Genomic DNA, 144,179 nt, shown 5'->3' on the forward strand with positions numbered 1-144,179 from the left:
CAGTGCGGATTGGGTGATAATGAGGAGGGGAGGAAGAGAACATAGACAGTAATATGCTTGGTGAGAAAAGGGAAGTCTTGGCTGTTGGCAGTCAGGCACACAAGGCCGACTTTATGTTCCCCTGTCTTTACCGTCACCATTGCATTGTACGCATTTTCGTTATTACTAGTGTTGAGCGAACATGCTCGACACTGCTCGGTACTCGCCCGAGCATCACGCTACTCGGGATGTTCGGCGAGCACCGAGCATTTCCGGGTTACTCGGGCGGGAGCTCGGGTCTCCGCCCTGCATGTTTGGCGCTCTTTACAGAGCCAATGAACATGCAGGGATTGCCAGCCAGTCACTGTAATGCTGCAGCCATGTTGGTTGTGGGCATTACAGTGATTGGCTGGCCGCACAGCGTCACCTCGAGTATTTAAAACCGGGCGCCGCCATCTTGGACACAGTCGCTCCGGATTAGACAGTGTAGGGAGAGTGCTGCTGATTTAGGGAGAGATATAAACTGCGAAATAGTTAATGTAGGGTCTGTAAAGGCTGCCAGAACAAACAAACAGTCCTTTTCAGGACTAATATCCATCCCAGATACCAGGCAGGCAGGCTGTATAGGAGACACAGTGGTTATACCAGCAAACGCTGCATTACAGTCCTGTGTGCTCCTGTTGCTCAAATTGCTGGACTTAGCACCAGGTGTCGGGGGCCAGGAAAAATCCTTTTTTTTCCATCTAAATCCTCCTTTTTTTTTCCTCCTTCACACTGTACAAATACCCGTCTTATTAACCTTTTGTTGTGTCCCTCCTCCCCCCCCCCAAAAAAAAGCGTGTCTATGATTTTTCAGACACAAATATAACTGTTGAAAATAGTCTGGTGTAGGCTAGAGAAACAGAAGTGTTGCTTTGCACTTCCACGGTTCAAACCTCTGTATTATCCATTTTAGGCCATTTGTATCTAAAAAAAAACAGTTTGAGTGTGTCGCTCACTGTTCAGCCGCAAATATCTCTATTTAAAAAAGTGTGGTATACCCCAGTAAACAATAACTGTGGTTTTGCCATCCCACGGTAAAAAATCTCTATTATTCAGCTTTTGGTATTTTTTTCAGTAAAGAAAAACAGTAGCGTCTCCTGACTGTTGTGACACAAAAATATATCTGTTGAAAATAGTCTTGTGTAGGCCCGACATCCCAGTGTGGTTTCGTAGTTCCATGGGTCAAATCGCTGTACTATCCAGTTTTGGGTCTTTGGTATCTAAAAAAAAAGCAGTTTGAGTGTGTCGCTCACTGTTCAGCCGCAAATATCTCTATTTAAAAAAGTGTGGTATACCCCAGTAAACAATAACTGTGGTTTTCCTCTTCCATGGTTCTAATCTATTCTTTATTACCCTTTTTCCATTGATAGTGCAAGTGTAAGCTATTTTACTTCATTTACAATGGGCAAGGCGTGTGGCAAGGGACGTGGAAGTGGACGTTCTGGTGATGGTTCGTGCAGAGGACGGGGCCGTGGCCAAGGTGAAAATGTGCCACAACCAACAGCCACATCTTCTCGCTCCCACTTCTTGACCGAATTACTAGGGAAGCACAGAACAACACCAGTATTGAGAACTGATCAGTGTGAACAGGTTATTAATTGGATAGCAGATAATACTTCCAGTTACCTGGGCACCACCACCTCCGGTCTGTCTTCCACACGGTCAACTCTTAGTAGCCGTGAGTCTCGACCGCATACTCCTCCTCACCCTGATGCTCCTTCCTCCCACCATGCCGAGTGTCGTCAGACAGCAAGTTATCCCACACTTCGACACTCTGAAGAGCTGTTCACTGGTCCATTTCCATATTTGGGCCCCTCGCCTGAAACGCTTGAAGTGGTGGAAGAGGAGATCCCATGTTGCGATGCCCAAATATTCGAACAGCCACGGCCACAGGAAATCGACGTTGGCAATCTGTCACAAGAGGTGGACGATGACGAGACACAATTGCCAGGAAGTGAGGAGGAGGATCGTGGTGCGCAAGTGGAAGAGGAGGAGGTGGTGGATGATCTAGTAACTGACCCAACGTGGAAGGAGGACATGCAGAGTGAGGCCAGTAGCACACAGGGGGAGGGAGGCAGAGTACCCCAACAGGCAGGAAGAAGCAGCGTGGTGGCCGCAGACAGAAGGCAGGCAACCGTTCCCCGTAACACCAACACGAGGGACGTTGCCAGTACAAGCGGTAGGTCTTCCAGAGTCTGGAATTTTTTTAAAGACTCTGCTGATAACCCCAAAAAGGCCATATGTTCCACCTGCCATGCTAGCATCAGCAGGGGTGACAAAACTACCAGCCTGACCACCACCGGTATGATCAGGCACATGGCAGCAAAGCACCCGACTTTGTGGGGAGAGAAACCCAGGGTCCACGACCAGTGTCAGCGGGTGTCACCACTGCTTCTTCCACTGTTGTGTGTGCAATAGAACCCCCTGTTGTGTGTGCAAGGCAATCCCCTGTCCATACTGCATGTAAAGATGCCCCCTCCTCTCAGTCTTCACTTGTTATGGCAGTTTCTCAAGAAACAGCATCAACGTCCAAGTCCACGTCCCACCGCAGCGTTCAATTGTCCATATCCCAGACCTTTGAACGAAAGCGGAAATTCGCAGCTAACGCCCACCAGGCCACTGTCCTAAATTCACACATTTCACGACTGCTTGCGTTGGAAATGCTGCCTTTTAGGCTGGTGGAGATGGAATCCTTCCGCAATCTTATGGCGGTGGCCGTCCCTCGGTACTCGGTCCCCAGCCGACACTATTTTGCCCGGTCTGGCATCCCCGCACTACACAAGCACGTGTCCCAAAGTATCTGCCGTGCCCTCAACAACGCAGTTAGTGGGAGAGTCCACCTGACAACGGACACTTGGACAAGTGCTTGTGGCCAGGGACGGTACATCTCTCTGACGGCACACTGGGTAAACATAGTGGAAGCCGGGACCCAGTCGGACCTTGGGACGGAACACATCCTCCCCACACCGAGGATTGCGGGCCCTATGTCAGTCAGAGTTGCCCCCACAGTGTACAGCTCCTGCGCATCCTCCTCCTCCTCCTCATGTTCAGCCTCCATCTCAGATATCACCACATCAGTTATAAGCTGGAAGCACTGCATTACTGCCTCCGACAAGCGGTAACAGGCTGTGCTGAAACTCATAAGCTTAGGTGATATACCTCACACTGCTTGTTAGTTGTGGACAGCTGTGAAAGAGCAGACAGATCTGTGGCTGAGACCGCTGAACCTACATCCCGGCATGGTCGTGTGTGACAATGGCCGTAACCTGGTGGCGGCTCTGAGGCGAGGTGAGATCACACACGTACCATGCCTGGCTCATGTGCTTAACCTCGTAGTTTAGCGGTTTCTTAAATCGTACCCCGAGTTGCCAGATCTGCTCGTGAAAGTACGCCGCCTGTCAGCTCATTTTCGCTAGTCGGCTACAGCTTCCGCCGCCCTTGCTGTGTTGCAGCAGCGTTTGCAGATTCCGGCACACCGACTGGTGTGTGATGTCCCCACACGTTGGAACTCTACCCTCCACATGTTGCAAAGGATTTGTGAGCAGAAGAGAGCAGTTGTGGAGTACCAGCTGCAACAAGGCCATTGATATTCAGGTCATACTCCACACATAAGACCTCAGGAGTGAACCTGGATGTCTGACATATGTACCATCCTGACAAACTTTGAGGAGGCCACCAAGATGGTGAGTGGCGATGACGCCATCATTAGTGTCAGCATCCCACTTGTCTGTCTTTTGCAACGCTCTCTGCAGAGAATTAAAGAGGAGGCATTGCAGCCAGAGTATAATGAGATGGATCAAGAAGCCGTAGCGGGCGATTACACACAGCCTAGCCTCATCTCATCCCAATGTGCCTTGGGGGACAATGAGAGAGAGGAGGAGGAGGAGGAGGAGGAGGAAGAACAGGAGCTGCTATCATGCGTTGCAGACGGTAGTACCTGTACAAGTGTCATACCGTCGGTTCAGCGTGGGTGGCCTGAGGACAGGGGGGAGGAGGAAGAGGAGGAGGAGAGCATGGTCAGTCGTCATCTTGGTGAGGACACGGAAATCTTGCCCATTACCAGTCTGGCACGCATGGCTGACTTTATGTTACGCTGCCTTAACCGTGACCCTCGCGTTGTCAAAATGTTGGGTGACAGTCATTACAGGTTGGTGACACTTGTAGACCCCCGCCACAAGGAGAACTTTCACTCTCTTATTCCTGAGGTGGAGAGGTCTACAAAAATGGGGCAGTACCAGAAGGCCTTTGCTGCAGAACTCTTAAAAAAATTCCCATCTGAACACGCTAAAGGCAGAGGTCACAGTTCGTTGCCCAACCAAGGCGTACAGGCGAGAGAGATGCAACTCCATTCCAGCAGAGGCACGGGAACACTGTCAACATTCTGGGACAGTTTTCTGACACCCGCCCAGCTTACAGGCCCTGAGGCACGGGGTACTCTCACAAGGAGTGGAAAGTTTCAAAAGATGGTGAGGGAGTACCTTGCCAACCGTACCAGCGTCCTCCGTGATTCCTCTGTGCCTTTTAATTATTGGGTATCCAAGCTGGACCCTTGGAATGAACTCGCTCTATATGCCTTGGAGGTCCTGGCCTGCCCTGCCGCTAGCGTGTTATCGGAGCGTGTTTTTAGTGCCGCTGGGGGAATTATAACTGATAAGCGCACTCGCCTGTCAACTGACAATGCTGACAAGCTGACCCTTATCAAAATGAACAAGGGCTGGATTGGGCCAGACTTCTCATCACCACCAAATGACAGCAGAGTAACATAAAGTCATATCCACTGTGTTATTTCGGGAGGTGTATTCACATGCACCGCTTCACACCCACACATGGGTATACGCTTCCTCGTTTCAGCTGTTTTATCTTCTTCTCCTTATCCTCAGCCTCCACCACCACTATACCACCAGGGTGCCAGCATTGCAAGTTCCTCCGTCCTTATTTTTGGCAGCTTTTGCTTGCAAGGCATAAGCAAATACTATGGGACACCCACTCCCCAATAATGGGACTTATGTTTGTAATATGCTGTACTGCATGGCTCTTGTAAGGGGCATTGCAAGTTGCTCCGTCCTAATTTTTGACAGCTTTTGCTTGGAAAGCATAAGCAAATACCATGGGACACCCACTCCCCAATAATGGGACTTATGTTTGTAATATGCTGTACTGCATGGCTCTTGTAAGGGGCATTGCAAGTTGCTCCGTCCTAATTTTTGGCAGCTTTTGCTTGGAAAGCATAAGCAAATACTATGGGAGACCCACTCCCCAATAATGGGACTTATGTTTGTTATATGCTGTACTGCATGGCTCTTGTAAGGGGCATTGCAAGTTGCTCCGTCCTAATTATTTGGCAGCTTTTGCTTGGAAAGGATAAGCAAATACCATGTGACACCCACTCCCCAATAATGGGACTTATGTTTGTAATATGCTTTACAGCATGGCTCTTGTAAGGGGCATTGCAAGTTGCTCCGTCCTAATTTTTGGCAGCTTTTGCTTGGAAAGCATAAGCAAATATTATGGGAGACCCACTCCCCAATAATGGGACTTATGTTTGTAATATGCTGTACTGCATGGCTCTTGTAAGGGGCATTGCAAGTTGCTCTGTCCTAATTTTTGGCAGCTTTTGCTTGGAAAGCATAAGCAAATATTATGGGACACCCACTCCCCAATAATGGGAATTATGTTTGTAATATGCTGTACTGCATGGCTCTTGTAAGGGGCATTGCAAGTTGCTCCGTCCTAATTATTTGGCAGCTTTTGCTTGGAAAGGATAAGCAAATACCATGTGACACCCACTCCCCAATAATGGGACTTATGTTTATAATATGCTTTACAGCATGGCTCTTGTAAGGGGCATTGCAAGTTGCTCCGTCCTAATTTTTGGCAGCTTTTGCATGCAAGGCATAAGCAAATACTATGGGACACCCACACCCCAATAATGGGACTTATGTTTGTAATATGCTGTACTGCATGGCTCTTGTAAGGGGCATTGCAAGTTGCTCCGTCCTAATTTTTGGCAGCTTTTGCTTGGAAAGCATAAGCAAATACCATGGGACACCCACTCCCCAATAATGGGACTTATGTTTGTAATATGCTGTACTGCATGGCTCTTGTAAGGGGCATTGCAAGTTGCTCTGTCCTAATTTTTGGCAGCTTTTGCTTGGAAAGCATAAGCAAATATTATGGGACACCCACTCCCCAATAATGGGACTTATGTTTGTAATATGCTGTACTGCATGGCTCTTGTAAGGGGCATTGCAAGTTGCTCCGTCCTAATTTTTGGCAGCTTTTGCTTGGAAACATAATCAAATACTATGGTACACCCACTCCCCAATAATGGGACTTATGTTTGTAATATGCTGTACTGCATGGCCCTTGTAAGGGGCATTGCAAGTTGCTCCGTCCTAATTTTTGGCAGCTTTTGCTTGGAAAGCATAAGCAAATACTATGGGAGACCCACTCCCCAATAATGGGACTTATGTTTGTAATATCCTGTACTGCATGGCTCTTGTAAGGGGCATTGCAAGTTGCTCCGTCCTAATTTTTGGCAGCTTTTGCTTGGAGAGCATAAGCAAATACTATAGGAGACCCACTCCCCAATAATTGAACTTATGTTTGTAATATGCTGTACTGCATGGCTCTTGTAAGGGGCATTGTAAGTTGCTCCATCCTAATTTTTGGCAGTTTTTGCTTGCAAGGCATAAGCAAATACTATGGGACACCCACTCCCCAATAATGGGACTTATGTTTGTAATATGCTGTACTGCATGGCTCTTGTAAGGGGCATTGCAATTTGCTCCGTCCTAATTTTTGGCAGCTTTTGCTTACAAGGCATAAGCAAATACTATGGGACACCCACTCCCCAATAATGGGACTTATGTTTGTAATATGCTGTACTGCATGGCTCTTGTAAGGGGCATTGCAAGTTGCTCCATCCTAATTTTTGGCAGCTTTTGCTTGGAAAGCATAAGCAAATACCATGGGACACCCACTCCCCAATAATGGGACTTATGTTTTTAATATGCTGTACTGCATGGCTCTTGTAAGGGGCATTGCAAGTTGCTCCGTCCTAATTTTTGGCAGCTTTTGCTTGGAAAGCTTAAGCAAATACCATGGGAGACCCACTCCCCAATAATGGGACTTATGTTTGTAATATGCTGTACTGCATGGCTCTTGTAAGGGGCATTGCAAGTTGCTCCGTCCTAATTTTTGGCAGCTTTTGCTTGGAAAGCATAAGCAAATACTATGGGACACCCACTCCCCAATAATGGGACTTATGTTTGTAATATGCTGTACTGCATGGCTCTTGTAAGGGGCATTGCAAGTTGCTCCGTCCTAATTTTTGGCAGCTTTTGCTTGGAAAGCATAAGCAGATACTATGGGACACCCACTCCCCAATAATGGGACTTATGTTTGTAATATGCTGTACTGCATGGCTCTTGTAAGGGGCATTGCAAGTTGCTCCGTCCTTATTTTTGGCAGCTTTTGCTTGGAAAGCATAAGCAAATACTATGGGAGACCCACTCCCCAATAATGGGACTTATGTTTGTAATATGCTGTACTGCATGGCTCTTGTAAGGGGCATTGTTAGTTGCTACGTCGTAATATTTGGCAGCTTTTGCTTGCAAGGCATAAGCAAATACTATGGGACACCCACTCCCCAATAATGGGACTTATGTTTGTAATATGCTGTACTGCATGGCTCTTGTAAGGGTCATTGCAAGTTGCTCCGTCCTAATTTTTGGCAGCTTTTGCTTGCAAGGCATAAGCAAATACTATGGGACACCCACTCCCCAATAATGGGACTTATGTTTGTAATATGCTGTACTGCATGTGACGCGCCCCCTGGGCCGTGTGTACACGTATGTGGGATACCCGGTGCCGGGTCTCTGGGGTCTGTAGTCTCCGTGGCGGTGACCCGGTCCCGTGGCTCAGGCTGGTCAAACCAGTGGCAGTCTTTCTTAGGTTTTGAGGTTAATTGTCCGTCTGCGCCACCCGTGGATTGCGGTCAGGGAGTACCACCGCTGCGATGCAGACCGCTGAGGCTGGTGTTTTGTGCGCAGCAGAGAATGGGATAACTCCCCACGGGAGGAGTATAGCCTCAGGGCAGTGAGTGTGGATGATGGGGGTGATGGTGCACGGGCGCAGCAGTAACGACTCAGAGTCTTTACAGTGCAGTTCAGGGTCTTTACTGATGATTATAAGGTAGACCCTCCCGGGATTACTGGCTAGCATAAGAGGCCTGGTCAGTCTGTGAGCAAGCAGGAGTTCCCCTGGCCAGGTGGAGTTGTAGGCCTCCCCGTCTGTCTGCACTATTCCTGGCTACCTTGCTGTAAGCGGGTAGAAGTAGCCCACCTTCACATGCCTAAAAGGCCCAATTTCAAGTTCAAGCAAGCAGTATGGTATTGCAGCCTGGGGGTGGGTGTGTGGCAGGCTGCATACTTGTGCTTGCATTGCAAGGAATAGGAGAGGTACAATTGAACACTGCCCTGGGACAAGGACTTGAATGGGGATAGTTGCAAGTCTGCAACGACAGGTGCAAGGTGGGAGGCATCCTCGCATGTACCATGAACAGGGGTTTGGCATGCACACACTACAGCGGAATAGGCTCTCCTTCCCACTAAATGCACTGGGGAGGGCACAGGTAATGTTTTGGTATATGCGCTTAATCTTATGTATAAGGCACACCAGGACAAATAGGGGCGGCTGGGGACTAAGTATGGATACCTCGCTGCCGAAGCAGCCATGAGGTAGTGGCCAGCTTTGGCCTCCTCCAAACTAAAAGGCCCCATTTCAAGTGCAAGCTAGCAGTATGGAATTGCAGTCTGGGGTTGGGTGGGTGGCAGGCTGCACACTTACACTTGCATTAAAAGAAAACATAGCAGATGCTAACTTCAGTCATCATCATCATGCTCCTCACCTTGGCACTCTCAACTCCACCGATGGAGAAGTCAGGGCCCACCGGAGGAGTCTGGTTCTCTGGTGGGCTCGTCCAATGCTGCCTAAAGCAGGCCTGGCTAAGAAAAGTGTGTTGGGGGGATGTTCCAAGGAGATATAGGGGCGGCTGGGGACCGTTTATGGACACCCGGCTGCCCCCATGCGGCTGGGGACCGTGTGTGGACACCCGGCCGTGGGGCGGCTGGGGACCGAGTATGGACACCTGGCCGCCGGGCAGCTGGGGACTGAGAATGGATTCCAGGCCGCCAACACAGCCATGACGTGGTGGCCAGATTCCGCCTCCACATGCCTAAAAGGCCCAATTTCAAGTTCAAGCAAGCAGTATGGTATTGCAGCCTGGGGGTGGGTGGGTGGCAGGCTGCATACTTGCGCTTGCATTGCAAGGAATGGGGAGGTACAATTGAACACTGCCCTGGGACTAGAACTTGCTTGGGGATAGCTGCAAGTCTGCATCTTCTGATGCGGCAAGGATCACTTATGATGGGCACACTTTTAGACAGTGACCTGGGAGTCAGAGATGCTTCCAGGGGTCTTCCCCATGCTGTTCCCATGTCTTTTCAGCATTTTATGCATGTGTCACACAGCACATGGCCAGATAAGGTTGTAAAATGTTAAAATGACATTTCCCGGTGAATGCATTTGTCATAGTTGAAAGCAATACAAAAGTGCAAAAACGCATAAAAAATGCTACTTGTGAACATAGCCGAAGGTGTGGAGGAGTATTTTTGCTTTTGGTCATTTATTTTAACTTATTCACAAGTCTTTTCCCTGGAAAGGATGTTCCTTAACATATTTCACAGGAAAAAAATTTCACTTTCTTTTTTGAACGTTTTATTGTGAGCCCGTAAAAGTGGCTTAATACCTCTGACCACGTTGTTGACAGCAGTGACCTGGGGGTCAGACATGCTTCCTGGGGCGATCCCCATGCTGTCTCCATGTCATTTGAGCACTGTCACTATCGTTTTGGGCACTTGTTAGGCTTTTAAAAGACTGCCTCGGGTGCCACCGCAAAAATGCTCGAGTCTCCCACAGACTAACATTGGGCTCGTTGCTCGGGTCGAGCACCCGAGTATCACGGCGAGCTCGGCCCGAGCTTCGAGCACCCGAGCATTTTAGTGCTCGCTCAACACTAGTCATTACAGAAACCTGGCACGGCATGAGAGAATTCTTGGAGATGGAGGTGTGAGGTTCTGATTAAGGAGGATGTCTGTCTTAGATCAGTTGCAGAATGGAGGGCACAGGAGGGGTGATACACAGAAATGAGAGAAGAGATATAGGTCAGTGAAGAACTGTGGACAGCTTGGTGGGTGAGAGAGATGAGTTTGTATTGTATTCTGTAGTGATTATTTAACCTAACCCGTGCAATGACTGGCACAGGGTAGAGGCGTTGGTGAAGCGGCTTGATAGAAATACAACCCTAGCTGCTGCATTCAAATGGGATTGGAGAGGAGACAGTTTGTTTAGAGAGAGACCAATTAGAAGAGAGTTGTACTAGTGAATAAGAGTGACAGTAAGAGTTTTTGCAGTATCAAAGGTGAGAAAAGGTCGACTTCTGCAGACATTTTTAAGGTGCAGGTGATATGAGCGAGTGAGTGATTTTCCAAGTTTAATAAAGGAAAGTTGTGTATCAAATATGACTCCAAGATAGCAGGCGTGCCGAGTGGGAGTTATGGTGGCAGCACCTAAAGGAAATTGCAAAATCAGGTATAGGTAAGTTAGTAGAAGGAGGAAACCGAATGAGTTCATTTTGGGAGATATTTAGTTCAGGCTCTTGTTAAAGAATTAACAAAAAAAAAATTCCCATCTGACAATGCTGGCGGCAGAGGTCACAGTCAGAGAGTTCATTGGACAACCAAGGAGTACAAGCTATGAAGACACAAACCAGATGCAGCAGAGGCAGGAGAACGCTGTCAAAGGTCTGGGACAGTTTTGTCAGACTCTCACAGCACCCAGGCACTGATACATGGCGTACTCTGACAAGGAGAGAAAAGTTTTGGAAGATGCAAGCTGGGCATGTGGCATGAACTGTCTTTCTACGCTTTGGAGGTCCTGACCGCTAGCGTTTTGTCAGAGCTAGTTTTTATTGCCGCCGGGGGCATTATAACTGATAAAACTGATAGGCGCACCCGCCTGTCAACTGAAAATGCTGACAGGCTGACTCTTATAAAAATGAGCAAGGGCTGAATTGGGTCAGACTTCTCAACACCACCAGATGATAGCATCAAACATAAGCTCAAATACAGTGGTTATTTTTTCGAGGGTCTATTCCCATGCACCCCTTCACACGCAGACATGGGTATATCCTTCAGGAAATGTTCTATTTTATGTCGCCCTCCTCCTTCTCCTCATCCTCCACCACCATATCACCAGGGAGACCGTGATGCAACACCCACATAATTTTTTTAAGGGTGTTTCTGATTAGAGACGAGCAAATATTTCAACATTCGTTTCGGATTACAATCGCCATTTTTGCAATATTCGCCAATGTAATTGTTGAATATTCGCCGAACATTGCCAAACGCCTTTGGATTTAATGGGTGCCAAAACCAAACGTATACACAACACCTTCAAACGGGACCAAAAGCTGCCAAAACACAATAATTTAGAGGCAGTCACCAGGAAAATGACATCAATTGACCCAGAGTACAAATAGTATAATAATTATTATTTATTATTATAACGCCATTTATTCCATTGCACTTTACATGTGAAAAGAAGTCACTGACTGATACAAGAGCAGAGAGGACCCTGCCCGTGAGGGCGCACAAACAGTCTATAAGGGATGGGTGAGGATATAGTAGGTGAGGGTACAGCTGGTCGTGCAGCGGTATGGTGGAGCGAGGGTTACCGCAGGTTGTAGGCTTGTCGGAAGAGGTAGGTCTTCAGCTTCCTTTTAAAGGTTTCAACAGTAGGCGAGAGTCTGATATGTTGGGGTACACAGTTCAAGAGTAGAAGGGATGCACAGGAAAAATCTTGTATGTGATTATGAGAAAAGGAGAGAAGACAGGAGTAGAGAAGGAGATCTTGTGAGGAGGTTGCGTGCTGGTATGTATCGGGAAGCTAGGTCACAGATATATGGAGCAGACAGGTTGTAGATGGCTTTGCATGTCATGGTTACTGTTTTGAACTGAAAGCTCTGGCCATTCAGGAGCCGGTGAAGGGATCATAGATTGCAATCTTATAGATTGCTGGAGCCAGTCCACAGTAAGAAAAGCAGCCATAGACTGTCTAGAAATCTTCCAACACACTTTTCTTAGCCTGGGCTGCTTCACGGCAGAGTTTCATGGGCCAACCCGAGAATCCTCGGGTGGGCCCTGGCTTCTCCATCAGAAAAGTTCATGATAGTGCAAACTTGGCAGTTGAGCGGGGGAGAAAGGAGGGCCCACAGAATCAAATCCTCTGAATCAAAGCCATATTCTTTAGCTCAGTGAAAGGACTGGCATAGTGGGAAACCATATCTACTCTGGTTGTCATTTCTCCACCAACAGGTTTCGCCCATTGTCACACACGACCATGCCTGGCTGTATGTTCAGCAGTGAGAGCCACAGATCAGGCTGCTGTGTTACAAATTTCAACAACTCTGCAGCTGTGGGCAGTTTTTTACCTAAGCATTAAGCATATTATCTTCAGCACATCCTGTTGCCGCTTGGCCAAGGCAGTGCTGCAGTGCTTCCAGCTTGTGACTGATGTGGTCATTTTGGAGATGGATGCCAAACCGGAGAAGGAGGTGCAGGAGCTGAACAATGTGATTTCATTGAGGTTACATTGGCGAGTCTGGTTTTTATACTAAAGAAAGATCCTACTGTGTTTTTAGGGTTTTTTTTACGTCTCTTCAAATGTGTATTGGAGCAAGTTCTAATTTTTGGCAGCCCTTGAAATTGTTGCATATGCAATAATAGTATAGGAGACACACTCCTTAATAATGGGAAGGACAATTCAAATAAATTCTATGTTCTAGAATATTAACTGTCTTATCTGAAATTCTTTTACGGATGAGGTATCGCAGTATGGATTGCGTATTACACCGATCCAGCCAGATATTATTGCCTTATACTGCGTGATGCTGGTGCTGCCAAAAATAAAGTTAAATCTATTCTATTCCCTATCGATAATGCTGTCAGAGGCATTTGCAATAGGAACAAGTGCTGCTGCTAGGTGGTATCATCACCAGCTAAACGTGAGTGTTCATTCTGGTCACATAAATGTCTTCCACAATCCATAACTTTATTAAGTGTTATTTCTTTGGCCTTATATACAATTCATTACCCTGGAAAGAATGTTTCTTAATATTTTTTCTATTTTAGCTTGTTTTTGTATGTTTTTTTTGGGGGGCAGTCAGCAAAAGTGGCGTAATACTCTGACATTGTGTGCAGATATGCTATTTGTCAACGGCCAACTTAGAATAGGTTTGAACCCTCAACTGAAATACTTGAAATGGAGTGTAATATTTGAGAAGCTCACAATAATTGCTGGATTATTAGGGCAGTCATATGGGATAAAGTCTGATGGCTCTCTAAAGCCTGGCAAATCAAACAAACAGTCCTTCTCAGGACTAATATCCATCCCAGATGTCAGGCAGGCAGGCTGTAAAGGAGACGCAGTGGTTATACCAACAAACACTGCATTACAGTCCTGTGTGCTCCTGCTGGTCAAATTGTTAGACTTAGCCCCAGGTCTCAGGGGCCAGGAAAAATCTTTTTTTTTTTTATCTAAATCCTGTTGTTGTTTTTTTCCTCAGTCAGACTGTACAAATACCTGTCTTATTAACCTTTTGGTATTTTAACCCCCCCCAAAAAAAAAATTGAGTGTGTCTGTGAGTGTTCAGACACAAATATATCTGTTTAAAAGAGTCTGGTGTAGGCCAGAGAACCAGAACTGTGTTTTTCCTCTTCCACGGTTCAAATACGGGTGTTATCAACCTGCTTGTCTTTTTTCCATAAAAAAAAACTGTTTGAGTGTGTCGATGACTGTTCAGACACAAATATATCTATTTTAACAAGTCTGGTATACACCAGGAAATTATAATTGTGGTTTTGTAGTTCCACAGTTTAAATCTCTGTATTATCCACTTTTTTGTCTTTTTTCCATAATAAAAACATTTTCAGTGTCTCGCTGACTGTTCAGACACCAATATATCTGTTTAAAAGATTCTAGTGTAGGCCAGAGAAATAGAACTGTGGTTTTCCTCTTCCACGGTTCTAATCTCGTTTTTATTACCCTTTTGCCATTGATAGTGTTAGTGTAAGCTATTTTACTTCATTTACAATGGGCAAGGCGCATGGCAAGGGATGTGGAACTGGACGTTCTGGTGATGGTGCGTGCAGAGGATGGGGCCGTGGCCAAGGTGAAAATGTGCCACAACCAACAGCCACATCGTCTCGCTTCCAGTTCTTGACCGAATTACTAGGGAAGCACACAACAACACCACTGTTGCCAACTGATCAGTGTGAATAGGTTATTAATTGGATAGCAGATAATACTTCCAGTAACCTGGGCACCACCACCTCCGGTCTGTCTTCCACACGGTCAAATCTTAGTAGCCGTGAGTCTCGACCGCATTCTCCTCCTCACCCTGATGCTCCTTTCTCCCACCATGCCGAATGTCGTCAGATAGCAACTGATCCCACAGTTGGACACTCTGAAGAGCTGTTCACAGGTCTATTTCCATATGTGGGCCCCTCACCTGCTCCGCTTGAAGTGGTGGAAAAGGAGATCCCATGTAGCGATGGCCAAATATTTGAACAGCCAAGGCCACAGGAAGGCGACGCTGGCAATTTGTCACAAGAGGTGGACGATGACGAGACACAATTGCCCTAAAGTGAGGAGGAGAACCGTGGTTGGCAAGTGGAAGAGGAGGAGGTGGTGGATGATCTAGTAACTGACCCAACGTGGCAGGAGGACACGCAGAGCGAGGCCAGCAGCACACATGGGGAGGGAGGCAGAGTACCCCAACAGGCAGGAATAAGCAGTGTGGTGGCCGCAGACAGAAGGAGGTCAACCGTTCACCATTACACCAACATGAGGGACGTTGCCAGTACAAGCGGTGGGTATTCCAGAGTCTGGAATTTTTTTAAAGACTCTGCTGATAACCCCAAAAAGGCCATTTTTACCACGTGCCATGCCAGCATCAGCAGGGGTGACAAAACTACCAGCCTGACCACCACCAGCATGATCAGGCACATGTCAGCAAAGCACCCGACTTTGTGAGGCGAACCCCAGGGTCCACGACCAGTGTCAGCCGGTATCACCACTGCTTCTTCCGCTGTTGTGCGTGCAATAGAACCCCCTGTTGTGAGTGCAAGGCAATCCCCTGTCCATACTGCATGTAAAGATGCCCCCTCCTCTCAGTCTTCACTTGATCTGGCAGTTTCTCAAGAAACAGCATCAACGTCCACGTCCACGTCCCACCGCAGAGTTCAATTGTCCATATCCCAGAGCTTTGAACGAAAATGCAAATTCGCAGCCAACGCCCCACAGGCCACCGTCCTAAATTCGCACATTTCACGACTGCTTGCGATGGAAATGCTACCTTTTAGGCTGGTGGAGATGGAATCCTTCCACAACCTTATGGTGGTGGCCATCCCTCGGTACTCAGTCCCCAGCCGACACTATTTTGCCCGGTGTGCCATCCCTGCACTACACAAGCACGAGTCCCAAAACATCTGCTGTGCCCTCAACAAAGCAGTTACTGAGAGAGTCCACCTGACAACGGACAAGTGGAAAAGTGCTTGTGGCCAGGGACGGTACATCTCCTTGACGGCACACGGGGTAAACATAGTGGAAGCCGGGACCCAGTCAGACCTTGGGATGGAACACATCCTCCTTACAACGAGGATTGCGGGCCCTATGTCAGTCAGAGTTGCCCCCACAGTGTAGAGCTCCTGCGCATCATCCTCTTCCTCATGTTGAGCCTCCATCTCAGATATCACCACATCAGTAACAAGCTGGAAGCACTGCAGTATTGCCTCAGCCAAGCGGCAACAGGCTGTGCTGAAACTCATAAGCTTAGGTGATAAACCTCACACAGCTTGTGAGTTGTGGACAGCTGTGAAAGAGCAGGCAGATCTGTGGCTGAGACCGCTGAACCTACATCCTGGCACCGACTGGTGTGTGATATCCCCACACATTGGAACTCTACCCTCCACATGTTGCAAAGGATTTATGAGCAGAAGAGAGCAGTTGTGGAGTACCAGCTGCAACAAGGTTATCGATATTCAGGTCAGACTCCACACATAAGACCTCAGGAGTGGACCTGGAAATCTGACATATGTACCATCCTGACAAACTTTGAGGAGTCCACCAAGATGGTGAGTGGCGATGATGCCGTCATTAGCATCAGCATCCCACTTGTCTGTCTTTTGCAATGCTCTCTGCAGAGAATTAAAGAGGAGGTATTGCAGCCAGAGTAGGATGAGATGGATCAAGAAGCTGTAGCGGGCGATTACACACAGCCCAGCCTCATCTCATCCCAACATGCATTGGGGGACAATGAGTGAGAAGAGGAGGAGGAGGAGGAAGAACAGGAGCTGTTATCATGCGCTGTAGACGGTAGTACCTGTACAAGTGTCATACCGTCGGTTCAGCATGGGTGGCCTGAGGACAGGGGGGAGGAGGAGGAGGAGGAGGAGGAGGAGAGCATGGTCAGTCTTCATCTTGGTGAGGACACGGAAGTCTTGCCCATTACCAGTCTGGCACGCATGGCTGACTTTATGTTACGCTGCCTTAACCGTGACCCTCGAGTTGTCAAAATGTTGGGTGACAGTCATTACTGGTTGGTGACACTTTTAGACACTCGCTACAAGGAGAACTTTTACTATCTTATTCCTGAGGTGGAGAGGTCTACAAAAAAGGGGCAGTACCAGAAGGCCCTTGTTGCAGAACTGTTAAAAAAATTTCCATCTTAACACGTTAGCGGCAGAGGTCATACGGGCAAGAGAGACGCAACTCCAATCCAGCAGAGACAGGGGAACACTGTCAACGTTCTGGGACAGTTTTCTGAGACCCACCCAGCTTACAGGCCCTGAGGTGCGGGGTACTCTCACAGGGAGTGGAAAGTTTCAAAAGATCGTGAAGAAGTACCTAGCCGACTGTACCAGCGTCTTCCGTGATTCCTCTGTGCCTTTTAATTATTCGGTATCCAAGTTGGACACTTGGAATGAACTCGCTCTGTACGCCTTGGAGGTCCTGGCCTGCCCTGCCGCTAGCGTGTTATCGGAGCGTGTTTTTAGTGTCACTGGGGGAATTATAACTGATAAGCGCACTCGCCTGTCAACTGACAATGCTGACAAGCTGACCCTTATCAAAATGAACAAGGGTTGGATTGGGCCAGACTTCTCATCACCACCAAATGACAGCAGAGTAATATAAAGTCAAATCCACTGTGTTATTTCGGGAGGTGTATTCCCATGCACCGCTTTACGCCCACACATGGGTATACGTGTCCTCATTTTGGCTGTTTTTTTGCTCTTCTCCTTATCCTCAGCCTCCACCACCACTATACCACCAGGGTGATTGTGGTCCGTGTTGCCAGCATTGCAAGTTCCTCCGTGCTAATTTTTGGCAGCTTTTGCTTGGAAGGCATAGGCAAAGACTATGGGAGACCCAATCTCCCATAATGGGAATAATGTTTTTAATATGTTGTACTGCATGGCTCTTGTACGGGGCATTGCAAGTTCCTCCGTCCTTATTTTTGGCAGCTTCTGCTTGAAAGGCATAGGCAAAGACTATGGGAGACCCACTCCCCCAAAATGGGAATAATGTTTTTAATATGCTGTACTGCAAGACTCTTGTAAGGGGCATTAAAATCATCTTGTTAAGCTACTGTGACCTCCACGTCTCTTCCACGGGGCATTGATATAGTCTTTTTATTCCACTGCGACCTCCAACACTCTTCCAAGGGGCATTAAAACCGTCTTGTTAAGCGACTGTGACCTCCACGTCTCTTCCACAGGGCATTGATATTGTCATTTTATTCCACTGCGACCTCCACTACTCTTCCAAGGGGCATTGATATTGTCTTTTTATTCCACTGAGACCTCCACCACTCTTCCAAAGGGCATTGATATTGTCTTTTTATTCCACTGTGACCTCCACCACTCTTCCAAGGGGCATTAAAACCATCTTGTTAAGCAACTGTGACCTCCACGTCTCTTCCACGGGGCATTGATATTGTCTTTTTATTCCGCTGCGACCTCCACTACTCTTCCAAAGGGCATTGATATTGTCTTTTTATTCCACTGCGACCTCCACCACTCTTCCAAGGGGCATTAAAACCATCTTGTTAAGCGACTGTGACCTCCACGTCTCTTCCACAGGGCATTGATTTTGTCTTTTTATTCCACTGCGACCTCCACCACTCTTCCAAGGGGCATTGATATTGTCTTTTCATTCCACTGAGACATCCACTACTCTTCCAAAGGGCATTGATATTGTCTTTTTATTCCATTGCGACTTTCACCACTCTTCCATGGGGCATTAAAACCGTCTTGTTAAGCTACTGTGACCTCCACGTCTCTTCCACGGGGCATTGATATTGTCTTTTTATTCCACTGCAACCTCCATCACTCTTCCAAGGGTCTTTGATATTGTCTTTTTATTCCACTACGACCTCCACCACTCTTCCAAGGGGCATTGATATTGTCTTTTTATTCCACTGAGACCTCCACCACTCTTCCAAGGGGCATTAAAACCGTCTTCTTAAGCTACTGTGACCTCCATGTCTCTTCCACGGGGCATTGAAATTGTCTTTTTATTCCACTGCGACCTCCACCACTCTTCCAAGTGGCAATAAAACGGTCTTGTTAAGCTACTGTGACCTCCTCGTCTCTTCCAAGGGGCATTAAAACCGTCTTGTTAAACCACTCTGATCTCCACAGCTCTTCCAAGGGGCATTTAAATGTTGTTTTTAACTACCTCTAACCTCCACGACTCTTCCAACGGGCATTGCATTTCCTCCTAATTTAATTCAGCTTTTTCTTTTTAATGTATAGGCGAAAACTAAGGGATACCCACTCCCCAATAATGGGTAGAAGATTTTTAGTACGCTGTAATTCACATCTGTTTCAAGGGGCATTGCAGCTCCTCACAATTTTTGGAAAGCCTTCCATTCACTGCTTAGGCTAACAGTGTACAGGAGACCCAGTTGCTATAAATGGAAAAAAATGTTTAGTTAAGTCCCTCTGACCTCCATGTCTCTTTCAAGGGGCAATGGAGTGCTTCAAATTTTTTGGTAGGCATTGAACTCACTGTATGCCCTATAACTGTGTAGCCGAACCGCTCCTTTTGGTACAGAAACATATCCTACAAGACATGTGTAGTTGACTGGCCTGATATTGATGTGAATGGTCCCTGTTCCTCCTGGTATTTCTACTTTGCCACCACCTCATTCATCATTCATCACCTGAAGCTTTGTTTTAACGGGAGTCATAGAACTGGGAAAGTAGCAGGAAAACATCCAGTAATCCTCGGAGGAGGTAGGATATGCGCCAAAACGCTGACCACCCCAGGCCTAGCCGTTACTACATACATGCGCTTGCATTCCAACGAACAGAAAGCTAAGGAGATGGATGGCCTCATGATCATTAATAATTTACTCATTGTGTAGGAGGCCAACCACTGCTGCTGTCTACCTACTGAACTTTGTGTTGAAGCATGATTGACCCAGGACCCGCAATCCTCTATGTCTGGAGGACATGTTGCATCCCAGTGTCCAACAGTGTCCCGGCTTCCACAATATTAACCCAGTGTGAAGGCGTCAGTGAGATGGACCATCCCTGGCCACATTCACTTGTCCAAGTGTTTGTAGTTAGGCTGTCCTTCCCACTAAAAGCACTGGGGAGGGCACAGGTAATGTTTTGGTATGCTCGCTTGTGTATAAGGCGCACTGGGACAAATAGGGGCGGCTGGGGACTGTGTGTGGGCACCTGGCCGTGGGGTGGCTGGGGACCGGGTATGGACACCCGGCCACCCCCTGGCGGCTGGTACCGAGTGTACCCACCCAGCCGCCGACTGGGGACTGGGTATAGATACCCGGCCGCCGACGCAGCCATGACATGGTGGCCAGCGTCTGCCTCCACAAACTTAAAAGGCCTCATTTCAAGTGCAAGCAAGCTAACAGTATGGTATTGCAGCCTGGGGGTGGGTGGGTGGCAGGCTGCACACTTACACTTGCATTCCAAGAAAACAAAGCAGATGCTAACTTCTGTCATCATCATCATGCTCCTCACCTTGGCACACTCAACTCCCCTGATGGAGAAGCCAGGGTCCACCGGAGGAGTCTGGTTGTCTGGTGGGCCCGGCCAATGCTGCCCTAAAGCAGGCCATGCTAAGAAAAGTGTGGGGAAGGTTACCGGGACAAAAAGGGGTGGCTGGGGCCTGAGTATGGACACCCGGCCACCCCCTGGCAGCTGGGAACCCAGTGTAAACACCCAGCCACCGAGGGGCTTGGGACTGGGTATGGATACCAGGCCGCCGACGCAGCCATGACATGGTGACCGGCATCTGCCTCCACAAGCCTAAAAGGCCTCATTTCAAGCGCAAGCAAGCTAGCAGTATGATATTGCAGCCTGGGGGTGGGTGGGTGGCAGGCTGCACACTTACGCTTGCATTGCAAGGAATGGGGGAAGTAGAATTGAACACTACCCTGGGACAAGGACTTGCACGGGGATAGTTGCAAGTCTGCATCTTCTGATGCGGCAAGGATCACCTCTGATGGGCACACTTTTAGGCAGTGACCTGGGTGTCAGAGATGCTTCCAGGGTTCTTCCCCATGCTGTTCCCATGTCTTTTCTGCATTATATGCATTTGTCACACAGCACATGGCCAGATAAGGTTGTAAAATGTTAAAATGACATTTCCCGGTGAATGCATTTGTCACGGTTGAAAGCAATGCAAAAGTGCAAAAACGCATAAAAAATGCTACTTGTGAACATAGCCCAATGTGTGGAGGAGTATTTTTGTTTTTGGCTATTTATTTTACCTTATACACAAGTCTTTACCCTGGAAAGGATGTTCCTTAACATATCGTTCACAGGAAAGCAGTTTCAGTTTCCTTTTTGAATGTTTTATTGTGAGCCCGTAAAAGTGGCTTAATACCTCTGACCACGTTGTTTAGTGCTCGCTCAACACTAGTAATAACCTGTCTTCGTATTGCAGACCCCCCAGTCCTCTAATAACCTTGGTCGCTCTTCTCTGCACCCGCTCTAGTTCAGCTATGTCTTTCTTATACACCGAAGACCAGAACTGTACACAGTATTCTAAGTGTGGTCGCACTAGTGACTTGTATAGAGGTAAAAGTATGTTCTCCTCATGAGCATCTATGACTCTTTTAATGCAACCCATTATTTTATTTGTAAATGGAGCTGTAAAATGGTGTACACTGTCACACTGCTGCAATCTATAAATGGAGAACAATATTTTTCACGTTCGCTACAAATGGCTGAATTTGAACCACAGTTATATGTGATACGTCTGACAGAGAACCACGGTTTTAAATAGCAGGCCTGTAATTTACTAATATTATTCTACACAGAGACCTAGTTTGAATTGCTTGACTGACACATTGCAACAAAATGAAAATGGACAAAATGACTAATTTTGGAACACTCTTATAGGTGTTATGTCTGACAGAGAACCACGGTTTTAAATAGCAGGCCTGTAATTTACTAATACTATTCTTCACAGACACCTAGTGTGAATAGCTTGACTGACACATTGCAACGAAATGAAAATGGAAGAAATGGCTGATTTTGGAACACTCTTATACAGTTAGGTCCATATATATTAGGACAGAGACAACATTTTTCTAATTTTGGTTCTAGACATTACCACAATGAATTTTAAACAAAACAATTCAGATGCAGTTGAAGTTCAGACTTTCAGCTTTCATTTGAGGGTATCCACATTAAAATTGGATGAAGGGTTTAGGAGTTTCAGCTCCTTAACATGTGCCACCCTGTTTTTAAAGGGACCAAAAGTAATTGGACAATTGACTCCAAGGCTATTTCATGGACAGGTGTGGGCAATCGCTTTGTTATGTCATTCTCAATTAAGCAGATAAAAGGCCTGGAGTTGATTTGAGGTGTGGTGCTTGCATTTGGAAGGTTTTGCTGTGAAGTAAACATGCAGTCAAAGGAGCTCTCCATGCAGGTGAAACAAGCCATCCTTAAGCTGCAAAAACAGAAAAAACCCATCCAAGAAATTGCTACAATATTAGGAGTGGCAAAATCTACAGTTTGGTACATCCTGAGAAAGAAAGAAAGCACTGGTGAACTCATCAATGCAAAAAAACCTGGGCGCCCACGGAAGACAACAGTGGTGGATGATCGCAGAATAATCTCCATGGTGAAGAGAAACCCCTTCACAACAGCCAACCAAGTGAGCAACACTCTCCAGGAGGTTGGTGTATCAATATCCAAATCTACCATAAAGAGAAGACTGCATGAAAGTAAGTACAGAGGGTTCACTGCACGGTGCAAGCCACTCATAAGCATCAAGAATAAAAATGCTAGACTGGACTTTGCTAAAAAAACATCTAAAAAAGCCAGCACAGTTCTGGAAGAACATTTTTTGGACAGATGAAACCAAGATCAACCTCTACCAGATTGATGGAAAGAGAAAAGTATGGCAAAGGCGTGGTACAGCTCATGATCCAAAGCATACCACATCATCTGTAAAACACGGCCAAGGCAGTGTGATGGCTTGAGCATGCATGGCTGCCAGGGGCACTGGGTCACTAGTGTTTATTGATGATTTGACACGGGACAGAAGCAGCCGAATGAATTCTGATGTATTCAGAGCCGTACTGTGTACTCAGATCCAGCCAAATGCAGCTAAACTGATTGGTCGTCGTTTCATACTACAGATGGACAATGACCCAAAATATAAAGCCAAAGCAACCCAGGAGTTTATTAAAGCAAAGAAGTGGAATATTCTTGAATGGCCAAGTCAGTCACCTGATCTCAACCCAATTGAGCATGCATTTCACTTGTTAAAGACTAAACTTCAGACAGAAAGGCCCACAAACAAACAGCAACTGAAAACCACCGCAGTGAAGGCCTGGCAGAGCATCAAAAAGGAGGAAACACAGCGTCTGGTGATGTCCATGAGTTCAAGACTTCAGGCAGTCATTGATAACAAAGGGTTTTCAACCAAGTACTAGAAATGAACATTTTATTTACAATTATTTAATCTGTCCAATTACTTTTGGTCCCTTTAAAAACAGGGTGGCACATGTTAAGGAGCTGAAACTCCTAAACCCTTCATCCAATTTTAATGTGGATGCCCTCAAATGAAAGCTGAAAGTCTGAACTTCAACTGCATCTTAATTGTTTTGTTTAAAATTCATTGTGGTAATGTCTAGAACCAAAATTAGAAAAATGTTGTCTCTGTCCAAATATATATGCACCTAACTGTAGGTGATATGTCTGACAGAGAACCACGGTTTTAAATAGCAGGCCTGTAATTTACTAATACTATTCTTCACAGACACCTAGTGTGAATAGCTTGACCTACAGGACACACTGCAACAGAATGGAAAAGGAGGCCAATATTTTCCACGTTCAGTTTAAATTTCTGGATTTTTATAGTTGAAATATGGAACAGATCTGGCTTTATTCTGCAGTAGGAACAATCAAATGGAGCAGAGAAATGGTGTACTCTGGATTGCTTTTTAAGCTAATAACCAAGATTAAGATAAAAAAAAAATTTGCCCTGGACCCTGATATCTGGGGCTATGTCTACAAATATCTGTAATTATTACAGCAGCAGACGGGACGTTCAATGGACAATCTTGTGCTGTATCATACACTGCAGTCTGCCACATACACTGCCTGACTGCCTAGCACTGATTGTATGCAGCTCGATTAGTCCTCTGAAGGACTGTTAGTTCAGATGGATATATATATGTTGTGGAGTACCTATACTAACTATAAAGAAGCAAATCACTCCCTGATGCAGCAGCACCTCTCCCTACTCTGCCTAATTCTGGTGTAGACTGTGACGAGCATAGCGGTGCCAGGTCTTATATAGACCTGATGATACTGTGCGGTCAGCCAATCACTGTAATGCCACAACCAACATGGCTATCACATTACAGTGAGTGGCAGAGAATCCCTGCATGTTCATTGGCTCTCTAAAGAATGCCAAACATGCAGGGAGGGGACCCGAGTTCCCGCCGGAGCAACGAGGAAATACTCGCCGAGCGTCGAGCTTGTCGAGCACAGTGATGCTCGGGCGAGTACCGAGCAGAGGCGAGCATGTTTGCTCATCACTAGTGGCAATGCATCAAACCCCAATTCTTTCTTGATAAAATATTACTTTTTATACTAAATTACTATTCTGATAAAGTCACCGGTCTTGCATTTTGTCGGTCAAAGGATTGTGTAGCATTGTTCTTCTCCGCAGGGGGCATTACTAAAACACAATCTTGCAGAATTGCTTTCTTTCACATTTTCTTCAGGTACATTTCCAAAGTTGTGGTTGGTGGTTCACGCTCCTACCCTTCCAGGGGCTCATCCCCAGAGGGAGGTAAAAATAGAGAAGACACATGTGATTATTGTATTTTATATTAAAAGGTCTAGGATCTGCTTTTGTGGCCAAATCCTGGTATCAGTCTATGAAGGGATATCTGTGGATTATGCTTGGAAGCCTGCTTTGCCTTCCCATGCTCGATTTTGGGAGTTGTTCTCAGAACAAGACAGGATTTGTTAGCCTTGTTGTTGGTAATGTTTATAACCCTGAGAGTTTGAGTCAATGATCTATTGAATATTATGTAAATGACACAAGAACGTGGACATAAAATGAGGATCGAGAAATCATCAATCTAAACTAATGAAGATAACCTGTAGTCAAAAATAACATTTCTGTTCTAATGTACTCAACTTAAAATGCAGTAGGGAAAAAGATAAAACACTTACATAATATTTTTTTAAATTCATGGCTGTGCAGGTGTTTTAAAATGGATGTATATTAAGTAGTAATGAGCGAATCTACTGAAAATCAAATTTGTCAGTTTGCTCAAATTTGTCCAGTAGCTTCAATTTATACTTAACAAATGTTCTTTATAATGCTCTGGGATATCTCTGGACCCCAAAGCATAATAAACATGGGGTGAAAAAAAATACTAGTGCAGTTACAAGAGCTTTGTCCACTTTTGTTTTTCCATCATCTTTATCTAGTCAGCACCTCGGGCAATGTGAAATGTGACATCATGACATCACTATAAGTGTCACAATGTAAGTAGGAGGAGGACAAGAGAGAAGACAAGTACAGTTGATGCCCACACTCTGCCCATCAGAGCCAGCAATGATGATGGAGGAGGGAGCGTCAGCTGACGCTTCAACTCCCATCATTCTACCTCGGCGTTTGATGTGCTACAGCAGCGGGCATTATGACATCACTAAAGCACGCCCGCTATTCTGAGATATGCAGCGCTTCACACCACATGCTCAACAGATCGGAGCATCGAGTGGAATGGGGAGAGGTGAGTATTGAATTTTTTTTAAAATCAATGACCGGTGGCCATGATAGAGTATGGAGGACCATGGGGGCACATTATAATCTAGGGAGGACCATGGGGAATGCATTATATTCTATGGAGGACTATGAGGAGAGCATTACGTTGTATGGAGGACCATGGGGAGAGCATTATATGTTATGGAGGACCACGTGGAGTGCATTATATTCTATGGAAGATCATGGGGAGTGCATTATATTCTATGGAGGACCATGGAGAGAGTATTATATTCTATGGAGGACCATAGGGAGTGCATTATATTCTATGGAGGACCATGGGGAGAGCATTATCTTGTATGGTGAACTATGGGGTGCGCATTGTATTATATGAAGGACCATGGCGGGTGCATTATTTTAATAATAATAATCTTTTTATTTATATAGCGCCAACATATTCCGCAGCACTTTACAATTCAGACAATTTACAGACATTATCGGCACTGTCCCCATTGGGGCTCACAATCTAGATTCCCTATGTCTTTGGATTTTCTATAGAGGACCAAGGAGGGGCACATTATATTCAATGGAAGACCATGGGGAGATTATATTATATGGAGGATCATGGGGTGTGCATTATGTTTTATGAAAGACCATGAAGAGAGCATTTTATTATATGGAGGACCATGGGGAGAACATTTTATTATATGGAGGACCATGGGAAGTGCATTATATTCTATGGAGGACCATGGGAAGTGCATTACATTCTAGGGTGGACCATGGGGAGTGCATTATATTATGTGGAGGATCATGGGGTGTGCATTATGTTTTATGAAAGACCATGAAGAGAGCATTTTATTATATGGAGGACCATGGGGAGAACATTTTATTATATGGAGGACCATGGGAAGTGCATTATATTGTATGGAGGACCATGGGGAGTGCATTATATTGTAGGAAAGACCATGGAGAGTGCATTATATTGCATGGAGGACTATGGGGAGCTCATTATATTCTATGGAGGACTATGAGGGTGCATTATACTATATGAAAGACTATGGGGAGTGCATTATACTATATGGAGGATTATGGGGGGCGCATTATACTATATGGAGGATTAAGGAGGGAGCATTATATAATATGGAGGACTATACGAGGCACATTATACTAAATGGAAAGCTATGTCAGACCATTATAATATTTGGAGGGCTATGTGGAGTTTTGTGTGGGGTCCATCATACTGTATGGAGGGCTGTGTGGGGGCCATTATACTGTTTCTAGGGCTAGTGGGGGCTATTATACCGTGTGGAGAGGTGTGGGGCAAGTATACTGTATGTAGGTCCATTATACTGCATGGATGGCCGTGTGGGGGTCACAGTTGGGGGATCATACTGTGTTGGGGTCACCATAATTTGCCTTGGGAATTTACGTGGGGTACAGTAGGGTCATTATACTGTGCATGTGGAGGCTAATGTGAAGGAATTCAGCATGGGTACATTATACAGTGTTTGCGGGGCACTTTTATTGGCATCATACTTCATGGGGGCAATGAAAGAGGAATCTAGGACTTCAGCAAGATGAAAATTACTATGTAAAATCTGCAAAGCTGTGAGATATGCTCTTCTGTGACCCCAACAATTATTATTATTTTTTTTTTTTGGGGGGGGGTAACAGAATCCAAATTTTTTGGGGGAACTTCTAGGCAATCTTAAGCTGCTTAGAAAAGATAATATTAATAATACTTATAGGAAATACAATAAAATAGCAAACTAACTATTTACATCCCAAATTTGGTATTCCAGCACTGATGATACATTTGTCCCCTTCAGTTCTATGTTTGTTCTTTCAGTGATGAAATCATGTACATCCACATGACCACTTCAGCCAATTACAGTTCCCAGCATCCAGAAAAATAAACAAAGATTGGCAGGGAACAAGCCAAACATAAATGTAGAATTTGACTTAAGTAATAAGTAGTAACTGGTTAGTAATTTTATAGCATTTACTGCTGATACTCAACGTTATTATATTCTTTTCCTTTAAGTACGATCTGTGAATGGCAATTGAATCTCTCCTCAGTCTTCAAGCAAACATTCAGAGGTCAGCCTCGATCATGTAAAGTGTAATCATGAAAATCATGAAGCGTAAGGCATGCATTGAAGAACAATACCCACAGACAAGCAAAGCCTTAGCTGTGAAATTGTAAAGGACATATTAATATTCATGCTATCCAAGTGTAAAGGGCATATTGATACTCATGCTATAGCAACTCCATTTTTTCTGCTTGCTTTAAAATCATGTTATTATACTCCTTGCATAACATACATTCTTTCCTTCTTTTCTCATGCAACTTTCCCACACTAACCTTTTCTCACAAGAACATTCTCTGAGACACTCTACTCCTGTTATCTAACTGGTCTGAGCCGGGATGTGTATAACCTTGTAAATTTCCACCATGCACCGAACTAACGATAATATGACCATATGTGTATTTCCGTAATAATTGTACTAACATTGGTTCAAGCCTGTAGTATGTCTATAGGTGATTGGCTATTGATATACTCAAAACAATATAAAATGCTAAGTAGAAATAAACGAGATTAGAGATTCTATGAATCCTCCCATACAGAGCACTGCCTCCGTTTGGTTTTCTCTTGGATTGCGCAATCAAAATAATAATTTGACACTCACTTGGTCAACCGTGAAGGGACGTTGGTGCCCTCCCTCAACAAAACGTGCACAGATTTACAAATCTGATTAACCTTTAAGTGCAATTCATTTATGCTTCTTAAAATATTAAAAGGACAACTTTCTCAATATTATGTGTAAATCCTCCTCAACATTGAAATTACAACACCAAGAGGGAAGGGTCATGGACTTCACAGGAAATTGCAGAATGGATAGACATGTTACTAATCTGCAAATAATGGAAAAATGAAAGCAAAATTTTCAAAACATCTCAATTTATTTAGTATGGAGTATGAATAGCACGAAATCCCTACACTTACAGCTTTGGCTGCTCTCAGTGAGGTTATTAATGATTGTCTGAGGATTGTTATGCCGCACTTAATGCACTTGGGAAAATGATCAAGATCCACTGCTGACAGCTCCCCTTGCAATTGCCAACCAATGTTGTCCAAGATGTGCTCGATAGGAGACAAGTTTAGGCAATGCAGGCTGCTCACAATAGAACAAACAGAATATGGCCTGGCATTGTTACCTTTTATGTGTGGACTCATTTAATTCACCCATCGTTTGCTTCTGACAGCTATGAGGGGAACAGAGCTGTGCCCAGGGTCAATCTCTGACAGTGGCATTTACAGTGCATAGCCCGCAGGTGCACCTCTCTAAGTTACCACGCCCCCCCAGCAATGCGATCGCAGGGTGCTGATAGGTTAGCATGACACTTGGAAGTCTGCTGAAGACACCTGTGCCTGTCATGATAGTACTCCTATGAAAGTCAGCCCATGGCAGGCATTTACTGGAGACCGTGATTTTTGCTATAGACAGCACTACTTTGTTATTGCTTTACATAGAAGAAGTAATCAGCTGATCGTAGGTTCAAGTTCCTCAAGGAGATTACAAAATACAGTGAAAAGTAAAATTAAATTAAATAAAACTTTTTGAAAAATAGGAAAAAAATTAAAATATATATACTTTAGAATCACAGTAATGAGAAAAAAATCAAAATGCCAGAATTTAATTTTTTCGATCGCCACAACATGGCAAAAAATGCAATTGGAAGCAATCAAAACATCATATGATTAAAAACATCAGCCCAGAGCTCAAAACGAGGTCTCACACTTCCCCGTCAACTGAAAAATGAAGAACGTTACAGGTCTCGAAAATAGCAATAAAAGCAATTTTTTTTACGATTTGCAAATATTTTTCATCACATAAATAAAAAAATAAACAAATCAACGCATGTTTGGTATCACCATGATCATACTGAACTGGAGAATCATACTACCAGGTAGCTTTTATCATCAAGTGAAAACCATAGAAGCAAAACATAAATGACGCGCCCCTGGGCCTGTGTCGCGCTGCGTTGCGCACGCGGGAGCCTACCCGGAGCCGGATCAGTGGAGGGTTGTAGTCTCGTGGCGGTGACCCGGTCCGTGCCCAGGGAGTCAAACTAGACGGCTGTCTATTAGTAGTAATTAGTTGATGACTACGCCACCCGTTGAGTGCAGCCAGGGAGCTGCTGCTGCAGGGCAGACCGCTGAGGCCGGTGGTAGGATTGTGCAGCGTGATAGTATAACCCCCAACGGGAGGGGTATGGCCTCAGGGCAGCCGACGTGGATGATGGGGGTAGCAGGAACCACTCAGAGACGGTACGGTGTAGTTCAGGGTCTTTACTGGTAACAACGATAGACCCTCCCGGAGTACTTGCTAGCAAACGGGGCCTGGTCAGTCTTTGAGCAGATGGGATCTCCCCTGGCCAGGCGTAGTTGTAGGCCTCCCAAACTGACTGTACTCTTCTGGCTACCTTGCTAGAAGCTGATGTAAGTAGCCCACGTCCCTGAGTGTACCGTGTGGTGCTCACCCGTATGGCCGGTGACTCGGGGCCTTCTAATGGCTTCCGCTCCACGATGGCGGTGCTGGTCCCACGCGTGTGACCGTGCCTTCGGGCTTCTGGGCCAGAGGACCTGAAATCCCCTGCCTGACGGATTCTGCTGCTGGGTAGGAGTTAGTCCCCACAGCCTCGGACTCCAGGTCCGGTAAAGAATCTTCTTAGTCAGGGCGAACTCTACAGCTGCCAGCCCCTGACTCCTTGTAACACTGCTGTTTTCTATGCTGCTTCTTGTCTCCACTCTCCTTGTCTGACTCACCCTGCCTCAGCCCCGGGTTTATACAGGGGAAGTTCTTCCCCTCCCAAGACTGGGCAGGAGGTGTGGCATGCACAGGATCCCTGACCAAAGGACCTCCCACCTGCTCTCAGACATAACATTACATTACTGTGGAAAACCAGACCCCTGGGGTGCCACATAAACAATTTCAGAATTGCACTTTTTTTGAAATTTCATCACACTTGGAATCTTTTTTTCTATTTTCCATTAGATCACATAATAAAATAGATGTTGTCATTCAAATGTAAAATGTGTCTCGCAAAGTAATAAGTCCTCATATCTATTTAAACAGAAGAATAAAAAAGTTATGGCTGTTGGAAGAATTGGAGACAAAAATGAAAATGCAAAAAAAAATAGAAAATTACTGTTCGGAAGGTGTTAAAGAGATTGTCGTGCAAAAAAGAAATGTTCCCAAGGGTTTTGAGATTTAAAATATAGCACACAAAATTATACTCACCTATTGGCACTAACCTAGATCCAACATAAGCCATTCCATGGCCTGCACTGACACAGGAAGAGGAGATGTCACTGTTCCATCAACAGAAGAACTGCTGCAGCCTGTGATTGGCTGATCAACGGATTCATGGAACTGCTGCCACGAGAGTTTCACGGTATGTGGGGCTAGAAAACCACTATTTAAAATAAATAAATTAAAAAAAATAACTTTTTTCACCAAACTAAAATGTTATTTAATTAATTCTAAAATCCTTGGCTGAGAAGTTACTACTAGTGTTGAGCCACCCCCGTAGTGTTCGGGTTCGGTTCGGTTTGTCGAACACCGGGATGTTCGAGGAACTGTTCGTCGAACACCTTAGAACACCGTCGAACACCGTTAAAACCAATGGCAGGCAAACAAAAACACATAGAAACACATAGAAAACACCTGCAAAGGTGTCCAAAAGCTGACAAACTGCTCAGAAGACACTCTCTTTAAAAAAGCCGGCCGGCAAATTCAGCAGCGGCATACACCGGTACCCGACAATTTAGACAAGAAGGAATAGAGCATCACACATAGATTAGATAGATAGAAACATGTCAGTCACACATATAAGAAGCACAGTGACAGTGTTGGTTACTGCACTTGTCATTTAGTGTAAAGGATTTATTAAAAAAAATATTAGTGTTTTCATGCACCGTCTCTTTAAAAAAGCCGGCCGGCAATTCAGCATCTGTACCCGACAATTTAGAACAGAAAGAATAGAGCTTCACACATAGATTAGATAGATAGAAACATGTCAGTCACATATATAATAAGTACAGTGATAGTGTTGCTTACTGTACTTGTCATTTAGTGTAAAGGATTTATTTAAAAAAATAATAGTGTTTTCATGCACTGTCTCTTTAAAAAAGCCGGCCGGCAATTCAGCAGCGGTACCCGACAATTTAGAACAGAAAAATAGAGCATCACACATAGATTAGATAGACAGAAACATGTCAGTCACATATATATGAAGTACAGTGATAGTGTTGGTTACTGTACTTGTCATTTAGTATTAAAATAAAGGATTTATTATTAAAAAAATTGGCGTGGGGTTCCCCTTAATTTTAGGCTCTAGCGGAGGTTAAGCAGACGGCTGGGGCAGATGTTTGAAGCCTGGGAAGGGGGTAATACCCACGGAGCTTCCCAGGCTACTAATATCAGCCCCCAGCTGAATACATAGCCTTTACTAGCTATTAAAATGGGGGACCCCCCCAAAAAAATGACGTGGGGTCCCCCCTAATTTAATAGCTAGCAAAGGCTAGGCAGACAGCTGGGGGCTGATATTAATAGCCCAGGAAGGGAGCCATGAATATTGGCCCCCTCCCAGGCTAGAAACACCAGCCGTCAGCCGCCCCAGAAATGGCGCATTCATAGGATGCGCCAATTCTGGCACTTAGCCTCGCTCTTCCACGCTGCCCTGGTGCGGTGGCAGGGGGTAATAGGGTTGGGGTTGATGTCAGCTTATAATGCCAGCTGACATCAAGCCCAGGTTAGTAATGGAGAGGCGTCTATAAGACACCCCCATTACTAACCCCATAGTCAAAGTTAAAAAAAACACAAACACCCAGAATAAAGTCCTTTAATTGAAATAAAGACACAATCCTTTATTGTTCTAAATTAAACCATACTTACCATCACGCCCATTCCAGCTGAAGCCAACGATCTCCTGCAATAAAAGAAAAATAATAAAGCAACCTCATCCTTACCTTTCCATGGTTCCCAAGACAGCTTCAGCTCTGCTACATCGAGATGACAGGCTGGACCGCAGCAGAACGCTGCCATCCAGCCTCTCATCCCGCAGACACTGAGAAGCGCAGGCTTGCTTGCGCTACTCAGCGTCTCTCTGTGACGACATCCAGATGAGCCGAGTTCATGTCCAATGAACTCGGCTCACCTCATGCACGTCACTGACAGCGTGGGAAAATTCTCACGCTGAAGCGGTGAGTGCAGGAGAATTCTCCCACGCTGTCAGTGACGTGCATAAGGTGAGCTCATGTCCAATGAACTCAGCTCACCTCCTGCACGTCACTGACAGCGTGGGAGAATTCTCCTGCACTCAGCGCTTCAGCGTGAGAATTCTCACGCTGAAGCGCTGAGTGCTGGAGAATTTTCCCACGCTGTCAGTGACGTGCAGGAGGTGAGCTGAGTTCATTGGACATGAGCTCACCTCATGCACATCACTGACAGCGTGGGAGAATTCTCCTGCACTCAGCACTTCAGCGTGAGAATTTTCCCACGCTGTCAGTGACGTGCATGAGGTGAGCCGAGTTCATTGGACATGACCTCGGCTCATCTGGATGCCGTCACAGCGAGACAGTGAGGAGCGCAAGCATGCCTGCGCTTCTCAGTGTCTGCGGGATGACAGGCTGGATGGCAGCGCTCTGCTGCGGTCCAGCCAGTCATCTCGATGTAGCAGAGCTGAAGCTGTCGTGGGAACCATGGAAAGGTAAGGATGAGGTTGGTTTATTATTTTTCTTTTATTGCAGGAGATCGTTGGCTTCAGCTGGAATGGGTGTGGTGGTAAGTATGGTTTAATTTAGAACAATAAAGAATTGTGTCTTTATTTCAATTAAAGAACTTTATTCTGGGTGTTGTGTTTTTTTTAAATACTTTACTAGAAATTCATGGCGGTCATGTCTAATACTGGCGTGACCCCATGAATTTTGGGCTTGGGGCCAGCTGATAATACCAAGCTGGCCCTAACCCCTTTATTACCCAGTGAGCCACCGCACCAGGGCCCTGGATGAGTTGGGTACAGCGCCAGAAGATGGCGCTTCTATGAACGCGCCATTTTCCGGGGTGGCTGCGGACTGCAATTTGTAGCGGGGGGGGGCCCAGAAAGCTTGGGCCTCCCTGCGCTGCAGATTCCAGCCCCCAGCTGCCTAGTTGTACCTGGCTGGACACAAAAATAGGGCGAAGCCCCACGTACTTTTTTTTTAATTATTTCATGAAATTCATGAAATAATTAAGAAAAAAAGGCCTTCCCTATATTGTTGTGTCCGGCCAGGTACAAATAGGCAGCTGGTGGTTGGGGGCAGCCCGTTCCTGCCTGCTGTACCTGGCTGGACACAAATATAGTGCGAAGCCCCACTTCAATTTTTTTTAATTATTTCATGAAATTCATGAAATAATTAAGAAAAAAAGGGCTTCCCTATATTGTTGTGTCCGGCCAGGTACAAATAGGCAGCTGGTGGATGGGGGCAGCCCGTTCCTGCCTGCTGTACTTGGCTGGACACTAATATAGTGCGAAGCCCCACTTCAATTTTTTTAAATTATTTCAGGAAATTCATGAAATAATTTAAAAAAAATTGACGTGGGGCTTCGCACTATATTTGTGTCCAGCCAGGTACAGCAGGCAGGAACGGGTTGCCCCCAACCACCAGCTGCCTATTTGTACCTGGCCGGACACAACAATATAGGGAAGCCCTTTTTTTCTTAATTATTTCATGAAATAATTTAAATAAAATTGACGTGGGGCTTCGCCCTGTTTTTGTGTCCAGCCAGGTACAACTAGGCAGCTGGGGGCTGGAATCCGCAGCGCAGGGAGGCCCAAGCTTTCTGGGCCACCCCCGCTGCAAATTGCAGTCCGCAGCCACCCCGGAAAATGGCGCGTTCATAGAAGCGCCATCTTCTGGCGCTGTACCCAACTCATCCAGGGCCCTGATGCGGTGGCTCACTGGGTAATAAAGGGGTTAGGGCCAGCTTGGCATTATCAGCTGGCCCTAAGCCCGAAATTCATGGGGTCACGCCAATATTAGACATGACCACCATGAATTTCTAGTAAAGTATTTAAAAAAAACACAACACCCAGAAAAAAGTCCTTTAATTGAAATAAACACACAATTCTTTATTGTTCTAAATTAAACCATACTTACCATCACGCCCATTCCAGCTGAAGCCAACGATCTCCTGAAATAAAAGAAAAATAATAAAGCAACATCATCCTTACCTTTCCATGGTTCCCATGACAGCTTCAGCTCTGCTACATCGAGATGACAGGCTGGACCGCAGCAGAACGCTGCCATCCAGCCTGTCATCCCGCAGACACTGAGAAGCGCAGGCTTGCTTGCGCTCCACAGTGTCTCTCTGTGAGGGCATCCAGATGAGCCGAGTTATTGTCCAATGAACTCAGCTCACCTCATGCACGTCACTGACAGCGTGGGAAAATTCTCCTGCACTCAGCGCTTCAGCGTGGGAGAATTCTCACACTGAAGCGCTGAGTGCAGGAGAATTCTCCCACGCTGCCAGTGACGTGCAGGAGGTGAGCTGAGTTCATTGGACATGAGCTCACCTTATAATGTCAGCTTATAATGTCAGCTTATAATGCCAGCTGATGTCAGCTGGCATTATAAGCTGACATCAACCCCAACCCTATTACCCCCTGCCACCGCACCAGGGCAGCGTGGAAGAGCGAGGCTAAGTGCCAGAATTGGCGCATCCTATGAATGCGCCATTTCTGGGGCGGCTGACGGCTGGTGTTTCTAGCCTGGGAGGGGGCCAATATTCATGGCTCCCTTCCTGGGCTATTAATATCAGCCCCCAGCTGTCTGCCTAGCCTTTGCTAGCTATTAAATTAGGGGGGACCCCACGTCATTTTTTTGGGGGGGTCCCCCATTTTAATAGCTAGTAAAGGCTATGTATTCAGCTGGGGGCTGATATTAGTAGCCTGGGAAGCTCCGTGGGTATTACCCCCTTCCCAGGCTTCAAACATCTGCCCCAGCCGTCTGCTTAACCTCCGCTAGAGCCTAAAATTAAGGGGAACCCCACGCCAATTTTTTTAATAATAAATCCTTTATTTTAATACTAAATGACAAGTACAGTAACCAACACTATCACTGTACTTCATATATATGTGACTGACATGTTTCTATCTATCTAATCTATGTGTGAAGCTCTATTCTGTCTGTTATAAATTGTCGGGTACCGCTGCTGAATTGCCGGCCGGCTTTTTTAAAGAGACGGTGCATGAAAACACTGTTATTTTTTTTGATAAATCCTTTACGCTAAATGACAAGTACAGTAAGCAGCACTGTCACTGTACTTCATATATATGTGACTGACATGTTTCTATCTATCTAATCTATGTGTGATTCTCTATTCTTTCTATTCTAAATTGTCGGGTACCGCTGCTGAATTGCCGGCCGGCTTTTTTAAAGAGACGGTGCATGAAAATTCTATTATTTTTTTTGATAAATCCTTTACGCTAAATGACAAGTACAGTAAGCAGCACTTTCACTGTACTTCGTATATATGTGGCTGACATGTTTATATCTATCTAATCTATGTGTGAAGCTCTATTCTTTCGGTTCTAAATTGTCGGGTACAGGTGTATGCCGCTGCTGAATTGCCGGCTTTTCATGTTTCACTGTTGGCACTGTTCCCATCGATTTGGGCAATCACTGTAATGCCACAACCACCATGGCTGTGGCATTACAGTGAGTGGCAGACAATCCCTGCATGATTGGTGCTCTAAATAGCGCCAGACATGCAGGACACGCTTTTGGTGCACGAACAGTTATCGAACATAACCTCGAACAGCCGAATTTTTTGCAAATCGTTCGGGTTCGTCGAACAACTCGAACACCGCCCAAAACAGCTCGAATTTGAGATTGGCGAGCAGTTCTAGTCGAACACCGCTCATCTCTAGTTACTACTTGCACATTCAATGGACTGGAAATGAATATGTGGCAACAGCGGGAATGGTGATCGGATGTAAGGTATCTAAAGGGGACAATTAAAACAGCTATTCAAAAAATAAAAAGATACCTTTTATATTAAAGGTAAAAAAAAAATAGGATGAGGCCCGAAAGTGGCAGCTGCATTCAGAAGGCGGGTATATTGGGCAAAAATTAGACTATTATTGCTATGAATCGGACTCAAAAAAATATTTTAACCAATTAGCCAACTTTGGTAGGTAAACACTTTTGTTTCAAGATTATGGAGATTTCACTTTAAAAAAAATAAAAAAAAAACTTGGCTTGCACCTCTCAAAATATATCATAGGTATTATGGTATCAGTGACATACAAGCTTGCTTTGAATTCAGAATTTGGTTTAAATTGCAAAATTAGCAAGGAGGGGATAATTACTAACCCTCCTTGCTTGGACTGTGTGAAGAAAAAAAAATGTACCAGTAAGGTGATGTTACTGCAGTATATCACAAATCAAATAATTAACAGTCATACTGAGTGGCTATGCAGCTACAGCACTTTCATATATAAGCACTTTCATATATATAACTTTAATATTTGGATTTTATTTATTATTATTTATTTTTTGCAGACTGAGACTATCACTATCCATTTTCAATCTGGCATATCAGCACTAATACACCAAAATCGATTAAGACCTTTTTGTATCCCTATCCTATGTGCACGCTGATTTCCAATCCCTACACAGTAGAGGAATGAAATGGCATTCCTTGGCCTGCCACTATCTTTATGATGTTTTTGACAGCCCTTCATTGGCTATTCCACACCATGCAATCAGTTTGCTGCAGGGCATTATGGGGATGCCTGTCCTGACACTATGAGCCCAGTGACTAAGTATGCAGCATGTGTGAAATGGTGCCAGGCATTATTTATGTATTTTGCTAATCCTCACAAATCGAATCTCATATTGCTTGAATTCATGTCAAATTGCAAATTTCAGGAACCTCTGTAGATCGAACTGCTCATCTATAATTGCAATGTCAAGCATAGAAAACACGTGTATTACACACTGATGCCATTTTCATCCATAGCGCCAATAACATACGGACAAAAATTTTTTGTGTACACACAGTCCACAAAAAAAAAACACAGACAGATTTTCCGTTTGTTAATCACAGTTTTAACACTGCTGACTGGCATTATCAATTCCTTGGATATTTTTTTGAATCCCTTTCCTGTATTATACAGTTCAACTATCTTTTCCTGTAGATTCCTTGTCAATTCTTTTGCTTTCCCCATGACTCACAATCCAGAAACGTCAGTGGCTAGATGAAGGATGCAAGAGTCTGTCTGGATCCCAGAAACTCACTCAGCTTTTATGCACACACACTGATTACAAGCAAACAGGTCACAGGTGAGGATATTACCTTTAGTAGCTATTCAAACCCATTTGTGTCAAACTCTGTGCATGTTATCAGGTCAAAATCTCCAGGGTATGTGAACTTTTGATCAGGGTCATTTGGATGTATTTGGTTGTCATTAAGGTTTAAAAAGAGAAAACACAGTAGTTTGACAATAAATGGCTTCACCCAACCAATAACCATGAGTGGAGAAAAGTTTTTTTTGTTATCATTCCTATTCTCTGAAACAAGGCCAAGAAAGGAAAAATTCTGCCGGGGTATGTAAACTTTTGAGCACAACTGTAAACCCATAGAATTTAATTGATCCATACACACATCTGTTTTACAAATGGATCCATGTCTCCGGTCCATGAGACTCAGGGCATGTCCTATTCTCATCCATTTTGCAGATGAGACTCAGCCTTTAAAGTCTATTGTAATCTGTATAAAGTGGATTAAACATATAAGACATAGTTTATACATAATGTTTCATCTCTTTTCATCTGTATTCATTTTTTGCTAATATATTATTCTGAGCCAATGGAAAAATAAAAGTTAAAATGGATTCAATACACATGTAAAATGGATGACACATAGATGAAAAACAATCTCTTTTGTGCAGATGTAAAAATTGAATTAAGAATGGAGGGGGAAACCAACAGTGTTTTCAGATAAAGGAAATGACTATAAATATGAAAATGGATTATGTAGCTGGAGTAATATTGAATATTTTATAGTATTTCCACTTATATTTGCATGATATAGACCTATCGGATCACCACCCAGTTTATTTAAAGCGATTAAAACCTTTTTAAATGGAAAATAGTTGAAGTCAATTGAATACACAAGTTCATTGCTGTCAAACCCTCCAATGTCTCCTAAAGAATTAAAAACGATTTTAGAGTATTTACTTTGTCTTTTTTTCTTCCAACAATTACAAAGAAACATAAAAATGACTCATTAAGGTTACGTAGAGAATGTGCTAATTAATTGCTTACAAGTTTGTTCCATCTTCATTAAAATGTTCATTATCTGCGCTGCTTTGATATTGTAAAATATTATTTCATTTTCCAAGTATTTTGGGACACATCTTTGATTTGAAATGTCACAATAATTTATAAGACTTATGAAGTATGCAAATGAAAGCAATTTTGGCAACTATGTGAAATGTACATTTTTTTTTTTGCATTTTTAACGTTGTAAAAAGCAGGGGAAACTTTTTGGTCACATATCAGATCTGTCACATGAATATGCTGTTTAACCCCTTAGCGCTTAGTTCAATTATGTGAAATTATGTCCAATTTGCCTTTTTCTCTGTTTTCTTTGTTTTGCTCCAATACACACAAAGGAAATAATCATGTGTATAAGAAAATATATGTACTTGCAATCATTTTCTGGGAGAAACACTTCATTTTCTAGAATAATTTCAAGGGTGCCAACACTTTCAGCCATGACTCTATATAACTGTCATTAGTGAGTGCTTCTTAATTAGAGCTCCACAATGGAAATATTTGTTTATTAGGTCAGGAGCTCCACTGATAACAATAGCAAGTGTATCAGCGGAAACTGTGCAGATCTGTGTGAACACCTATAGTTCCAGTGTAAGCACTTAGATTCCACGGTCAACAGTGATGATAGCGTCTATACGGTTGGACGGAGAGAGGGCTCCCTTTGTCAGCTCAATCAATTAAAAAACACAGCCCTCAAAAAGTGCAAAATAACATTTTTTTTTTACCATGTCACAGAGGATAAGTTGTTCTCCTATTTTTCAGCATATTATATTGTGAAGTGAGATGTGTCAATCAAAATTTCAGCTCAACAAACAAAAAAAAAGCCCTGACACGGCTACGTCAATATAAAAAAAAAAATTATGGTTTTGGAAGAAAGGGAGGACATATATAGCATAGAAAAATTGCTAGATAAATGTTAATACAAAACATTTAAAAAATGTTTGTTAAAAAAAAACATAAAATTGTGACATTCTTATTACTTACCTGATCCCGCGATGACTCCATTTTTCACAATGCGCCACTGCATTGAGTTTGTATTACTGTATAATTCCCATATTCCTGGTGATTTTTTTCCTGCTGTTTTCATCCTAAGCCTATGTAGGTTGTGATCCTAAGACCTCGCTCACACAGGCATAAAACATGGTCGAGTGCTGGCGATATTTTATCGGAGAGCACTCGGCCCAATTCTATGGGGCAGTGCTGATCTGCGATTATTTTCTCATGCTGATTCGGCATGAGAAAACAATTGCAGCATGCTGCGATTGGCAGCGAGACTCGGCTCACTTCACCCATACAAGTCTATGGGTGTGTGTGAAACATTGGACTGCACTCAGATGTCATCACAGTGCAGGCTGGAATCACGCTAGTGTATAGTATGGAGAGCATCGTATGCAATATGCTAATGACACTCGGCTCCTTCTCTGCTTCGAGCAGGAGCCCAATGTCAGTGCCCCGATCCTCTCGCATGAGAGAATCACAGCACAGATGCTGAAGAAATGGAGAAAATAATTTCTCCATCTCCTCCATTGCCTGTCTTGGTGTATATCGGACTGCACTGGGATAACATTCGAGTGCAGTCCGATGTTTCACAAGCACCCATAGACTTGATGAATAGCAAATAATTTGAGTTCTGGTGAAACAGATATTTTTTTCCTGAAATTTGAAACAAATTTTAATAAATTTGCTCATTCTCACCATTTCACATTAATCATAAGAAAGCCAACTACAGCATCGGAGATCATCAAAGGTTGATTCACAGTCAAAAAAAGATGCAAAGAAAGTCCATTTAATTTTTAAAAATATGATATATTTTTTTAATTTTGCCGTTTATTCTTTTTCATCTCTAACCCACCCACCTTGGCTTAGAGTCCAGAATTATTTTTCGTGCAAGAACATTATCTAGCAAACTGTAAACTTTATGACCAGGTGCCTGGCATATATTACATCGGTTTAATTACGCCATAAAAACATGTACATTTTCACAACTGTGATATTTGCTTAATAAAATTACATTTTCCTCATTGGTAGAGCTTTATAATGAGACTATATTTTAGGGGCAGGGAAACCTATAGTTAAAATCGGTAACTCATTATAATATAAGGACCTACCGCCCTCGTTTCTCAGAAGAAAAAAGAAGGGAGAAAGGAAACTTTAAACTGTACAAAGTAATGAAGATATGAAAATACAATAAAGGCTAAAAGCTTTTGCTTCTCACAGATAATCACTTACGATGATGAGGGCGATATGTCTTGAGCGCCAAACGTTTCTGTTCCATGACTCTCACATAAAGAAGATGAAAACTACTATGAATCTTGTTCTTTATTTGCCTCAATGTGGAGTAATATCCAGTACAGGTAAAATGCTGAGGTAGCTTTTAATTATTCATGTCAAACTGCTTGAGTAGACACATTAAGGCTGGGTGTCAATAAAATTGTCTACATTTTCTTGCTTCCCATTCGAAACAATGGGGAAGGTAAAAATGAATATTATATATTATAGGGTCATTAATGTCCACAGAAGACGGATACTTTAGGAAACATGGTAGAAGCCGGTGCGGTGAGGTCCGCCAGTTAGTGCCAAACATATATAGTAATTTGCAAGGAAAAACGACAAACTAAAATAGAAAAGTGACTGCTATTATGGAAGGCCAGAGTCAAGGCATAAAAGTAGAAGATCTGTAAATTATATTTTTAATAAAAAAAGACAGGATAATACTCATGCAAGGAAGAAAAGTAAATTACCAACGGAAGCTGTCCAAACCTGAGACGCTGCAGTATACTGCCCAAAAATTGCATGATGCTATTTAAAGAAAGCCTTTGTCTTCATGCTCTACTAGGGCATATTGATGTCATAGAGACTTATCTCCTCCACCCCTCTATGAGCAAGAGCTCAGAACTGCTGAGCGGTTACTGATCTGGCAGACCATTCCATTCATGTATTACATGATTCACCATTCATGCTGTTTTTACTGTAAGGTTGTTAACATTGGAAAAGCCAATGAAGAGGTTATTCTTGACTTTTTTCTAATGGGGCTAAGAACAGACAAGCACTGACAAGAACTGACAGCTTCATCTGAGCTCACGTCAACAGAGCAGCTTTTCCACTCTGCTTTGTCGACGCGACGTAACTGCCAACGTCGTGCTGATTGACAGCCAACCCTCCGCAATAATTAATAAACAATATGGTAGTAGTATTTCTACTGTACATGCTCATAATATGTGGCTATGATCTGGCGGTATTATTTGTCTTTTATATTGCAGTTTTAATGGTAATATTGATCTTGGTGTAGCAATGTTTGGTAATGGTCAGTATTGTGCCATTCTATCTCTATGTGATGATATTATGTAGTCATGTTGCGGTGGTATTATTTAAGCTTATATAATGATCTTATGGGTATTATTGTTATTGCAATAAGTCTTGATTTCCTCCAACATTAGGCAGGGTCATATTTGTAATAGAGCCCCCATCTGAAGAAGTGGGGGATGCATGACCTTGTGTGCTTTCAAATTGTAGGGTTTAATTTCAATCCCAGTCTGGTCCTGAACATCACTCATCTCAGTCATAGCTGGATGATGTTATCTTTGATAGGGACACCTGTAGTGAAGCCAGGTGGGCTAGGGTTAAATCCTAGCATCGCTGGACTTGATTGGATGCACTTGATTTGCTTTGATTAAGAACCATGGCCTGTGTTCACTAGGTGTGTGCCAGTCTGCTGAAAGAAGCAGTGTCAAGTATGCTGAAGCTGGTGAGTTTCCTTCCAAAATGTGAGCTGTAGCTAGGAGAAAGATAAGCCAGAGTCTCTTTCTGAAAGGAGACTGCATGGGCAGGTCAGCTATTAAAGCTGAGCAGTCTGTGTGTTAGAAAGATCTACAAGAAGCAAAATGAAAATAAACCCTGCTGTAAATAAATAAAAAGCAAGTGCATTTAAATAAAATAGGGTTCTTAGTAACACTGTTTTTGATCAAAAATGAAAGCTATCTCATCAGCGACAAGGTGAACCCATTCGGGATAGAACCTACTCTGTCTAATATTAAAAACCTTACCATGTGTTAAAGTTGACCTCTGTGTGAATAAGGGTAGACTGAGGCTCCGACCCCAAACTAGGACCACCAGCCAAGGGAAGCTTTTAAATGTGTTGTTTAGCTCTAGGAAGGGAGGCCACACCCAGGTTTGCACAGAATGCGAAATATACAAAGAAAAAAACACAAAATTTGAGCTTGGTTTAAAATGGTATACATGCAGCACATAAATGCATGTTTCACAATGGCCATGAATCAGAAAAACCTACAAGAAGCAAAATGAAAATAAACCCTGCTGTAAATAAATAAAAAGCAAGTGCATTTAAATAAAATAGAGTTCTTAGTAACACTGTTTTTGATCAAAAATAGTATGAAAGCTATCCCACCAGCGACAAGGTGAACCCGTTCGGGATAGAACCTACTCTGTCTAATATTAACCGCTAAATGACCGCCCACTGTATATAAACGTCGGCGCTGTCTGGGCTCTGTGCAGTGCCGACGTTTATAAACGGTCGGTGGTCCGGCAGCGCTCAGGACCCCCAGGGTCGAGCAAGTGATGCGGGTGAGGTGCAGAGCAACAGCTCTGACAGGGGACATCATCGGGACCTGATTGGATCAGGTCCCAATGATGTTAACCCTTTGCTATCTTCTAGATGCCGCAATCTATAGCGATCGGGGCAATTAGAAGATAGTGAGAGGAGAGGGGGTCGTCCACTTGCCTCTCCGACGGCAGTCCTGATGTCTGAGAGGACCTGGCGTTGTCATGGCAGCCGGAGGTCACATGACCGCCTCCGGGTCTGCCATGTACGGTGTCCTGCTAGGCTCAGCCTGCAGCTGAGCCTAGCAGGAGATAATGACAGTTTTACACTGTCAGCATAGCTCTCATGCAATGCAATACATGTCTATTGCATTGCATGAGAACAGTGATTAGAAAAATAAAAATTAATGTCCCATACAGGACTAAATAAAAATGTAAAAAAAAACTCTTAAAAAATGTTTTCAAACTGTTAAAAAAAATCACAAAATAAATAAAAATAAATAAAATATTAAACCAATAAATCAGTATATTTAGGTAAAAACAAAAAAAGTACACATATTTTGGCATCGCCGCGTCTGAAACAACCCAATCTATAAAACTGTCACACTAATTAACTCCTTCTGTGCACACCGTAAAAAAAAAAAAAACGGAGCAAAAAACTATGCTTTTTCATCATATCGCCAAACAAAAAGTGGAATAAAATGCGATCAAAAAGCCAAATAGAAATAAAAATGGTACCGCTGAAAACGTAATCTTGTTCCACAAAAAAAAAGCTGCCATACAGCTCCATCAGCCGGAAAATAAAAAGGTTATAGCTCTCAGAATAAAGCGATGCAAAAAAATTATTTTTTCTACAAAATAGTTTTATTGTGTAAAAGTGCCAAAACATAAAAAAAGATATAAGTGTAGTATCGCTGTAACTGTACTGACCCGAAAAATAACGCTGCTTTATCACTAGTGTTGAGCATTCCAATACTGCAATATCGGGTATCGGCCGATATTCGCCGTATCGGAATTCCGATACTTAGTTCCGATACTTTTAGAATATCAGATACAGGAATCGGAAGTTCCCATAATGCAATGAGCCAGTTTCATTTTATTCAGCCAATGAGGATCCTAAGAAGTGTGGGCACATCCTGTTAGGCATGTAGGCATGTTAACTAATGGCATGGCTGTGATTGGCTGCTGAAATGATGTCATGATGCACTATAAAAGCCGCCGCCGCAATTTTGAGCTCACTCTGCTGTGAATTCAGTTAGGGATAGGACGCTGCTGTTCTGAGGGACAGTTTTAGCTACCTATTTGCTCTATTCTGCTTTACCCAAGCTACTTTATAAACCGCTCTGCCTTGCAGCGCTAGTGCACAGTGCTCTGTACTGTTCATGGCTGTCTGTGAGGTCTCTGTGTGTGAGTGCAGCTCATGCTGTAGTGTGTGCTTCAGCCACGTCTGGTTGTAGTGCGCTCAGCATGCGTCACTGCCTCATACATTGTCCTTTTTTGCTAATTGATCATCTTTCCTGATTTCTCCTATTAGTGTGGTGGTTCCATCCGTATCCAACTAGATTGGTTCCAAACAGACTATATAGGAGTAGATAGAGGAGCCTTACTGCAGCCTTGTGCCCTGCAGCCCCAGCCAGATTAGTATTAGCCTATTTTTTGTAGCCTCATCTATTGCATTGTAGGTTACCTTCCTGCATTGTAATAGCTACAAAAAGTTTGTGATACTATCGGTATTACATCTTTGGGCACATCCAGTGTCTTTTTGTGACAAAAAAAACGTAAATAAAGTTCACCAAACACTCCACTTTACAGTTGTGAAGGCCACATTAGCTCATATTAAAGTCTAGTCCACACTTTATAAAATTAGTGTTTCTTATACCTGTCAGCAGCTGTTCAGAAATAAGCACACTAAGCCCTTAGTACTTTTCTGCCTATCTTTATCAGTCAACCAAGATGAAGAAGGCAGGGAGTAACGCATGTGGTCGTGGTCGTGGGCGTGGAGTTTCTGCAGGGAGAGGACGTGAGGATTCTGTGCCTGCAGGGAGAGGACGTGGGGATTCTGTGCCTGCTGCAGGCACCAGTGACTCAGGATCCCCCAGTTTCACCAGGGAACAGTCCTTTATGCGCAGCTTTGTAGGAGCTAGCCGTACCCCACTGCTGCGGAAGGACCAAATTGAAGCCGTTGTCGGATGGATGGCAGCTAACGCATCGACTTCAATTAGTTCCAGATCCTCTCAGGTCCTGAGCACTGAAGAGCACCCATCTGTCTCTTCACCACCTGCCAAATTGCCCAGGCAGTCAGAGAGCCCTGGACAGGAGCCATCTCTACTTCTGTTCTCTGAATCTCTTGGCTTGGAAAGAGGGGGCCAGCCAAGCAGAATTCTAGAATTTGAAGAAGAATCTGAAGAGGCGGGTGGGCCAGTGCCTATGGTCAGCAGCACACCTCAGTATGCATCTGATTATGAGACTCAGGTGCCACTTTCTGGTGCGTACTGTGCTGTCGAGACTACCCAGGAGACGCAGTTGTTTGAAGAGGGTGGTGTAGATGATGAGGTCCTTGACCCATCATGGTGTGAGGGACAGGAAGGTGGTGGGAGCAGCTCTGAGGAAGAGATTCCCCGAGCAGTCCAAAAAGGAGGGAGAGGGAGGGGGCAGACTTGGTTGCCTGTAGCCTCCACTTCGGCACCCATTAGGAGCATGCCTCTTCTAAAACCCAAAGCAGGCGCTCCCAAGACTTGCAGTGTCTGGTCCTTTTTTGACACAGTTGCAGGTGACATTTGCTTTGTCAAATGCAAGCTGTGTAATCAGAAGGTGAAAAGAGGGAAAAGTGTCAGCAACCTCAATACCACAAATATGTGGAAACATGTGCGGACCAAGCACGTGGTGGAGTTACAAAGACACACTGAAGACCTAGGCCAACCTACAGCGCCACCTACCACCTCTTCAGCTCGTGTTGTAGCCTCTTCCTCCAGCTCACACACAGCTGGTTCGGCTTCCTCAGAGGATCGCCATGGAAGAACCTCTGGCACTGTTGTACAGAGACACAGTGTCATTCCACCCACAGCACCACGTTCCCTGTCATCCTCACACTCCCAGACCAGTCTACAGCCATCGTTAGCACAGGCATGGGAGAAAAGACGCCCATACTCGGCAAACCACCCCCGAGCACAGGCTCTGAATGCTGGCATTGCAAAACTACTGGCCCTTGAAATGCTATCATTCAGGCTGGTGGAGACTGACACCTTCCGTAACTTGATGGCATTGGCAGTCCCACAATACAACGTGCCCAGCCGCTTTAATTTCAGCAGGCAAGCCATCCCTGCCCTGCAACAGCATGTGGAGGGAAAATTTAAACATGCGCTACAAAATGCGCTACAAAACGCCATCAGTAGCAAGGTCCACCTGACCACCGATGCGTGGACCAGTAAGCATGGACAGGGACGATACCTTTCCCTCACTGCCCATTAGGAAAATATTGTGGTGCCGGGTACAGATCTTGAGAGTGGCGCTGTACGTGTTCTGCCAACTCCAAGGATTGCAGGAATCCAGCCTGTACACATTGACTCCTCATACTCCAGTTCCTCTCAATCCACCCTGCAGGAGCCGTCACGGTCTACCTCCACATCGACCCGTGAACGGTTACCTGTTACGACTAGTGTTGAGCCACCCCCGTAGTGTTCGAGTTCGGTTCGGTTCGTCGAACACCCGTGTGTTCGCCGAACTGTTCGTCGAACTGTTCGTCGAACACCTTCGAACACCGTTAAAACCAATGGCAGGCAAACAAAAACACATAGAAACACATAGAAAACACCTTCAAAGGTGTCCAAAAGCTGACAAACTGCTCAGAAGACACAACTAACACATGGAAAAGTGACAAGTACATATAATCATGCGAAAAGAAAAGAGGTGGAGGAGTAAAAGGAGGGGGAGACACAGATATAGGCATGTCATGCCCTTCTAAAATCCAAAAAGTGAGAAGCCGAGACGGCCAGTCCGCTCCTGCCCGTGCCACCTCCGTGTCGCCGGGTTTGTGCCAGAGCCGCGGTGAACCCTGACGGCCAGCCCCCCTCTCCCAATACTGGTGCCTGTCCGCTGGTGGGTCGAGAGAGCCCCCCTGTGGTGGAGGCAGCTCTAAGCTTTTTAATTTAAATTGTCCCTCTAATTTGAATGAATACACTTTAAATCCATTTACAAGGATCTATTGGAGGGCAAGTCTCATGCCAGCAGCCGCGTAATTCCAGCTCCAGTAGCGTCCACTAAAGCTGCTGCAGTTAAAAAGCTTTTATAAGGATCGAGCTCGGCTGTCCACCGCAAGGCATCCTAGTGCCAGTCCCAGCCCCTATGCCTTGGGGTGCCTCCTGATGCTCTTCACTAAGTACCCCGTGGTCCCGAAGCATTTCCTTTGAAAAAATTAAGTGTTCAAACTACAGGTGGTGTAGCTTGCTTAACAGCCGGGATAATCCGCTGACTAGCAGACACTGCTACTAGGCACAAAGTATTTCCTGGGCTAGATGCAGTTAAAAATTTGTAAGTAGATACTCTCGTTGGATGCTGAGAAAGCATTCCATAGAGTCTCCTGGCACGCCATATATAATTCTCTTAAAAAGCTTGGGGTAGGGGTCTAGGGGACCCTTTTATAGCCAAAATCACGGCCCTGTATCACAATACGTCACCTAGGCTGAAGATAAATGGAACTGTAGCACCGAGGGCTCGGTTGCTACAGACGTATTGCACCTCACCCAGAGGTGTGATATCTCACTCTCAGATAAGGATGGAGTGTGGATCAGGACCCGACACCTGCATGCATTACACCACATTGCCGTGGGGCAGGGCGACCAATATGCCCCTGAGATGGGCACGACAGTCCCTGTCCCTGGCTGGAGTGGGGGGAGGGAACACTGAGGAAGGGGAACCCTGCAGTGCAGGAGCAGGGAGGAAGCAGTTCCTGGGTGCATTGAGAAGGGAGTATAAAAGGTGGGCACCATCTTAGTTCAGTGCAGAGAAGTCTGAGCAGAAGTGGCAGGGAGCAGGGGCTCTGCATGAGCTCTGCTCCGGAGGCGGGCCTAGTAACAGAGGCTCAGGCCTGCAAGAGGGAGAAGGAAGGAAGAGGAGCGGAGAAGGCTCCAGGAACGAGGAATGAAGGGATCCCAGGGGTGCGGACGGGCGAGTCGCCACCGCACGCCCGAATCCACCTGCGTGGAGGGGTCAGGCCAAAGGGGGAGACCGGTCCCCGAACTAGTGGAGGCAGGAAACGACCCTCAGCTTGAAACCGGAGGCTCTGACATTTTATGTGGCGCAGCCCCTTGCTCCACCCGCTAGGAAGGCACCACATAGGGTCAGGGAAACTGGCGCCAAGTTTACCAAGAGGAGGCCCGAGGCAGCCGGACAGAAGTGTTGGTAAGAAAGGCCAGACAAAGGACACACAAAGGGGGTCCATCCTCCGCATACACTGCCCTGAGGCTATACTCCTCCCGTGGTGAGTTATGCTACGCTCTGCTGCACCCACAACACCAGCCTTAGCGGTCTGCCCTGTAGCGGCGGTTCACTCTGACCGCAATCCACGGGTGGCGTAGTCGGACATTTAAACATCAAAACCACATAAATAGTTCCGCCACTGGTTTGACCGCCCTGAGCCACGGAACCGGATCGCAGCCACGAAGACTACAACCACCAGCATCCACCAAAAAGGGTCCGGCTCCGGGTGTCCCAAGGCCCAGGGGGTGCGTCAGAACATTTTCATCACCTTTCACAATCACCAATGGGACAAGGCAGGGATGTCCTCTGTCCCCTCTCTTATACATCCTAGTGACGGAGCACCTGCTCTCATCAATTCGCCATAACCCCAATATTAGGTGGATTGAGGTGGGAGGCACCGAGTACAAGTGCTCTCTATTTGCTGATGATGTCCTAGTATATATCACTCAATCACATATATCCATCCCTGCTGTTATGGCTGAAATAGATCACTTTGTTACATGGTAAAATTTTAAAATCAATGCAGCGAAGTCTGAGGCCCTCGATGTCTCCCTCCCTAAATCCATATAGGATTCCATCCAGTCCAACTTTCCCTTTGCCTGGCCCTCACAGGGTATCAAATACTTAGGAATTCCTATTCATAGAGACCTCTCCCATCTATGTTATCTTAATTTTGGGCCCTTTATTGAACAATTCCATACAGACCACGGTTGGCAAGTTAGAACTGTAAGATTCACTACGTGAACCACTGGTGTTTTGTGGAAAAGCACATGTACACCGCGTTCCAAATTATTATGCAAAAAGTGTTTAGGAGTGATAAGGGAAGAATTTGTTTGTTTGTCAGTTAAACTCATTGATGGTGATGTGTGTCAGGGCTCTTTATATCACTGTAAGCAATTGCAGACACCTGTGCTAATTAGTTTGGCAGGTGTGTCCAATGAAAGGCTAGACTACTTAAGAAGGCTCTCTCACATTATTAAGCAGCCTACATTTTCTGCCAAAATGGGAAAGAAAAAGGATGTGTCGGCTGCTGAGAAGCAACAAATTGTGGAGTGTTTAGGTCAAGGCATGACTACAATCAACATTGTGCGATGATCAGGATGAAGTGTCTTGGCAATCAAGAAGTATGTAGCTGATTCACAGTACACACGTGTGCGTGCTGATAAGGGCAAATTGAGGACTCTTTCCTACAGGCAATTACGTTAGGTTGAAACAGCAGCGGCAAAAAAGCCTTGTCATAGCAGCAGACAAGTTTTTGAAGCTGCTTGTGCCTCCAACGTCCCCCGAACAACAAGATGCAGGGTCCTTCAGAGGTTTGCAGCTGTGCATATGCCATCCTGTCGACCTCCTCTATCCACTTCACACAAGCAGAAACGGCTCCAGTGGGCCAAACATTACATGAAGACTGATTTCAAAACTGTTTTGTTCACGGATGAGTGCCGTGCAGCGCTCGATGGTCCAGATGAATGGAGTGGAGGATGGCTGGTTGATGGACACCCCACGCAAACACGGCTACAGCGCCAACAAGGAGGAGGTGGTGTAATGTTTTGGGCTGGAATCATGGGGAGAGAGATTGTCGGCCCCTTTAGGATCCCTGAAGGCGCTAAAGATGAACTCCATAATGTATGTGGATTTTCTCAAACAGCACTTCCTGCCATGGTTCAAGAAGAAGAACCGTGTATTTCACAGCAAGATCATTTTTCTGCATGATAATGCACCATCTCATGCTGCACATAAAACATCTGCATCTCTGGCTGATATGGGCATAAAAGGGGACAAACTTATGGTGTGACCCCCATGCTCCCCTGACCTCTACCCCATTCAGAACCTTTGGAGCATCATTAAAAGGAGTGTCTATGATGGCGGGAGGCAGTTCACATCTAAGCAACAGCTCTGGGAGGGTATTCTGTCCTCATGCAAAACAATTGAAGCAGAAACCATCCAAAACCTTACAAATTCAATGGACGAGAGAGTTCAGAAGCTCCTTTCGAACAAGGGGTCCTATGTGAAAATGTAACATCACCTAGAATAAAGTTTTGAGTTGAAAACTGTTTGATTTCAGTTCTAACAACCTGCTAATGCTTATAATTTCAAAAATGACCATTTTTTTGGTCTTTATTAAAATGAAAAGGTTGATCGAAAAGTTTGGGGGATCTAAGAGTGTGGCAACCCAGTAGTCATGATTACTTCGAATTCTGACAATATGAGGGTCATGCTGCAGGTAGTGCAGCAAGAAGGCACTTATGTGTCTTGCGCATCTCGGAGCCCCAAAATTATTTTCCGGGCTAGATGCAGCTAAAAATTATTTTTAATTTTAAATCTGGTGAAGCTTATTATAGATGGCCTAATAGGATCAGTGCTGCACACTGCTACAAAGCCCAAATTATTTTCCAGTCAAGATACAGAAAAACATGATTAGTAATTTGAAAGCTTAAAACGGTTGGTAGGGTGATTTTAACCAATCATCAAGCTTTTACTCTCCCCAGGATGACACAGGGTTAGAAAAGTCGTTTCGGATCCATGATTTGTTCATCTTTATGAACGTGAGTCTGTCTACATTATCAGTGGAGAGCCGCGTGCGCTTATCTGTCAGCACACCACCAGCAGCGCTGAACACACGTTCAGACAGAACGCTGGCTGCGGGGCATGACAAGATCTCCAAGGCGTAAGTGGCTAGCTCCGGCCATTTATCCAGATTGGAAGCCCAAAAAGAGCAAGGGTCCAGTGACACAGTCGTGGCTTCAATGTTTACTTGGAGATACTCCTGTACCATCGTCTCTAGGCGTTGACTATGTGTCAGACTTCTTGTCTCCTGTGGCCTTGCAAAGGATGGGCTAAAAAAGTGGTGAAATGATTCCGCAAAATTGATGTTACCAGCAGATACTGTGGTTCTGTTACGGTTTGAGTGCTGAACACTTGACGGTCCCACGGTTGGCAAGTTGGAACTGTGAGATTCACTACGTGCACCACTGGTATTTTGTGGAAAAGCACATGTAAGATTCTGCAACAGTCTCTGCTGATACTCCTGCATGCGTGCATCCCTTTCTATGGCAGGAATAATTTCTGCAAATTTACTTTTGTACCGGGGATCTAACAGTGTGGCAACCCAGTAGTCAGGATTATTTCTAATTCTCACAATTCGAGGGTCATGTTGCAGGTAGTGCAGCAAGAAGGCACTCATGTGTGTTGCGCATCCAGGAGCACCAAGTCCCTGTTGTGTTGGTGGCGAGGTAGCAATCATGCTTCCTTCCTCTGTCCTCTCCCCCCAACCTCGCACAACAGAAATGTGATCAAGGTCTCCCTCATCTGATGAGTCTTCCATCAGTTCGTCCTCCACTTCTTCCTGGGCTCCTGCACCTTCCTCACTAGTTTGGCTGCTACCATGCGCCCTGGTAAAATCATCTCCCCCACCCTCACATGCCTGCCGCCTTGGTGCTGCCGACCGTCTGGACCTTGCAGATGTTAGCCCTTCCGCATACAACTCCTCCTCCTCTACTTCCTCCACCTCCTCTTGTGCCACCACCTGACTCCGAATTCTGTTTAACATGTGCTCCAGCATGTAAATCACCGGAATAGTCATGCTGATAATGGCATCGTCAGCACTAAACATCTTCGTCGCCATTTCAAAACTGTGCAGAAGGGTGCATAGGTCCCTGATCTGAGACCACTCCTCCAGCGTGATTTGCCCCACCTCTGAATCTCGTTGGCCCAGGCTATACGTCAGAACGTATTGCACCAGGGCTTGTCGGTGCTGCCACAGTCGCTGCAACATGTGCAGAGTTGAATTCCACCGGGTAGGCACATCGCATTTTAGCCGGTGAAGTGGCAGGCCCAACGACTTCTGTAGAGATGTAAGTCGCTGAGCTGCGGGATGCGAACGGCGGAAGTGAGCACACAGCGACCGTGCCCTCTGCAGAAGGCCATCTAGTCTGGGATAGTGGGCTAAAAATTGCTGGACAACCAGGTTCAACACGTGAGCCATACAAGGCACGTGTGTGACATTGCCCCGGCGAAGGGCCGCACCCAAGTTTGCAGCATTGTCGCACACGGCCTTCCCTGGTTTCAGGTCCAGTGGAGACAACCATTCATGAAATTGGTTCTCCAGAGCTGACCACAACTCCTCAGCTGTGTGACTCACATTTCCCAGACATTTCAATGTAAAAACCGCCTGATGACGTTGAGCCCTACTGCCAGCATAGTAAGGAGGTGTGCAGGATCCCTTCTGCGCAGTTAGAAAGCTTGTGGCATGACCAGACAGGCTTTGGGTGCAGGTGGAAGACCGAGAGGAGGTTGAGGAGGCAGAAGCAGTGGAGGAAAAATGACATAAAGAGGATTGACGCACAACTCGTGGGGACGGCAAGACTTGGACAGCAGCCCCTTGTCCTGCTGTCACCATAGTTACCCAGTGCCCAGTCAGCGACATGTAACGCCCCTGTCCATGCCTACTCGTCCAAGTGTCTGTGGTGAAATGCACCCTGTCACACACAGAGTTTCTCAAAGAAGCGGTGATGTTGTGTGCGACATGCTGGTGGAGCGCAGGCACACCTTTCTTTGAGAAGTAGTGCCGACTGGGCATCTGGTACTGGGGCACTGCGACGGACATAAGGTCTCGAAAATCCTCTGTGTCCACCAGGCGGAAAGGCAGCATTTCTGTAGCCAAGAGCTTGCAGATGGTGAAATTCAACCTCTTAGCTTTCTCATGGCTAGGAGGAAATGGTCTTTTACTTGTCCACATCTGAGGGACCGAGGGCTGGCTGTTGTGCTTAGACGGGGTTGATAAGGGTGTCCCCGGCAAACTGCCGGTCTGTGAGGAAGATGCAGGCGGACATGTTAGGTTGCCTTGATCCAAAGGTGGTGCTATCGATGTCGGACAGCGCTCAAGACCAGCTTGTGCTACCACCTCCAAAGAAAATGATGACCTGCCAATCACGCTGGCTGTTGCGGGTAAAGAGGTGGCAGGTCTGCGCCCCAAAACAGGTGTGACTGCTGTCCCCCCAGTCACAGAGGATGAAGAGGCCGCGGATGCACAAGATATGGCAGACGGTGGTTGGCCCGGCCGGCTAGACCGCATTGTAGCACACTGAGCTTCCCACTGCAACTTATGCTTCATGTCCATGTGCCGGTTCATGCATGAAGTACTCAAACTATGTATTTTTTGGCCTCTACTTAGCTTTTGCTGACAAATGTTACAGATAACACGAGTTGGGTCATCTTTATCGATCTGAAAAAATGCCCAGGCTATGCAAGGCTTAGCACCCATGCGACCTGAAGAGCCACCACGACTTGTGGTGAGAGGCAGAGTTGTGTTTGAGGATGCAGTTGTTGACGTGCTTCCAGTACTACGTCTCTGTCCAGGAAGGCGCAACCTGACCTCGTCGTCACTAGCATCTTCCTCCACCTCCTCTGCTGACCTCATCTCTTGGCTGACTGTGGGTTGACAGTAAGTGGGATCTCCGACCTCATCATCATCACCCTGTGCGTTATCACACCCGTCGTCCTCAGAGCCAACCTGTTCCTGCCCTGACAAAAAACTAAAGTTGTCGCTCCAATCAGGTATTTGAGTCTTATCATCGTCTTCCTCATTGTCTCCACCAACAGGAGTTACAGTTTGGGAATGAGGGTCTACATTATGGTCAGAACCTTCTGCGTCTGGTCCTGGATCCGACTCATAAAGATTCTGGGCATCAGTGCAGATCATTTCCTCGTCTGGATTCACAGAAGCGCTGGAGTCGACCTCTGATTCCCAGGCTATAGTATGAGTAAACAGCTCTGCAGACTCAACCATCTGTTCTACCTCATACTCAGACGGGCAGCTGGAGATTTGGGAGCTGTGAGGAAGCAAGTGCGATTTGGGTGACACCTTTGAGGACTGGAGTATTTGTGATGTTGAAGTTGATGTGGAGGAGAGCCCACTTAAAGGAGCACTTGAAATCCGTTGAAGCACCTGCTGTTTTTGTGCCTCAAATGGAATTTGTAGCGATTGGCGTGGCCGTAAGAAAGGGATCTTATCACATTGTCCGCTAAAAGAAGTAGACATTTTAGTTTGGCTGGAAGATGGTCTTTCTTCTGCACCTACCCCACGGACACAACCTTTTTTCCCCTTCCCAACACGCCTATTCCCCTTTCCACCAGCAGCAGGCCTTTTTCCACTCATTTTGGTGGTTAACTAATTCACAACTCTGGAGTTGTTTGCACAAAAAAACAATGGATGGTAACCGAGCAGAGCTGAGTGGCCAAACTGTGGTATTAGGCCAAAACTATTGGCTGGGTTAGATGCAGAAAAAAATTATTTTTAATTTGCAACCTGATGGAGGTCAGTATAGATGGACTAATAGACCAAGTCCCACACACCGCTAGAAGCCCAAATATTTTTTCAGAGCTAGATGCAGAAAATTTTTTTATTCAATTTGCAACCTGATGGAGGTCAGTATAGATGGACTAATAGACCAAGTCCCACACACTGCTAGAAGCCCAAATATTTTTTCAGAGCTAGATGCAGAAAAAAATTATTTTTAATTTGCAACCTGATGGAGGTCAGTATAGATGGACTAATAGACCAAGTCCCACACACCGCTAGAAGCCCAAATATTTTTTCAGAGCTAGATGCAGAAAAAAATTATTTTTAATTTGCAACCTGATGGAGGTCAGTATAGATGGACTAATAGACCAAGTCCCACACACCGCTAGAAGCCCAAATATTTTTTCAGAGCTAGATGCAGAAAAAAATTATATTCAATTTGCAACCTGCTGGAGGTCAGTATAGAAGGACTAATAGAACAAGTCCCACACACTGCTAGAAGCCCAAATATTTTTTCAGAGCTAAATGAAGAAAAAAATTATTTTTAATTTGCAACCTGATGGAGGTCAGTATAGATGGACTAATAGACCAAGTCCCACACACTGCTAGAAGCCCAAATATTTTTTCAGAGCTAGATGCAGAAAAAAATTATTTTTAATTTGCAACCTGATGGAGGTCAGTATAGATGGACTAATAGACCAAGTCCCACACACTGCTAGAAGCCCAAATATTTTTTCAGAGCTAGATGCAGAAAAAAATTATTTTTAATTTGCAACCTGATGGAGGTCAGTATAGATGGACTAATAGACCAAGTCCCACACACTGCTAGAAGCCCAAATATTTTTTCAGAGCTAGATGCAGAAAAAAATTATATTCAATTTGCAACCTGCTGGACGTCAGTATAGAAGGACTAATAGAACAAGTCCCACACACTGCTAGAAGCCCAAATATTTTTTCAGAGCTAAATGAAGAAAAAAATTATTTTTAATTTGCAACCTGATGGAGGTCAGTATAGATGGACTAATAGACCAAGTCCCACACACTGCTAGAAGCCCAAATATTTTTTCAGAGCTAGATGCAGAAAAAAATTATTTTTAATTTGCAACCTGATGGAGGTCAGTATAGATGGACTAATAGACCAAGTACCACACACCGCTAGAAGCCCAAATATTTTTTCAGAGCTAGATGCAGAAAATTTTTTTATTCAATTTGCAACCTGATGGAGGTCAGTATAGATGGACTAATAGACCAAGTCCCACACACTGCTAGAAGCCCAAATATTTTTTCAGAGCTAGATGCAGAAAAAAATTATTTTTAATTTGCAACCTGATGGAGGTCAGTATAGATGGACTAATAGACCAAGTCCCACACACTGCTAGAAGCCCAAATATTTTTTCAGAGCTAGATGCAGAAAAAAATTATTTTTAATTTGCAACCTGATGGAGGTCAGTATAGATGGACTAATAGACCAAGTCCCACACACTGCTAGAAGCCCAAATATTTTTTCAGAGCTAGATGCAGAAAAAAAATATTTTTAATTTGCAACCTGATGGAGGTCAGTATAGATGGACTAATAGACCAAGTCCCACACACTGCTAGAAGCCCAAATATTTTTTCAGAGCTAGATGCAGAAAATTTTTTTATTCAATTTGCAACCTGATGGAGGTCAGTATAGATGGACTAATAGACCAAGTCCCACACACTGCTAGAAGCCCAAATATTTTTTCAGAGCTAGATGCAGAAAAAAATTATTTTTAATTTGCAACCTGATGGAGGTCAGTATAGATGGACTAATAGACCAAGTCCCACACACTGCTAGAAGCCCAAATATTTTTTCAGAGCTAGATGCAGAAAAAAATTATTTTTAATTTGCAACCTGATGGAGGTCAGTATAGATGGACTAATAGAACAAGTCACACACGCTGCTAGAAGCCCAAATATTTTTTCAGAGATAAATGAAGAAAAAAATTATTTTTAATTTGCAACCTGATGGAGGTCAGTATAGATGGACTAATAGACCAAGTCCCACACACCGCTAGAAGCCCAAATATTTTTTCAGAGCTAGATGCAGAAAAAAATTATTTTTAATTTGCAACCTGATGGAGGTCAGCATAGATGGACTAATAGACCAAGTCCCACACACCGCTAGAAGCCCAAATATTTTTTCAGAGCTAGATGCAGAAAAAAATTATATTCAATTTGCAACCTGCTGGAGGTCAGTATAGAAGGACTAATAGAACAAGTCCCACACACTGCTAGAAGCCCAAATATTTTTTCAGAGCTAAATGAAGAAAAAAATTATTTTTAATTTGCAACCTGATGGAGGTCAGTATAGATGGACTAATAGACCAAGTCCCACACACTGCTAGAAGCCCAAATATTTTTTCAGAGCTAGATGCAGAAAAAAATTATATTCAGTTTGCAACCTGATGGAGGTCAGTATAGATGGACTAATAGAATGATGCTATGCCCAAAAGATTTTACTTCACTAGGTGCAGTAAAAAAATTGGTATTCTATACACAGGTGGTATATCTTGCAACACAGATAGGCTACTCCACTGACTAACACACTCTGCAATAGGCCAAAAATGATTAGCTTTGCTAGATTCAGCCAAATGCTGTGAAAAAAACTTGCACAGCACTGGCACAGACCTGCCTGGCAAAAACTGATAGGAACTGATGTAACCTAGTCCTGAAAAGGACTCCAATTACAATTAGTCTTTACTCCCACAATCTATCTATTTAAGAGCACAGACCTGGCTGATAAAAGTCGTAGGAAATGCTGTAACCTAGTCCTTAAAAGGACTGCAATCACAACTATTCCCTACTCCCAAGCTATCTGTATATTTGTGCGAAAATTGGCTTGAAATTAACAAGGTATAGCGCACACAGCAACAGCGGTGCCGTCTAACACGCAGCTGCAGCAGTGAGAAAATGGTGGCGACGGGGAAAATGGCTGGGTCTTATAGGGCAAGGACATGTGACATACACTGCCAATCACACATGCCCTTGCTTGTGTGAAAAAAAGCACTTCGCTCCGTGTGTGCGCTGCTGATAGGCTGACAGATTGCACCTCCCCACTGCAAATGCGGGAAAGAGAAAAAAAAATGGAGATCTTCATTGTTCCTGCAGAGATCCATCCCCTGCCCCTCCCCCCGCCCCGCTGTACACTCAAACTGCGTATTAACATTAATTTTCATCATTACTGAGAAAAAATCCAGTTATGATTTTGGTGCACGAACAGTTATCGAACATAACCTCGAACAGCCGAATTTTTCTCAAATTGTTCGTGTTCGCCGACCGGCTCGAACACCGCCCAAAACAGCTCGAATTTGAGATTGGCGAACAGTTCGAGTAGAACAACGCTCATCTCTAGTTACGACCAATATGAGCACAGCTGTGGCCAAACGTCAACAGGCCGTATTAAAATTAATTTCTTTGGGGAATCGAAGCCACACAGCGCAGGAACTCTGGAATGCCATCAAGCAGCAGAGCGACGTGTGGTTTGTGCCAGCGAAACTCCATCCAGGCATGGTAGTGTGTGACAATGGCCAAAATCTGGTGGCAGCTCTGGGCCTAGGCAACCTCACTCACATCCCATGTCTGGCACATGTGCTCAACTTGGTCATGCAGAGTTTTTTGAGGGACTATCCGGATCTTGATGCACTGCTGCACAAGGTCCGCATAGAGTGCGCTCACTTGCGGCGTTCCAGCAACACAAGATCGCGCATTTCAGCTCTGCAGCGCCGATTACGTCTTCCGGAACATCGCATCATATGTGGCCTACCCACCAGGTGGAATTCAACGTTACATATGTTGGAGAGGTTGTGTGAGCAGCAGGCAGCAGTAATGGAGTACCAGCTGCAGCAGGCGCAAACAAGTCGCAGTGCACGCCGTTCACACTTCACCACCACTGAGTGGGCCTCTATGAAGGACATTTGCCATGTTTTGCGTGATTATTCCACGCGGATGGCGAGTGCAGTTGATGCACTAGTCAGCATGACTATCCCCCTTATCTGCCTGCTTGAAAAAACACTGCAATCACAAAGGGAGGAGGTTTTGGAAGAGGTGGAGGATGAAGAGTCACAAATGCCATCTGCTTCTGTACAGTCTGCACAACGTGGTTCCTCACAAAGGCCTAGGCAGGGGACACTTTGTGATCAGGATGAGGAGGTGTCAATGGAGGAGGAAGACATCTGTCCAGAGGAGGGAGGTACACAATGCTCTAGTAGTCAGTATCTAGAGCGAGGGTGGGGTGATGCAGGGCAGGCAGAGATCACGCCTCAAACAGGAGACAGCGTTTCTTGGCCAGTTGGCAGTCTGCAGCACATGGTTGATTTCATGCTGCAGTGCCAGAGAAATGACCTCCGCATCGGCCACATTCTCAACACGGCTGATTATTGAGTGTCCACCCTCCTAGATCCTCGCTACCGGGACAACTTACAAAGCCTTATAACACTGTTGAACCGGGAGTGTAAAATGCGGGAGTACCAAGACGCACTGGTCCATTCCATCATGTTCTCCATTCCACCCGAGAGCAGTGCTGCTAGTGCTTTACAAAGCATCTCAGTGCGTCGAGGCAGTGGAGGAAGCTCTGCACAAAGAGGGAGCAGAACCATGGCCTCAGCACAAGGCAAGACCAGTATGGCCCAAATGTGGCAAAGTTTTGAGCCCCCGCAACAAATGTCTACACCATCACAGACGGCTCCAGTCAGCAGGAGGCAACGTTTCCGTCAGATGGTAACAGACTACATGTCTTGCCCTTTCAGTGTACTTCCAGACGGCTCTTCCCCTTTCAAGTTTTGGGTCTCTAAGCTGGATACATGGCCAGAGCTTAGCCAGTAAGCATTGGAGGTGCTGGCTTGCCCTGCAGCTATTGTATTATTGGAACGCGTCTTTAGTGCCGCAGGTGGTGTACTAACAGAATGTCGCATGCGACTATCCTCCAATATCGTTGACCGGCATACTTTTCTGAAAATAAACAAGGCCTGGATCTCGCATGAATTTGCCAGTCCTCTTCCAGAATAAATAATTGGTTGGCAACAGTATCCCGGTCTCCTGTTGTGTTCATGTTTCTACCACATGAACTGTAATCCCTGGGCTCCAACACCGACAGTTGCTGCTCAGAAGTGCTGTCTGTACAGTCAACACTTGCTCCAGTGTTATTGGGGTTCAGTAACGTCAGCTGATCCACAGCTGTGTGTCCGGAAATATCTCCTGCTCTGTTCACATTCTCACTACTACTACAGATTTAAAACTTGCTCTAATTAAGCCTCCGGCTCCACTCTTTTTCAGTATTTACCCTGAGCTCCAACACCACCAGTTGCCGCTCAGAAGTGCCATCTGCACAGTCAACACTTGCTGCCGTGTTATTGGGGTTCAGTAACGTCAGCTGATCCCCAGCTGTGTGTCCGGCAATATCTCCTGCTCTGTCCACATTCTCACTACTACTACAGATTTAAAACTTGCTCCAATTAGGCCTCCGGCTCCACTCTTTTTTCAGTATTTACCCTGAGCTCCAACACCGCCAGTTGCCGCTCAGAAGTGCCGTCTGCACAGTCAACACTTGCTGCCGTGTTATTGGGGTTCAGTAACGTCAGCTGATCCCCAGCTGTGTGTCCGGCAATATCTCCTCATTCTCACTAGAGATGAGCGGTATTCGACTCGTACTGTTCGCCAATCTCAAATTCGAGCTGTTTTTGGGCGGTGTTCGAGCCGTTCAGCGAACACGAACAATTTGAAAAAAATTTGGCTGTTCGAGGTTATGTTCGATAACTGTTCGTGCACCCAAATCATAACTGGATTTTTTCTCAGTAATGCTGAAAATTAATGTTAATACGCAGTTTGAGTGTACAGTGGGGCGGGGGGAGGGGCAGGGGATGGATCTCTGCATAAATAATGAAGATCTCTTTTTTTTTTTCTCTTTCCCGCATTTACAGTGGGGAGGTGCAATCTGTCAGCCTATCAGCAGCGCACACACGGAACGAACTGCTTTTTTTCACACAAGCAAGGGCATGGGTCATTGGCAGTGTATGTCACATGTCCTTGCCCTATAAGACCCAGCCATTTTCCCTGTCGCCACCATTTTCTCACTGCTGCAGCTGCGTGTTAGATGGCACCGCTGTTGCTGTGTGCGCTATACTTTGAGTGTTAATTTCAAGCCAATTTTTGCACAAATCTACAGATAGCTTGGGAGTAGGGAATAGTAGTGATTTCAGTCCTTTTGAGGACTAGGTTACATCATTTCCTACGACTTTTATCAGGCAGGTCTGTGCTCTTAAATAGATAGGTTGGGAGTAAAGACTAAGTGTAATTGCAGTCCTTTTGAGGGCTACGTTACATCAGTTCCTATCACTTTTATCAGGCAGGTCTGTGCACTTAAATAGATAGGTTGAGAGTAAAGACTAATTGTAATTGCAGTCCTTTTGATGGCTAGGTTACATCAGTTCCTATCACTTTTTGCCAGGCAGGTCTGTGCCAGTGCTGTGCAAGTTTTTTTCACAGCATTTGGCTAAATCTAGCTAAGCAAATCCTTTTTGGCCTCTTGCAGTGTGTGTTAGTCAGTGGAGTAGCCTATCTGTGTTTCAAGCTACACCACCTGTGTATAGAATACAAATTTTTTTACTGCACCTAGCCAAGTAAAACCTTTTGGGCATAGCATCATTCTATTAGTCCATCTATACTAACCTCCACCAGGTTGCAAATTAAAAATAATTTTTATCTGCATCTAGCTCTGAAAAAATATTTGGGCTTGTAGCAGTGTGTGGGACTTGTTCTATTAGTCCATCTATACTAACTTCCACCAGGTTGTAAATTCAAAATAATTTTTATCTGCATCTAGCTCTGAAAAAATATTTGGGCTTGGGCTTGTAGCAGTGTGTGGGACTTGTTCTATTAGTCCATCTATACTAACCTCCACCAGGTTGCAAATTCAAAATAATTTTTATCTGCATCTAGCTCTGAAAAAATATTTGGGCTTGGGCTTGTAGCAGTGTGTGGGACTTGTTCTATTAGTCCATCTATACTAACCTCCACCAGGTTGCAAATTAAAAATAATTTTTATCTGCATTAGTGTTGAGCCACCCCCGTAGTGTTCGAGTACGGTTCGGTTTGTCGAACACCCGTGTGTTCGCCGAACTGTTCGTCGAACTGTTCGTTGAACACCTTCGAACACCATTAAAACCAATGGCAGGCAAACAAAAACACATAGAAACACATAGAAAACACCTTCAAAGGTGTCCAAAAGCTGACAAACTGCTCAGAAGACACAACTAACACATGGAAAAGTGACAAGTACATATAGTCATGCGAAAAGAAAAGAGGTGGAGGAGTAAAAGGAGGGGGATACACAAATATAGGCATGTCATGCCCTTCTAAAATCCAAAAAGTGAGAAGCCGACACGTTCAGTCCGCTCCTGCCCGTGCCACCTCCGTGTCGCCGGGTTTGTGCCAGAGCCGCGGTGAACCCTGACGGCCAGCCCCCCTTTCCCAATACTGGTGCCTGTCCGCTGGTGGGTCGAGCGAGCCCCCCTGTGGTGGAGGCAGCTCTAAGCTTTTTAATTTAAATTGTCTCTCTAATTTGAATGAATACACTTTAAATCCATTTACAAGGATCTATTGGAGGGCAAGTCTCATGCCAGCAGCCGCGTAATTCCAGCTCCAGTAGCGTCCACTAAAGCTGCTGCAGTTAAAAAGCTTTTATAAGGATCGAGCTCGGCTGTCCACCGCAAGGCATCCTACTGCCAGTCCCAGCCCCTATGCCTTGGGGTGCCTCCTGATGCTCTTCACTGAGTATCCCGTGGTCCCGAAGCATTTCCTTTGAAAAAATTAAGTGTCCAAACTACAGGTGGTGTAGCTTGCTTAACAGCCGGGATAATCCGCTTCCTAGCAGACACTGCTACTAGGCACAAAGTATTTCCTGGGCTAGATGCAGTTAAAAATTTGTAATTAGATACTCTCGTTGGATGCTGAGAAAGCATTCCATAGAGTCTCCTGGCACGCCATATATGATTCTCTTAAAAAGCTTGGGGTAGGGGTCTAGGGGACCCTTTTATAGCCAAAATCACGGCCCTGTATCACAATACGTCACCTAGGCTGAAGATAAATGGAACTGTAGCACCCTGAGGGCTCGGTTGCTACAGAGGTATTGCACCTCACCCAGAGGTGTGATATCTCACTCTCAGGTAAGGATGGAGTGTGGATCAGGACCCGAAGCCTGCATGCATTACACCACATTGCCGTGGGGCAGGGCGACCAATATGCCTCTGAGATGGGCACGACAGTCCCTGTCCCTGGCTGGAGTGGGGGGAGGGAACACTGAGGAAGGGGAACCCTGTAGTGCAGGAGCAGGGAGGAAGCAGTTCCTGGGTGCATTGAGAAGGGAGTATAAAAGGTGGGCACCATCTTAATTCAGTGCAGAGAAGTCTGAGCAGAAGTGGCAGGGAGCAGGGGCTCTGCATGAGCTCTGCTCCGGAGGCGGGCCTAGTAACAGAGGCCCAGGCCTGGAAGAGCGAGAAGGAAGGAAGAGGAGCAGAGAAGGCTCCAGGAACGAGGAATGAAGGGATCCCAGGGGTGCGGACGGGCGAGTCGCCACCGCACGCCCGAATCCACCTGCGTGGAGTGGTCAGGCCAAAGGGGGAGACCGGTCCCCGGAACTAGTGGAGGCAGGAAACGACCCTCAGCTAGAAACCGGAGGCTCTGACATTTTATGTGGCGCAGCCCCTCGCTACACCCGCTAGGAAGGCACCACATAGGGTCAGGGAAACTGGCGCCAAGTTTACCAAGAGGAGGCCCGAGGCAGCCGGACAGAAGGGTTGGTAAGAAAGGCCAGACAAAGGACACACAAAGGGGGTCCTGTGAAGCGCTCCAAAGTTATCTGGGAGTTGTCTGAGACCCTCACCTGGTGAGCACAGTACGACGTGGGCAGCCGTTACCTGCAGACGTGGTCTGGATAATAAGAACTGTGAGTAAAGGCCCTGGACTGCATCACTGACTCTGTGTTGTTACTGCTGCTGCTCTGCACCATCACCCCCATCCTCCGCATACACTGCCCTGAGGCTATACTCCTCCCGTGGGGAGTTATGCTACGCTCTGCTGCACCCACAACACCAGCCTCAGCGGTCTGCCCTGCAGCGGCGGTTCACTCTGACCGCAATCCACGGGTGGCGTAGTCGGACATTTAAACATCAAAACCACATAAATAGTTCCGCCACTGGTTTGACCACCCTGAGCCACGGAACCGGGTCGCCGCCACGAAGACTACAACCACCAGCATCCACCAAAAAGGGTCCGGCTCCGGGTGTCCCAAGGCCCAGGGGGTGCATCAGAACATTTTCATCACCTTTCACAATCACCAATGGGACAAGGCAGGGATGTCCTCTGTCCCCTCTCTTATACATCCTAGTTACGGAGCACCTGCTCTCATCAATTCGCCATAACCCCAATATTAGGTGGATTGAGGTGGGAGGCACCGAGTACAAGTGCTCTCTATTTGCTGATGATGTCCTAGTATATATCACTCAATCACATATATCCATCCATGCTGTTATGGCTGAAATAGATCACTTTGTTACATGGTCAAATTTTAAAATCAATGCAGCGAAGTCTGAGGCCCTCGATGTCTCCCTCCCCAAATCCATATAGGATTCCATCCAGTCCAACTTTCCCTTTGCCTGGCCCTCACAGGGCCCTCACAGACCTCTCCCATCTATGTTATCTTAATTTTGGGCCCTTTATTGAACAACTCCATACAGACCACGGTTGGCAAGTTAGAACTGTAAGATTCACTACGTGAACCACTGGTGTTTTGTGGAAAAGCACATGTACACTGTGTTCCAAATTATTATGCAAAAAGTGTTTAGGAGTAATAAGGGAAGAATTTGTTTGTTTGTCAGTTAAACTCCTTGATGGTGATGTGTGTCAGGGCTCTTTATATCACTGTAAGCAATTGCAGACACCTGTGCTAATTAGTTTGGCAGGTGTGTCCAATGAAAGGCAAGACTACTTAAGAAGGCTGTCTCACATTATTAAGCAGCCTACATTTTCTGCCAAAATGGGAAAGAAAAAGGATGTGTCGGCTGCTGAGAAGCAACAAATTGTGGAGTGTTTAGGTCAAGGCATGACTACAATCAACATTGTGCGATGATCAGGATGAAGTGTCTTGGCAATCAAGAAGTATGTAGCTGATTCACAGTACACACGTGTGCGTGCTGATAAGGGCAAATTGAGGACTCTTTCCTACAGGCAATTACGTCAGGTTAAAAGAGCAGCGGCAAAAAAGCCTTGTCATAGCAGCAGACAAGTTTTTGAAGCTGCTGGTGCCTCCAACGTCCCCCGAACAACAAGATGCAGGGTCCTTCAGAGGTTTGCAGCTGTGCATACGCCATCCTGTCGACCTCCTCTATCCACTTCACACAAGCAGAAACTGCTCCAGTGGGCTAAACATTACATGAAGACTGATTTCAAAACTGTTTTGTTCACGGATGAGTGCCGTGCAGAGCTCGATGGTCCAGATGGATGGAGTGGAGGATGGCTGGTTGATGGACACCCCACGCAAACACGGCTACAGCGCCAACAAGGAGGAGGTGGAGTAATGTTTTGGGCTGGAATCATGGGGAGAGAGAATGTCGGCCCCTTTAGGATCCCTGAAGGCGCTAAAGATGAACTCCATAATGTATGTGGATTTTCTCAAACAGCACTTCCTGCCATGGTTCAAGAAGAAGAACCGTGTATATCACAGCAAGATCATTTTTTGCATGATAATGAACCATCTCATGCTGCACATAAAACATCTGCATCTCTGGCTGATATGGGCATAAAAGGGGACAAACTTATGGTGTGACCCCCATGCTCCCCAGACCTCTGCCCCATTCAGAACCTCTGGAGCATCATCAAAAGGAGTGTCTATGATGGCGGGAGGCAGTTCACATCTAAGCAACACCTCTGGGAGGGTATTCTGTCCTCATGCAAAACAATTGAAGCAGAAACCATCCAAAACCTGACAAATTCAATGGACGAGAGAGTTCAGAAGCACCTTTCGAACAAGGGGTCCTATGTGAAAATGTAACATCACCTAGAATAAAGTTTTGAGTTGAAAACTGTTTGATTTCAGTTTCTAATAACCTGCTAATGCTTATAATTTCAAAAATGACCATTTTTTTGGTCTTTATTAAAATGAAAAGGTTGATCGAAAAGTTTGGGGGATCTAAGAGTGTGGCAACCCAGTAGTCATGATTACTTCGAATTCTGACAATATGAGGGTCATGTTGCAGGTAGTGCAGCAAGAAGGCACTTATGTGTCTTGCGCATCTCGGAGCCACAAAATTATTTTCCGGGCTAGATGCAGCTAAAAATTATTATTAATTTTAAATCTGGTGGAGCTTAGTATAGATGGCCTAATAGGATCAGTGCTGCACACTGCTACAAAGCCCAAATTATTTTCCAGCCAAGATACAGATAAACATGATTAGTAATTTTAAATCTGGTGGAGCTTATTGTAGATGGCCTAATAGAATCAGTGCTGCACACTGCTACAAAGCCCAAATTATTTTCCAGCCAAGATACAGATAAACATGATTAGTAATTTGAAAGCTTAAAACGGTTGGTAGGGTGATTTTAACCAATCATCAAGCTTTTACTCTCCCCAGGATGACACAGGGGTAGAAAAGTCATTTCGGATCCATGATTTGTTCATCTTTATGAACGTGAGCCTGTCTACATTATCAGTGGAGAGCCACGTGCGCTTATCTGTCAGCACACCACCAGCAGCGCTGAACACACGTTCAGACAGAACGCTGGCTGCGGGGCATGACAAGATCTCCAAGGCGTAAGTGGCTAGCTCCGGCCATTTATCCAGATTGGAAGCCCAAAAAGAGCAAGGGTCCAGTGACACAGTCATGGCTTCAATGTTTACTTGGAGATACTCCTGTACCGTCGTCTCTAGGCGTTGACTATGTGTCAGACTTCTTGTCTCCTGTGGCCTTGCAAAGGATGGGCTAAAAAAGTGGTGAAATGATTCCGCAAAATTGATGTTACCAGCAGATACTGTGGTTCTGTTACGGTTTGAGTGCTGAACACTTGACGGTCCCACGGTTGGCAAGTTGGAACTGTGAGATTCATTACGTGCACCACTGGTGTTTTGTGGAAAAGCACATGTAAGATTCTGCAACAGTCTCTGCTGATACTCCTGCATGCGTGCATCCCTTTCTATGGCAGGAATAATTTCGGCAAATTTACTTTTGTACCGGGGATCTAACAGTGTGGCAACCCAGTAGTCAGGATTATTTCTAATTCTCACAATTCGAGGGTCATGTTGCAGGTAGTGCAGCAAGAAGGCACTCATGTGTGTTGCGCATCCAGGAGCACCAAGTCCCTGTTGTGTTGGTGGCGAGGTAACAATCATGCTTCCTTCCTCTGTCCTCTCCCCCCAACCTCGCACAACAGAAATGTGATCAAGGTATCCCTCATCTGATGATTCTTCCATCAGTTCGTCCTCCACTTCTTCCTGGGCTCCTGCACCTTCCTCACTAGTTTGGCTGCTACCATGCGCCCTGGTAAAACCATCCCCCCACCCTCACATGCCTGCCGCCTTGGTGCTGCCGACCATCTGGACCTTGCAGATGTTAGCCCTTCCGCATACAACTCCTCCTCCTCTACTTCCTCCACCTCCTCTTGTGCCACCACTTGACTCCGAATTCTGTTTAACATGTGCTCCAGCATGTATATCACCGGAATAGTCATGCTGATAATGGCATCGTCAGCACTAAACATCTTCGTCGCCATTTCAAAACTGTGCAGAAGGGTGCATAGGTCCCTGATCTGAGACCACTCCTCCAGCGTGATTTGCCCCACCTCTGGATCTCGTTGGCCCAGGCTATACGTCAGAACGTATTGCACCAGGGCTTGTCGGTGCTGCCACAGTCGCTGCAACATGTGCAGAGTTGAATTCCACCGGGTAGGCACATCGCATTTTAGCCGGTGAAGTGGCAGGCCCAACGACTTCTGTAGAGATGTAAGTCGCTGAGCTGCGGGATGCGAATGGCGGAAGTGAGCACATAGCGACCGTGCCCTCTGCAGAAGGCCATCTAGTCTGGGATAGTGGGCTAAAAATTGCTGGACAACCAGGTTCAACACGTGAGCCATACAAGGCACGTGTGTGACATTGCCCCGGCGAAGGGCCGCACCCAGGTTTGCAGCATTGTCGCACACGGCCTTCCCTGGTTTCAGGTCCAGTGGAGACAACCATTCATGAAATTGGTTCTCCAGAGCTGACCACAACTCCTCAGCTGTGTGACTCACATTTCCCAGACATTTCAAAGTAAAAACCGCCTGATGACGTTGAGCCCTACTGCCAGCATAGTAAGGAGGTGTGCAGGATCCCTTCTGCGCAGTTAGAAAGCTTGTGGCATGACCAGACAGGCTTTGGGTGCAGGTGGAAGACCGAGAGGAGGTTGAGGAGGCAGAAGCAGTGGAGGAACTTTGACATAAAGAGGATTGACGCACAACTCGTGGGGACGGCAAGACTTGGACAGCAGCCCCTTGTCCTGCTGTCACCATAGTTACCCAGTGCCCAGTCAGCGACATGTAACGCCCCTGTCCATGCCTACTCGTCCAAGTGTCTGTGGTGAATGCACCCTGTCACACACAGAGTTTCTCAAAGAAGCGGTGATGTTGTGTGCGACATGCTGGTCGAGCGCAGGCACACCTTTCTTTGAGAAGTAGTGCCGACTGGGCATCTGGTACTGGGGCACTGCGATGGACATAAGGTCTCGAAAATCCTCTGTGTCCACCAGGCAGAAAGGCAGCATTTCTGTAGCCAAGAGCTTGCAGATGGTGAAATTCAACCTCTTAGCTTTCTCATGGCTAGGAGGAAATGGTCTTTTACTTGTCCACATCTGAGGGACCGAGGGCTGACTATTGTGCTTAGACGGGGTTGATAAGGGTGTCCCCGGCAAACTGCCGGTCTGTGAGGAAGATACAGGCGGACATGTTAGGTTGCCTTGATCCAAAGGTGGTGCTATCGATGTCGGACAGCGCTCAAGACCAGCTGGTGTTACCACCTCCAAAGAAAATGATGACCTGCCAATCACGCTGGCTGTTGCGGGTAAAGAGGTGGCAGGTCTGCGCCCCAAAACAGGTGTGACTGCTGTCCCCCCAGTCACAGAGGATGAAGAGGCCGCGGATGCACAAGATATGGCAGACGGCGGTTGGCCCGGCCGGCTAGGCCGCATTGTAGCACACTGAGCTTCCCACTGCAACTTATGCTTCATGTCCATGTGCCGGTTCATGCATGAAGTACTCAAACTATGTATTTTTTGGCCTCTACTTAGCTTTTGCTGACAAATGTTACAGATAACACGAGTTGGGTCATCTTTATCGATCTGAACAAATGCCCAGGCTATGCAAGGCTTAGCACCCATGCGACCTGAAGAGCCACCACGACTTGTGGTCAGAGGCAGAGTTGTGTTTGAGGATGCAGTTGTTGACGTGCTTCCAGTACTACGTCTCTGTCCAGGAAGGCGCAACCTGACCTCGTCGTCACTAGCATCTTCCTCCACCTCCTCTGCTGACCTCATCTCTTGGCTGACTGTGGGTTGACAGTAAGTGGGATCTCCAACCTCATCATCATCACCCTGTGTTATCACACCCGTCGTCCTCAGAGCCAACCTGTTCCTGCCCTGACAAAAAACTAAAGTTGTCGCTCCAATCAGGTATTTGAGTCTCATCATCGTCTTCCTCATTGTCTCCACCAACAGGAGTTACAGTTTGGGAAAGAGGGTCTACATTATGGTCAGAACCTTCTGCGTCTGGTCCTGGATCCGACTCAAAGATTCTGGGCATCAGTGCAGATCATTTCCTCGTCTGGATTCACAGAAGCGCTGGAGTCGACCTCTGATTCCCAGGCTATAGTATGAGTAAACAGCTCTGCAGACTCAACCATCTGTTCTACCTCATACTCAGACGGGCAGCTGGAGATTTGGGAGCTGTGAGGAAGCAAGTGCGATTGGGGTGACACCTTTGAGGACTGGAGTATTTGTGATGTTGAAGTTGATGTGGAGGAGAGCCCACTTAAAGGAGCACTTGATATCCGTTGAAGCACCTGCTGTTTTTGTGCCTCATCTGGAATTTGTAGCGAATGGCGTGGCCGTAAGAAAGGGATCTTATCACATTGTCCGCTAAAAGAAGTAGACATTTTAGTTTGGCTGGAAGATGGTCTTTCTTCTGCAGATGTTACTGTTGCTTTAACACCTACCCACGGACACAACCTTTTTTCCCCTTCCCAACACGCCTATTCCCCTTTCCACCAGCAGCAGGCCTTTTTCCACTCATTTTGGTGGTTAACTAATTCACAACTCTGGAGTTGTTTGCACAAAAAAACAATGGATGGGAACCGAGCAGAGCTGAGTGGCCAAACTGTGGTATTAGGCCAAAACTATTGGCTGGGTTAGATGGAGAAAAAATTTTTATTCGATTTGCAACCTGATGGAGGTCAGTATAGATGGACTAATAGAACAAGTCCCACACACAGCTAGAAGCCCAAATATTTTTTTCAGAGGTAGATGCAGAAAAAAAATATATTCAGTTTGCAACCTGATGGAGGTCAGTATAGATGGACTAATAGAGAAAGTCCCACACACTGCTAGAAGGCCAAATATTTTTTCAGAGCTAGATACAGACAAAAAATTATTTTTAATTTGCAACCTGATGGAGGTCAGTATAGGTGGACTAAAAGAACAAGTCCCACACAATGCTAGAAGGCCAAATATTTTTTCAGAGCTAGATGCAGAAAAAAAATATATTCAGTTTGCAACCTGATGGAGGTCAGTATAGATGGACTAATAGAACAAGTCCCACACAAAGCTAGAAGCCCAAATATTTTTTCAGAGGTAGATGCAGAAAAAAATTATATTCAGTTTGCAACCTGATGGAGGTCTGTATAGATGGATTAATAGAACAAGTCCCACACACAGCTAGAAGCCCAATATTTTTTCAGAGGTAGATGCAGAAAAAAATAATTTTTAATTTGCAACCTGATGGAGGTCAGTATAGATGGACTAATAGAGAAAGTCCCACACACTGCTGGAAGGCCAAATATTTTTTCAGAGCTAGATGCAGAAAAAAATTATATTCAGTTTGCAACCTGATGGAAGTCAGTATAGATGGACTAATAGAACAAGTCCCACACACAGCTAGAAGCCCAAATATTTTTTCAGAGGTAGATGCAGATAAAAATTATTTTTAATTTGCAACCTGATGGAGGTCAGTATAGATGGACTAATAGAGAAAGTCCCACACACTGCTAGAAGGCCAAATATTTTTTCAGAGCTAGATGCAGATAAAAAATATTTTTAATTTGCAACCTGATGGAGGTCAGTATAGATGGACTAATAGAGAAAGTCCCACACACTGCTAGAAGGCCAAATATTTTTTCAGAGCTAGATGCAGATAAAAATTATTTTTAATTTGCAACCTGATGGAGGTCAGTATAGATGGACTAATAGAGAAAGTCCCACACACTGCTAGAAGGCCAAATATTTTTTCAGAGCTAGATGCAGAAAAAAATTATATTCAGTTTGCAACCTGATGGAGGTCAGTATAGATGGACTAATAGAACAAGTCCCACACACAGCTAGAAGCCCAAATATTTTTTCAGAGGTAGATGCAGATAAAAATTATTTTTAATTTGCAACCTGATGGAGGTCAGTATAGATGGACTAATAGAGAAAGTCCCACACACTGCTAGAAGGCCAAATATTTTTTCAGAGCTAGATGCAGATAAAAAATATTTTTAATTTGCAACCTGATGGAGGTCAGTATAGATGGACTAATAGAGAAAGTCCCACACACTGCTAGAAGGCCAAATATTTTTTCAGAGCTAGATGCAGATAAAAATTATTTTTAATTTGCAACCTGATGGAGGTCAGTATAGATGGACTAATAGAGAAAGTCCCACACACTGCTAGAAGGCCAAATATTTTTTCAGAGCTAGATGCAGAAAAAAATTATATTCAGTTTGCAACCTGATGGAGGTCAGTATAGATGGACTAATAGAACAAGTCCCACACACAGCTAGAAGCCCAAATATTTTTTCAGAGGTAGATGCAGATAAAAATTATTTTTAATTTGCAACCTGATGGAGGTCAGTATAGATGGACTAATAGAGAAAGTCCCACACACTGCTAGAAGGCCAAATATTTTTTCAGAGCTAGATGCAGACAAAAAATTATTTTGAATTTGCAACCTGATGGAGGTCAGTATAGGTGGACTAATAGAACAAGTCCCACACAATGCTAGAAGGCCAAATATTTTTTCAGAGCTAGATGCAGAAAAAAATTATATTCAGTTTGCAACCTGATGGAGGTCAGTATAGATGGACTAATAGAACAAGTCCCACACACAGCTAGAAGCCCAAATATTTTTTCAGAGGTAGATGCAGAAAAAATTATATTCAGTTTGCAACCTGATGGAGGTCTGTATAGATGGATTAATAGAACAAGTCCCACACACAGCTAGAAGCCCAATATTTTTTCAGAGGTAGATGCAAAAAAAAAAATATTTTTAATTTGCAGCCTGATGGAGGTTAGTATAGATGGACTAATAGAGAAAGTCCCACACACTGCTAGAAGGCCAAATATTTTTTCAGAGCTAGACGCAGAAAAAAATTATATTCAGTTTGCAACCTGATGGAGGTCAGTATAGATGGACAAATAAAACAAGTCCCACACACGACTAGAAGCCCAAATATTTTTTCAGAGGTAGATGCAGATAAAAATTATTTTTAATTTGCAACCTGATGGAGGTCAGTATAGATGGACTAATAGAGAAAGTCCAACACACTGCTAGAAGGCCAAATATTTTTTCAGAGCTAGATGCAGATAAAAATTATTTTTAATTTGCAACCTGATGGAGGTCAGTATAGATGGACTAATAGAGAAAGTCCCACACACTGCTAGAAGGCCAAATATTTTTTCAGAGCTAGATGCAGATAAAAATTATTTTTAATTTGCAACCTGATGGAGGTCAGTATAGATGGACTAATAGAGAAAGTCCCACACACTGCTAGAAGGCCAAATATTTTTTCAGAGCAAGATGCAGAAAAAAATTATATTCAGTTTGCAACCTGATGGAGGTCAGTATAGATGGACTAATAGAACAAGTCCCACACACAGCTAGAAGCCCAAATATTTTTTCAGAGGTAGATGCAGATAAAAATTATTTTTAATTTGCAACCTGATGGAGGTCAGTATAGATGGACTAATAGAGAAAGTCCCACACACTGCTAGAAGGCCAAATATTTTTTCAGAGCTAGATGCAGATAAAAATTATTTTTAATTTGCAACCTGATGGAGGTCAGTATAGATGGACTAATAGAGAAAGTCCCACACACTACTAGAAGGCCAAATATTTTTTCAGAGCTAGATGCAGAAAAAAATTATATTCAGTTTGCAACCTGATGGAGGTCTGTATAGATGGATTAATAGAACAAGTCCCACACACAGCTAGAAGCCCAATATTTTTTCAGAGGTAGATGCAGAAAAAAAATATATTCAGTTTGCAACCTGATGGAGGTCTGTATAGATGGATTAATAGAACAAGTCCCACACACAGCTAGAAGCCCAATATATTTTCAGAGGTAGATGCAGAAAAAATATATATTCAGTTTGCAACCTGATGGAGGTCAGTATAGATGGACTAATAGAGAAAGTCCCACACACTGCTAGAAGGCCAAATATTTTTTCAGAGCTAGATGCAGATAAAAATTATTTTTAATTTGCAACCTGATGGAGGTCAGTATAGATGGACTAATAGAGAAAGTCCCACACACTGCTAGAAGGCCAAATATTTTTTCAGAGGTAGATGCAGATAAAAATTATTTTTAATTTGCAACCTGATGGAAGTCAGTATAGATGGACAAATAGAGAAAGTCCCACACACTGCTAGAAGGCCAAATATTTTTTCAGAGCTAGATACAGATAAAAATTATTTTTAATTTGCAACCTGATGGAGGTCAGTATAGATGGACTAATAGAGAAAGTCCCACACACTACTAGAAGGCCAAATATTTTTTCAGAGCTAGATGCAGAAAAAAATTATATTCAGTTTGCAACCTGATGGAGGTCTGTATAGATGAATTAATAGAACAAGTCCCACACACAGCTAGAAGCCCAATATTTTTTCAGAGGTAAATGCAGAAAAAAAATATATTCAGTTTGCAAACTGATGGAGGTCTGTATAGATGGATTAATAGAACAAGTCCCACACACAGCTAGAAGCCCAATATTTTTTCAGAGGTAGATGCAGAAAAAATATATATTCAGTTTGCAACCTGATGGAGGTCAGTATAGATGGACTAATAGAGAGAGTCCCACACACTGCTAGAAGGCCAAATATTTTTTCAGAGCTAGATGCAGATAAAAATTATTTTTAATTTGCAACCTGATGGAGGTCAGTATAGATGGACTAATAGAGAAAGTCCCACACACTGCTAGAAGGCCAAATATTTTTTCAGAGGTAGATGCAGGTAAAAATTATTTTTAATTTGCAACCTGATGGAGGTCAGTATAGATGGACTAATAGAGAAAGTCCCACACACTGCTAGAAGGCCAAATATTTTTTCAGAGCTAGATACAGATAAAAATTATTTTTAATTTGCAACCTGATGGAGGTCAGTATAGATGGACTAATAGAGAAAGTCCCACACACTACTAGAAGGCCAAATATTTTTTCAGAGCTAGATGCAGAAAAAACTTATGTTCAGTTTGCAACCTGATGGAGGTCTGTATAGATGGATTAATAGAACAAGTCCCACACACTGCTAGAAGGCCAAATATTTTTTCAGAGCTAGATGCAGATAAAAATTATTTTTAATTTGCAACCTGATGGAGGTCAGTATAGATGGACTAATAGAGAAAGTCCCACACACTGCTAGAAGGCCAAATATTTTTTCAGAGGTAGATGCAGATAAAAATTATTTTTAATTTGCAACCTGATGGAGGTCAGTATAGATGGACTAATAGAGAAAGTCCCACATACTGCTAGAAGGCCAAATATTTTTTCAGAGCTAGATACAGATAAAAATTATTTTTAATTTGCAACCTGATGGAGGTCAGTATAGATGGACTAATAGAGAAAGTCCCACACACTACTAGAAGGCCAAATATTTTTTCAGAGCTAGATGCAGAAAAAAATTATATTCAGGAAGCAACCTGATGGAGGTCTGTATAGATGGATTAATAGAACAAGTCCCACACACAGCTAGAAGCCCAATATTTTTTCAGAGGTAAATGCAGAAAAAAAATATATTCAGTTTGCAAACTGATGGAGGTCTGTATAGATGGATTAATAGAACAAGTCCCACACACAGCTAGAAGCCCAATATTTTTTCAGAGGTAGATGCAGAAAAAATATATATTCAGTTTGCAACCTGATGGGGGTCAGTATAGATGGACTAATAGAGAAAGTCCCACACACTGCTAGAAGGCCAAATATTTTTTCAGAGCTAGATGCAGATAAAAATTATTTTTAATTTGCAACCTGATGGAGGTCAGTATAGATGGACTAATAGAGAAAGTCCCACACACTGCTAGAAGGCCAAATATTTTTTCAGAGGTAGATGCAGATAAAAATTATTTTTAATTTGCAACCTGATGGAGGTCAGTATAGATGGACTAATAGAGAAAGTCCCACACACTGCTAGAAGGCCAAACATTTTTTCAGAGCTAGATACAGATAAAAATTATTTTTAATTTGCAACCTGATGGAGGTCAGTATAGATGGACTAATAGAGAAAGTCCCACACACTACTAGAAGGCCAAATATTTTTTCAGAGCTAGATGCAGAAAAAAATTATATTCAGTTTGCAACCTGATGGAGGTCTGTATAGATGGATTAATAGAACAAGTCCCACACACAGCTAGAAGCCCAATATTTTTTCAGAGGTAAATGCAGAAAAAAAATATATTCAGTTTGCAACCTGATGGAGGTCTGTATAGATGGATTAATAGAACAAGTCCCACACACAGCTAGAAGCCCAATATTTTTTCAGAGGTAGATGCAGAAAAAAAATATATTCAGTTTGCAACCTGATGGAGGTCAGTATAGATGGACTAATAGAGAAAGTCCCACACACTGCTAGAAGGCCAAATATTTTTTCAGAGCTAGATGCAGATAAAAATTATTTTTAATTTGCAACCTGATGGAGGTGAGTATAGATGGACTAATAGAGAAAGTCCCACACACTGCTAAAAGGCCAAATATTTATTCAGAGCTAGATGCAGAAAAAAATTATATTCAGTTTGCAACCTGATGGAGGTCAGTATAGATGGACTAATAGAACAAGTCCCACACACAGCTAGAAGCCCAAATATTTTTTCAGAGCTAGATGCAGATAAAAATTATTTTTAATTTGCAACCTGATGGAGGTGAGTATAGATGGACTAATAGAGAAAGTCCCACACACTGCTAGAAGGCCAAATATTTATTCAGAGCTAGATGCAGAAAAAAATTATATTCAGTTTGCAACCTGATGGAGGTCAGTATAGATGGACTAATAGAACAAGTCCCACACACAGCTAGAAGCCCAAATATTTTTTCAGAGGTAGATGCAGATAAAAATTATTTTTAATTTGCAACCTGATGGAGGTCAGTATAGATGGACTAATAGAGAAAGTCCCACACACTGCTAGAAGGCCAAATATTTTTTCAGAGCTAGATGCAGATAAAAATTATTTTTAATTTGCAACCTGATGGAGGTCAGTATAGATGGACTTATAGAGAAAGTCCCACACACTACTAGATGGCCAAATATTTTTTCGGAGCTAGATGCAGAAAAAAATTATATTCAGTTTGCAACCTGATGGAGGTCAGTATAGATGGACTAATAGAACAAGTCCCACACACAGCTAGAAGCCCAAATATTTTTTCAGAGGTAGATGCAGATAAAAATTATTTTTAATTTGCAACCCCATGGAGGTCAGTATAGATGGACTAATAGAGAAAGTCCCACACACTGCTAGAAGGCCAAATATTTTTTCAGAGCTAGATGCAGGTAAAAATTATTTTTAATTTGCAACCTGATGGAGGTCAGTATAGATGGACTAATAGAGAAAGTCCCACACACTGCTAGAAGGCCAACTATTTTTTCAGAGCTAGATGCAGAAAAAAATTATATTCAGTTTGCAACCTGATGGAGGTCTGTATAGATGGATTAATAGAACAAGTCCGACACACAGCTAGAAGCCCAATATTTTTTCAGAGGAAGATGCAGAAAAAAAATATATTCAGTTTGCAACCTGATGGAGGTCAGTATAGATGGACTAAGAGAGAAAGTCCCACACACTGCTAGAAGGCCAAATATTTTTTCAGAGCTAGATGCAGATAAAAATTATTTTTAATTTGCAACCTGATGGAGGTCAGTATAGATGGACTAATAGAGAAAGTCCCACACACTGCTAGAAGGCCAAATATTTTTTCAGAGCTAGATGCAGATAAATTTTTTTTTTAATTTGCAACCTGATGGAGGTCAGTATAGATGGACTAATAGAGAAAGTCCCACACACTACTAGAAGGCCAAATATCTTTTCAGAGCTAGATGCAGAAAAAAATTATATTCAGTTTGCAACCTGATGGAGGTCAGTATAGATGGACTAATAGAACAAGTCCCACACACAGCTAGAAGCCCAAATATTTTTTCAGAGGTAGATGCAGATAAAAATTATTTTTAATTTGCAACCTGATGGAGGTCAGTATAGATGGACTAATAGAGAAAGTCCCACACACTGCTAGAAGGCCAAATATTTTTTCAGAGCTAGATGCAGATAAAAATTATTTTTAATTTGCAACCTGATGGAGGTCAGTAAAGATGGACTAATAGAGAAAGTCCCACACACTGCTAGAAGGCCAACTATTTTTTCAGAGCTATATGCAGAAAAAATTTTTATTCAGTTTGCAACCTGATGGAGGTCTGTATAGATGGATTAATAGAAAAAGTCCCACACACAGCTAGAAGCCCAAAATTTTTTCAGAGGTAGATGCAGAAAAAAAATATATTCAGTTTGCAACCTGATGGAGGTCAGTATAGATGGACTAATAGAGAAAGTCCCACACACTGCTAGAAGGCCAAATATTTTTTCAGAGCTAGATGCAGAAAAAAATTATATTCAGTTTGCAACCTGATGGAGGTCAGTATAGATGGACGAATACAACAAGTCCCACACACAGCTAGAAGCCCAAATATTTTTTCAGAGGTAGATGCAGATAAAAATTATTTTTAATTTACAACCTGATGGAGGTCAGTATAGATGGACTAATAGAGAAAGTCCCACACACTGCTAGAAGGCCAAATATTTTTTCAGATCTAGATGCAGATAAAAATTATTTTTAATTTGCAACCTGATGGAGGTCATTATAGATGGACTAATAGAGAAAGTCCCACACACTGCTAGAAGGCCAAATATTTTTTCAGAGCTAGATGCAGATAAAAATTATTTTTAATTTGCAACCTGATGGAGGTCAGTATAGATGGACTAATAGAGAAAGTCCCACACACTGCTAGAAGGCCAACTATTTTTTCAGAGCTAGATGCAGAAAAAAATTATATTCAGTTTGCAACCTGATGGAGGTCTGTATAGATGGATTAATAGAACAAGTCCCACACACAGCTAGAAGCCCAAATATTTTTTCAGAGGTAGATGCAGAAAAAAAATATATTCAGTTTGCAACCTGATGGAGGTCTGTATAGATGGATTAATAGAACAAGTCCCACACACAGCTAGAAGCCCAATATTTTTTTAGAGGTAGATGCAGAAAAAAAATATATTCAGTTTGCAACCTGATGGAGGTCAGTATAGATGGACTAATAGAGAAAGTCCCACACACTGCTAGAAGGCCAAATATTTTTTCAGAGCTAGATGCAGAAAAAAATTATATTCAGTTTGCAACCTGATGGAGGTCAGTATAGATGGACTAATAGAACAAGTCCCACACACAGCTAGAAGCCCAAATATTTTTTCAGAGGTAGATGCAGATAAAAATTATTTTTAATTTGCAACCTGATGGAGGTCAGTATAGATGGACTAATAGAGAAAGTCCCACACACTGCTAGAAGGCCAAATATTTTTTCAGATCTAGATGCAGATAAAAATTATTTTTAATTTGCAACCTGATGGAGGTCAGTATAGATGGACTAATAGTGAAAGTCCCACACACTGCTAGAAGGCCAAATATTTTTTCAGAGCTAGATGCAGAAAAAAATTATATTCAGTTTGCAACCTGATGGAGGTCAGTATAGATGGACTAATAGAACAAGTCCCACACACTGCTAGAAGCCCAAATATTTTTTCAGAGCTAGATGCAGAAAAAAATTATATTCAATTTGCAACCTGATGGAGGTCAGTATAGGTGGACTAATAGAATGATGCTATGCCCAAAAGATTTCACTTCACTAGGTGCAGTAAAAAAATTGGTATTCTTTACACAGGTGGTATATCTTGCAACACAGATAGGCTACTCCACTGACTAACACACTCTGCAATAGGCCAAAAAGATTAGCTTTGCTAGATTCAGCTAAATGCTGTGAAAAAAACTTGCACAGCACTGGCACAGACCTGCCTGGCAAAAACTGATAGGAGCTGATGTAACCTAGTCCTGAAAAGGACTGCAATTACAATTAGTCTTTACTCCCACAATCTATCTATTTAAGAGCACAGACCTGCCTGATAAAAGTCGTAGGAAATGCTGTAACCTAGTCCTTAAAAGGACTGCAATCACAACTATTCCCTACTCCCAAGCTATCTGTAGATTTGTGCGAAAATTGGCTTGAAATTAACAAGGTATAGCGCACACAGCAACAGCGGTGCCGTCTAACACGCAGCTGCAGCAGTGAGAAAATGGTGGCGACGGGGAAAATGTCTTGGTCTTATAGGGCAAGGACATGTGACATACACTGCCAATGACACATGCCCTTGCTTGTGTGAAAAACAGCAGTTCGCTCCGTGTGTGCACTGCTGATAGGCTGACAGACTGCACCTCCCCACTGCAAATGCGGGAAAGAGAAAAAAAAATGGAGATCTTCATTATTCCTGCAGAGATCCATCCCCTGCCCCTCCCCCCACCCCGCTGTACACTCAAACTGCGTATTAACATTAATTTTCATCATTACTGAGAAAAAATCCAGTTATGATTTTGGTGCAAGAATAGTTATCGAACATAACCTCGAACAGCCGAATTTTTCTCAAATCGTTCGTGTTCGCCGAACGGCTCGAACACCGCCCAAAACAGCTCGAATTTGAGATTGGCGAACAGTTTGAGTAGAACAACGCTCATCTCTAATCTGCATCTAGCTCTGAAAAAATATTTGGGCTTGGGCTTGTAGCAGTGTGTGGTACTTGTTCTATTAGTCCATCTATACTAACCTCCACCAGGTTGCAAATTGAAAATAATTTTTATCTGCACCTAGCTCTGAAAAAATATTTTGGCTTGTAGCAGTGTGTGGTACTCATTGTATTAGGCCATCTATACCAAGCTCCACCAGCTTTGAAATTAATACAAATTTTTAGCTGCATCTTGCCTGGAAACTAATTTTGGGCATACTAGCAGTGTGTGGTACTCATTCTATTAGGCCATCTATACCAAGCTCCACCAGCTTTCAAATTAATAATAATTTTTAGCTGCATCTTGCCTGGAAAATTATTTTGGGCATAGTAGCAGTGTGTGGTACTCATTGTATTAGGCCATCTTTACCAAGCTCCACCAGCATTGAAATTAATAATAATTTTTAGCTGCATCTTGCCTGTAAACTAATTTTGGGCATATTAGCAGTGTGTGGTACTCATTCTATTAGGCCATCTATACTAAGCTCCACCAGCTTTCAATGACTAATAATTTTTATCTGCATCTTGCCTGGAAAATAATTTTGGGCATAGTAGCAGTGTGTGGTACTCATTGTATTAGGCCATCTATACCAAGCTCCACCAGCTTTGAAATTAATAATAATTTTTAGCTGCATGTAGCCCGGAAAATAATTTTTCTTCCCAATAGTGGTAGCAATAGAAATATGGGGCACTCCTGGCTAACAAAAATATACGCTTCATAACAAAAAACACTAGCCTAGCGCACTGAATTAATAAGATGGCATCATCTTCTCTCCCAGTGCTAGGCATACTACGCCGGCTAGCATTCCTGTGCCTAAAACACAATGTACGGGTCCGCGCTAACCACGATGCTGAGGGGTCTAAAGCTGCTGCTAACGCTTTATCACAATTCAATTGGCAGATTTTCACAGAGCTCCTCCCCAACGCCCACCCATCGGGCAACAGCTGCCCACCCTCCCTATGGGATCTAGTGGCGAATAGTTGATGCCATTAATCAGAGCGTCAGTTGCCCCGTCGACGTGTCAAGCATACGGTAAGGCATGGGAAGAGTGGACACGACTAGTAGCAGGCAGACGGGTTGACCAATGTGAACAAGCCAGATTACAAGTCACCATAGAATTTCTCCATCAACTAATGATGAGGGGCATATCAGGGGCGTCAGCCCAGCGGTGTCTGACCGGAGTAGCATTTCAGTTTCAACTACTGAATTGGGGAGATGTGACAAAGAGATTCATTATCAGACAATCCATAAAAGGGTGGAAAAGGGGTCAGCCAAGTCAGGAGTGTAGACGTCCCGTCCCGTGTCACTAAAACTGATTTCTCACATCATATCCCTAACACCATTAACTTGACACTCAAAATTTGAAGCAACACTACTGTCTACTGCATTTGCAATCACCTTCTTCGGGGCGCTATGCATAATTAAATTAGTCCCTCAATCCAAAATTACCACCAGTGGAGGCTTATGCACCAGGACGTAGTCATAGCCAATAACGCAATACGTCAACGCATACGTCAATCGAAAACGGTTCCAGCGGGTAGGGGCACATGGGTACTTCTACAACCCACAAATGGTACACTGAGTGGGGTAACAGTAGTAAAAACATATATAACCATCAGATCACAAAGTAATTTCTTCCTATCACACATTGATGGAACGCCACTATCAAGATACCATTTCCAAGCAATATTTAATAAATGCATAACATCGGCAGGGAACCACCCCAAAGATTACGGGACACACTCATTCCGCATAGGTGTGGCCACGGAAGCAGCAAGAGCAGGACTGTCAGAAACGGAAGTTCAGAGGATTGGGAGATTGCGATCCACGTGTTTGGCGAGATACATAAGACAGGCTTGTTATCGTAACGTGGTTTAGGGACACGTCCCGCCCCGTGTCACTAAAACTGATTTCTCACATCATATCCCTAACACCATAAACATGACACTCACAATTTGAAGCAACACTACTGTCTACTGCATTTGCGATCACCTTCTTCGGGGCGCTATGCATAAGCGAATTAGTCCCTCATTCCAAAATTACCACCAGTGGAGGCTTATTACACCAGGACGTAGTCATAGCCATTAATGCAATACGTCTACGCATATGCCAATCGAAAACGGTTCCAGTGGGCAGGGGCACTTGGGTACTTCTACAACCCACAAACGGTATACTGAGTGGGGTAACAATAGTAAAAACATATATAACTATCAGATCACAAAGTAATTTCTTCCTATCACACATTGATGGAACGCCATTATCAAGATACCAGTTCCAAGCTATATTTAATAAATGCATAACATCGGCAGGGAACCACCCCAAAGATTACGGGACACACTCATTCCGCATAGGTGCTGCCACAGAAGCAGCAAGAGCAGGACTGTCAGAAACGGAAGTTCAGAGGATAGGGAGATGGCGATCCACGTGTTTGGCGAGATACATAAGACCGGACTTGTTATCCTAACGTGGTTTGTTTCTTTTACTGGTGACGCTAAGCCAACAGTGTGGGTGATAGGACACTCGTATATATATTGGGCAGAAAAAAGGGCGAAAGTCCACCCAGGCGGGAGGAAATTAGAGTTTCATAACACATATTTCAACTGGAGAGGTATTAGAGGCCTGCTATGGCCACAGGTACTAATGGAGGTAATCAAGGTAGGGAGAGAGGCAAGAGGTCCGGACATCTGAGTTATACAGGCCGGGGGAAACGACCTAGGTCATCACAAGAGCGCATAACTAATGGCAATAATGAAACTAGACACTGAGAGCTTCAGAGAATTTTTCACAAAACTAACTATAGTATGGTCAGAGATTGTGCCAATAGCGGTATGGCAAGGTGAGCGAGACATCACGGCCATCGAACGGACAAGGCGGGTAATAAATATTTGGATGGCAAAATTTAGAAGAGACAGAGGCGGTGTAGTGATACAACACCGACAACTGGAAGGAGATAAAGCAGGACTCATACGGCCCGACGGTGTTCTCTTAATGGATATTGGACTGGACATATTCCTGTCAGGACTCCAGGACGGAGTGGAAGAAGCGTTAAGAGTGATGGATGGGGGTCAGAGTCCTGCATACGAGTACGCAGGATCCTCCTTGGCCTGGAAATAGAAAGGACATGTTGGAGAGTTACACTTGTTGGCCAACTTGCCGGTGTGGAGACCCAGGGCATGCTGCAGCAAGCTGAATTATTTTAGAAATAAAATGCCTTTCTAATGGAATGAGTATAAAGAGTTAATAAAGCTGTGACCGATCCTCACCCATCCAGTTGTAAGAGTTACATTATTGTATTATCAAGGAAAGGGGGGCGGTAGGGGGGCTGAGCATCTGGGTTTGGTTGGGGGTCACCACAGTCTGCCTAGGCTAGATGCATTTAAAAATTCTTATTAGATACACAGGCGGTGCAGCTTGCTTCGCAGCTGGGCTACTACGCCCAAAGTATTGCCTATGCTAGATGCAGTTAAAAATTCTACGCTGACTAGCAGACACTGAAGCTTTGGAGCAGACCTCTGAGTAAACAACTCGTCAGACTCAACCATCTGTGTTACCCCAAGCCATAGTGTATGTAGTTTCTTACAGTTAAAAGGGGGGCGGGAGCAATCCAACCCACCTGGAATTGACGATGCCAGCGTCACGTAAAACACAGCAAGGGGACTCCAAAAAGAGTCTCCATTTTTTCCAAAAATTGTGGCACAGACACCACTTAAGTGGCATCAATTGCCCCAGAGTTGCTTAAAACGGTTGGTGAGGTGATTTTACCAAATCCTTAAGCTTTTAGTCTCCCCAGGATGACACAGGGGTAGAAAAGTCCTTGTGGATCCATGATTTGTTCATCTTTATGAATGTGAGTCTGTCTACATTCTCAGTGGACAGCCGCGTGCGCTTAACTGTCAGCACACCACCAGCAGCGCTGAACACACGTTCAGAGAGAACGCTGGCTGCAGGGCATGACAAGTAGTGTTGAGCCACCCCCGTAGTGTTCGAGTTCGGTTTGGCTCGTCGAACACCCGTATGTTCGTCGAACTGTTCGTCGAACTGTTCGTCGAACACCTTCGAACACCGTTAAAACCAATGGCAGGCGACCTAAAACACATAGAAAACACCTTCAAAGGTGTCCAAAAGCTGAAAAACTGCTCAGAAGACACAACTAACACATGGAAAAGTGACAAGTACATATAGTCAGGCGAAAAGAATAGAGGTGGAGGAGTAAAAGGAGGGGGAGACACAGATATAGGCATGTCATGCCCTTCTAAAACCAAAAAAGTGCAAAGCCGATATGGCCAGTCCGCTCCAGCCTGTGCGACCTCCGTGTCTCGGGGTTTGTGCCAGAGCTACGGAGGACCCTGACGGCCAGCCCCCCTCTCACAATACTGGTGCCTGTCCGCTGGTGGGTCGAGCGAGCCCCCCTGTGGTGGAGGCAGGTCAAAGCTTTTTAATTTAAATTGTCTCTCTAATTTGAATGAATGCACTTTAAATCCTTTTACAAGGATCTATTGGAGGGCAAGTCTCATGCCAGCAGCCGCGTAATTCCAGCTCCAGTAGCGTCCACTAAAGCTGCTGCAGTTTAAAAGCTTTTATAAGGATCGAGCTCGGCGGTCCACCGCAAGGCGTCCTTCCGCCAGTCCCAGCCACTATGCCTTGGGGTGCCTCCCGATGCTCTTCACTGAGTATTCCGGGGGCCTGAAGCATTTCCTTTGAAAAAATTAAGTGTCCAAACTACAGGTGGTGTAGCTTACTTAGCAGCTGGGATAATCCGCTGACTAGCAGACACTGCTACTAGGCACAAAGTATTTCCTGGGCTAGATGCAGGTAAAAATTTGTAATTAGATACTCTCGTTGGATGCTGATAAAGCATTCCATAGAGTCTCCTGGCACGCCATATATTATTCTCTTAAAAAGCTTGTGGTAGGGGTCTAGGGGACCCTTTTATAGCCAAAATCACGGCCCTGTATCGCAATACATCACCTAGGCTGAAGATAAATGAAACTGTAGCACCTCGAGGGCTCGGTTGCTACAGAGGTATTGCACCTCACCTAGAGGTGTGATTTCTCACTCTCAGGTAAGGATGGAGTGGATCAGGACCCCGACACCTGCATGCATTACACCACATTGCCGTGGGGCAGGGCGACCAATATGCCCCTGAGATGGGCACGAAAGTCCCTGTCCCTGGCTGGAGTGGGGGGATCGAACACCGAGGAAGGGGAACCCTGTAGTGCAGGAGCAGGGAGGAAGCAGTTCCTGGGTGAATTGAAAAGGGAGTATAAAAGGTGGGCACCATCTTAGTTCAGTGCAGAGAAGGCTGAGCAGAAGTGACAGGGAGCAGAGGCTCTGTATGAGCACTGCTCCGGAGGCGGGCCTAGTAACAGAGTCCCAGGCCTGGAAGAGGGAGAAGGAAGGAGGAGGAGCGGAGAAGGCTCCAGGAACGAGGAACGAAGGGATCCCAGGGGTGCGGACGGGCGAGTCGCCACCCCACGCCCGAATCCACCAGCGTGGAGGGGTCAGGCCAAAGGGGGAGACCGGTCCCCGAAACTAGTGGGGGCGGGAAACGACCGTCAGCTATAAACCGGAGGCTGTGACATTTTATGTGGCGCAGCCCCTCACTACACCCGCTAGGAAGGCACCACATACGGTCAGGGAAACTGGCGCTAAGTTTACCAAGAGGAGGCCCGAGGCAGCCGGACAGAAGTGTTGGTAAGAAAGGCAAGACAAGGGACACACAAAGGGGGTCGTGTGAAGTGCTTCAAAGTTATCTGGGAGTTGTCTGAGCCCCCCACCTGGTGAGCACAGTACGACATGGGCAGCCATTACCTGCAGAAGTGGTCTGGATAATAAGAACTGTGAGTAAAGGCCCTGGACTGCATCACTGACTCCGTGTCATTACTGCTGTTGCACTGCACCATCAACCCCATCCTCCACATACACTGCCCTGAGGCTATACTCCTCTCGTGGGGAGTTATACTACGCTCTGCTGCACCCACAACACCAGTCTCAGCGGTCTGCCCTGCAGCGGCGGTTCACTCTGACCGAAATCCACGGGTGGCAGGTCTGCGTCCCAAAACAGGTGTGACCGCTGTCCCCCCAGTCACAGAGGATGAATAGGCCGCGGATGCACAAGATGTGGCAGACGGTGGTTGGCCCGGCAGGCAAGGCCGCATTGTAGCACAGTGAGCTTCCCACTGTAACTTATGCTTCATATCCATGTGCAGGTTCATGCATGAAGTACTCAAACTATGTATTTTTTGGCCTCTGCTTAGTTTTTGCTGACAAATGTTACAGATAACACGAGTTGGGTCATCTTTATCGATCTGAAAAAATGCCCAGGCTATGCAAGGCTTAGCACCCATGCAACCTGAAGAGCCACCACGACTTGTGGTCAGAGGCAGAGTTGTGTTTGAGGATGCAGTTGTTGACGTGCTTCCAGTATTACGTCTCTGTCTAGGAAGGCGCAACCTGACCTCGTCGTCACTAGCATCCTCCTCCACCTCCTCTGCTGACCTCATCGACTGGATAACTGTGGGTTGACAGTAAGTGGGATCTCCAACCTCATCATCATCACTCTGTGTGTTATCACACTCGTCATCCTCAGAGCCAACCTGTTCCTGCCCTGACAAAAAACTAAAGTTGTCGCTCCAATCAGGTATTTGAGTCTCATCATCGTCTTCCTCATTGTCTCCACCAACAGGAGTTACAGTTTGGGATCGAGGGTCTACATTATGGTCAGAACCTTCTGCGTCTGGTCCTGGATCCGACTCATAAAGATTCTGGGCATCAGTGCAGATCATTTCCTCGTCTGAATTCACAGAAGCTCTGGAGCCGACCTCTGATTCCCAGGCTATAGTATGAGTAAACAGCTCTGCAGACTCAACAATCTGTTCTACCCCATACTCAGACGGGCAGCTGGAGACTTGGGAGCTGTGAGGAAGCAAGTGCGATTGGGGTGACACCTCTGAGGACTCGAGTATTTGTGATGTTGAAGTTGAGGTGGAGGAGAGCCCACTTAAAGGAGCACTTGATATCCGTTGAAGCACCTGCTGTTTTTCTGCCTCATCTGGAATTTGTAGCGATTGGCGTGGCCGTAAGAAAGGGATCTTATCACATTGTCCGCTAAAAGAAGTAGACATTTTAGTTTGGCTGGAAGATGGTCTTTCTTCTGCAGATGTTACTGTTGCTTTAACACCTACTCCACGGACACAACCTTTTTTCCCCTTCCCAACACGCCTATTCCCCTTTCCACCAGCAGCAGGCCTTTTTCCACTCATTTTGGTGGTTAAATAATTCACAACTCTGAATTTGTTTGCTCAAAAAAACAATGGATGGGAACCGAGCAGAGCTGAGTGGCCAAACTGTGGTATTAGGCTAAAAGTATTGGCTGGGATAGATGCAGAAAAAAATTATATTGAATTTGCAACCTGAAGGAGGTCAGTATAGATGGACTAATAGACCAAGTCCCACACACTGCTAGAAGCCTAAATATTTCTTCAGAGCTAGATGCAGAAAAAAAATATTTTTAATTTGCAACCTGGTGGAGGTTAGTATAGATGGACTAATAGAACAAGTCCCACACACTGCTAGAAGCCTAAATATTTTTTCAGAGCTAGATGCAGAAAAAAAATATTTTTAATTTGCAGCCTGGTGGAGGTTAGTATAGATGGACTAATAGAACAAGTCCCACACACGACTAGAAGCCTAAATATTTTTTCAGAGCTAGATGCAGAAAAAAGTTATTTTTAATTTGCAACCAGGTGGAGGTTAGCAGAGATGGACTAATAAAACAAGTCCCACACACTGCTAGAAGCCTAAATATTTTTTCAGAGCTAGATGCAGAACAAAAATTATAATGAATTTGCAACCTGATGGAGGTCAGTATAGATGGACTAATAGACCAAGTCCCACACACTGCCAGAAGCCTAAATATTTTTTCAGAGCTAGATGCAGAAAAAAATTATATTGAATTTGCAACCTGATGGAGGTCAGTATAGATGGACTAATAGAACATGTCCCACACACTGCTAGAAACCTAAATATTTTTTCAGAGCTAGATGCAGAAAAAAATTATATTGAATTTGCAACCTGATGGAGGTCAGTATAGATGGATTAATAGACCAAGTCCCACACACTGCTAGAAGCCTAAATACTTTTTCAGAGCTAGATGTAGAAAAAAATTATATTGGATTTGCAACCTGATGGAGGTCAGTATAGATGGACTAATAGACCAAGTCCCATTTACTGCTAGAAGCCTAAATATTTTTTCAGAGTTAGATGCAGAAAAAAATTATATTGAATTTGCAACCTGATGGAGGTCAGTATAGATGGACTAATAGACCAAGTCCCACACACTGCTAGAAGCCTAAATATTTTTTCAGAGCTAGATGCAGAAAAAAATTATTTTTAATTTGCAACCTGGTGGAGGTTTGTATAGATGGACTAATAGAACAAGTCCCACACACTGCTAGAAGCCTAAATATTTTTTCAGAGCTAGATGCAGAAAAAAATTATATTGAATTTGCAACCTGATGGAGTTCAGTATAAATGGACTAATAGATCAAGTCCCAAACACTGCTAGAAGTCTAAATTTTTTTTCAGAGCTAGATGCAGAAAAAAATTATATTGAATTTGCAACCTGATGGAGGTCAGTTTAGATGGACTAATAGACCAAGTCCCACACACTGCTTGAAGCCCAAATATTTTTTCAGAGCTAGATGCAAAAAAAAATTATATTGAGTTTGCAACCTGATGGAGGTCAGTATAGATGGACTAATAGACCAAGTCCCACACACTGCTAGAAGCCTAAATATTTTTTCAGAGCTAGATGCAGAATTTTTTTTTATTGAATTTGCAACCTGATGGAGGTCAGTATAGATGGACTGATAGACCAAGTCCCACACACTGCTAGAAGCCTAAATATTTTTTCAGAGCTAGATGCGGAAAAAAAAAAAATTTAATTTGCAACCTGGTGGAGGTTAGTATAGATAGACTAATAGAACAAGTCCCACACACTGCTAGAAGCCTAAATATTTTTTCAGAGCTAGATGCAGAAAAAAATTATATTGAATTTGCAGCCGGATGGAGGTCAGTATAGATGGACTAATAGACCAAGTCCCACACACTGCTAGAAGCCTAAATATTTTTTCAGAGCTAGATGCCGAAAAAAATTATATTGAATTTGCAACCTGATTGAGGTAAGTATAGATGGACTAATAGACCAAGTCCCACACAGTGCTAGAAGCCTAAATATTTTTTCAGAGCTAGATGCAGAAAAAAATTATATTGAATTTGCAACCGGATGGAGGTCAGTAAAGATGGACTAATAGACCAAGTCCCACACACTGCTAGAAGCTGAAATATTTTTTCAGAGCTAGATGCAGAAAAAAAATATTTTTAATTTGCACCCTGGTGAAGGTTAGTATAGATGGACTAATAGAATGATGCTATGCCCAAAAGGTTTTACTTCACTAGTTGAAGTTAAAAAATTTGTATTCTATACACAGGTGGTGTAGCTCGCAACACAGATAGGCTACTCCACTGACTAACACACTCTGCAATTGGCCAAAAAGGATTTGCTTTGCTAGATTTACCCAAATGCTGTGAAAAAAACTTGTACAGCACTAGCACAGACCTGCATGGCAAAAAGTGATAGGAACTGATGTAACCTAGCCCTGAAAAGGACTGCAATTACAATTAGTCTTTACTCCCAACCTATCTATTCAAGAGCACAGACCTGCCTGATAAAAGTCGTAGGAAATGATGTAACCTAGTCCTTAAAAGGACTGCAATCACAACTCTTCCCTACTCCCAAGCTATCTGTAGATTTGTGCGAAAATTGGCTTGAAATTAACAAAGTATAGCGCACACAGCAACAGCGGTGCCGTCTAACACGCAGCTGCAGCAGTGAGAAAATGGTGGCGACGGGGAAAATGGCTGGGTCTTATAGGGCAAGGACATGTGACATACACTGCCAATGACACATGCCCTTGCTTGTGTGAAAAAAAGCAGTTCGCTCCGTGTGTGCGCTGCTGATAGGCTGACAGATTGCACCTCCCCACTGTAAATGCGGGAAAGAGAAAGAAAAATGGAGATCTTCATTATTCCTGCAGAGATCCATCCCCTGCCCCTCCCCCCGCCCCGCTGTACACTCAAACTGCGTATTAACATTAATTTTCAGCATTACTGAGTAAAAATCCAGTTATGATTTTGGTGCACGAACAGTTATCGAACATAACCTCGAACAGCCAAATTTTTTTCAAATCGTTCCTGTTCGACGAACGGCTCGAACACCGCCCAAAACAGCTCGAATTTGAGATTGGCGAACAGTTTGAGTCGAGCACTGCTCATCTCTAATGAGAAGATCTCCAAGGCGTGAGTGGCGAGCTCCGGCCATTTTTCCAGATTGGAAGCCCAAAATGAGCAAGGGTCCAGTGACACAGTCATAGCTTCGATGTTCACTTGGAGATACTCCTGTAACATCCTCTCTAGGCGTTGACTATGTGTCAGACTTCTTGTCTCCTGTGACCTTGCAAAGGATGGTCTTAAAAAGTGGTGAAACAATTCCACAAAATTGCTGTTACCAGCAGATACTGTGTTACTGTTACGGTTTGAGTGATGAAGACTCGACAGTCCCACAGTTTGCAAGTTAGATCTGTGAGATTCACTACATGCACCACTGGTGTTTTGTGGAAAAGCACATGTAAGATTCTGCAACAGCCTCTGCTGATACTCCTGCATGCGTGAATCCCTTTCTATGGCAGGAATTATTTCGGCAAATTTACCTTTGTACTGGGGATCTAAGAGTGTGGCAACCCAGTAGACGGTATTACTTCGAATTCTGACAATCCGAGAGTCATGTTGCAGGTAGTGCAGCAAGAAGGCACTCATGTGTCTTGCGCATCCAGGAGGACCAAGTCCTTGTTGTGTTGGTAGCGAGGTAAGAATCATGCTTCCTTCCTCTGCCCTCTCCCCCCAACCTCTCACAGCAGAAATGTGATCAAGATCTCCCTCATCTGATGAGTCTTACATGCCCATCGCCAGTTCGTCCTTCACTTCTTCCTCGGCTCCTGCATCTTCCTCAACAGTTTGGCTGCTACCATGCGCCCTGGTTAATCCCTCTCCCCCACCCTCCCATGCCTGCTGCCTTGGTGCTGCCGACCGTCTGGACCTTGGAGATGTTATCCCTTCCGCATACGACTCCTCCTCTACTTCCTTCACCTCCTCTTGTCCCACCACCTGACTCTGAATTCTGTTTAACGTGTGCTCCAGCATGTAAATCACCAGAATAGTCATGCTGAAATTGGCATCGTCGTCAGCACTAAACATCTTCGTCGCCATTTCAAAACTGTGCAGAAGGGTGTGTGGCGCCCCTGAAGGTTCAGTCGCCACAGAGGTACTGCATCTCACCCAGAGGTGTGGTATCTCACCCTCAGGTAAGGAAGGAGTATGGCTCGGGACCCTAACACCTGCATCCAACACCTACCCGCAGTGGGGGTAGGGCGAGATTGCTCCTAAGGGAGCGTACAGTCCCAGTTCCCTAGCTGGTGGGAGGGTCCTATGTAGTGGGTGTGGGTGGAGAAAGCAGCTTAGGGGAGCACATGACAGGGAGAGTATAAATAGGAAGCCATCTTAGAAAGAGCAAGCCAGTCAGAGGAGAAGTGACAGGAGCAGAGGCTCTGCATGAGCTCTGCTCCGGAGGCAGGCCTAGCCTGGGAGGCCCAGGACTGAAGGAGTGAAGAGAGGAGTGGGAGCAGGAAGGCTCCAGGAACCAAAGGGACCCTAGGGGTACGTGCCGTGCAGAAGGCCACCTGTACGCCCGCTGCTACCAGGAGGTAGAGGGGTCAGGCCAGATAAGGGGAACCGGTCCCTTAACTAGCGGAGAAACAGCAAGGCTCAACTAGAAACCGGAGGCTGCAGCATTTCATGTACTGCAGGCCAAAGTCCACACCAGTCTCACTAAGAAGGTAGCCACATAGGACCCAGGGGACGGAACACACGTCGCCCGCCAAGGTCCGAGGATACCGGATAGAAGTGTCACTGGGTGTGAGGTGCAGGGAGAAGGCCAGAGAAAGGACACACAGAAGGGGGTCCTGCAAGTTCTCCAGAGCTATCTGGGGGTGAACTGAGCCTCTCACTGAGTACGCACAGCACGACGGGGGAGATTGCTCTGGTACCTGTAATCTGGACTGCAACAACTGTGAGTAAAGATCTTGAGACAGCATCACACAGACTCTGTGTTTATTACTGACTCCCTGCACTACAACCACCATCACCCACCCACACTGCCCTGAAGCTACACTCTTCCTGTGGGGAGTAATAATACCATTGCTGCAAAACCACCAGCTTCAGAGAACTGTTCCGCAGCGGCGGCCCCTTTGGCCGCATTCCACAGGTGGTGTAGTCGGACATTATAAAACCCATATATAAAAATTACCCTTGGATTGACCGCCCTGGGTCACGGACTGGGACACCGCCACAGTGACTACAACCCCCAGCGTCTACCGGCCCGGCTCCGGGTCCCCCACGGCCAAGGGGGCGCGTCAACTTCATAGGTCCCTGATCTGAGACCACTCCTGCAGCGTGATTTGCCTCAGCTCTGAATCTCGTTGGCCCAGGCTATACGTCACAACGTATTGCACCAGGGCTTGTCGGTGCTGCCACAGTCGCTGCAACATGTGCAGAGTTGAATTCCACCGTGTCGGCACATCGCATTTCAGCCGGTGAACTGGCAGGCCCAAAGACTTCTGTAGAGATGTAAGTCGTTGAGCTGCGGGATGCGAATGGCGGAAGTGAGCACACAGCAACCGTGCCCTCTGCAGAAGGCCATCTAGTCCGGGATAGTGGGCTAAAAATTGCTGGACAACCAGGTTCAACACGTGAGCCATACAAGGCACGTGTGTGACATTGCCCCGGCTAAGGGCCGCACCCAGGTTTGCAGCATTGTCGCACACGGCCTTCCCTGGTTGCAGGTCCAGTGGAGACAACCATTCATGAAACTGGGTCTCCAGAGCTGACCACAACTTCTCAGCTGTGTGACTCACATTTCCCAGACATTTCAAAGTAAACACCGCCTGATGCTGTTGAGCCCTGCTGCCAGCATAGTAAGGAGGTGTGCAGGATTCCTTCTGCGCAGTTAGAAAGCGGGTGGCATTACCAGACAGGCTTTGGGTGCAGGTGGAGGACCGAAAGGAGGTTGAGGAGGCAGAAGCAGTGGAGGAACTTCTAGATAAAGAGGATTGACGTACAACTCGTGGGGACGGCAAGATTGGACAGCAGCCCCTTATCCTGCTGTCACCATAGTTAGCCAGAGCCCAGTCAGCGACATGTAACGCCCCTGTCCATGCCTACTCGCCCAAGTGTCAGTGGTGAAATGCACCCTGTCACACACAGAGTTTCTCAAAGAAGCGGTGATGTTGTGTGCGACATGCTGGTGGAGCGCAGGCACACCTTTCTTTGAGAAGTAGTGCCGACTGGGCATCTGGTATTGGGGCACTGCGAAGGACATAAGGTCTCGAAAATCCTCTGGGTCCACCAGGCGGAAAGGCAGCATTTCTGTAGCCAAAAGCTTGCAGATGGTGAAATTCAACCTCTTAGCTTTCTCATGGCTAGGAGGAAATGGTCTTTTACTTGTCCACATCTGAGGGACCGAGGGCTGGCTGTTGTGCTTAGACGGGGTTGAGTAAGGTGTCCCCGGAAAACTTGCCGGTCTGTGAGGAAGATGCATGCGGAAAAGTTAGGTTGCCTTGATTCAAAGGTGGTGCTCTCGATGTCAGAGAGCGCTCAACACCAGCTGGTGTTTCCACTTACAAATGAAATGATGACCTGCCAATCACGCTGGCTGTTGCAGGTAAAGAGGTGGCAGGTCAGCGTCCAAAAACATGTGTGACTGCTGTCCCCCCAGTCACAGAGGATGAAGAGGCCGCATTGTAGCACAGTGAGCTTCCCACTGCAACTTATGCTTCATATCCATGTGACGGTTCATGCATGAAGTACTCAAACTATGGATTTTTTGGCCTCTACTTAGCTTTTGGTGACAAATATTACAGATAACACGAGTTGGCTCATCCTTATCGATCTGAAAAAAATGCCCAGGCTATGCAAGGCTTAGAGCCCATGCGACCTGAAGAGCCACTATGACTTGTGGTCAGAGGCAGAGCTGTGGTTGAAGATGCAGTTGTTGACGTGCTTCCAGTACTCCGTCTCTGTCCAGGAAGGCGCAACCTAACCTCATCGTCAATAGCATCTGTGACGCCCAGCTGCGCTTGGTATCACAGATCCTAGAAGAGTGCATTGATGGAATCCTCCACAAGAGGCCCCCATAAACATTCACACATCTCCACCTTCCACCTCAGACCAGCAGAGGGAGCCCGTTAGGGATATGTATAGGGAAGGTGGAGCTAGCCAGTTAAGTTCCTCTGAAGAGTTCCTGAAGTAGAGAAGCCTAAGAGAGGTCTGTCTGCAGTGGAGCTCAGTGTAGTCTAGAGAACTCAGTTAATAGTTCAGCAGTGGAGCACGAGGCTCCTGTTAGCTAGATTCAGGGAGCCCAGTTAGAGCTTAAGGTGTGCCGGCGCCATAAGATCGGTGAAGCGCGGCAAGCTGCCGTTAGTGTGTATAGTCTAGTGAGGGTCCGAGTAGGCCGAAGGCGAGTGGAGAGTTAGTACATAGGGGCAGAGGAGCTTAACCAGCTCACCCGAAGCATTTACTGGACACCAGATACGAGCTTACCGGGATCTCTATGACCCAGTAAGGCATAACCGGAATCCCTGGAGAAATACAAGTCTCAGGATCACGAAGGTGCTGATACGTAACAGAGCCAGGAGATGCTTAGGCCCCGCATACTGGGAGCGTGAACTCCAAGACAAGGCCCTATCACAAGGTCAGCCAGCGCAGGACAGAGACAAAGTTAGGCCTAGCTCCAGGCAGGTCAGAAACTTACTACGCAGAGGCAAGAAACAGGAGGCCCTACACCCGCTCATTGGGGAGGATCCTGATATGCACCCTTCACCCTACTGTGCTCCGGGATGTGCATGAATTTCCACCAGTAAAAGGTACTGAAGAGACTACCGTGTCCATTCCCGTTCTTGCTCTGACCCAGCTGGGTCTCGCCTGTCCTGCATTTCCCCTGCATACGCTGCCCTGAGGCCTAGCTCCACCTGTGGGGAGCTATACCATCGAGCTGCCTTATCACCAGCCTCAGTGGACTACTGCAGCGCTGGTGCTTCTCACCAGATACCACAGGTGGCGTCACGAACTCTTATAAAATTAACAAATATCCACCCTTTTAAAGAGTGACCCCAGGGTACGGGCCAGGGAGCCGACCACCGCAACATCCCAAAGGCCAGGCAAAGGCCCGGGTACCGAGTCATCCCCATCCCCAGGGCTAGTCACATCCTCCTCCACCTCCTCTGCTGACCTCATCGACTGGCTGACTGTGGGTTGACAGTAAGTGGGATCTCCAACCTTGTCATCATCACCCTGTGTGTTCTCACACCCGTCGTCCTCAGAGCCAACCTCTTCCTGCCCTGACCGAAAAGTCAAGTTGTCACTCCAATCAGGTATTTGAGTCTCATCATCGTCTTCATCATTGTCTCCACCAACAGTAGTTACAGTTTGGGAACGTGGGTCTACATTATGCTCAGAACCTTCTTCATCTGGTCCTGTATCCGACTCATAAAGATTCTGGGCATCAGTACAGATCATTTCCTTGTCTGGATTAACAGAAGCTCTGGAGCAGACCTCCGTTTCCCAGGCTATAGTATGAGTAAACAGCTGTGCGGACTCAACCATCTGTGTTACCCCATACTCAGACGGGCAGCTGGAGACTTGGGAGATGTGAGGAAGCAAGTGCGATTGGGGTGACACCTCTGAGGACTGGAGTATTTGTGATGTTGAAGTTGAGGTGGAGGAGAGCCCACTTGAAGGAGCACTTGATATCCGTTGAAGCAGCTGCTGTTTTTGTGCCTCATCTGGAATTTGTAGCGATGGGCGTGTCCGTAAGAAAGGGATCATATCACATTGTCCACGAAAAGAAGTGGACATCTTAGTTTGGCTGGAAGATGGTCTTTCTTATGCAGATGTTACTCCCCCCCACCACGGTGGGGCTCGACCCACCAGCGGACAGGCACCAGTATTGCGAGAGGGGGACTGGCCATCAGGGTCCACCGCGGCTCTGGCACAAACCCGGAGACACAGAGGTCGCAAGGGCAGGAACGGACTGGCCGTGTCAGCTTCGCACTCCAGCGTAGTCCCTCTGCCCGCTCGTGCCCGTAACCTCAAAGGGATGCGCAAGCGGCTTTTCTTCCCAGGGCTGTTCCCCGCCCAGCAGGAACGTGGGGGAGCTCAGGTCGGCCTTCCACTGTACTCCCTTACCTCCCTCGCCCTCTTTCCTTCTTCCGTTATCCATCTAACCCCTCGGCCTTGTGGTGTCCGCTCTCCCTCCAGCTCTCTACTTCTCACAGGTGGACTACCGCGTGTATTCACACTGTGGCAAATCTTTTGGGCCCAGGCATAAGAAGTTGTCGAGGTAATGGATAATATGCGCCCCCTTAGAAAAGTCCATTACAACCCATTCGAGGAAGCAACTAAACGCCTCAAATAGTGAGCAGGATCTGGAGCACCCCATGGGCAAACAGCGATCTATATAGTATGCTCCTTCCCAGAAGCAGCCCAATAGGTGGACACTATTCAGAGGCACAGGTAATAAGTAACCGAACGCCGCATCAATGTCTGTTTTGGCCATTAGGGTGACCCTTCCCAACTTCTTGATCCGCCTGATTGCCTTGTCAAAGGATGTACAGTATAAGCTACTGTACTTGGTTCCGCGTCGATGTTGTCGTTTACGGACCTGCCCCTTGGAAATGACAAATGGTGGATTAGTCCGAATGTATTGGGTTCCGTTTTTGGCACAACTCACAATGGGGATACCACTACCTCTTGAAAGGAAAGTGTTCTGAATGGAACCGTCATTCTACCTAAAGATATTTCTTTTTTTAATTTTCTTGTCACGACGTCTGGGTGTTGGTAGGCTGATTTTAGATTTTTACTCCAGCCTTTCTTGATTTTAGAAGGCATGACATGCCTATATCTGTGTCTCCCCCTCCTTTTACTCCTCCACCTCTTTTGTTTTCGCATGACTATATGTACTTGTCACTTTTCCATGTGTTAGTTGTGTCTTCAGAGCAGTTTGTCAGCTTTTGGACACCTTTGAAGTGTTTTCTATGTGTTTTCTATGTGTTTCTATGTGTTTTTGTTTGCCTGCCATTGGTTTTAACGGTGTTCGACGGTGTTCGATGAACAGTTCGGCGAACAGTTCGGCGAACATACGGGTGTTCGACGAACCGAATCGAACTCGAACACTACGGGGGTGGCTCAACACTAATTCTCACTACTACTACAGATTTAAAACTTGCTCCAATTAGGCCTCCGGCTCCACTCTTTTTTCAGTATTTACCTTGAGCTCCAACACCGCCAGTTGCCGCTCAGAAGTGCCGTCTGCACAGTCAACACTTGCTGCCGTGTTATTGGGGTTCAGTAACGTCAGCTGATCCCCAGCTGTGTGTCCGGCAATATCTCCTGCTCTGTTCACATTCTCACTACTACTACAGATTTAAAACTTGCTCCAATTAGGCCTCCGGCTCCACTCTTTTTTCAGTATTTACCCTGAGCTCCAACACCGCCAGTTGCCGCTCAGAAGTGCCGTCTGCACAGTCAACACTTGCTGCCGTGTTATTGGGGTTCAGTAACGTCAGCTGATCCCAAGCTGTGGGTCCGGAAATATCTCCTGCTCTGTCCACATTCTCACTACTACTACAGATTTAAAACATGCTCCAATTAGGCCTCCGGCTCCACTCTTTTTTCAGTATTTACCCTGAGCTCTAGCACCGCTAGTTGCCGCTCAGAAGTGCCGTCTGCACAGTCAACACTTGCTGCCGTATTATTGGGGTTCAGTAACGTCAGCTGATCCCCAGCTGTGTGTCCGGCAATATCTCCTGCTCTGTCCACATTCTCACTACTACTACAGATTTAAAACATGCTCCAATTAGGCCTCCCGCTCCACTCTTTTTTCAGTATTTACCCTGAGCTCCAACACCGACAGTTGCCGCTCAGAAGTGCCGTCTGCACAGTCAACACTTGCTGCCGTGTTATTGGGGTTCAGTAACTTCAGCTGATCCCCAGCTGTGTGTCCGGCAATATCTCCTGCTCTGTCCACATTCTCACTACTACTACAGATTTAAAACTTGCTCCAATTAGGACTCCGGCTCCACTCTTTTTTCAGTATTTACCCTGGGTTACAGCACCGCCAGCTGTTTCCCGGCAGTGTTTTTGGCACGTTTACTCCCTCCTGCCCAGCCTGGTTCCAGTATGCCAGCTGTTTCCGGGTAGTGTCAACGTCACTTTGCCTCCAGTACGTTGTCCTGTCATGTTGCGGTCGGGTTAGCCGACTCTATGGTGCCTGCAGTTTAGGTGACTCCTATGTGGGCTGCGGGATCTGGCAATGAAGGCTGGTTCCATAGTGCCAATAGGACAAGCACCCCCTGTAGGACTGTGGGTTTCGGTAACTCAGGCCGGCTCGCGGCCTTGCGACTTTTTTTTTCATGTATACCTTCTGCTACCCATCTGGGTTCCAGTATCGTCAGCTGGTTCTCGGCAGTGACTTTGGCTTAGGTGCCTCCTTCTCGGTTTCCGAGTTCCACCGACGTCTGCTGGTCCTTGGTAGTGCTTTCTGGCACAGGTACCTCCTGCTTAGTAACCGGGTTCCTGTACCGTCAGCTGGTCCTCGGTATTTCCATTGGCTCTTGTACCTTCTGCTACCCATCTGGGTTCCAGTACCGTCAGCTGGTTCCCGACAGTGTCTTTGGCACGGGTACTCCCTCCTGCCCAGCCTGGTTCCAGCACACCAGCTGTTTCCGGGTAGTATCAACGTCACTTTGCCTCCAATACGTTGTCCTGTCGTGTTGCGGTCGGGTTAGCCGACTCTATGGTGCCTGCAGCTTAGGTGACTCCTATGTGGGCTGCGGGATCTGGCTATGAAGTCTGGTTCCATAGTGCAAATAGGACAAGCACCCCCTGTAGGACTGTGGGTTTCGGTAACTCAGGCCGGCTCGCGGCCTTGCAACTTTTTTTTTCATGTGTAACTTCTGCTACCCATCCGGGTTCCAGTACCGTCAGCTGGTTCTCGGCAGTGCCTTTGGCTTAGGTGCCTCCTTCTCGGTATCCGAGTTCCACCAACGTCTGCTGGTCCTTGGTAGTGCTTTCTGGCACAGGTACCTCCTGCTTAGTAACCGGGTTCCAGTACCGTCAGCTGGTCCTCGGTAGTTCCATTGGCTCTTGTACCTTCTGCTACCCATCCGGGTTCCAGTACCGTCAGCTGGTTCCCGGCAGTGTCTTTGGCATGGGTACTCCCTCCTGCACAGCCTAGTTCCAGCACGCCAGCTGTTTCCGGGTAGTGTCAACGTCACTTTGCCTCTAATAAGTTGTCCTGTCGTGTTGCGGTCGGGTTAGCCGACTCTCTGGTGCCTGTAGCTTATGTGACTCCTATGTGGGCTGCGGGATCTGGCAATGAAGGCTGGTTCCATAGTGCCAATAGGACAAGCACCCCCTGTAGGACTGTGGGTTTCGGTAACTCAGGCCGGCTCGCGGCCTTGCAACTTTTTTTTTCATGTGCACCTTCTGCTACCCATCCGGGTTCCAGTACCGTCAGCTCGTTCTCGGCAGTGCCTTTGGCTTAGGTGCCTCCTTTTCTGTATCCGAGTTCCACCAACGTCTGCTGGTCCTTGGTAGTGCTTTCTGGCACAGGTACCTCCTGCTTAGTAACCGGGTTCCAGTACTGTCAGCTGGTCCTCGGTAGTTCTATTGGCTCTTGTACCTTCTTCTACCCATCCGGGTTCCAGTACCGTCAGCTGGTTCCCGGCAGTGTCTTTGGCACGGGTACTCCCTCCTGCCCAGCCTAGTTCCAGCACGCCAGCTGTTTCCGGGTAGTGTCAACTTTCACTTTGCCTCCAATACGTTGTCCTGTCGTGTTGCGGTCGGGTTAGCCGACTCTATGGTGTCTGCAGTTTAGGTGACTCCTATGTGGGCTGCGGGATCTGGCAATGAAGGCTGGTTCCATAGTGCCAATAGGACAAGCACCCCCTGTAGGACAGTGGGTTTCGGTAACTCAGGCCGGCTCACGGCCTTGCAACTTTTTTTTTCATGTGTAACTTCTCCTACCCATCCGGGTTCCAGTACCGTCAGCTAGTTCTCGGCAGTGCCTTTGGCTTAGGTGCCTCCTTCTCGGTATCCGAGTTCCACCAACGTCTGCTGGCCCTTGGTAGTGCTTTCTGGCACAGGTACCTCCTGTTAGTAACAGGGTTCCAGTACCGTCAGCTGGTCCTCGGTAGTTCCATTGGCTCTTGTACCTTCTGCCACCCATCTGGGTTCCCGTACCGTCAGCTGGTTCTCGGCAGTGTCTTTGGCTTAGGTGCCTCCTTCTCGGTATCCAAGTTCCACCAACGTCTGCTGGTCCTTGGTAGTGCTTTCTGACACAGGTACCTCCTGCTTAGTAAACGGGTTCCAGTAAAGTCAGGTGGTCCTCGGTAGTTCCATTGGCTCTTGTACCTTCTGCTACCCATCCAGGTTCCAGTACCGTCAGCTGGTTCTCGGAAGTTCCTCAGTCTTTTTTGTCCCTTCTGCTACATTTCCAAGTTCAAGCTTTTTGAAATGGTTTTTGGTAATCACTCTGGATCTCCCTGATGACGACCCTGAATACGACGACCCTGAAGACCACCCCGAAGAAGACGAGGACCCCGAAGACGACAACCCTGAAGACGACGACCCTGAAGACCACCCCGAAGAAGACGAGGAACCCGAAGACAACGACCCTTAAGACGAGGTCCCTGAAGACCACCCCAAAGAAGACGAGGACCCCGAAGACGACGACCCTGAAGACGACGACTCTGAAGACCACCCCAAAGAAGATGAGGACCCCAAAGACGATGACCCTGAAGACGATGACCCTGAAGACCACCCAGAAGAAGATGAGGACCCCGAAGAAGACTACCCTGAAGACCACCCCGAAGAAGACCAAGAAGATGAGTCTGAAGAAGTCGACCAAGTGGACAAAGAGCAAGAAGACAACCACCAAGATACAGAAGAACAAGAGACAGAAAACAAAGAAGCAGAAGAACAAGAAGCTGCAGAACAAAAAGCAGAAGAACATTAAGCATAAGACTAAAAATCACAGCAAAAGATATTATCAAAATTATAAGCAGAAGAAGACTAAGCAGTGTATGGGGGTGAGTCCGTTCCTCCTCGTGTTGCCCCTGGACAAGCTCTGCTGCTGCAGGCCAAACTGAATGCGGACAAATCCTGTTGTAAATCTTTTGTGACAGGCAGAACGGAAGGTGTAATCTTCAAACTTTTATAGATAACAACTACAGGAATGCCTGTCACAAATAAGAATATGATGAAGAAGAAGAATATGAAGAAGAATAATAGTTGAATAAGAAGAATATGAAGAATGTAAAAAAAAAGAATAATAGGCAGAAGGTGAAGAAGAAGAAGATGAAGAAGGTGACGAAGAAGTTGATGAAAAAGATGCTGCTGCTGAGGATGATAATGGAGAAAGTGTGGGAGAAGTAAAAAAGGTGAAGAGCATGGAAGTAGCAAAACATAAATATCTGACAAAATATAATACAGCATAACATAGTTAATATCTTTGTAACTCCGAACGTCTTAAAAAAAATATTAATTCCTGCTATTCCATTTGATTGGGCTAAACCTCTATGCCTTTAATGTCTCCCCCACCTCCCCCAATACATTCTACATTATTCTTAGTTGTTTTCCTTCATGTAGAATTAACCTACAAGGAAAGAAAGGGTTTATTTTCATTCCTATATTTGTGTCCCATTGACTTGCATTGTTTTCCGGTATCGGAATCGGCGATATCCGATATTTTTTGGGTATCGGTCCGATTCAATCCGATCCGATATTTCCCGATATCGTAAGGTATCGCTCAACACTACTTATCACTTTTACCACACGCAGAATGGCATAAAAAAAAACTCAAAAAACAATTCCTGAATTGTTGGTTTTTGTTCATTTCACCTCCCAAAAAACAAAATAGAAAGCGATCAAAAAATGTCACGTTCCCAAAAATGGTACCAATACAAAATGTCAACTCGTCCCGCAAAAAATAAGCCCTCACATGACTCTGTCGGCCGAAATATGGAAAAATTATAGCTCTCAAAATATGGCGATGCAAAAACTAGATTTTGCAAAAAAAATTCTTTAGTGTGTGACAGCTGTCAATCATAAAAACCCGATATAAATCTGGTATAGCTGTAATCGCACCAACCCGAAGAATAAAGTTATCTAATCAGTTATATCACATGAGGAACGGCGTAAAAAATAAATAAAACCAATTCTTCACCTGCTGCTGATTTGTTTATTATGTCTCCCAAAGATCGCAGTAAGGTTCTGCTCACATTTATCCTGCACTATGTGCTGAGCGCTTACACCGGGGTTTCCGTGTAAATCTCTGAAATACGTGATTCAGGCGGAACCCATGATGGAAGATTCCCTGTAATGAGGCAGATATAGGCACTGTGGATGCCGTCTGGCCTGTGATCCCACAGTGCCAGTTTTTTTAGGCGTGCATAAAAGTGCGGTTGGTCACAATTTTGTGCACTTCTGAAAAAAGTACACCGCTAAACAGAGGCCAGACGGAGTCCAAAGTAACTCTGCTGCCTCATTATAGTGAATGGATCTCGCAGGGTTTTCATCTGAATTACATCACTTGGAAATTTAGATGGAAACCATGCTGTAAGTGCTCAGCCTAGAGCGCCGGATAAATGTTATGTAAAATTTTCCCAATATAAGCTTCAACTCAGTCCTCAAAAAAAGCAAGTCCCCACTCAGGTCCGTTATCTGTTAAAAATATAACGGACTTCCAAGTTACCGGTAGAAGAAAGGCTCTGGAAAAGCGAAATGGCCCTTGCCCCCCAAAAGAAATTCAGAAACTTATGTGCTCCCAAATCCAAATGCCTCCCTCCCTTCTGAGCCCCACAATGTGCCTAAACTACATTTAGGGTCCACATGTTTGGCATTCCTGTAGCAATGAGAGCTTGCCTAATTTACCGTTGCATGTCTCCAGAAGCACGATCTGGGCACAACGTACTGGTAACTACAGCGTACTGGTCACTTCAACAGAAGTTTGAAATTTTTACTCAGAAACATCCACTGCTGCTTGCTTCTGGAAAAGATCCATGGAGTCAAAATCGTCCCTACACCTGTAGGTAAATTCCCAAAGGGGTATCATTTCCAAAATGAAGTCACTTAAGGGGGATTCTGCTCTTCTAGCACTTAAGGGCTGTGTATATGGAGTCCGCAAACTATTCTACAATAATTTGTTCTCCAAGAGTCAAATAGTGCTCCGTTCCTCCCGGATCTCGCCGTATGGCTAAGCGGTATGGTACAGCCACATATGGGGTATTTCCACATTTAGAAGAAGTTGTGTGACACATTTCGGCACCATTTTTACCCATTGCCCTGTGTGAAAATGTAAAATCTGAGGGTAAAACTTTTTTTGTGGTAAAAATATAATTATGTTTTCTTCACTGCCCAATGGTATAAATTTAAAAATTAAATAATACTCACTACTTCCCTAGATGAAATCCTTGAGAGGTGTAGTTTACAAAATAGGGGCACTTGTGAGGGTTTCTGCTGTTTTGGCATGTCACCGACTCTTCAAATGTGAAATGGTGTCTGCAACCTATCCCAGCCAACATAGCGCTCCTTTCACTTCAGAACCCTGCAGGACACCAAAGCAGTGGTTTTCCCTCACATATTGGGTATCGGCATACTCAGAAGAAATTGCACAATAAATTTCATGGTGCAATTTCTCCTGTTATCCTTATGATAATGAAAAATTAGGGGATAAAAAACATTTTTGTGGGAAAAATGTGAAAATTTTATTTTTACAGCTCAATATTATAAACTTCTGTGAAGCACCTTGGGGTTCAAGATGCTCACTACACATCTAGAAAAGTTCCCTAAGGGGTCTAGTTTCCAAAATGGTGTCACTTATGGGGGGTTTCCACTGTTTAGGCACATCAGGGGCTCCCCAAATGCAACATGGCGTCCACTAATTATTCAAACAAATTCTATGTTTAAAAAGTCAAATGGCGCTCCTTCCTTTCCGAACCCTGCAGTGCACCCAAACAGTGGTTTTCCCTCACATTTGGGGTATCTGCATGCTCAGGAGAAATTGCACTGCAAATTGTGTCATCCATTTTTTTCCTGTTACCCTTGTGAAAATAAAAAAATTGGGTCTAAATTAACATTTTTGTGAAAAAAAGTTAAATGTTCATTGTTTTCTTCCACATTCCAAAAATTCCCGTGAAGCACCTGAAGGGTTAATAAACTTCTTGAATGTGGTATTGAGCACCTTGAGGGGTGCAGTTTTTAGAATGGTTTCACTTTTGGGTATTTTCTGCCATAGAGGCCCCTCAAAGTCACTTCAAATAAGATGTGGTCCCTAAAAAAATGTTTTTGTAAATTTTGTTAGAAAAATAAGAAATTGCTGGTCAACTTTTAACTCTTATAGCTTCCTAACAAAAAAAAATGTTGGTTCCAAAATTGTGCTGATGTAAAATAGACATGTGGGAAATGTTATTTATTAACTATTTTGTGTGACGTATCTCTCTGATTTAAGGGCATAAAATTCAAAGTTTGAAAATTGCAAAATTTTCAACATTTTTGACAAATTTCTGTTTTTTTCACAAATAAACGCAAGTGATATCGAAGAAATTTTACCACTATCATGAAGTACAATATGTCACAAAAAAACAGTCTCAGAATCAGGGGGATCCGTTGAAGCGTTCCAGAACTTTACCTCATAAAGTGACAGTAGTCAGAATTGAAAAAATTGGCATGGTCACAAAGGCGAAAACAGGCTCTGGCGCGAAATGGTTAAAAACCTTACCATGTGTCAAAGTTGACCTCTGTGTGAATGAGGCTCCGGTCCCAAACTAGGACCATTAGCCAAGGGAAGCTTTTAAATGTGTTGTAAAGCTCTAGGAAGGGAGGCCACACCCAGGTTTGCACAAAATTCCTATTTTATTTAAATGCACTTGCTTTTTATTTATTTACAGCACGGTTTATTTTCATTTTGCTTCTTGTAGGTTTTTCTGATTCATGGCCATTGTGAAACATGCATTTATGTGCTGCATGTATACCATTTTAAACCAAGCTCAAAATTTGTGTTTTTTTCTTTGTATATGTTGCATTCTGTGCAAACTTGGGTGTGGCCTCCCTTCCTAGAGCTGGACAACACATTTAAAAGCTTCCCTTAGCTGGTGGTCCTAGTTTGGGACCGGAGCCTTAGTCTGCCCTGATTCACGCAGAGGTCAGCTTTGACACATGTTAAGGTTTTTAATATTAGACAGAGTAGGTTCTAACCCGAACAGGTTCACCTTGTCGCTGGTGGGATAGCTTTCATACTATTTTTGATCAAAAACAGTGTTACTAAGAACCCTATTTTATTTAAATGCACTTGCTTTTCATTTATTTACAGCAGGGTTTATTTTCATTTTGCTTCTTGTAGGTTTTTATGATTCATGGCCATTGTGAAACATGCATTTATGTGCTGCATGTATACCATTTTAAATTAAGCTCAAATTTTGTGTTTTTTTTTGTTTGTTTTTTTGTTTTTTTGCTTTTTTTGCAGTCTGTGTGTTGCAGCAACAGAATAATGTGTGGAAGCTGCAGCCTGTTCAGTGTGAACTGTGCATAGAGTTGAATACCCATGATTGGTGTTGGAAGCTGCTGGAGCTCAGGCTGAAGGGCATAGTGAGATTGATCTGATCTTTCCTCTTATTTCAGTAAAGTTTGCTCCAGGATACAGGACTGTAATCTGTTTGGGTAAGCCAGCACTGACATATATGTGCTTTCCTAAATGAATTGTTCATTTGCTGGTATTCCTTTGTGCGAAAAAAGGCTGTTTTTGGTTTTGAATCCCTACACACACCATTATTTTGAGTCAGTGTTCTACAGTTTCCTCCTTCTGCATCTTTGTGATAGTTAATATTTTCAATTAATGACTTGAATTCCATCAATGACATCTCTGCTTTTTTGAACCCAAGTCCCCTAAACAACAGCACTCTAGGTGTAAAGGTACATAGTAACATAGTTCACAAAAGGTTTTTTCCAGTTGATGTGTTCAATGAGAAGAGTCAGTGTGTGGACTTTGGACTTTGATGACATGTGGTGAAGGAGGTAGTGGACATAAATTCCTAGCTGTATTGATGAAGGTGGTGGTAGTAATGTCACTGACAGCAATGATGGTAGTCACAGCCAATGTATTAGTAGCACCTTGAGCTTGGGCAAATCTAGAGTTGAGAAATATGGGAGAAGAGAGACATCCCCACACTTAGGGACCTTTTACACAGAGTTTTTGTCCACATTCGTTGGTCCTGTCAGGGCTTGCATCCAAACCTCCACGTAAAATGGGATTAGGATGTATGCGCCGATGAGCCCACAGACCATAACAGTTTCGACAGAGTCAACGTGTACTCTGACATGCATAATTTTTGGGCATATATGCTTACTGCAGGCGGACACCAAGATGCATTTTACTTCTTTGACCTTGTTGGCGCATACGTCCAAATCCCATTTTGCGGGGGGGATGTTTGAATACAAAGCCAGTCAGGAACAATCAATGCGGACAAAAACACAATGTGAAAGTACCTTTAGACAACTGTCTACTGATTCAAGAATGTTGATGATGATTGTGTGGGGAACAGTATCTGGAAACCAGATCTTGGTGACAAGTAGATGATGTGATCAGAAGAGTAGAATGTTGGCATTGGAGATAAAAAGTTTGGCCGCCATATGGCCAAAAGATATTCCAGCGGCACATCGGAAGCAGTGACTGTTGGTGGGGGAGGCTCTACAGCTCCAAAAAGCTCTGGTCATATTGTTGTTGGTGATGAACCTATGTGCAGTCAACTTTGCTGTGGGAATTATGTTCTATGTTACTAGAGGACCAATCTATTGCAGTGTTGAGGCTATGCAGTCCAAAAATAAGCCATGGACGTTCCAACACATATCAATTAGGAACTACAGCTCTAAGTCCGGTTCCAAAACCAAGTGCTGCTTATTAGAGATGAGCGGTGTTCGACTCGAACTGTTCGCCAATCTCAAAGTCGAGCTGTTTTGGGCGGTGTTCGAGCCGTTCGGCGAACACGAACGATTTGAAAAAAATTCGGCTGTTCGAGGTTATGTTCGATAACTGTTCGTGCACCAAAATCATAACTGGATTTTTTTTCAGTAATGCTGAAAATTAATGTTAATACGCAGTTTGAGTGTACAGCATTTACAGTGGGGCGGTGCAGTCTGTCAGCCTATCAGCAGCGCACACACGGAGCGAAGTGCTTTTTTTCACACAAGCAAGGGCATGTGTTATTGGCAGTGTATGTCACATGTCCTTGCCCTATAAGACCCAGCCATTTTCCCCGTCGCCTCCATTTTCTCACTGCTGCAGCTGCGTGTTAGACGGCACCGCTGTTGCTGTGTGCGCTATACTTTGTTAATTTCAAGCCAATTTTCGCACAAATCTACAGATAGCTTGGGAGTAGGGAAGAGTTGTGATTGCAGTCCTTTTAAGGACTAGGTTACAACATTTCCTACGACTTTTATCAGGCAGGTCTGAGCTCTTAAATAGATAGGTTGGGAGTAAAGACTAATTGTAATTGCAGTCCTTTTCAGGGCTAGGTTACATCAGTTCCTATCACTTTTTGCTAGGCAGGTCTGTACCAGTGCTGTGCAAGTTTTTTTTCACAGCATTTGGCTAAATCTAGCAAAGCAAATCCCTTTTGGCCTATTGCAGAGTGTGTTAGTAAGTGGAGTAGCCTATCTGGGTTGCAAGCTAAACCACCTGAGTATAGAATAAAAAATTTTTTACTGCACCTAGTGAAGTAAAACCTTTTGGGCATAGCATCATTCTATTAGTCCATCTATACTAACCTCCACCAGGTTGAAAATCCAATATAATTTTTTTCTGCATCGAGCTCTGAAAAAATATTTAGGCTTCTAGCAGTGTGTGGGACTTGGTCTATTAGTCCATCTATACTGACCTCCATCAGGTTGCAAATTCAATATAATTTTTTTCTGCATCTAGCTCTGAAAAAATATTTAGGCTTCTAGCAGTGTGTGGGGCTTGTTCTATTAGTCCATCTATACTGACCTCCATCAGGTTGCAAATTCAATTTAATTTTTTTCTGCATCTAGCTCTGGAAAAATATTTGGGCTTCTAGCAGTGTGTGGGACTTGTTCTATTAGTCCACCTATACTGACCTCCATCAGATTGAAAATTCAATATAATTTTTTTCTGCATCTAGCTCTGAAAAAATATTTTGGCTTCTAGCAGTGTGTGGGACTTGTTCTATTATTCCATCTATACTGACCTCCATCAGGTTGCAAATTCAATATAATTTTTTTCTGCATCGAGCTCTGAAAAAATATTTAGGCTTCTAGCAGTGTGTGGGCTGTGTTCTATTAGTCCATCTATACTGACCTCCATCCGGTTGCAAATTCAATATAATTTTTTTATGCATTTAGCTCTGAAAAAATATTTCGGCTTCTAGCAGTGTGTGGGACTTGTTCTATTAGTCCATCTATACTGTCCTCCATCAGGTTGCAAATTCAATAAAAAATTTTTCTGCATCTAACCCAGCCAATACTTTTGGCCTAATACCACAGTTTGGCCACTCAGCTCTGCTCGGTTCCCATCCATTGTTTTTTGTGCAAACATCTCCAGAGTTGTGAATTAGCTAACCACCAAAATGAGTGGAAAAAGGCCTGCTGCTGGTGGAAAGGGGAATAGGCATGTTGGGAAGGGGAAAAAAGGTTGTGTCCGTGGAGTAGGTGTTAAAGCAACAGTAACATCTGCAGAAGAAAGACCATCTTCCAGCCAAACTAAGATGTCTACTTCTTTTAGCGAACAATGTGATAAGATCCCTTTCTTACGTCCACGCCAATCGCTACAAATTCGAGATGAGGCAGAAAAACAGCAGGTGCTTCAACGGATATCAAGTGCTCCTTTAAGTGGGCTCTCCTCCACCTCAACTTCAACATCACAAATACTCCAGTACTCAGAGGTGTCAACCAAATTGCACTTGCTTCCTCACAGCTCCCAAGTCTCCAGCTGCCCATCTGAGTATGGGGTAGAACAGATGGTTGAGTCTGCAGAGCTGTTTACTCATACTATAGCCTGAGAATGAGAGGTCGGCTCCAGAGCTTCTGTGGATCCAGACGAGGAAATGATCTGCACTGATGCCCAGAATCTTTATGAGTCGGATCCAGGACCAGACGCAAAAGGTTCTGACCATAATGTAGACCCTCGTTCCCAAACTGTAACTCCTGTTGGTGGAGACAATGAGGAAGACGATGATGAGACTCAAATACCTGATTGGAGTGACAACTTTAGTTTTTTGTCAGGGCAGGAACAGGTTGGCTCTGAGGACGACTGGTGTGATAACACACAGGGTGATGATGATGAGGTTGGAGATCCCACTTACTGTCAACCCACATTCAGCCAAGAGATGAGGTCAGCAGAGGAGGTGGAGGAGGATGCTAGTGACGACGAGGTCAGGTTGCGCCTTCCTGGACAGAGATGTAGTACTGGAAGCACGTCAACAACTGCATCCTCAAACACAACTCTGCCTCTGACCAGAAGTCGTGGTGGCTCTTCAGGTCGCATGGGTGCTAAGCCTTGCATAGCCTGGGCATTTTTTCAGATGGATAAAGATGATCCAACTCATGTTATCTGTAACATTTGTCAGCAAAAGCTAAGTAGAGGCCAAAAAATACATAGTTTGAGTACTTCATACATGAACCGGCACATGGACATGAAGCATAAGTTGCAGTGGGAAGCTCACTGTGCTACAATGCGGCCTGGCCGGCCGGGCCAACCACCGTCTGCCACATCTTGTGCATCCGCAGCCTCTTCATCCTCTGTGACTGGGGGGACAGCAGTCACACCTTTTTTGGGACGCAGACATGCCACCTCTTTACCCGCAACAGCCAGCGTGATTGGCAGGTCATCATTTTCTTTGGAGGTGGAAACACCAGCTGGTGTTCAGCGCTGTCCGACATCGATAGCACCACCTTTGGATCAAGGCAACCTAACACGTCCGCCTGCAATCTTCCTCACAGACCGGCAGTTTGCCGGGGACACTCTTCTCAACCCCGTCTAAGCACAACAGCCAGCCCTCGGTCCCTCAGATGTGGACAAGTAAAAGACCATTTCCTTCTAGCCATGAGAAAGCTAAGAGGTTGAACTTCACCATCTGCAAGCTCTTGGCTACAGAAATGCTTCCTTTCTGCCTGGTGGACACAGAGGATTTTTGAGACCTTATGTCCGTTGCAGTGCCTCAGTACCAGATTCCCAGTCGGCACTACTTCTCAAGGAAAGGTGTGCCTGCTCTCCACCAGCATGTCGCACACAACATCATCGCTTCTTTGAGAAACTCTGTGTGTGACAGGGTGTATTTCACCACAGACACTTGGACGAGTAGGCATGGACAGGGGCGTTACATGTCGCTGACTGGGCACTGGGTAACTATGGTGACAGCAGGACAAGGGGCTGCTGTCCAAGTCTTGCCGTCCCCACGAGTTGTGCGTCAATCCTCTTTATCTCAAAGTTCCTCCACTGCTTCTGCCTCCTCAACCTCCTCTCGGTCCTCCACCTGCACCCAAAGCCTGTCTGGTCATGCCACAAGCTTTCTAACTGCGCAGAAGGGATCCTGCACACCTCCTTACTATGCTGGCAGGAGGGCTCAACGTCATCAGGCGGTTTTTACTTTGAAATGTCTGGGAAATGTGAGTCACACAGCTGAGGAGTTGTGGTCAGCTCTGGAGAACCAGTTTCATGAATGGTTGTCTCCACTGGACCTGAAACCAGGGAAGGCCGTGTGCGACAATGCTGCAAACCAGGGTGCGGCCCTTCGCCGGGGCAATGTCACACACGTGCCTTGTATGGCTCACGTGTTGAACCTGTTAGAACCCTCCTGTTATTTTTTTCTATTTTGCTGGTCACATAACTTTTTGCTTATATAATCCAGCTCCGCCCTCCTGGCCTTGCTGGATTTCAGTGTTACTTTTACTCTTAAGCTTGCCAGGTGCCTTGTACCTTACTCTGTAGTTTGCTTGGTCTGTTGACCACTAGTACTTCTGTTTGTTTGTTTGTCTTTGCTCTGTTACAATTTCTGCTAGGAGGTGTCCAGCTATATCCCAGTCCTTAGTTCTTGTAGGGACCCCTCCTTTATCTCTATAGGTCTGCGTTCAGACTAGCCGAGTACTTAGGCGGGTCTGTTCACAAGGAACAGGTGCCCCGCTGCATCTTAGGGAATCAGCTTAGTCCTATTGTAGGGACAGTTTTCCTTTCTTTCCTTAGTGTTTGTAGCAGTTCATAACAGTAAGTTCAGCTGAAAAATAAAACATTCTAAGAAAAAAAAAAAAAATCCAGATTTCAGCATGGTGTCGGTTCAGGAGTTGGCTCAACGCCTGCAGGGACTGTCTTTGGAGGTGGCCGAGCTCCAGCAACACGTGAGTAGCTGTCCTGGAGCGCGTTTTGTCGAACTGAAGGTAGGACTTCCAGATTTTTTTTATGGTAAACGGCAAGATTTTTTTTCCTTTAAAAACGCTTGTTTATTATATTTTCGTTTAAGACCCAGATCCTCGGGGAATGAATCACAGCGCATTGGGTTTATAATGTCACTTTTGCGCAAAGAACCACAGGGATGGGCCTTTTCTCTACAACCTAATGATCCGTGTTTTAGATCTGTGGAAGATTTTTTTTCTGCTATGGGGTTGTTGTATGATGATCCTGATCGAGTCTCATCTGCTGAAATTGAATTAAGATGTTTGAAGCAGGGATCAGGTGATGTGGAAAATTATTGTACATACTTCAGAAGATGGTCGGCTGAAGTGCAATGGAATGACTCAGCATTAAAATGTTTGTTTCTTGATGGTCTAGGTGAAAAGGTTAAGGATCTGCTGATTGCCTTCCCAAAACCTGGAACATTGCAGGAGACAATGCAATTAGCCATACGTGTGGACAGGAGACTGCGTGCTAGGAGTAATGAAGAGAAATCTACTGCTATGGCAGCTCCTAGTTTTCAGAGGGTCTGTTCGGAGGGTGGAGAACCGATGGAGATTGGGGCGATGTCACCCCACTCTCAGGAAAAAGACCACAGGTTTGCTAAAGAATTGTGTTTTTATTGCGGTAAATCTGACCACTTTATTAAGAACTGTGTGCTTCGTTTGAACAAAGAAAAAAAAAAAGAGGTCAGTTACACCCTCATAGCGTGTTTAAACTCCAAAGAAGTATTTCTTTCTGGAAGCACCTCATTCCAGGAGGAGTTGATTGAATTTCGGGTATTTGTGGATTGTGGTTCTACACTCAATGTGATTGATGAGGGTTTTTTGGAAAAATTTAAATGAGAATCCAAACTTTTGTCATTTCCTATTTCTGTGGTTGCTGTTGATGGCTCTCCCTTGAAAGGTATTACTCACAAGGTTTTTGAATTTCCCCTCACCATTAAAGAGAATTTGGATTTGGCGGTATTAAATAATTTGCCTGCTCAAGTGGTTTTGGGGTTACCTTGGTTAAAATTGCACAATCCTTTACTGGACTGGTCTACCAATGAAATTAAGTCTTGGAGTCCTAAGTATTATGATAGATGTTGTAATGGTCGCATTGCTGCTGTGGAAAGAGGGGAATTACCTGTACCTATTCAGGATTTTTGGAAGGTTTTTTCTGAGGAGGAGTCGCAAGTTTTGCCTCCTCATAGGGACTATGATTGTACTATTGAGTTTGTTCCTGGAGCAACTCTTCCCAAGAGTCGCTTATTTAATCTTACTATCCCTGAGAGAAAGGCCTTGGAGGAATACATACAGACAAGCTTGGCCGCCGGTCACATTAGACCTTCTAAGTCACCTGTGGCTGTTGGATTTTTTTTTGTAAAAAAAAGGACGGCGGTTTACGTCCATGTCTGGACTTTTGCAATATCAATAAAATTACAGCCTACATTCCTACCCACTGCCATTAATTCCTGACTTGTTCAACCAGTTAGTGGGGGCCAAGTGGTTCTATAAAATTGATCTCCGGGGGGCATACAATTTGTTACGTATGAAGGAAGGTGATGAGTGGAAAACTGCTTTTAACACTCCAGTGGGTCATTTTGAGAATCTGGTTATGCCCTTTGGTCTTACCAACGCACCAGCATTTTTTCAGAACGTTATTAATGACATCCTAAGACCGTTGATCGGTAAGAATGTTGTGGTATATTTGGATGACATTTTGATTTTTGCGCCGGATCTGGAGTCTCATTGGCAGAGCGTATAGGAGGTATTGCAGTTGTTAAGCGACAAATCCCTTTTTGCTAAGCTGGAGAAATGTGAGTTCGCTGTGCAGAGAATTAGTTTTTTGGGCTACATTATCTCCAGCGAGGGCTTTGAGATGGACCCGGTGAAGGTTCAGGCGGTGCAGGAATGGCCTAGGCCTATTGGCTTAAAACCAATACAGAGATTTTTGGGTTTCGCCAATTATTACAGAAAATTCATTAAGAATTTTTCTATACTTGTTAAGCCGCTGACCGATCTCACCAGGAAAGGTGCGAATACGGTTCAGTGGACTACTGAGGCCATTGAAGCTTTTGTGCATCTCAAGGAGAGGTTAAGTTCTGCCCCCATCCTTATGCAGCCTGATGAGACCAAGCCTTTTTTGGTCGAGGTTGATGCTTCTTCGGTGGGGGTCAGTGCTGTTTTGTCTCAGGAAAACAAGGATGGAGTACATCCCTGTGCTTTTTTTTCAAAAAAATTTTCTGAGTCCGAACTTAATTACGATGTCGGTAATCGGGAATTGTGGCGATTAAACTCGCATTTGAACATTGGCGTCATCTCTTGGAAGGTGCTAAATTTCCCATTCAGGTTTTTACTGATCATAAGAATCTGATCTATCTTGATGCTGCCAAGCGCTTGAATGCCCGTCAAGCTAGGTGAGCATTTTTTTTTCGAGGTTTAATTTTTCTGTTACTTACATCCCGGGTACCAAGAATGTAAAAGCTGATGCTTTGTCTCACAGTTTTTCTCCCATGGTTGGTACTGAGGAGGAGGAGAGCATTTTACGGGAAGGTGTTGTGATGGCAGCATTGGACTCCGTTTTGGAAGATGGGATTCTGAAGGCCCAGGAGGATGCCCCATCTAACACTCCCCATGGGAGGTTGTTTGAGCCTAGGAACTTTAGGAGAGATTTGTTTGTGGAGTGTCATGAGTCTCGGTTGGCAGGTCATCCAGGAATTTCGGAGACTAAGAGACTTGTAGGTCGCAGTTTTTGGTGGCCTGGGTGGCAGAAGGAAGTCATTAACCCCTTCCCGACCCGTGTCACACCGTTTGTGACATGGAAAACAGTTCCTTCCCGACCCATGTCACAGCGTCTGTGACATGGAGGGAAAGAGCCCCTGCAGCGCCTGCGAGCGGGGTCGCTCAGGTTTCACAGTTGCTACTGCAACTGGACATCCTGAAGTCGACCCCCCGGGGGTGGATTAACCCCCCCGTGCCTGGGACCCCTCCGATTGGCTGTTTCATTTTCACTTTTAATGAAACTGCCAATCGGTATGAATTAAATATTTCACCAATGAAAATTGGTGTAATATTTAAATCTGGGCATGGCCTGATGCTTACAGCATCAGCCATTGGCTGGGGGGAGTGTCACCTCTGTCCCCCCCCTCCCCCCAGATCTGATTGGGGGGCTAGCGTCACATGGATACTAGCCCCAATCAGATGTGGAGGGAGTTTTTAATGATGGCCGCAACTGCCCATCCATGGATCGTGTGCCGGCCGTTGTGGACCCTCTGCTGCTGCCCCCTGTGGACCCTCTGCTGCTGCCCCCCCGTGGACCCTCTGCAGCTGACCCCCGTGGACCCTCTACTGCTGAGCTCGTGGATCGCTTCTGCCGCCGCTGATCGCCTGCTGCCGCCGCTGATCTGCATCAGGTAGTATTGCCCCCGCTCCCCCCCGACCCCCCTCCACTCCACCCTGACCCCCCCTCCACCCCCCCTCCACTTTCATACCTGCACCCCGACCTCCGCTCCCTCTGCTCCCTCTCCCACGTCTTCATCCACCGGCTGCTGCTCTCCTTCTGACAGCCGGTGGACTGTGATCACAGCAGCAGCAGGCTCAGTGTAAATGCCCTGCTCCTGTGATCAAGCCCACCATCCCCCAGTCCCAGTGATATCACCCCCCACCTCCCTATAATCACCCCTCCCCCCAGTGTTCACCCCCCCAGTGTTCACCCCCCCTGTCCCCAGTGTTCACCCCCCCTGTCCCCAGTGTTCACCCCCCCCTGTCCCCAGTGTTCACCCCCCCTGTCCCCAGTGTTCACGCCCCCTGTCCCCAGTGTTCACCCCCACCTGTCTCCAGTGTTCACTCCCCATCCCCAGTGTGCACCCCCCCATCCCAGTGATCACCCCCCTGCTGCTGGCTCCTGCTCTGCTTTCTTCCCCAGTAATCACCCCCCTGATGCTGCCGGCCTCCTACCCCCCCTTGCTGCTGCCGGCTCCTGCCCCAGTGATCACCCCCCTTGCTGCTGCCGGCTCCTGCCCCAGTGATCACCCCCCTTGCTGCTGCCGGCTCCTTCCCCAGTGATCACCCCCCTTGCTGCAGCTGCTGGCTCCTCCATCTCTTCAGCCCCCCCCTACGCCTGACAGCCCCCTACGCCTGACAGCCCCCACACGTGACTGCAGAAGGTTACACCAAGCACACACACACGTACACTCACACTATAATAAAGTTTCGATTTTTCTTTTTTTTTTTTTACACACGCACACAGCACACAAAATGTCCCGCCCGTCCCACTCATCCCGGTCTAGGGCGTGTGTGTGTTGTAGTGTGTGTGTGTGTGTGTGTGTGGTGTATACACTACAATATACCACACCGCACACCAACCTGACATACACTACACAATGGTGTCCACTAACAAATTGGAACCATGTTGCGTTTGGAGAGTCCCTGTGTGCCCAAACATTGGAGCTCCCCAACAAGTGACCACATTTTGGAAACTAGACCCCCCCAAGGCACCTATCTAAATGCATAGTGAGCACTTGGAACCCCCAGGTGCTTCACAAATTGATTCATAAAAATGAAAAAGTGGAAAAAAAAACACTTTTTTATTTTTACGGATTAATTTGTGAAGGACCTGGGGGTTCCAAGTGCTCACTATGCATCTAGATAGGTGCCTTGGGGGGTCTAGTTTCCAAAATGGGGTCACTTGTGGGGGAGCTCCAATGTTTGGCCACACAGCGGCTCTCCAAACGCGACATGGTGTCCGCTAACAAATTGAATGGAAAATCGGCTCAAATTGTTAGCGGACACCATGTTGCGTTTGGAGAGCCCCTAATATGCCTAAACAGTGGAGCTCCCCCACAAGTGACCCCATTTTGGAAACTAGACCCCCCAAGGCACCTATCTAGATGCATAGTGAGCACTTGGAACCCCAAGGTGCTTCACAAAATGATCTGTGAAAACAAAAAAGTACTTTTTTTTCACAAAAATTTTCTTTTAGCCTAAATTTTTTAATTTTCACATGGGTAACAGGATAAAATGCATCCTGAAATGTATTGGTCAATTTCTCCTGAGTACACTGATACCTCATATGTGGTCATAAACCACTGTTTGGGCGCATGGCAGGGCTCAGAAGAGAAGGAGTGCAATTTGACTTTTGGAGCTAATTTTCCATTCAAAAAGTAAAATGGCGCTCCTTCCCTTCTGAGCCCTGCCGTGTGCCCAAACAGTGGTTTATGACCACATATGAGGTATCAGTGTACTAAGGAGAAATTGACCAACAAATTTTAGGATGCATTTTATCCTGTTACCCATGTGAAAATTAAAAAATTTAGGCTAAAAGAAAATTTTTGTTAGAAAAATAAAAATGTTCATTTTTTTCTTCCATGTGGCTTTAGTTCCTGTGATGCACCTGAAGGGTTAATAATCTTCTTGAATGTAGTTTTGAGTAGCTTGAGGGGTGCAGTTTTTGGAATGGTGTCACTTTTGGGTGTTTTCTGTCATAAAGACCCCTCAAAGGGACTTCAAATGTGATGTGGTCACTAAAAAAATGGTTTTGTAAATTTTGCTGGAAAAAAGATAAATTGCTGATGAACTTTGAACCCTTCAAACTTCCTACCAAAATTTTTTTTTTTTTTCCAGAATTGTGCTGATGTAAAGTAGACATGTGGGAAATGTTATTTATTAACTATTTTGTGTCACATCACTCTCTGGTTTAGTAGAATAAAAATTCAAAATTTGAAAATTGCAAAATTTTCAAATTTTTTCCCATATTTTTGATTTTTTCACAAATAAACGCAAATATTATCGACCTAAATTTAATACTAACATGAAGCCCAATATGTCACGAAAAAACTATCTCAGAATCGCTAGGATCCGTTGAAGTGTTCCAGAGTTTTTACTTCGTAAAGGGACACTGGTCAGAATTGACAAAAATGCCAAGGTCTTTAGGGTCAAAATAGGCTGGGTCCTGAAGGGGTTAAGTGGGTGCATCAATGTACTGTGTGTGCTAGATCTAAGTCTTCACATGCTCCTGCTGCGGGGTTGCTTTGCCCTCTGGAGGTTCCTAGTGCTCGTTGGACGCATCTTGCTATGGATTTTATTACTGACCTTCCTGCCTCTGAGGGTTTCACTGTTATCTGGGTGGTCGTGGACCATTTTAGCAAGATGTGTCACTTGGTTCCATTCATCAAACTGCCCTGTGCCAGGACACTTGCTAAGGCTTTTGCTAAAGAAATTGTCAGGCTCCATGGCGTTCCTACCGAAATTGTTTCCGATAGGGGACCTCAGTTCGTGGCTTGTTTTTGGCGTGCCTTTTGTGACAGGTGGGGAGTCCATTTGTCATTTTCGTCTGGTTATCATCCTGAGTCTAATGGACAGACAGAAAGAAAGAACCAGGATGTTGAACAGTTTTTGCGTTGTTTTGTGGCTGACAATCAAGAGGGGTGGTCTGAGTTTCTACCACTGGCTGAATTTGCTCTTAACAACCATACATCCTCTTCTGCTGGGTGTTCTCCTTTTTTTTTGTTGTACTGGGAGACATCCGTCGTTTGGGTCATTCTCCAAATTGGTATCGGCTGTGCCGGAGGAGGAGAATTTTTCCGTTGATTTGGAGAGAGTTTGGACTGATGTACGTCGTAACCTTCAAGAGGCTAACAAAAAATCCAAGAGGTACTTTGACAGGAAACGTCAAGAGGTTTTGTTTACTGTTGGTGACATGGTTTGGTTGTCCTCTAGGAATCTGCGGTTGAGGATTCCTTCTAAGAAATTGGGCCCGAAGTTTGTAGGTCCATTTAAGGTGCTTCAGGTAGTTAACCAATCTGCTGTTAGGTTGGAGGTTCCTACCTCCTGGAAGATTAATCCGGTGTTTCATGTTTTCTTATTGAAAAAAGCTGATGTTTCGGATACGGACGCCACTGTCTCTGTTCCTCCGGTGGAGGAAGACGGTGAATATGAAATTTCTCGCATTCTTAATTCTAAATGGCATAGAGGGAGATTGCAGTATCTCGTCGCTTGGAAAGGTTTCGGTCCCGAGGATAACTCCTGGGTAAGGGCGGATGATGTCTCTGCTCCTAGACTTGTCGGAGCGTTTCACAGGAGGTTTCCTGATTGACCTGGGCCTGGAGGATCCGCAGGATCCTCATAGAAGAGGGGGTACTGTTAGAACCCTCCTGTTAGTTTTTTTATTTTGCTGGTCACGTGACTTTTTGGCTATATAATCCATCTCCGCCCTCCTGGCCTTGCTGGACTTCAGTGTTACTTTTACTCTTAAGCTAGCCAGGTGCCTTGTACCTTACTCTGTAGTTTGCTTGGTCTGTTGACCACTAGTACTTCTGTTTGTTTGTTTGTCTTTGCTCTGTTACAATTTCTGCTAGGAGGTGTCCAACTATATCTCAGTCCTTAGTTCTTGTAGGGACCCCTCCCTTATCTCTATAGGTCTGCGTTCAGACTAGCCGAGGACTTAGGCGGGTCTGTTCACAAGGAACAGGTCCCCCGCTGCATCGTAGGGAATCAGCTTAGTCCTATTGTAGGGACAGTTTTCCTTTCTTTCCTTAGTGTTTGTAGCAGTTCATAACAGGACCTGGTTGTCCAGCAATTTTTAGCCCACTATCCCGGACAAGATGGCCTTCTGCAGAGGGCACGGTCGCTGTGTGCTCAATTCAGCCGTTCGCATCCCGCAGCTCAGCGACTTACATCTCTACAGAAGTCGTTGGGCCTGCCACTTCACCGGCTAAAATGCGATGTGCCTACCTGGTGGAATTCAACTCTGCACATGTTGCAGCGACTGTGGCAGCACCGACAAGCCCTGGTGCAATACGTTCTGACTTATAGCCTGGGCCAACGAAATCCAGAGGTGGGGCAAATCACGCTGGAGGAGTGGTCTCAGATCAGGGACCTATGTACCCTTCTGCACAGTTTTGAAATGGCGACGAAGATGTTTAGTGCTGACGATGCCATTATCAGCATGACTATTCCGGTGATTTACATGCTGGAGCACATGTTAAACAGAATTCGGAGTCAGGTGGTGGCACAAGAAGAGGTGGAGGAAGTAGAGGAGGAGGAGTTGTATGCGGAAGGGCTAACATCTGCAAGGTCCAGACGGTCGGCAGCACCAAGGCGGCAGGCATGTGAGGGTGGGGGAGATGGTTTTACCAGGGCGCATGGTAGCAGCCAAACTAGTGAGGAAGGTGCAGGAGCCCAGGAAGAAGTGGAGGACGAACTGATGGAAGACTCATCATATGAGGGAGACCTTGAACACATTTCTGTTGTGCGAGGTTGGGGGGAGAGGACAGAGGAAGGAAGCATGATTGTTACCTCGCCACCAACACAACAGGGACTTGGTGCTCCTGGATGCGCAAGACACATGAGTGCCTTCTTGCTGCACTACCTGCAACATGACCCTCGAATTGTGAGAATTAGAAATAATCCTGACTACTGGGTTGCCACACTGTTAGATCCCCGGTACAAAAGTAAATTTGCAGAAATTATTCCTGCCCTAGAAAGGGATGCATGCATGCAGGAGTATCAGCAGAGACTGTTGCAGAATCTTACATGTGCTTTTCCACAAAACACCAGTGGTGCACATAGTGAATCTCACAGTTCCAAGTTGCCAACCGTGGGACCGTCAAGTGTTCAGCACTCAAACCGTAACAGAAACACAGTATCTGCTGGTAACATCAATTTTGCGGAATCATTTCATCACTTTTTTAGCCCATCCTTTGCAAGGCCACAGGAGACAAGAAGTCTGACACATAGTCAATGCCTAGAGACGATGGTACAGGAGTATCTCCAAGTAAACATTGAAGCCATGACTGTGTCACTAGACCCTTGCTCTTTTTGGGCTTCCAATCTGGATAAATGGACGGAGCTCGCCACTTACGCCTTGGAGATCTTGTCATGCCCCGCAGCCAGCGTTCTGTCTGAACGTGTGTTCAGCGCTGCTGGTGGTGTGCTGACAGATAAGCGCACGCGGCTCTCCACTGATACTGTAGACAGACTCACGTTCATAAAGATGAACAAATCATGGATCCAAAACGACTTTTCTACCCCTGTGTCATCCTGGGAAGAGTAAAAGCTTGATGATTTGTTAAAATCACCTCACCAACTGTTTTCAGCTTTAAAATTACTAATCATGTTTATCTGTATCTTGGCTGGAAAATAATTTGGGCCTTGTAGCAGTGTGCAGTACTGATTCTATTAGGCCATCTATACAAAACTTCACCAGATTTAAAATTACTAATCATGTTTATCTGTATCTTGGCTGGAAAATAATTTGGGCTTTGCAGCAGTTTGCAGTACTGATTCTATTAGGCTATCTATGCTAAGCTCCACCAGCTTTCAAATTAATAATAATTTTTAGCTGCATCTAGCCCGGAAAATAATTTTGGGTCTCCTAGATGCGCAAGACACATAAGTGCCTTCTTGCTGCACTACCTGCAACATGACCCTCAGATTGTCAGAATTCGAAGTAATCCTGACTACTGGGTTGCCACACTCTTAGATCCCCCACACTCTTCGATCAACCTTTTCATTTTAATAAAGAACAAAAAAATGGTCATTTTTGAAATTATAAGCATTAGCAGGTTATTAGAAACTGAAATCAAACAGTTTTCAACTCAAAACTTTATTCTAGGTGATGTTACATTTGCACATAGGATCCCTTGTTCGAATGGAGCTTCTGAACTCTCTCGTCCATTGAATTTGTCAGGTTTTGGATGGTTTCTGCTTCAATTGTTTTGCATGAGGACAGAATACCCTCCCAGAGCTGTTGCTGAGATGTGAACTGCCTCCCGCCATAATAGACACTCCTTTTGATGATGCTCCAGAGGTTCTGAATGGTGTTGAGGTCAGGGGAGCATGGGGGTCACACCATAAGTTTGTCCCCTTTTATGCCCATGTCAGCCAGAGATGCAGATGTGTTGTGTGCAGCTTGAGACGGTGCATTATCATGCATGAAAATGATCTTGCTGTGAAATACACGGTTCTTCTTCTTGAACCATGGCAGGAAGTGCTGTTTGAGAAACTCCACATACATTATGGAGTTCATCTTTACCGCTTCAGGGATCATAAAGGGGCCGACAATCTCTCTCCCGATGATTCCAGCCCAAAACATTACTCCACCTCCTCCTTGTTGGTGCTGTAGCCGTGTTTGCGTGGGGTGTTCATCAACCAGCCATCCTCCACTCCATCCATCTGGACCATCGAGTGTTGCACGGCACTCATCAGTGAACAAAACAGTTTTGAAGTCAGTCTTCATGTATTGTTTTGCCCACTGGAGCCGTTTCTGCTTGTGTGCAGTGTATAGAGGAGGTCGACAGGATGGCTTACGCACAGCTGAAAACCTCTGAAGGACTCTGCATCTTGTTGTTCGGGGGACATTGGAGGCACCAGCAGCTTCAAAAACTTGTCTGCTGCTATGACAAGGCTTTTTTGCCGCTGCTCTTTTAACCTGACGTAATTGCCTGTAGGAAAGAGTCCTCAATTTGCCCTTATCAGCACGCACACGTGTGTACTGTGAATCAGCTACATACTTCTTGATTGTGCGATGATCAGGATGAAGTGTATTGGCAATGTTGATTGTAGTCATGCCTTGACCTAAACACTCCACAATTTGTTGCTTCTCAGCAGCCGACACATCCTTTCTCTTTCCCATTTTGGCAGAAAATGTAGGCTGCTTAATAATGTGGGACAGCATTCTTAAGTAGTCTTGCCTTTCATTGGACACACCTGCCAAACTAATTAGCACAGGTGTCTGCAATTGCTTACAGTGATATAAAGAGCCCTCACACACATCACCATCAATGAGTTTAACTGACAAACAAACAAATTCTTCCCTTATCACTCCTAAACACTTTTTGCATAATAATTTGAAACACAGTGTACATGTGCTTTTCCACAAAACACCAGTAGTTCACGTAGTGAATCTTACAGTTCTAACTTGCCAACCGTGGTTTGTATGGAGTTGTTCAATAAAGGGCCCAAAATTAAGATAACATAGACGGGAGAGGTCTCTATGAATACGAATTCCTAAGTATTTGATGCCCTGTGAGGGCCAGGCAAAGGGAAAGTTGGACTGGATGGAATCCTGTATGGATTTGGGGAGGGAGACATTGAGGGCCTCAGACTTCGAGGCATTGATTTTAAAATTTGACCATGTAACAAGGTGATCTATTTCAGCCATAACAGCAGGTATGGATATATGTGATTGAGTGATATATACTAGGACATCATCAGCAAATGTAGAGCACTTGTACTCGGTGCCTCCCACCTCAATCCATCTAATATTGGGGTTATGGCGAATTGATGAGAGCAGGTGCTCCGTCACTAGGATGTATAAGAGAGGGGAGAGAGGACATCCCTGCCTTGTCCCATTGGTGATTATGAAAGGTGATGAAAATGTTCCATTTATCTTCAGCCTAGGTGACGTATTGCGATACAGGGCCGTGATTTTGCCTATAAAAGGGTCCCCTAGACCCCTACCCCAAGCTTTTTAAGGGAATAATAAATGGCGTGCCAGGAGACTCCATGGAGTGCTTTCTCAGCATCCAACGAGAGTATCTAATTTCAAATTTTTAACTGCATCTAACCCAGGAAATATTTTGTGCCTAGTAGCAGTGTCTGCTAGTCAGCGGATTATCCCAGCTGTTAAGCAAGCTACACCACCTGTAGTTTGGACACTTAATTTTTTCAAAGGAAATGCTTCGGGCCCCCGGGACACTCAGTGAAGAGCATCGGGGAGACACCCCAAGGCATAGGGGCTGGGACTGGCGGTAGGACGCCTTACGGTGGACCGCCGAGCTCGATCCTTATAAAAGCTTTTTAACTGCAGCACCTTTAGGGTATGTGCACACGTTGCAGAAATGCTCAGGATTTTTTCCTGAGCGTTTCTGCATCTCTCTGGCAGGAAAAAACGCATGCGGATTGTACATGCGGTTTCCTGCCAGGGACATGCGGAAATGAAGCGGTCTTCACTTTCATTTCCGCATGCGGGTTGACAAGCGCTTCCCAAGCGATTTTAGCATCACTTGGAAAGTGCTTGTCAACTTTACACTATATAAATCCATGCAACCGGCATGGATTTATATAGTGTGTGAATGTCAAAAAATAAATATATACTTTACCCTCTGATGGCCCGCGGTGTCCTGCTTCGCTCGGTCCCGGCTGCCGGCAGTGAAGACTTTAGGACCTTCTGACGTCAGCGTCACGTGACCCGTCACATGATTCTGACGTCAGCGAAGGTCCTTCTTCATTCAACCGCGAGGTGCGGGGAATAAAGCAGGAGCGCTGCGCGGGCCGTCAGAAGGTGAGAATATATATATTTTTTATTTTATTCTTTTTTTTTTAATGGTACCTGGGTCTGGATGAGAGTCCTCTCATCCACACCCGGGTACCATCCGCACATTAGACCGCATGAAAAGCGCATCAACATATACAGTGATGCGGATTCCATGCGGTCTAATGCAAGTCAATGGCGGCAAAAGAGCAGCGTTTCCACAAAATTAATTGACATGCTGCGGATTTTTGACCGCAGCGTTTACGCTGCAGAAAAATCCACATAATGGGCACAGCACATGCGGATTTCAATTGGGGAACATTGCTGCCCTTCTACGCAACTGCAAAAACGCTGCGGAAACGCATGAAAAACGCATCGTGTGAACTCAGCCTTAGTGGACGCTACTGGAGCTGGAATTACGCGGATGCTGGCATGAGACTTGCCCTCCAATAGATCCTTGTAAAAGGATTTAAAGTGTATTCATTCAAATTAGAGAGACAATTTAAATTAAAAAGCTTAGACCTGCCTCCACCACAGGGGGGCTCGCTCAACCCACCAGTGGACAGGCACCAGTATTGGGAGAGAGGGGCTGGCCGTCAGGGTCCACCGCAGCTCTGGCACAAACCCGGCGACACGGAGGTCGCACGGGCAGGAACGGACTGGCCGTGTCGGCTTCGCACTTTTTTGGTTTTAAAAGGGCATGACATGCCTATATCTGTGTCTCACCCTCCTTTTACTCCTCCACCTCTTTTCTTTTCGCATGACTATATGTACTTGTCACTTTTCCATGTGTTAGTTGTGTCTTCTGAGCAGTTTGTCAGCTTTTGGACACCTTTGAAGGTGTTTTCTATGTATTTCTATGTGTTTTTGTTTGCTTGCTATTGGTTTTAACGGTGTTCGAAGGTGTTCGACGAACAGTTCGACGAACAGTTCGGCGAACATACGGGTGTTCGACGAACCGAACAGAACGCGAACACTACGGGGGTGGCTCAACACTACTGCTTATGCATCTCATTCAACTCCTTCACATCCTACTCAATAGATACTGCATATACCTGTCATGAACAAATCGTTGTATGAAATATTACTCAGGATGGCTGCCCATCAACGACAACTGGACATTTTAGTACTGTATTGTACAGACATATTGTGGCTGTACTGCATTTGAGCAAATGAATACATGCAACCTCCATGCCTTACCTTCTCAGTTTGATCATGCAATATTTCTCAAAAAATATAATTGCTTCACAGCTCACCAAAAAAGATAAGAAGAGAAAATGTCCCACAGGATCTACAGTGACAGAGTGGTGTGATTGAGTTATGCTTGATTTGCAACATTGCAATACAATAGAATTCAGTGTTGTATATGTTGGAGCATCAATATCAGCAATTCATTTCAGTGATGGATTACTTCATGCAGCAAAGAAACTGGAGTTTTTGTCATCCTGAGATCTCTCATTGGCAGGTGATGAGGGACACGTGTCACTTACTAAGGATTTTCAAAGATGCTACAAAATTTGTTAGTAGGAACAACTGTGGCATTTGCAAGATGTGATCATCTCTAGTAATAAGGACTTAGGGAGGGGTCACATGATCTCATGAGACAGAATCGGGCCAATTATGAAAATGACACTTGACTCAAACTCTGTCAGAATTTGATCCGAGTGTCACCTTAGTGTGATCCGATGCTCTCACGTGCAACAATCGAAGCACAGGTGTGGAAAAGGAGAACTTAATTTCTCCTTCTTCTCCATTGTCTCTGTCCACAGTAATCTGAGTACAATGTTTCACACGCACACATAGACTTGTTTGGGTGCGTGTGATCCAGTCATCGGATGCACTCGCAGCTTGCTGCCATTGTTTTCTAATGCCAAATCGGCATGAAAAAAAAATTTTCAGAACTGCACTGCCCCATAGAATAACAATGGGCCAAGTGCTATCCGATAAAACATCGGGTAGCACTCAGCTATGTTATATGCCAGTGTGAGCGATCTCTCAGTCTGAGACTGTGTACACATGTATGATAAAAGAAACATCTTGATACTTTTTAATAACCGTGTAGAAGATTACATGTGGTAAGTGAATCACGCTTTATTAGCTTCCCCTTAAATTCCACTTGTAATTATAGTTTTTGAGCTTTTTGTTTCTTGAACAATTAACTATAAAATTAATAGACACAATAGAATTACAAACCCAAATCTATCATTCATAATCCAACAATAGAAATTAACAGAAGAGCAAAAAAATGTAAACATATTATTAAGCATAGTTTTGCAAAATGTAGAGAACTGTATGAGCACCATTCAATTCAATGTGACCTTAACTCCTACATTCTGTTCCATAGCATCCATGTGCCGTCGCAATTACTATTGGAATTATGGAAAATATAATATAGATGTGGGTGGACATTTCTTCACTGCAGAATGAGTATTTCATGGTTCTGACGACCGGGATAATTACTACTTATGCAGCTTGTCAACTCTTGAATACAGGGGAAGAAACACAGATTCATGCGCAACTCAATTTTACTGTAGGCTCGAAAGTATGTACTTTAAAATATTCACAAAGTGGATAGAAAGTGACAATTTGCACTGCTGCTCCTTTGTTAATGCTGAAATATTATAAAAATTAAACAGCAACCCATATTCAATGTCAAAGGATGTTTATGATCACTGCAACATTTCCATTATTTACATCCTCTATATATGATATGTATATTTACAAATCAGAAGACTTAAAGAGGCTGTCCACTACTTCAGCATTGGTGACCTATCCTTTGTGTAGGTCATCAATGTCTTATCTGTCGGGGTCCGACGCCTGGCACTTCCGCAGCTCAGGTTTTATTGGTGTTGGCTGCGGCCGGCGGTGGCGGGAAGTGCTCACTTGGGGGGCTGCTCTATCTTCTGATAGTGGCCAAGAAAGGGTACTGCACATTCACCTCCTATTAATTTGAATAGGAGGCAGATGTGCAGTACCTTACCTCTGCCACTATCAGTAGATGAAGCAGCTCCGCAAGTGAGCATTTCCGTCCGGTGGCTGCCGCCGCTGATTCCAATTACAGCTAATCAGCAGGGGTGCTGTCTGTTGGACCCCGACCGATCAAACATTGAAGATAGGTCATCAATGCTAAAGTAGTGGACGACCTCTTTAACACCAAGAGTATTGTCTAATCTGACCATGTATGGCATAAATATGTGATAAATAGGGAGTTCCATTTTGGGGAATTTTTCTAGAGAATAGGAGCTCCTACCTAATTTGACATTGAAGACAAAATGAATCATGATGGCCACACATAAGCTTGGCATTTTTTGACACTTTTTTTGAGACATTGTAATCAGATGTTAGCTGTAAATCGATAGGAAACGATATACACTACAAACAGTAAAGGTTTATTATTTTTGCATTTTTGGGGGTTATTGATATTTTTTTCTTAAGGCCTCATTCAGAAGCCCAGTTTTTGTATATGTATTCCATCCATAATTTCCATAAATCATGGAGACATGTTTGTTTTTTACTGGCATCACAGATGAAATATACCAGTACAAAGTCTATGAGTCCATGAAAACCACGGAGGGTCCAGGAATCACAGACATGGAGGAGAAGACCCAGTGCAATCTGGCCCCTGGTCACTGAAGTTTAATTAGAAGAAAACCTCAAATGAAGATGAAAGAATAACAACAAAGCCGATTTCTTCACCAAAAGATATCAGTTTATTTAGTATTACAGCGCCATTACTGCTATGTCTTTACTTTACGTTAGAGCATCGTGCTGGCAGGTTCTCTTTAATGGTAAAGTCACACAAATGTCTTTTCGGACTGAGTTCTCTCCATATGAAAAAAGGTTTGCCCATGGACAGCACACAGACGAATTTTAGTGTACAGTTATGTTCACATGAATGATTTTCTACCTGGCCCAACAGCACATGTGAAAAAATTAAAAATACGCCCCAGTCTGACCCATTTTTCGGTTGAGATTTTAACGTATGCCATCCATATGCATCCATTTTTAACTGCTCCTATGCAATTATTATCATACGAAGTTGTATTTGGGCTTGTTTAATTTTTTTTAATTAGTAATGAGTCAGAAATGGACTTAAAGATGGCATACAGGTTGCATATGGGTGTCATTCAAAAGATAAAACAGATGAAAAGTTAAGGTTTTACATTTTTTTTCGGAAACTTTCAAAAAAATCCCTGTCAGGGATCGCTGCTGCGTCGCTATGTGATCGCTGGTGAGCTGTCAAACAGGCAGGCTCACCAGCGATCAGAGGAGCAGCGACATCGTGGAAAGAATCTTTCCACGATGTCCTGCTCCTGGTTACCAGCCTGCTGAAGCAGGAGCAGGCTGGTAACCATGATAAACAGCGGGTTACTAGGGGCACACACGCACCTAGTAACCCGCTGTTTATCATGGTTACCACTCTGCTACGGGGAGCGGGAGGTTACCACTCACCGTAGCAGAGTGGTAACCATGATAAACAGCGGGTTACTAAGTGCGCGTGTGCCCCTAGTAGCGCGCTGTTTATCATGGTTACCAGCATGATCGCTGGTCCCGCTGGTCACACACAGCGATGTGTGCTGACCAGCGGGAGGGCAAAGACCAAAAAATGGTCCAGGACATTTTGCAGTGATCAGCGACCTCACAGCAGGGGCCTGATCGCTGCAAAGTGTCACACATAGCGACATCGCTGGTGAGGTCGCTGTTGCGTCACCAAAACCGTGACTCAGCAGCGATCTCGCTAGCGATCTCGCTATGTGAGACGGGGGCTTTAGACTCAGCTTGTCAATTTTTCAAACTTTCCTGCTGTAATCAGCTGGATCTTTTCGCTTTAGTTGACATCAAATTGCTATAGACAAAATTATTGATTTTTTGCGCGTCTATTTTATGAACTATGACCCTCATTTTACAATAAAAGTGTCCTTACTGTCATTTTTTTTTTTCACTGACGTTCTCTTTATCCCATATGTAAGGCGGTGGTGCTCACACCGTGCAGTAACTGAGGCAGTGACCCAAGCAAGTCCAACATAAACAGCTTTTATTCAGTAGACTTACGGGAAAACAGAAAAGTCCTCTGATTCGCAGCCGGGTTAACACAAGTCCATAAACAAACAGCAGTTGGCAAGGGCCGCGCCGGGCCGCTCAGAGCCTGACTGGTGCAGAGCCTTCCCAGGTGTGGGTTCAGCTGCTCACAGGCCCGCCGAGCTTTCCTGCTATGCTCCTAGCAGGTCCTAACATTGAACAACACTAATCCTTAATGCAGGCTTTTTAAAGGACCTGTGGCTTGAGCCACTGGAAAACCCGAGTTAGAGGGAGGAGGCCACCCCACTGCCTTCCTGTAGCCTCCTCCAAGAAATGAAGGCCCTGCCGGGTTTTACTTAATCTGCCTTAGCCAGATAGCCTGACCAGGTGAATGCTCACCTTCATTCCTACATTGCAGCCGCAGCTGTGTCTGTGACTGCAATGCACACCAACGGGTTTAATAGGTCTCTGTACACATTCTGGGGGATATATAACGTCCCTCGTATACGATCCCAGTCACTGGCTCACACATATCATAATTTCCTACAAGCTCCCCTCCCTCAGTATTCCAACAAGTGATTTCAGAAAACTCACTCAAAAGAAAAAACGCCATTTCGAGATGTCATCTATCAGTGACTTCATGACCCCGGCCAGTCAGTGAATTCAACAATTCTTAAATGTTTCCTTATTTCAATTGGTTTTTTGAAAGAACCAAGTCGAATCCCAGGTGTTTCATGCTTATTTCAACAGCAAAAGCAACAAGGCAATTTTTCAGATAAAAGAATTAATGTTTTATAAGGTCACATTAAGTGAACACTGAAAGGTCAAGCTGCAGACAGTGCAAGGGGCCGATTTCTTAAATTACAGAAAGTAACATTTTTTCTTTTTTACTAAAATTTAAAGTCTGGAGATTTTTTATTTTCTTCTATTTTGATGGAAAAAAAATGGAAACTTTGAAACTTGTACCTAGGTGAAATTATCTACATTTATCACTATATATAAAATGTTTCTTTTTTATTTTAGTTAAATGCCTCCCCGTGGGATCTTTTTCTGTATTTTTTCATCTGTGGCTTAAGTGAACATTTACAATACATGCTTGGAGCTGACTGCTACTATTTTGTGTGATTTTATTTTTTTTCTTCTTAAGGAAATAGAAAGTTACAAGGTCTCCAAAAAAGTGAAAGTACTTTACAATTTAAAGATTGCATTGGTTTAAATTAGGGAATTATAGATGTGAGGATCTATGAATATAGATTTAGCAAGGATTTGTCCTTTATGCCGCTTTTCTGTTCTAGGTAACAAGCTGCTGGTTTTAGAACATTATTATACATATTGTACATTTTTATGAGCTCGGGTGAACGTTTGTGGTTTTCTGAAGTCTAAAAAATTGAATTATGGTCATGTAATTTAAGTACATATGCAATGCGCTGCATACACAATGGATATTACTCAGTAATAGCTAGAAAGTAGTAATGCTATTTGTCAATCACACTTAATAATGATATCTCTTTAGTACTTAAAATGAAATATGGCCCTGTGCACTGCACATTCAGGGATAAATTAATTTACTATAAAAGAGGTGGCCATGTTATAGACTGATGAGCACTAAGTGGTATATGGACCTGCACATATGTTCTTATTTCTGTTGGTAAAGTAATTGACGACTCTCTAACACTATAGTGGTGGCATCAGTTCCAGCCCTTCTGGCTTTATCGTAAAGTCGTTTGAGCTCTGTTTTCAGTGTTATTTTTTTTGCTATTATTTTATTTTTTATTTTACTCACTTAGATAGAGCGATCATATTCCACAGCTTTACAGACATTATCATCACTGTCCATATTGGCACTCATAATCTAAATTTCCTACCTCTATGTCTTTACAGTTTGAGAGGAAACCAGAGAACTTGGAGGAAACCCGAACAAACACGGGGAGAACATACAAACTCCTTGCAGATATCTTTGGAAGACTTTGAACCCAAGATCCTAGCATTGCAAAGTGATGACACTGAGCACTGTGCTGCCAATTGTACGTATATCTTGCATACTATTTTCCTGTTTGAGTTGCTTCAGTTTATTTTGGTTTTCATTCGTGAGAGCATCGGGGCCCGGGGCTACGGTCAATGCTGCAGCTGCATTACCTGCCATGAGACAAAGCACCAGATAGGGGTGGTCTTTGCTTTTCCAGCACACTATATTCTCTCCTTTTCAATGCATACTGACAGTACGCTCTCTTGATGGCACGTCATTTCTCATTAGAGCCAGTGAGGGATCGCACTGTCACTGCTCATTGAAAATTAATATCACACAGAGAGCAGTGAGGTCATACTGCATGCATCAGAATTGACAATTGATGCATGATCAGTATAGCAGTGACTAGCCCAGAACCTGAAACAGAGGTCCTGATGATGCATTGTTTCAGGGCGGGGAAACCAGCTGTGGTAATGACCAAAGCCCTGGCCCCGAGATGACATCTCATTTGAGTATACCAGCATGCACTGGGGATTCTAAAATTAAATGTCATCAAAATTGAAGTAAAAAATAAAAATAAATAAAAAATAAATAAACCAGTTGAGCTAAATAGAGAGGGAACTGTAAGGACTCTCTATTTATACTTTAGAATTAAAATCAACCTTAGTTTCAGGTCACCTCTTTAATATCATAAAATCCAAGGCACAGCCCTAAAGGATGTTTAAATTTTTTATTTTGTGATTATTATTAATATTTTTCTTCTTTTCTTCGAAGAATCATCATTTTTTGTTTTTTTTTATATTTTTGTATTCACTTAGTTATATGATGACATGTTTCTTGAGAAACATATTGTAGTTTTGAATTATACCATTTTATTTTTCGTATAATGTATAGTGATGAGCGAGCACTAAAATGCTTGGGTACTCGTTGTTTGAATCGAGCTAGTTGGAATGCTCGAGTGCTCGGTCCGAATAACGAGCCCAATGTAAGTCTATGGGAAACTCAAGCATTTTTCCGGCGTCCCACTACCCCCCCCCCGGCGGTCTGCAGAGGGCCTAAAAATTGCCCAAATCGATGGGAACAGTGCTCAAATAACACGGGAACAGCAATGGGGAAGACCCCTGGAAGCATTTCTGACTCCCAGGTCACTGCTGTTAACAACATTGTCAGAGGTATTATGCCACTCTTACAGACTCACAATAAAACATACAAAAACTAAACCAAAATGGATAGTTGCCACATTTTTTGTTTTTCATAAGGTCCCGGATATCCCCTTTAATGAAGAGTGAGCGGGAGAAAGCTCGGCCACTTTGTGAATTTTTTTAATTAGTAAAGTGAGTTTTTTTTATTATCGCTTTCTGTAATATAACAATTACAAATAGCTCTGATTGTTCAGTTTTGATAGAATTCAAATTTTCCTGTATGTCCATAAGGTTCAGCCAGTGACAGAGCGCAGCAGACAGAATCATCATAATTGACATCACAAATGTGGCGTAAATTATAACAACAGTGTTCTCCAGTGACCTTAGACATTCCTGTAATAATTTTTCACTTCAGTGTTGTACATTATGGTGACTGTCGGGGGCTCTTTTTTATGCCTCTCCCGTGGAGCTCCGCCCACTCTTCACAATGTCGGTGCTGCGGACAGGACTGTGGACAAATGGGAAGAGTCACATTTTAGCAAAACTGAACAATCAGCGATGAGGGGAATTTTTTATATTAGATAAAGCGACAATAAAATGTAAGTTTCATTAATCAAGAAAAAAATAATTTTGCCCAAATTCATAAAATATATAACAGTGTAAAAATACATAAATTACATAACAGTGTAAAAAAATCATTTTTGACTTGTGATGTTTGCTCCATTAAAAACATGACCAATTGCATAAGAAAAACATGAGAAAGCCAGTAGAGGCGAATAGATAGCAGTAAGTATGAGGATCCTGGAATCAATTTCGATCTAGTGATGTCAGTGCTGAACTGTCTACATTGGAGGGGATTACTGAGACCCTCACTCCTGAAACTCTGATCTAGTCTCCTCAGCAGTGAAGCATCTAGATCGGAGTGGCTAAAATGAGGAGCACAAAAAATCACCTCCGATCTAGACGCAACCTTGCCGGGAGCAGTATTCAAATACATGGGTGGCGCCAGCAGTGACTGAATGAGAGAATCACACCCCTATGACTGAATACGAGCAGGTAGGACAAAGTGTATATAAAGTTATAAAATCATTATACTACCACCGATTTTAATGAAAATAGCTTGCTACTAGTGTTGAGCCACCCCCGTAGTGTTCGGGTTCGGTTCGGTAAAAGTAAAATAATAAACCAACATCATCCTTACCTTTCCATGGTTCCCACGACAGCTTCAGCTCTGCTACATCGAGATGACAGGCTGGACTGCAGCAGAACGCTGCCATCCAGCCTGTCATCCCGCAGACACTGAGAAGCGCAGGCTTGCTTGCGCTCCTCAGTGTCTGGCTGTGACGGCATAAAGATGAGCCGAGATCATGTCCAATGAGCTCGGCTCACCTCATGCACGTCACTGACAGCGTGGGAGAATTCTCACGCTGAAGCGCTGAGTGCAGGAGAATTTTCCCACGCTGTCAGTGACGTGCATGAGACTGATATTTAAATTTGGCGCACAAATCGGTGATTGGTCGCGGGCAGCGTCCGCGACCAATCAGCACAGTAGTGTTTAACTTTGGCGGCAAGATCAGTGATTGGTCGCGGTCAAGACGGCGACCAATCACCGATTTGTGCGGCACATTTAAATAGCGGCCGCGACCAATTGGATGTCAGCGCCGCTCCCCGGTCCTCCCTTCACGCCCTAGCCGCATGGATGTCAGCGGCGCTGCCTGTGCGGATACTTCCGCTGCGAGAACCCGGGACATGAGCGGGCGCTCGGAGCAGAAGTATCCCGACCCGCAGCGCCGCTCCCCGGTCCTCCCTTCACACCCTAGCCGCTGATGTCCCCACAGTATCCGCATGGTGTTACAAAGGTCCGGACATTTGTGTTAAAAATCGCTGATTGGTCGCTGGCGCTGCCAGCGACCAATCACCGATTTGGGCGCCAAATTTAAATATCGGCCGCGACCAATCACCCATCTTGGCTCCACATTTAAACACCACTGTACTGATTGGTCGCGGACGCTATTTAAATGTGGCGCCAAAATCGGTGATTGGTCGTGCCCAGCGTCGGCGACCAATCAGCACAGCGGTGTTTAAATGTGGAGCCAAGATCGGTGATTGGTTGTGGCCGATATTTAAATTTGGCGCCCAAATCGGTGATTGGTCGCGGGCAGTGCCAGCGACCAATCAGCGATTTTTAACACAAATGTCCGAACCTTTGTAACACCATGCTGATACTGTGGGGAGATCAGCGGCTAGGGTGTCAAGGGAGGACCGGGGAGCGGAGCTGCGGGTCGGGATACATCTGCTGCGAGCAGTCGCTCATCTCCCGGCTTCTCGCAGCAGAAGTATCCGACCAGGCAGCGGCGCTCCCCGGTCCTCACCAATACGATTCGCTGATTGGTCGCGCTCTCTGCACGCGACCAATCAGTGATCTTGGCGCTAAAGTTAAACACCGCTCTGCTGATTGGTCGCGGACACTGCCAGCGACCAATCACCGATTTGGGCGCCACATTTAAATAGCGGCCGCGACCAATCAGTGAGATTGGCGCCAAATTTAAACAACGCTCTGCTGATTGGTCGCGGACTCCAGCCGCGACCAATCAGCGAGATTGGTGCCAAATTTAAACCCCGCTCTGCTAATTGGTCGCGGATGCCGGCCGCGACTAATCAGCATTATTGGCGCCAAATTTAAACACCGCTCTGCTGATTGATCGCAGTCGCCGTCCGCAACCAATCAGCAGTATTGGTGCCAAGTTTAAACCCTGCTTGGCTGATTGGTCACGGTTGCCGGCCGCGATCAATCAGCAGTATTGGCGCCAAATTTAAACCCTGCTCTGCTGATGGGTCACGGTTGCCGGCCGCGACCAATCAGCGATTTTGGCGCCAAATTGAAACACCGCTCTGCTGATTGGTCGCGGCCGGCGATTGCGAACAATCAGCATTATTGGCGCCAAATTTAAACCCCGCTCTGTTGATTGGTCGCGACCGCCGGCCGCGACTAATCAACATTGTTGCCGCCAAATTTAAACACCGCCCTGCTGAATGGTCGCGGTCGTGACCAATCACCGTTATTGGCGCCAAATTTAAACACCGCTTTGCTGATTGGTCGCAACCGCAACCAATCAGTATTATTGGCGCAAAATTTAAACACCGCTTTGCTGATTAGTCGCAACCGCCGGCCGTGACCAATCAGCGATATAGTCGCCAAATTTCAACACCGCTTTGCTGATTGGTCGCGGTTGCTGGCCGCGACCAGTCAGCGATTTTGTCGCCAAATTTAAACACCGCTCTGCTGATTGCGCTGGGTCTGCCGCATACATATTCTAGAATACCCGATGCGTTAGAATCGGGCCACCATCTAGTTTCATGAAATAATTTAAAAAAAAATTGACGTGGGGCTTCGCACTATATTTGTGTCCAGCCAGGTACAGCAGGCAGGAACGGGCTGCCCCCAACCACCAGCTGCCTATTTGTACCTGGTTGGACACAACAATATAGGGAAGCCCTTTTTTTCTTAATTATTGGATGAATTTCATGAAATAATTAAAAAAAAAAATACGTGGGGCTTCGCCCTATTTTTGCGTCCAGCCAGGTACAACTAGGCAGCTGGGGGCTGGAATCTGCAGCGCAGGGAGGCCCAAGCTTTCTGGGTCCCCCCCGCTGCAAATTGCAGTCCGCAGCCACCCCGGAAAATGGCGCGTTCATAGAAGCGCCATCTTCTGGCGCTGTACCCAACTCATCCAGGGCCCTGGTGCGGTGGCTCACTGGGTAATAAAGGGGTTAGGGCCAGCTTGGCATTATCAGCTGGCCCTAAGCCCGAAATTCATGGGGTCACGCCAATATTAGACATGACCGCCATGAATTTCTAGTAAAGTATTTAAAAAAAACACAACACCCAGAATAAAGTCCTTTAATTGAAATAAACACACAATTCTTTATTGTTCTAAATTAAACCATACTTACCGTCACGCCCATTCCAGCTGAAGCCAATGTCTTCTGCAATAAAAGTAAAATAATAAAGCAACCTCATCCTTACCTTTCCATGGTTCCCACGACAGCTTCAGCTCTGCTACATCGAGATGACAGGCTGGACAGCAGCAGAACGCTGCCATCCAGCCTGTCATCCCGCAGACACTGAGAAGGGCAGGCATGCTTGCGCTCCTCAGTGTCTCGCTGTGACGGCATAAAGATGAGACGAGTTCATGTCCAATGATCTCAGCTCACCTCATGCACGTCACTGACAGCGTGGGAAAATTCTCCTGCACTCAACGCTACAGCGTGAGAATTCTCCCACACTGTCAGTGACGTGCATGAGGTGAGCTGAGATCATTGGACATGAATGAGCTCACCTCATGCACGTCACTGACAGCATGGGAAAATTCTCACGCTGTAGCACTGAGTGCAGGAGAATTCTCCCACGCTGTTAGTGACGTGCATGAGGTGAGCTGAGTTCATTGGACATGAACTCGTCTCATCTTTATGCCGTCACAGTGAGACACTGAGGAGCGCAAGCATGCCTGCGCTTCTCAGTGTCCGCGGCATGGCAAGCTGGATGGCAGCGTTCTGCTGCGGTCCAGCCTGTCATCTCGATGTAGCAGAGCTGAAGCTGTCGTGGGAACCATGGAAAGGTAAGGATGATGTTGCTTTATTATTTTACTTTTATTGCAGGAGATCGTTGGCTTCAGCTGGAATGGGCGTGGTGGTAAGTATGGGTTAATTTAGAACAATAAAGGATTGTGTCTTTATTTCAATTAAAGGAGTTTATTCTGGGTGTTTGTGTTTTCTTTTAACTTTGACTATGGGATTAGTAATGGGGGTGTCTTATAGACTCCTCTCCATTACTAACCTGGGCTTGATGTCAGCTGGCATTATAAGCTGACATCAACCCCAGCCCTATTACCCCACTGCCACCGCTACAGGGCAGTGGGAAGAGCGAGGCTAAGTGCCAGAATTAGCGCATCCTATGGATGCGCCAGTTCTGGGGCGGCTGACGGCTCGTGTTTCTAGCCTGGGAGGGTGCCAATATTCATGGCACCCTTCCTGGGCTATTAATATCAGCCCCCAGCTGTCTGCCTAGCCTTTGCTAGCTATTAAAATAGGGGGGACCCCACGTCATTTTTTTTGGGGGGGTCCCCCATTTTAATAGCTAGTAAAGGCTAGGTATTCAGCTGGGGGCTGATATTAGTAGCCTGGGAAGCTCCATGGGTATTACCCCCCTCCCAGGCTTCAAACATCTGCCCCAGCCATCTGCTTAACCTCCGCTAGAGCCTAAAATTATGGGGACCCCCACGCCAATTTTTTTTTAAATAAATCCTTTATTTTAACTCTAAATGACAAGTACAGTAAGCAACACTGTCACTGTACTTCATATATATGTGACTGACATGTTTCTATCTATCTAATCTATGTGTGATTCTCTATTCCTTCTATTCTAAATTGTCGGGTACCGCTGCTGAATTGCTGGCCGGCTTTTTTAAAGAGACAGTGCATGAAAACACTATTATTTTTTTTAATAAATCCTTTACACTAAATGACAAGTACAGTAAGCAACACTGTCACTGTACTTACTATATATGTGACTGACATGTTTCTATCTATCTAATCTATGTGTGTAGCTCTATTCTTTCTATTCTAAATTGTCGGGTACCGCTGCTGAATTGCCGGCCGGCTTTTTTAAAGAAACGGTGCTTGAAAACACTATTATTTTTTTTGATAAATCCTTTACACTAAATGACAAGTACAGTAAGCAACACTGTCACTGTACTTCGTATATATGTGGCTGACTTGTTTCTATCTATCTAATCTATGTGTGATGCTCTATTCTTTCTGTTCTAAATTGTCGGGTACCGGTCTATGCCGCTGCTGAATTGCCGCTTTTCATGTTTCACTGTTGGCACTGTTCCCATCGATTTGTGCAATCACTGTAATGCCACAACCACCATGGCTGTGGCATTACAGTGAGTGGCAGGCAATCCCTGCATGATTGGTGCTCAAAATAGCGCCAGACATGCAGGACACGCTTTTGGTGCACGAACAGTTATCGAACATAACCTCGAACAGCCGAATTTTTTGCAAATCGTTCGGGTTCGTCGAACAACTCGAACACCGCCCAAAACAGCTCGAATTTGAGATTGGCGAACAGTTCTAGTCGAACACCGCTCATCTCTACTTGTTACTGATGCACATTGCATGACTAACAAAGCAATGGGGTCAGTGTACATAGCAACTAGGAAGTATCAGGTTCCCTTTAAAGACACATAGAGATGGGACAAAGTAATGACATGTTCCCATTCGAAAGGAGAGGGTCTGCTATTCAGTTATAGGGCATGTAGTGAGTGCAACGGCTGCCAATATTTAGAAAAAAAAACACTAACAATTTAAAGACACATAGAGGTGGGCCTCAGTAACAATATATTCCCATTAGAAAGGAAACGGTCTCCCATACTGTTTGGCTTAGCAGTGAAGCAACGGCTGCCAAAAATTTGGAGGAACTCTAATGCCCCTTGCAAGAGACGTAGAGGTCGGAGAGCATCCTGAAAACAATGTTCCCATTATTAGGAAGTGGGTCTCCCATACTGTTTGCCTGTGCAGTGAAGCAACAGCTGCCAAAAATTTGGAGGAACTTCAATGTACCTTGCAAGAGACTAGATATGTTTATATGGTACATATGGTGGTGAAGGAGGAGGACAAGAGCAAATAGACAAAATCAGGAACCGTATACCCATGTCTGGGTGTGAAGACAGAGGTGCATGGGAATAGAGTTAGACCTCCCAAAAAAAGACACTGTATTTGAGTTTATGTTACGCTGCTATTATTCGGTGGGGTTGAGAAGTCTGGCCCAATCCAGCACTTGTTCATTTTTATAAGAGTCAGCCTGTCAGCATTTTCAGTTGACAGGCGAATGCGCCTATCGGTTATAATTCCAACGGCGGCACTAAAAACCCGCTGTGACAAAAAGCTAGCGGCAGGGCAGGCCAGGGCCTCCAAGGCATAGAGAGACAGTTCATGCCACGTGTCCAGCTTGGATACCCAATAATTATAAGGCACAGAGGATGTTGGTACGGTCGGTAACGTACTCCCTCAGCATCTTCCAAAACTTTTCCCTCCCTGGGAGAGTAAACCGGCCATCAGTGCTTGTGCAATGGAAGGGTCTGAGAAAACTGTTCCAGAACTTTGACAGTGTTCTTCTGCCTCTGCTCGATTGCATTTGTGTCTCTCTCGCCTGTACTCCTTGGTTGTCCAACGAACTGTGATCTCTGCCGCCAGCGTTTTCAGATGGGAATTTTTTTAAATTATTCCGCAACAAGGGCCTTCTCATACTGCCCCATTTCATTAGGCCTGTCCTGCGCAGGAATAAGAGACAGAAAGTTCTCCCTGTAGCATGGGTCTAGAAGTGTCACCAACCAATGATGACTGTCACCCAAAATTTGAACAATGCGAGGGTCACGGGAAAGGCAGAGTAACATAAAATCAGCCATGTGTGCCAGACTGCAAAGAGGCAAGACTTCCGTGTCCTCACCAAGAGGATGACTGACCATGCTCTCCTTCTCATCTTCTTCCTCTTCCACTTCCTCCCTGCCCTCAGGACTAGTGTTGAGCCACCCCCGTAGTGTTCGAGTTCGGTTCGGTTCGTCGAACACCCGTGTGTTCGCCGAACTGTTCGTCGAACTGTTCGTCGAACACCTTCGAACACCGTTAAAACCAATGGCAGGCAAACAAAAACACATAGAAACACATAAAAAACACCTTCAAAGGTGTCCAAAAGCTGACAAACTGCTCAGAAGACATAACTAACACATGGAAAAGTGACAAGTACATATAGTCATGCGAAAATAAAAGAGGTGGAGGAGTAAAAGGAGGGGGAGACACAGATATAGGCATGTCATGCCCTTCTAAAATCCAAAAAGTGAGAAGCCGACACGGCCAGTCCGCTCCTGCCCGTGCCACCTCCGTGTCGCCGGGTTTGTGCCAGAGCCGCGGTGAACCCTGACGGCCAGCCCCCCTCTCCCAATACTGGTGCCTGTCCGCTGGTGGGTCGAGCGAGCCCCCCTGTGGTGGAGGCAGCTCTAAGCTTTTTAATTTAAATTGTCTCTCTAATTTGAATGAATACACTTTAAATCCATTTACAAGGATCTATTGGAGGGCAAGTCTCATGCCAGCAGCCGCGTAATTCTAGCTCCAGTAGCGTCCACTAAAGCTGCTGCAGTTAAAAAGCTTTTATAAGGATCGAGCTCGGCCGTCCACCGCAAGGCATCCTACTGCCAGTCCCAGCCCCTATGCCTTGGGGTGCCTCCTGATGCTCTTCACTGAGTATCCCGTGGTCCCGAAGCATTTCCTTTGAAAAAATGAAGTGTCCAAACTACAGGTGGTGTAGCTTGCTTAACAGCCGGGATAATCCGCTGACTAGCAGACCCTGCTACTAGGCACAAAGTATTTCCTGGGCTAGATGCAGTTAAAAATTTGTAATTAGATACTCTCGTTGGATGCTGAGAAAGCATTCCATAGAGTCTCCTGGCACGCCATATATGATTCTCTTAAAAAGCTTAGGGTAGGGGTCTAGGGGACCCTTTTATAGCCAAAATCACGGCCCTGTATCGCAATACGTCACCTAGGCTGAAGATAAATGGAACTGTAGCACCCTGAGGGCTCGGTTGCTACAGAGGTATTGCACCTCATCCAGAGGTGTGATATCTCACTCTCAGGTAAGGATGTAGTGTGGATCAGGACCCGACACCTGCATGCATTACACCACATTGCCGTGGGGCAGGGCGACCAATATGCCCCTGAGATGGGCAAGACAGTCCCTGTCCCTGGCTGGAGTGGGGGGAGGGAACACTGAGGAAGGGGAACCCTGTAGTGCAGGAGCAGGGAGGAAGCAGTTCCTGGGTGCATTGAGAAGGGAGTATAAAAGGAGGGCACCATCTTAGTTCAGTGCAGAGAAGTCTGAGCAGAAGTGACAGGGAGCAGGGGCTCTGCATGAGCTCTGCTCCGGAGGCGTGCCTAGTAACAGAGGCCCAGGCCTGGAAGAGGGAGAAGGAAGGAAGAGGAGCGGAGAAGGCTCCAGGAACGAGGAACGAAGGGATCTCAGGGGTGCGGACGGGCGAGTCGCCACCGCACGCCAGAATCCACCTGCGTGGAGGGGTCAGGCCAAAGGGGGAGACCGGTCCCCGAAACTAGTGGAGGCAGGAAACGACCCTCAGCTAGAAACAGGAGGCTGTGACATTTTATGTGGCGCAGCCCCTCGCTACACCCGCTAGGAAGGCACCACATAGGGTCAGGGAAACTGGCGCCAAGTTTACCAAGAGGAGGCCCGAGGCAGCCGGACAGAAGGGTTGGTAAGAAAGGCCAGACAAAGGACACACAAAGGGGGTCTTGTGAAGCACTCCAAAGTTATCTGGGAGTTGTCTGAGCCCCTCACCTGGTGAGCACAGTACGACGTGGGCAGCCGTTACCTGCAGACGTGGTCTGGATAATAAGAACTGTGAGTAAAGGCCCTGGACTGCATCACTGACTCCGTGTCATTACTGCTGCTGCCCTGCACCATCACCCCCATCCTCCGCATACACTGCCCTGAGGCTATACTCCTCCCGTGGGGAGTTATGCTACGCTCTGCTGCACCCACAACACCAGCCTCAGCGGTCTGCCCTGGAGCGGCGGTTCACTCTGACCGCAATCCACGGGTGGCGTAGTCGGACATTTAAACATCAAAACCACATAAATAGTTCCGCCACTGGTTTGACCGCCCTGAGCCACGGAACCGGGTTGCCGCCACGGAGACTACAACCACCAGCATCCACCAAAAAGGGTCCGGCTCTGGGTGTCCCAAGGCCCAGGGGGCGCGTCAGAACATTTTCATCACCTTTCACAATCACCAATGGGACAAGGCAGGGATGTTCTCTGTCCCCTCTCTTATACATCCTAGTGACGGAGCACCTGCTCTCATCAATTCGCCATAACCCCAATATTAGGTGGATTGAGGTGGGAGGCACCGAGTACAAGTGCTCTCTATTTGCTGATGATGTCCTAGTATATATCACTCAATCACATATATCCATCCATGCTGTTATGGCTGAAATAGATCACTTTGTTACATGGTCAAATTTTAAAATCAATGCAGCGAAGTCTGAGGCCCTCGGTGTCTCCCTCCCCAAATCCATATAGGATTCCATCCAGTCCAACTTTCCCTTTGCCTGGCCCTCACAGGGTATCAAATACTTAGGAATTCCTATTCATAGAGACCTCTCCAATCTATGTTATCTTAATTTTGGGCCCTTTATTGAACAACTCCATACAGACCACGGTTGGCAAGTTAGAACTGTAAGATTCACTACGTGAACCACTGGTGTTTTGTGGAAAAGCACATGTACACTGTGTTCCAAATTATTATGCAAAAAGTGTTTAGGAGTGATAAGGGAAGAATTTGTTTGTTTGTCAGTTAAACTCATTGATGGTCATGTGTGTCAGGGCTCTTTATATCACTGTAAGCAATTGCAGACACCAGTGCTAATTAGTTTGGCAGGTGTGTCCAATGAAAGGCAAGACTACTTAAGAAGGCTCTCTCACATTATTCAGCAGCCTACATTTTCTGCCAAAATGGGAAAGAAAAAGGATGTGTCGGCTGCTGAGAAGCAACAAATTGTGGAGTGTTTAGGTCAAGGCATGACTACAATCAACATTGTGCGATGATCAGGATGAAGTGTCTTGGCAATCAAGAAGTATGTAGCTGATTCACAGTACACACGTGTGCGTGCTGATATGGGCAAATTGAGGACTCTTTCCTACAGGCAATTACGTCAGGTTGAAAGAGCAGCGGCAAAAAAGCCTTGTCATAGCAGCAGACAAGTTTTTGAAGCTGCTTGTGCCTCCAACGTCCCCCGAACAACAAGATGCAGGGTCCTTCAGAGGTTTGCAGCTGTGCATACGCCATCCTGTCGACCTCCTCTATCCACTTCACACAAGCAGAAACGGCTCCAGTGGGCCAAACATTACATGAAGACTGATTTCAAAACTGTTTTGTTCACGGATGAGTGCCGTGCAGCGCTCGATGGTCCAGATTGATGGAGTGGAGGATGGCTGGTTGATGGACACCCCACGCAAACACGGCTACAGCGCCAACAAGGAGGAGGTGGAGTAATGTTTTGGGCTGGAATCATGGGGAGAGAGATTGTCGGCCCCTTTAGGATCCCTGAAGGTGCTAAAGATGAACTCCATAATGTATGTGGATTTTCTCAAACAGCACTTCCTGCCATGGTTCAAGAAGAAGAACTGTGTATTTCACAGCAAGATCATTTTTCTGCATGATAATGCACCATCTCATGCTGCACATAAAACATCTGCATCTCTGGCTGATATGGGCATAAAAGGGGACAAACTTATGGTGTGACCCCCATGCTCCCCTGACCTCTACCCCATTCAGAACCTTTGGAGCATCATTAAAAGGAGTGTCTATGATGGCGGGAGGCAGTTCACATCTAAGCAACAGCTCTGGGAGGGTATTCTGTCCTCATGCAAAACAATTGAAGCAGAAACCATCCAAAACCTGACAAATTCAATGGACGAGAGAGTTCAGAAGCTCCTTTCGAACAAGGGGTCCTATGTGAAAATGTAACATCACCTAGAATAAAGTTTTGAGTTGAAAACTGTTTGATTTCAGTTTCTAACAACCTGCTAATGCTTATAATTTCAAAAATGA

This window comes from Phyllobates terribilis, unplaced genomic scaffold (assembly GCF_046119375.1).
Source record: "Phyllobates terribilis strain yellow unplaced genomic scaffold, ASM4611937v1 Scaffold_3__8_contigs__length_932513732, whole genome shotgun sequence".
Taxonomy (NCBI): domain Eukaryota; kingdom Metazoa; phylum Chordata; class Amphibia; order Anura; family Dendrobatidae; genus Phyllobates; species Phyllobates terribilis.